At 36.4% G+C, this 135,266-nt stretch overlaps 22 protein-coding genes, 2 long non-coding RNA genes, 2 other non-coding genes and 1 pseudogene across 55 annotated transcripts in view; 12 read left to right on the plus strand and 15 right to left on the minus strand.

Annotated features, from left to right (window-relative positions):
* LOC113695583 (mitochondrial dicarboxylate/tricarboxylate transporter DTC) overlaps positions 1-933 on the minus strand; it is a 4,039-nt gene extending 3,106 nt beyond the window's left edge. Inside the window, exon 1 of the mRNA XM_027214716.2 lies at positions 496-933. Within this exon, the coding sequence (XP_027070517.1) occupies positions 496-759 (264 nt within the window). The 5' untranslated portion in view covers positions 760-933. The remainder of the gene's footprint in view (positions 1-495) is intronic.
* A 4,762-nt stretch (positions 934-5,695) lies between these two features.
* On the minus strand, positions 5,696-8,069 carry LOC113708896 (FBD-associated F-box protein At4g10400-like). 2 transcript variants are annotated; one of them, XM_072059735.1, is made up of 4 exons: positions 7,812-8,069; positions 6,606-7,297; positions 6,321-6,467; positions 5,696-6,203 (listed from the first exon to the last, which is right to left on the minus strand). In XM_072059735.1, exons 2-4 carry the CDS (start codon positions 7,263-7,265, stop codon positions 5,856-5,858), a joined length of 1,155 nt encoding a protein of 384 aa, XP_071915836.1. In that variant the 5' UTR covers positions 7,266-7,297; positions 7,812-8,069; the 3' UTR covers positions 5,696-5,855. The 2 variants fall into 2 exon arrangements, with proteins under 2 accessions (XP_071915836.1, XP_027087400.1); XM_027231599.2 differs by having other exon boundaries at positions 6,606-8,069.
* A 1,532-nt stretch (positions 8,070-9,601) lies between these two features.
* Positions 9,602-10,549, plus strand: LOC113695593 (serine/threonine-protein kinase AtPK2/AtPK19-like). The gene has a single exon (XM_027214721.1). The coding sequence runs from the start codon at positions 9,602-9,604 to the stop codon at positions 10,547-10,549; it is 948 nt and encodes a 315-aa protein (XP_027070522.1).
* Positions 10,550-11,945: 1,396 nt separating this feature from the next.
* On the minus strand, positions 11,946-13,490 carry LOC113708906 (small ribosomal subunit protein uS8). 3 transcript variants are annotated; one of them, XM_027231621.2, is made up of 4 exons: positions 13,333-13,490; positions 12,776-12,923; positions 12,496-12,656; positions 11,946-12,287 (listed from the first exon to the last, which is right to left on the minus strand). In XM_027231621.2, the coding sequence occupies exons 2-4, from the start codon at positions 12,906-12,908 to the stop codon at positions 12,189-12,191; spliced, it is 393 nt and encodes a 130-aa protein (XP_027087422.1). In that variant the 5' UTR covers positions 12,909-12,923; positions 13,333-13,490; the 3' UTR covers positions 11,946-12,188. The 3 variants fall into 3 exon arrangements, with proteins under 3 accessions (XP_027087422.1, XP_027087431.1, XP_071915845.1); XM_027231630.2 differs by having other exon boundaries at positions 12,776-12,926; positions 13,333-13,464; XM_072059744.1 differs by having other exon boundaries at positions 13,305-13,439.
* A 2,547-nt stretch (positions 13,491-16,037) lies between these two features.
* Positions 16,038-16,600, plus strand: LOC113708918 (histone H4). The gene has a single exon (XM_027231643.2). The coding sequence runs from the start codon at positions 16,107-16,109 to the stop codon at positions 16,416-16,418; it is 312 nt and encodes a 103-aa protein (XP_027087444.1). The 5' UTR covers positions 16,038-16,106; the 3' UTR covers positions 16,419-16,600.
* A 2,301-nt stretch (positions 16,601-18,901) lies between these two features.
* On the plus strand, positions 18,902-22,685 carry LOC113708925 (ACT domain-containing protein ACR9). The gene is made up of 6 exons (XM_027231654.2): positions 18,902-19,320; positions 19,700-19,918; positions 20,016-20,121; positions 20,881-21,232; positions 21,776-22,060; positions 22,344-22,685. The coding sequence occupies exons 1-6, from the start codon at positions 19,167-19,169 to the stop codon at positions 22,425-22,427; spliced, it is 1,200 nt and encodes a 399-aa protein (XP_027087455.2). The 5' UTR covers positions 18,902-19,166; the 3' UTR covers positions 22,428-22,685.
* A 1,287-nt stretch (positions 22,686-23,972) lies between these two features.
* Positions 23,973-29,748, plus strand: LOC113708932 (uncharacterized). 5 transcript variants are annotated; one of them, XR_011818446.1, is made up of 12 exons: positions 23,973-24,610; positions 24,808-24,892; positions 26,602-26,795; positions 26,895-26,977; positions 27,486-27,531; positions 27,624-27,680; positions 27,821-27,875; positions 27,949-28,049; positions 28,149-28,212; positions 28,291-28,424; positions 28,968-29,102; positions 29,380-29,576. XR_011818446.1 is itself a non-coding variant. In XM_072059767.1 (12 exons), the coding sequence occupies exons 1-11, from the start codon at positions 24,533-24,535 to the stop codon at positions 29,551-29,553; spliced, it is 1,071 nt and encodes a 356-aa protein (XP_071915868.1). In that variant the 5' UTR covers positions 23,988-24,532; the 3' UTR covers positions 29,554-29,555; positions 29,688-29,748. The 5 variants fall into 5 exon arrangements, 4 of the variants coding, with proteins under 4 accessions (XP_027087480.1, XP_071915868.1, XP_071915866.1 ...); XM_072059767.1 differs by lacking the exon at positions 28,968-29,102 and adding an exon at positions 29,688-29,748 and having other exon boundaries at positions 23,988-24,610; positions 29,380-29,555; XM_072059765.1 differs by lacking the exon at positions 28,968-29,102 and adding an exon at positions 29,688-29,748 and having other exon boundaries at positions 23,994-24,610; positions 29,380-29,582.
* Positions 29,749-32,245: 2,497 nt separating this feature from the next.
* Positions 32,246-35,153, minus strand: LOC113708949 (THO complex subunit 4A). The gene is made up of 5 exons (XM_027231698.2): positions 34,866-35,153; positions 34,623-34,787; positions 33,945-34,013; positions 33,681-33,865; positions 32,246-32,776 (listed from the first exon to the last, which is right to left on the minus strand). The coding sequence occupies exons 1-5, from the start codon at positions 35,031-35,033 to the stop codon at positions 32,608-32,610; spliced, it is 756 nt and encodes a 251-aa protein (XP_027087499.1). The 5' UTR covers positions 35,034-35,153; the 3' UTR covers positions 32,246-32,607.
* A 129-nt stretch (positions 35,154-35,282) lies between these two features.
* TRNAV-AAC (transfer RNA valine (anticodon AAC)) lies at positions 35,283-35,356 on the plus strand. Its single transcript has one exon. It is a non-coding gene; the product is annotated as a tRNA-Val (tRNA).
* A 122-nt stretch (positions 35,357-35,478) lies between these two features.
* TRNAV-AAC (transfer RNA valine (anticodon AAC)) lies at positions 35,479-35,552 on the plus strand. The gene has a single exon. It is a non-coding gene; the product is annotated as a tRNA-Val (tRNA).
* Positions 35,553-36,318: 766 nt separating this feature from the next.
* LOC113708962 (cyclic pyranopterin monophosphate synthase, mitochondrial) lies at positions 36,319-39,499 on the minus strand. Of its 3 annotated transcripts, none has more exons than XM_027231726.2 (4): positions 38,835-39,380; positions 38,613-38,739; positions 37,754-38,364; positions 36,319-36,616 (listed from the first exon to the last, which is right to left on the minus strand). In XM_027231726.2, exons 2-3 carry the CDS (start codon positions 38,715-38,717, stop codon positions 37,756-37,758), a joined length of 714 nt encoding a protein of 237 aa, XP_027087527.1. In that variant the 5' UTR covers positions 38,718-38,739; positions 38,835-39,380; the 3' UTR covers positions 36,319-36,616; positions 37,754-37,755. The 3 variants fall into 3 exon arrangements, with proteins under 3 accessions (XP_027087527.1, XP_027087522.1, XP_027087513.1); XM_027231721.2 differs by having other exon boundaries at positions 36,385-36,616; positions 39,375-39,499; XM_027231712.2 differs by having other exon boundaries at positions 36,385-36,616; positions 38,613-38,732; positions 39,375-39,478.
* Positions 39,500-41,106: 1,607 nt separating this feature from the next.
* On the minus strand, positions 41,107-41,762 carry LOC140011203 (uncharacterized). Its single transcript, XR_011818469.1, has 2 exons — positions 41,522-41,762; positions 41,107-41,439 (listed from the first exon to the last, which is right to left on the minus strand). It is a non-coding gene; the product is annotated as an uncharacterized lncRNA (long non-coding RNA).
* A 1,920-nt stretch (positions 41,763-43,682) lies between these two features.
* Positions 43,683-44,379, minus strand: LOC113709022 (histone H2B). The gene has a single exon (XM_027231776.2). It carries the CDS (start codon positions 44,293-44,295, stop codon positions 43,834-43,836), a length of 462 nt encoding a protein of 153 aa, XP_027087577.1. The 5' UTR covers positions 44,296-44,379; the 3' UTR covers positions 43,683-43,833.
* A 3,215-nt stretch (positions 44,380-47,594) lies between these two features.
* On the plus strand, positions 47,595-50,795 carry LOC140004131 (uncharacterized). Of its 2 annotated transcripts, XM_027231746.2 has the most exons (2): positions 47,595-50,026; positions 50,186-50,795. In XM_027231746.2, the coding sequence occupies exons 1-2, from the start codon at positions 47,891-47,893 to the stop codon at positions 50,618-50,620; spliced, it is 2,571 nt and encodes an 856-aa protein (XP_027087547.1). In that variant the 5' UTR covers positions 47,595-47,890; the 3' UTR covers positions 50,621-50,795. The 2 variants fall into 2 exon arrangements, with proteins under 2 accessions (XP_027087547.1, XP_071915948.1); XM_072059847.1 differs by having other exon boundaries at positions 47,599-50,795.
* A 181-nt stretch (positions 50,796-50,976) lies between these two features.
* On the minus strand, positions 50,977-53,416 carry LOC113709041 (actin-depolymerizing factor 1). 3 transcript variants are annotated; one of them, XM_027231794.1, is made up of 3 exons: positions 53,170-53,416; positions 51,532-51,797; positions 50,977-51,402 (listed from the first exon to the last, which is right to left on the minus strand). In XM_027231794.1, the coding sequence occupies exons 1-3, from the start codon at positions 53,170-53,172 to the stop codon at positions 51,252-51,254; spliced, it is 420 nt and encodes a 139-aa protein (XP_027087595.1). In that variant the 5' UTR covers positions 53,173-53,416; the 3' UTR covers positions 50,977-51,251. The 3 variants fall into 3 exon arrangements, with proteins under 3 accessions (XP_027087595.1, XP_071915986.1, XP_027087600.1); XM_072059885.1 differs by having other exon boundaries at positions 51,604-51,797; positions 53,170-53,386; XM_027231799.2 differs by having other exon boundaries at positions 51,532-51,734; positions 53,170-53,383.
* Positions 53,417-59,667: 6,251 nt separating this feature from the next.
* Positions 59,668-60,730, plus strand: LOC113709012 (probable histone H2A.1). Its single transcript, XM_027231767.2, has 2 exons — positions 59,668-59,988; positions 60,277-60,730. Exons 1-2 carry the CDS (start codon positions 59,779-59,781, stop codon positions 60,544-60,546), a joined length of 480 nt encoding a protein of 159 aa, XP_027087568.1. The 5' UTR covers positions 59,668-59,778; the 3' UTR covers positions 60,547-60,730.
* Positions 60,731-68,928: 8,198 nt separating this feature from the next.
* Positions 68,929-70,837, plus strand: LOC113728857 (glycine-rich RNA-binding protein 4, mitochondrial-like). Of its 3 annotated transcripts, none has more exons than XM_072059806.1 (5): positions 68,929-69,215; positions 69,305-69,449; positions 70,045-70,113; positions 70,196-70,302; positions 70,392-70,837. In XM_072059806.1, the coding sequence occupies exons 2-5, from the start codon at positions 69,413-69,415 to the stop codon at positions 70,437-70,439; spliced, it is 261 nt and encodes an 86-aa protein (XP_071915907.1). In that variant the 5' UTR covers positions 68,929-69,215; positions 69,305-69,412; the 3' UTR covers positions 70,440-70,837. The 3 variants fall into 3 exon arrangements, with proteins under 3 accessions (XP_071915907.1, XP_027109029.2, XP_027109022.2); XM_027253228.2 differs by having other exon boundaries at positions 69,359-69,449; XM_027253221.2 differs by lacking the exon at positions 69,305-69,449.
* A 2,022-nt stretch (positions 70,838-72,859) lies between these two features.
* Positions 72,860-75,519, minus strand: LOC113709078 (uncharacterized). 6 transcript variants are annotated; one of them, XM_027231823.2, is made up of 4 exons: positions 75,438-75,519; positions 75,185-75,253; positions 74,847-74,953; positions 72,860-73,923 (listed from the first exon to the last, which is right to left on the minus strand). In XM_027231823.2, exon 4 carries the CDS (start codon positions 73,793-73,795, stop codon positions 73,019-73,021), a length of 777 nt encoding a protein of 258 aa, XP_027087624.2. In that variant the 5' UTR covers positions 73,796-73,923; positions 74,847-74,953; positions 75,185-75,253; positions 75,438-75,519; the 3' UTR covers positions 72,860-73,018. The 6 variants fall into 6 exon arrangements, with proteins under 6 accessions (XP_027087624.2, XP_071915942.1, XP_071915937.1 ...); XM_072059841.1 differs by having other exon boundaries at positions 74,847-74,949; positions 75,438-75,507; XM_072059836.1 differs by having other exon boundaries at positions 75,145-75,253; positions 75,438-75,482.
* Positions 75,520-76,540: 1,021 nt separating this feature from the next.
* Positions 76,541-77,687, plus strand: LOC113709067 (NADH dehydrogenase [ubiquinone] 1 alpha subcomplex subunit 2). The gene is made up of 3 exons (XM_027231816.2): positions 76,541-76,699; positions 76,815-76,921; positions 77,456-77,687. The coding sequence occupies exons 1-3, from the start codon at positions 76,614-76,616 to the stop codon at positions 77,557-77,559; spliced, it is 297 nt and encodes a 98-aa protein (XP_027087617.1). The 5' UTR covers positions 76,541-76,613; the 3' UTR covers positions 77,560-77,687.
* A 6,277-nt stretch (positions 77,688-83,964) lies between these two features.
* On the minus strand, positions 83,965-84,711 carry LOC113709032 (probable histone H2B.1). The gene has a single exon (XM_027231785.2). It carries the CDS (start codon positions 84,617-84,619, stop codon positions 84,173-84,175), a length of 447 nt encoding a protein of 148 aa, XP_027087586.1. The 5' UTR covers positions 84,620-84,711; the 3' UTR covers positions 83,965-84,172.
* An 11,591-nt stretch (positions 84,712-96,302) lies between these two features.
* On the plus strand, positions 96,303-100,368 carry LOC113695602 (uncharacterized). Of its 3 annotated transcripts, none has more exons than XR_011818471.1 (5): positions 96,303-96,464; positions 96,572-96,619; positions 97,030-97,079; positions 97,318-97,361; positions 99,257-100,368. It is a non-coding gene; the product is annotated as an uncharacterized lncRNA (long non-coding RNA). The 3 variants fall into 3 exon arrangements; XR_011818472.1 differs by having other exon boundaries at positions 97,030-97,073; XR_011818470.1 differs by lacking the exon at positions 97,318-97,361 and having other exon boundaries at positions 96,305-96,464; positions 100,137-100,368.
* A 1,427-nt stretch (positions 100,369-101,795) lies between these two features.
* Positions 101,796-105,502, plus strand: LOC113709122 (ras-related protein RABE1c). 2 transcript variants are annotated; one of them, XM_027231883.2, is made up of 9 exons: positions 101,796-101,918; positions 102,051-102,223; positions 103,318-103,390; positions 103,501-103,601; positions 104,080-104,145; positions 104,565-104,662; positions 104,837-104,899; positions 104,976-105,068; positions 105,147-105,502. In XM_027231883.2, exons 2-9 carry the CDS (start codon positions 102,151-102,153, stop codon positions 105,228-105,230), a joined length of 651 nt encoding a protein of 216 aa, XP_027087684.1. In that variant the 5' UTR covers positions 101,796-101,918; positions 102,051-102,150; the 3' UTR covers positions 105,231-105,502. The 2 variants fall into 2 exon arrangements, with proteins under 2 accessions (XP_027087684.1, XP_027087688.1); XM_027231887.2 differs by having other exon boundaries at positions 101,809-101,918; positions 102,089-102,223.
* Positions 105,503-106,136: 634 nt separating this feature from the next.
* Positions 106,137-109,797, minus strand: LOC113709088 (uncharacterized). 7 transcript variants are annotated; one of them, XM_027231870.2, is made up of 7 exons: positions 109,410-109,488; positions 109,171-109,231; positions 108,328-108,421; positions 107,034-108,089; positions 106,886-106,951; positions 106,612-106,810; positions 106,137-106,478 (listed from the first exon to the last, which is right to left on the minus strand). In XM_027231870.2, exons 4-7 carry the CDS (start codon positions 108,063-108,065, stop codon positions 106,414-106,416), a joined length of 1,362 nt encoding a protein of 453 aa, XP_027087671.1. In that variant the 5' UTR covers positions 108,066-108,089; positions 108,328-108,421; positions 109,171-109,231; positions 109,410-109,488; the 3' UTR covers positions 106,137-106,413. The 7 variants fall into 7 exon arrangements, with proteins under 7 accessions (XP_027087671.1, XP_027087639.1, XP_027087653.1 ...); XM_027231838.2 differs by lacking the exon at positions 108,328-108,421 and adding an exon at positions 108,820-108,938 and having other exon boundaries at positions 109,410-109,486; XM_027231852.2 differs by lacking the exon at positions 109,410-109,488 and adding an exon at positions 108,526-108,618 and having other exon boundaries at positions 109,171-109,212.
* On the minus strand, positions 109,181-111,667 carry LOC140011209 (F-box/kelch-repeat protein At1g80440-like). Its single transcript, XM_072059923.1, has 2 exons — positions 110,385-111,667; positions 109,181-109,234 (listed from the first exon to the last, which is right to left on the minus strand). Exon 1 carries the CDS (start codon positions 111,235-111,237, stop codon positions 110,386-110,388), a length of 852 nt encoding a protein of 283 aa, XP_071916024.1. The 5' UTR covers positions 111,238-111,667; the 3' UTR covers positions 109,181-109,234; position 110,385.
* Positions 111,668-113,130: 1,463 nt separating this feature from the next.
* LOC140019198 (type I inositol polyphosphate 5-phosphatase 8-like) lies at positions 113,131-116,149 on the minus strand (annotated as a pseudogene).
* Positions 116,150-120,199: 4,050 nt separating this feature from the next.
* Positions 120,200-127,135, minus strand: LOC113689682 (uncharacterized). Its single transcript, XM_027207421.2, has 2 exons — positions 126,376-127,135; positions 120,200-120,881 (listed from the first exon to the last, which is right to left on the minus strand). Exons 1-2 carry the CDS (start codon positions 126,895-126,897, stop codon positions 120,408-120,410), a joined length of 996 nt encoding a protein of 331 aa, XP_027063222.2. The 5' UTR covers positions 126,898-127,135; the 3' UTR covers positions 120,200-120,407.
* Positions 127,136-130,852: 3,717 nt separating this feature from the next.
* LOC113709139 (beta-amyrin synthase 2) overlaps positions 130,853-135,266 on the minus strand; it is a 7,099-nt gene continuing 2,685 nt past the window's right edge. For both annotated transcript variants that reach the window (XM_027231902.2, XM_027231895.2), the window contains exons 4-19: positions 135,256-135,266; positions 134,934-135,131; positions 134,716-134,800; positions 134,111-134,277; positions 133,811-133,999; positions 133,582-133,695; positions 133,295-133,414; positions 132,663-132,785; positions 132,459-132,557; positions 132,255-132,311; positions 132,116-132,162; positions 131,888-132,031; positions 131,627-131,804; positions 131,460-131,540; positions 131,290-131,373; positions 130,853-131,113 (exon numbers count right to left, since the gene is read on the minus strand). The exon at positions 135,256-135,266 is cut by the window's right edge and continues 79 nt beyond it. In XM_027231902.2, the coding sequence (XP_027087703.1) occupies positions 130,997-131,113; positions 131,290-131,373; positions 131,460-131,540; positions 131,627-131,804; positions 131,888-132,031; positions 132,116-132,162; positions 132,255-132,311; positions 132,459-132,557; positions 132,663-132,785; positions 133,295-133,414; positions 133,582-133,695; positions 133,811-133,999; positions 134,111-134,277; positions 134,716-134,800; positions 134,934-135,131; positions 135,256-135,266 (1,814 nt within the window). In that variant the 3' untranslated portion in view covers positions 130,853-130,996. The remainder of the gene's footprint in view (positions 131,114-131,289; positions 131,374-131,459; positions 131,541-131,626; positions 131,805-131,887; positions 132,032-132,115; positions 132,163-132,254; positions 132,312-132,458; positions 132,558-132,662; positions 132,786-133,294; positions 133,415-133,581; positions 133,696-133,810; positions 134,000-134,110; positions 134,278-134,715; positions 134,801-134,933; positions 135,132-135,255) is intronic.

Genomic DNA, 135,266 nt, shown 5'->3' on the forward strand with positions numbered 1-135,266 from the left:
TCATAGTTTAACAAGTTCATATAGATTAAATTGTCAACAGACAAAATATAATCCACTTGAACCAGATCAACTCAAAATTTGATTAAACTAAGACTTAACCTAGCCGTTAGGGAAGTAAAGTAATAAACTAATAATGTGGAAGTAGTTATAAGACAAAATGCTGCACATTTTTACAGCATTCGGTTAAAAACTCAAGCAATTTTGTCAAACAAGACATCAGAAAGGCGAGGGTAGATTAGATGGAAAGGTAAAAGTGGGAAAAGGGAAACAGGAACACCTGAGAAAATTAAATCAAAAACAAGAAGAAAAATTATCGTTCTAAGTCAAGAGGAAACATACTAAAGACTTCACCTTTGAGGTTAGGATGGAATATCGTGTTCTACATACTGATAAACCATTTTTGTCATTCTTATGCATTTGTAGTTTTGGGTATAGGAAATGACAAGATAAAAATTGTGTCAAAACTAAACTCCAAGAAAATAAACGAGTTTTTACCTTCCTAACCGCATGTAAGGCAGTCCTGATTTTGGCAGCATTACGGTGATCATGGGCTTCTTCAGCAACATACAACGTTAACTTGGCAGACCAGTAAGCACCATAGCAACCAAGTAATGTGAGCTGTCCAGCCAGGAATCCATTAACAAACGGCTTCAGTGTTGGCCAAATTTTTTTGTTTCTGTGATAAACACCATATGAGCTTACTTCGATAGAATTAGGAGTCTTCTTCTCCTCCACTGTAAACCCTTCTGAATCATCCATTGTTATTATTTTGTTTTTATGGGTTCTTCTCAAAAGATTTTGTTTTACTTTGATAATTTAAGTGATGAAAAGTGCAAACTGAATGGTTTTTGAGTCGATTGTCATCACGCTGATGCTTTTCCTTAACCGGACTGAAATAATGAAGCTTTTCGGTTTTGCAGGGTGGCAGCTGGCAGTCAAGCACGTTTTGGGAAAAAAGATACTGTACCAGCCTAAGACTTAGGTCGAGGTCACATAAAAATCCATCAGCTTATTGTCTCTGCCTTTGGTAAGGTGGAAAAGTTTACCAGTAGCTGTAAAATGCAACTTCTTTTTCTTTTCGATTTCTTCCCCCCTGTTAACTAACCGTAGTAGTATTGGTAAAATGGTTAGGGGGAAAAATGAGTTGAATCTTTCAAGACAAAAAAGCTTTCTTGATTACTTCCACAGGGTTCTGCAGCCCGTTTAACCATGCACGAGCTGCTATTAAATTGTCTTAATGCATAGTTGGGTCACCAGTGTGGGATGTCAGGAATTAAATGAAGAAATAAGAAGAAAGAAAGAAGCTGAATTGTATCACTAGTTCTAGAAGTAGCGATCATTGACGAGAGCTTAAATTTGAGATATAAGTGGTGGTGTTCAATTCATGATTAAGAAGGGCCAACATTCATCATTCTGAAAATTTTCAGTGGTCGTCTGAGGCAATTTGGTTGATATAGAAACTGGTTCCGGAATTTCCCATTAAGGTAGTAATAAGAAGTTACGGCAAGTTAGTGACAACCTTCCACTTTTCTTTTCCTTAATGGCGGTGGCATCTATAGTACGATGCGCTATAGTTTCCTCAATTCCTTGTAGTAGCAATTGGACCCTTTGAAAGCTGTGTGCCCCTTGCTCATGTAAGTTCCAAGTGAAGTGATGTATTATCACTTTATACCCAAAACCTAGCAACCCGTTGAACCCACCCACTAATTTGATAGGTTGGGTTGGGTGGGTACGTTGAGCGTGTCAATTTTGGGTTGGATAATAAAAATATACGTATATTTTAGATGATTTGACTTTTTGAATTGAGCACCCGTTATCCAACTTAAGTTTAAAAAAATAAATTAATTAAATTTAAGAAATAAAAGGGGCATTTAAGGTGATACCAACTTGTTTATAAAAATAATTCAGATTCATAGTCAATTGATCGAAGATACCAACTTGTTTAAGAAACCCTTATCATAAGGCTAATTACTCAGAATATTGTCGAAGAAAAATAGAAAATCGGACATCTATTGGTCTGACAAATCCTATTTTTACAACTATTGCTGTCGAGCCATCACAGCCCTGCAGCAAAAGCAAAAAAAAAAATTAAAAAAAAAAAATTGGACTGGCTGCCGGGCTATGTCAGCCTAGTAGCCAGTTGTGTCAGTGCTGCCGAGCTGTAACTCGACAAAAGAAAAAAGGCTGGCCTGGCTCCGATTAGAAAGACAGAATTAATATCTCTACAATTCCTCTTTTTTAATTTTAGTCATTAAGATAAAGATTTTTGTGGGAAAGAGAAAGAATTAAAGAAACAATAAAGAGGCAAAGAAAATAAAAGAGCACAAAAGGGGAAAAGAAAAAAATAAAAGAGAAAAATAAGAGTTTAAAATAATAGAGGTATAATTTTGTCCAATAGAGGATAAAGTGAGACAAAAAAATTGTTAGTGGATAAAGTGAAAAATGAGATATATTTTAAGGCAATTAATTGTAATTAACTCTATTTCTTATGCTCAATTTGTAACTAGATAAAAGCATCAAAAATAGTGTCCGCCTCCCTGATCATGAATTTATGGTCTTGAATGTCCAATGACCTGAGAAGAGTAAAAAGATCACTTTGGGGTTGCTCCGCACCCTAACAAATGCTTTCGGATACAAACTTTCTCGTGATATTGTTTTCTTCGGTGCCCAAGAGTTGAGCCCTTTTTAACTCTGAGTTACTCACGGATGTTGAGGAAAACATTCGGGTCAATTGAATCTGACCCACACGTCTAATCAAGCCAAGAAGCTAGCTTTTTTTGGACAAGGGGTACAAACGATTACAGGTGATTGTATTCATTTTTCACTACGCGTAACTTTCATTGCACACTATATGACTTACTTTGCACATGACGTAATTTTACAACACTTTTTTGTGGGCCCCACACATGACGTGAAAATCGAGTTACATGCTGTAATCTGAGTCGCACAAATTTTTGAGGCCACACCGTGGCCGCTGACAACCGTTCCTGCCCCATTAATTGCTGATATCGTTTATCTGCAATTGTATATGTTAAGACATAATCACAATTTTCATGTATTCCCTTTGATTCCAGAGCACCACTAACAAACTACCCGTACCTAACAATTGGATGGGTTGGACGGGTTTTAAGTAGATTGATGTTAGATTTTCATTTAAATGGGTTTAGATTGATGACTTGAGTTATATTAGATCATCTTAAATCTATGATCTAAATATGATCCAATATCTTAAGTAACACAATTTGATACATAAATTCTCTCACATACATGGATATACATAAAAGGATTTTTTTCACACACAAATATATTTTCACACGCATAAATATACACTCGCATCTTAAACTACTTAGAAACACATCATTTTCATACACACAAATACACTAAAACACACGTTGATATACTTTCACAAACATACACGGAAATGGGCATTGAAACTTTAAAATAGTGAAGTGTAGGATAGGCATTGAAATCTATTTAAATTAACTAAATCTAAATCTATTTCTTGCAGGTTGATATATGTGTATGTTTGTGAAAGTATACGTTCCTGCCCCATTTCTTGTCCGTGGCGCTAAATCTATATCCCTCAATCATAATGATGCATTGTAGGATAGGCATTGAAACTTTAAAATAGTGAAGTGTAGAAGCCCCTCCATGAACTGACCTAACAAGAAAGTTCTACATTATTTACTCAGAATATACATACATATATAACTTTTATACGAATAGCATCAGCTGGACGCCTCCACTCCTGCAAATTCCAAACTATAAATTCACTCCTCCGTCGTAAAAAGCGCAAGCGCGTGCTTCAGAAAATGTAAAGAGAATAACAACAACCAAAATCGATTCAAGACATGAAAAATAGAGAATTCTGATCCTTCATACGCACGCACATCATAAAGAAAATGTACACAGCAGAGGGTTTTGATACTTCATTTTCCGAACACTTCCCTGGATGATCGAATCAAATATCATTTCCAGGTCGACGAACTACCAGCATAGCATCCATTGGATATCCTTTAACACATTCTTCTACCACAATTTGACAATCCTCCGAGCATCTCGCGTACGACATTATTCTATGGTAGCCAGAAGTTTGCAAAGATCCACCTAGCACCATCTTCTTCAAAGCTTGAGATGTCCAATGGAGCAGCATTTCGGCACTATTTCTGGAAATAAAATCTCAAATTCTTTTCCTACACTGTCACCGCAAAACACCTGCTGACATGAAAGAAGATTACGACTCATTTTAATTTGGATACAGAGGTTCTTTTCCCACACTGTCGACTCGCCACCCAAATACTACTGTTTTGAGTCATAAACTGCATTTTGAGTACAAAGTCAAATGCAATAAACTGTCAAATTAAAAGTTTGCAGCATAACTTACTGGACCAAAGACTAGCTTTTCGAGGTGAGAGATTGGCGGCATGACTTTCCAGGATTGGATGCTGTCAACAGCATTATAATTGAGGCCATTTAACTCCAAACTGATCAAATTGCTGAAAGTTGGCAACGCAAAACTGGAAATATAAAACTCAGACGGAAAAACTTTTAACTTCATGTGCAAAGTGCAAACTCGGTGTTTAAGATTTGGGGCACTTATACTTATCTTATGCTCTCTGGCACCTCCGAAAAGAAATTCCAAACCCTCAAGATTGTTCGACTCCACAACAACCTTAGTATCCAAAAATCCAGCAAATCTCAGCGCTAGTTTCTCAGAAAAGGACTAGAAACATCAAGAATTTCAATCTGGATACGTGCATCCTCGGCATAAAAGTTTCCCAAACGCCCCAATATACAACACAGTAGTCTAGTTCTTGAAGCAAAGGACAACACTGAATAAGCCTCTGCAGGGAATCATCATCTCCCAGTGTCGGCCCTATCAAGCACATTTGCTTAAGATTTGGCAAACAAACTGAAATGGGGACTTTCAAATCCACGTGGCACAGTAGACTCAAGGAAGTTAGTGTTTTGCATGTGAATATTCCCTCCGGTGGCAATCGTTCCCCATTCTCACTCCCATCGTTGTCCACAGAAATTTCGAGTTCTTGAAGTTGACACAAAAGTGCTGCAGATATTAGTGAATCGAGTGCGCCGCGAATGGTTTGGGTTAAGTAGTGAGAGAAGAGATTCGAGTTCAAAACTTCTCACTTACCATTAAAAAAAAAAATTTTAAAAATTCCACCTTCCTTTCCCATCATCCATCCGGACAAAGGAACAAGCGACCCATGAGGATGAAACCAAATATCGATTCCTCAATACACCTACGTTCAAGTAGGACACCGGCCTCTCTTGTTCCAGTTATGCAATTGGTGTAGCATTCGGTGTCAATATATACAGCTTTAACATAAACATGAATTTTGTACTAAATTAATGTAAAACTCACGACGTGAATTTATTTTGTACTAAAATGATACACAACACACGATTAGTCTAAAGTTAATGTAAACGGCCTGATCGGTTCGAAGCAGTGACTGCAATAGCAACACTAGGTATAAGACAAGCAGCCAACCATCCAAGAACCCGATGACAACAAATTATGCCACTACACCCGCCCTGCCCTTGCGCAGGTTTACCCATTCCGGTCAGAAAGAAGCAGATTAACAGCCCAGACCATGAGATCAAGAAAATTGCCGACTGCTATAAAAACATAAACGCAACAAAGACGTGACATGTGCCTACTTCGTCAAATTCGACATAGAAGAACTGCAGGAAATAGAATTAGTTGAAAGCCCCTAAATATTCATGACATGCATAACATAAACCGACCGTTCACGATTATAGTCTAGTACTTGAGATGAGGATCATAGCAAAAATAATAACACTTCGCATGCATAAGCTTATAATCAGTGCAACAGCTATTCTTTCGTAACTAATACGGGGGTATATACACGAAGCTTAGAAGAAGGCGAGCCCCTTGGATACTTCTTCAGAACATCTTCTTTCACAGAGAAACAATCCATCCCGTTATCATGGCAGGGGAAGTAGTGAAAGACAATTGTCATCTTCTCCAAAACCACAGCATTTTTCAGAAAATACTTGACTAGCTTCAGCTCTTCCTCTTCTTCACCACAGAGCTTCCAAATTTCCACGGTCTTAAGACTAGAAAGAAGACATTCTGGGACTTCTTTTGGAGGTTTCCATTGGTACTCGAAGAATATATCCTCGTTAACATTGTAATCTCTTTCACCAGGACACATAATTCCCTATTTAGGAAACAAAAATTCAACCTTCTTATATTAGTAGAAATGCAGAATACAACTTAACTATTGTTGATCACATAAGAAATTCCCCCAGGCAAGAAATTTGAAAAAACAAATTACCTCAGGCAAGTATAAGGTCTCTAATTTGGGAGATGCCCTGAGCAGAGTTGGAAGCATTTCTGGGCCATTCCACGAATCGAAACCTAACTCCAGATTGACTAAGTTGCGAAATATCGGTATTCCCTTATTCTCACTATTGACCAGGGTCTACAAACATTAAATGAATGGGTAGTTTTCAACCAAAAAGTACCAACAAATAAGGTCGTCATGCAAGAATTTTAATGAATGTAAGACAATATATGAGGGGCGTGAAAGAAATACCAATAAGGGGATTTAAAACTTTACCCGTAAAGTATAACCAGTCAAGCATAAGCATTTCACGTTAGAGATAGCCCTGAGAATTCCAAAAGCGTCACTCTCGTAATAAGGTTTGACACCCTCATCCATATAGTAGTATTTCTCCACACAAATGTGCGCTTGAGATAGGCAGGGCATCTTGGTGATCGATATATCATCTGACATATGATCAACGAGTTTAAGATATTCAAGCTTTGGTGCATCAACAAAAAGGTGGTGCTCTCTCTTAACATCTTGATCGCTGTCTGATTCTGATTCTGATTCTGACAAGTAGAGATAATCATCATCATCCGGATCCCCTTGGAGACTAGAAAAATCCAATGTCAACCTTTTCAGTGAAGGCACCGAGATTACATAATTCCAAACATTATCTTCACCAGGTCTATTCACATCCAACTCCTCGAGGACAGGACAACCAGAAAGTAGCTTTTCAACGGATGTATCATTAGAGTACTTTACTGATTTAAGCCAGAGGATTTTTAAATTTGGAAATGAAACATCATCAGAAAGGTCTAGTTCTAGTTCCCCACTGAGCTTTAAAACGACTAGATTATCACTCCCAAAAAGGCACCAAGGCAAATCTCTAATAGAATCAGATGTCAATTCAATATCAAGCACTTCAAGATCACACCTTGCTACAACATCCATCAAATCAAACAGTTTATTGGGGCCAAAATGATCTGAAGACACAAACCGAAACTTTTTAGTTCTTAAATTGCCACGAAGATGCAAAATGCGATTAAGAATCTCGAACAAATTCTTCATGCGTGGCTTCACAAAACTCTTGAGCTTATGCTTATCATAATCGCCCTGAAACTCCCTCCAAAAATGGACTTCAAAATCAAGAGTCGGGACTGAAACCCAAAGGTCCTTCCACCTTGATGATAAAATCCCAGTCCGAACAGCATATTTGGTTGGAAGAAAAGACAATATTTGACACAAAAGTTCATCAGGTAAGTTGCTAATTCTGTCTAAACAAACCGAGGCTGCCCCATCATCAATAATCTTCTGTTGTTTGGAGACTAATATATCAAGATTTGCATCCATTACCCCGAGAGGCAGTTATAGGTCAAAGACAAACTTATCAAATAGCCCAATTATAACAACCGATTCATCCAATAAAGGCCCGACCGTTCAAAAATCAAAATAAAAATGCGAAAGATCAAGTTGAAGACTGAATTTGGTTGGTCTTACCAGGTTGCACTAAAAGCAGTGACAAATGGTTGAAATTCCGTTGTAGCCGGTTGCGGTGGGGAAAGCCAATGCACTGTGATCGATGAGAGAGGTGGATCCGGTAGTAGCAAAGCGCGACCAGTATCCTGCTTCTACTTGACTAGGAAGCTCTAGGAAGGGCGGTCTAATTTTTTCAGAAATAAGACTGCAGCCAAAATGACGTGCAGGTACTGGTGGGGAAAATAAACGGATTTTGGGCCCAATAGACTACAGCTCCACACTACTCCCAAGACAGAGCCAGTAAATCCATCTATAAGAGTTTTTATAGTAATGCATCAGATGTCTAGCGTGCATGTATTGTATGTACATCTATTGTATATGTAATTTACCCAAAAAAAAATTTTAAAAATCTATTATAAATGTATATATGTACAATATTTTTTCTATGCTTAAGCTTAAAATTTTTTTTTGAAATAAACATATACCTCATTTATTTCTATGGGATGAAAAACTAATGTTTGGATAGAATATTATTTAAAATATTATTTGCAATAATTACTATAGTACTTTTGTGATATAATGTATGTAAGATAAAAGATGATCGGAAAGTGGATTGAAAAATATGTTTATAATGCAAACGAAATAATATTTGAAAAAATTTGATATAAAGGAGCGAAGGAGGAGGAGTAGAGCCCATAACATCTAATTTCTAGATATCTCATTTTTAATCATTAGACCAAAGGCCTCCTTGGCCCACGTTAAAACAATTTGTTCATATGGTATAAATATTACGTTCCCTGGTATGCTAATTCACTAATATTAATTGTGTTTGTTAGTACTACTTTTGTTGTTTAACACTGTATTTTACTGTGTTAAATTTTTACTTGTATTAAGAGTTACTTACTGATGGGGTGCTTTTGGCTTTTATAGGTTAACAGCTAAAGTGCTATGTATCTTGTAACTGGAGATGTAATTAACTTGACTGATCTTACCTATAATTCCTCTTCTACTAGGCCTAATTAATTTGTTGAATTTCTTGATGACTGTAATTAAGAGGATTCATACAATGACTGAGCATACCAGCAAATTATAATAATCTTGTTAAGTTTCATGTTGTGCCATTTTCTGGGACGGATTAGCTTATCAGTTCACTTCCCAGTTGCCCATACTACTGCCAGCTAAAAAACCTCTGCATTCAAGTATCGTAAGTTGCAAATGACAACCGTTAAATCCATCTCTCAGCTAATGCTTCTTGGAGAAAGCAGGTCGGCCACAGCAAATTTTGGGTTGCAAGTTCAAGCCCCTGCATGCATGGGCCACAAGAAACCCAATGAAGAATCCAAATCCGAATTGTAATAGGATTAATGAAGGAAAGAAAGCGAAGGTATGCTTAGAAAAAGTTTGTTTGGTTATTTTAATAAGTTTCAATTTCATCAAGAAAAGTCACTTCCTAGTCCCAGTATGCCACGTAAAACCAGAGATCTCATAAGAATGAATTTGGAAATTTCCTTACTAGATAGCTAAAACAGTTAGTTATCAGCAGCGGCAACTCGACGCTGTCCATTTTGTTGTCGTGACTTGTTGCTGAAGTACAAACATAGAGTTCCCTTTTACTTTTGGCATTCGGATATCTTCCTCAACCCTAGCTAGATTTCTCGCGCTTATATACAAGGAACTCCTCTGGTTGGTTCTAAGGGCCTATTATTCGTTGTCCTTTGATCCTTTCAAATTTTCATCCTTAGATCAGATTTCTTCTGTAGTTAGTAGTATAGATGGAAGTTAGCCGACTAGATTACCCGTTTTTTGCAAACATGGTTTCTTGCCATCTTCCCAGCTTGAAGGGGGGTGCCTCAAGGAAGCCATTAAAGAATCTTGTGCCTCTCCCAAAACGGCCGCTTGATGTCGATCATGCTGACTTGGACTTTTCAGACGTGTTTGGTCCTCTACCTACTCAAGCACCTGATGCAAACAAATCCTCTGAAGATCCAGATTTGATTTCCAACCCTAGAGAAAAACTGGAGAAGTTGTCGCTTCAGAGCACTGGTCTCTTGGACAAAGCGAGTAGTGAAGATGTTGCAATAGGGCTACGTGACTTCCAGGTATTGAAGCTTGTCGGTAAAGGTGGTGGATATGGAAAAGTTTATCAAGTCAGGAATGTTGTTTCACTTTCATCAGATATTTTCGCGATGAAGGTCATTCGAAAAGCTAAGACTGTGGATGGGGATCTTGCTGATTGTGTGCAGAGTGAGAGGGAAAATTTGAGAAAAGTCGATCATCCCTTCATTGTTCATCTCAGAAACAGTTTCCAGACCAAGCATAGGCTCTACCTTGTTCTTGATTTTGTTAATGGTGGCAACCTTTTCTTTCAACTAAAGAGACAGGGCTTACTCAGTGAGGATATAGCTCGAATCTATGCAGCTGAGATTGTCTCTGCTGTTTCTCATCTCCATGCTAATGGGATATTGCACAGGGATCTTAAGCCCGAAAACGTACATCTTGATGCAGAGGGACATGCAATGCTAACTGATTTTGGCTTTGCAAAGCAATTTAATGATCCGAAGAACACTCGATCCGACTCTATTCGTGGAACAATGGAATACATGGCACCTGAAGTTGTTCTTGGGAGATATCACGACACAGACTTCAGTGGAAGATTCTCAAGGACACCTTTCAAATGCAAAAAAAAAAATAAAAAAAATAATAAAGGTCTGCGCTTCAACGTTAGTTTGATAACAATCCTGTCCGTCTGCTGCTACTAAAAACTACCTTATTGTTAATCATCCCTTCCGAGTTAAGGCGCCAATATTTTTGAAGCTTTTTTTTTTTATCTAAGGGGCCAAATTTTATCAAAACCACAATTTGCTAAAGCACAAAATTGCCTATCGTTGATACGTAAAGTCCAGATATTTCTCTATCACCTATAATCCCAGATTTAGATGGTTAAAAAGAGACATCACTAGAATCCTGATATCTGGATTTTGATATTCTGATAGCAGCTGTAGCTCCAGCCTCCATTCAACATTTGAGCTTCAAAAAATTTTATTGACATTGGAAAAGCAAAGAACCCCTAATATCTTCTGTCGTTATAGAAAAAGATACTCACCACCAAATATATATATATACACACACATACATGGGCTGTCAATGTACTGCCTACAACTGATAGCTGCCAAAAAGATTTTTTTCTTTTTTTTCTTTTTTTTTTTTGGTGTTTTGGGGGGGGTTGTCGGGAGGTTGTGGTGGGATAATAAAACGGCATCAAGATTGGATAGCCATCTAGCCACTACATTATGGAGTTTGTCACGTTGCATTGCGTGTAGTGCCTAAAATTTTATTTAAAAGTAAATATATTTCCTTTCTTAACTTAAAATTATGAAATAATTTCGAGGTACTTCAGAACTCGGATAATTCATGTTCATGGACAAAGATGTACAAACAGTTTCATTTACAATAGATTTTGCAGTTATCAAAATCTCAACTAGCCTCGGATAATAATTAAAGATAAAAACTTGAAGCGACCCATCAATCTTTTAAATCCGTTTCTATCGATTTTAGAATTTTGTCCTTTTGAATTGGCTCTCTAACTTCAAGGGAACCACGAGCTATACGAAACATTTCTTACTCCACCGGTAATTAACTAGCTTCCTTTTTTCTTCTGGTTGGAAGTAGTGAATTTGAACACAAGGCATAATCAGAAATTGAGAAGAATTTTAAATCTGAATTTTCTTTACTTTATTATTTTGACTTTGAATAACAGCATAAAATAGTTCAATTAGATACCGTCTAACTTTTTAAAACACTAGATCGTCTTCAAGAGGAAAGATGACGCGGACAACGGCCACTAGGTTTGTTTGGATTGTGAATTATTAGAGATATTTTTACTATAACACTTTTTGTGATGTGATGTATTTGAGATAAAAAAATAATTGGGAAGATAAAAAGGTGCGTTGAAAATTGTAATGATGATGTAAGCAAATATATTTTGACAAATAAACAGCAATCCAAACAAACCCATATGAATTCGGCACAAATCCCAAATAATTAAAATGCATTCCGGAGCCCTTAATCTTGTTGGCGATAAAGATTAGGCTCGATGACATTAATTAACATTATGCTTGAAAGAACTACGAAATAGATGTACGAAAAAGACGATGGTACTACTTGTAACATGCCTTGATATTGCAATGGATACCAAATTCATCAACATGCATGCTCAACCAAGTCTTAAAGCAAACTAACAATTCGAAAAATGTCCCTGGCAAAATAGGATTCCAGCACAAAATCCACGTATTCTGCACATAACAGCTGCAAAACTTTTTTCTGAGCTACAGAAAGAGAACTCTGTAATTTGAGAGCCTGAAACCTGGATATTCCTGAGGTAGAGGGACGATATCTGTTCTAGTAAAAGAAGCCGAGCACTTTCCCACCAACGTTTTTCCTTCGAGCTTCCTCATGATCCATAATTCCCGCAGATGTTGTCAATACAATGTAACCAAACTGCCAACAAATTGCCAAACAATAAGACCTTATGCCAGACCAGTCAGGTGCCAATCCATATCATGAAAGGGGAGAAAGGTGGGTGAACAAATGTTCTTGGATAACTCACCAAACCTATTGACTCATTTCAAAGTTCAAACCTTGCACAATCCACGGGATTGCTATATCAAAATTAACAAAAACAGCAAAAGGAAGTTTGTGATTTAACCTGTCTTGAGGGGAGCAGTCTTGCAGTCCAAGGCTCGATTTCTTTGACACAAACATCAAACCGAGGGCTAATAACCCCACACTTGTTGAGCCTCCCATTCAATTCAACCACAATTTTTCCAGCTCTATGGTCATCAACATACTCGAATTCTCCTATATATCCTATGTATGTGACATATAAGAAATTACTATAAGTTCAACATGTACTAGCACTTGTTGTATGATGAGCTGTTGCAATTTACAAATCAAGAAGCAAGAGGAGATCATGGAAGGGAGCAAACCATGCTTCTGCATAACCAGGAGGAACTTGATAATCACTTTTGAAGAAGGCCTGATCATGACTTGCCTTTTCCCTCTTTTTTCCGCATTGTACATGCTTTTTAAAGCATCATTCAAGACAGAGACTCTCACCATCCTTACTAGTCCAAGCTGCTAAGCAAAACTATGTCATAAATCAATTTGTTCAAGCATGAACAAAATAAGAAGTAGATTAATAATGCTTCAAACTCATGTGACATGCGATCAAACAGTGCAAATTGCTAAACTGTTCGAAAATTTAACTGCAATAAGGGCATTTTAATATATTTAACCAACTAAACATCGGCTAAACTCCACCCAAAAGGGCAATCGTGTACCCAAAATTTACCCCATTTCCCATCAAGAAGGTTTTTACTTCTATTTTCTAATTAAGCCCGAAACTGAGAGAAACTGTGATCTCGTGATTGCCTACATTTAACGTAGCCAAATTTCATATGCAGATCAATTGCAAAAACATGCAGGGTAGAGTGGCCGCGGAAACGAGCTAATTACATTTATTCTAAGGACTAAGAGATCTTACGACGGTGACGGCGACGGCGACGGCGGCGAGGTCGAGATTTGGTACTGCAAAGAAGAGAGCTTCCTCCACTCTTCCGCTGGGAAGTCTGACGAATGACGGCCTTCAGTACCAAGCAAGTAGGGCAAAACCTTTAAAAAAATGCCTACCATATGGGGAGTTACTATTGTTGGTTTGTCCTTGGGCTGAAAATAGCGCAGATACTATTGGGCCAGGTCCAACTTTTAATTGCATTTAATCGACGTCGGATGACCGTTGTTTGCTAAAACTTCAACACATTCTGATAGTATTGTTTATAAACCCAATAAAACAAAAAGATAGAGGTTTGGGTTTGATTCATAAAGCCAATAAGAAGACAAACAAAGCGTATGAATTACAAAAAAGAAATGTTGAAGAGACGGCCTATTTCATTTTTTGCCAACGAGACTTTTTTTTTTTTTTTGGGAAAATGTTTTAGAAGAAGTGTTTTACAATTGACTAACCATTAAATTGTAACATTTCCTTATGCTAGAAAAGAATGAGTTGTAGTCAAATGAGGGGTTTGAATTTCAACCACACGGATAGAGATTTTTTTGAAAATATGGAATGTTATGTAATTTTTTTCAAACTTTTCGATACAACTGAGAACTGCACGTGTTTAGGTATATTTATCGAAATGCCCTTATATGATACATTAAGACAAGACAAATTAATTGTATTAAAGTGCTGATTTCTTTCTAATAATGTGACAGTTTATTATCACTTCTGTGTTTACTTACTTATAATGTAGCACATTTTTGTTTCAAGTAAAGCTATAAACTCCCAACAATAGATATAAACTTTTTTTAATGAAGTGTTGCATTTTTTAAAATAAATTGAGTACGATTTTATAATAAAATGATACCCTTCCTTTTTTGGTTGGTAGGGAGGGGTATATAATGATTCAAATTCCATGTTCGCCCTTATATTCAAGTAGTATTCCATTTGTATTTATTGTTTAGATGAATTGAGCGGGTATTTCTCAGTTAAAAATTGCCCTTTACCTATTTTTAGAAAATAATCTAAGCAAAATATTTGATGACTCTAAATCAGTGGCAAAGACCCAAAGAATTAGTTAAACGACGTGATCAGGGCAGCAAATGTATTAACATAGAATTATTTGCACAATGAAGTATCTATCTATCGAAATAAAATATAATTCGCAACTACGTAGACCAAAAAAAAAAAAGGAGTGCATAGAAATAATAATGGAAAAAATGCAGTATCACAATGAATGTAGTGGTAGAAATTTTTTTTTTTTTTACCTTATCAAAAAAAAAAAGAAATTTTTTTTTTAAGTAAGAGGTTTTGACATCTTTAACTTACCAACTATTTTTCCTCTTAACTTACCATTGAACCTAGCCCTCCCCTAGTTGTGTTGCTAGAAAGTTTCACATCTTTAATATTTATGGTTTATCAGGAATTGTGATATATTTAAAGGAAAGTACACGTAAATTTGTCTGTTAATAAAATAAGGAAAAATTTTCCTCTAACGTTTTATCTAGACTGTTGAAGTTCACATTGTGCTCGAATAAGATCTTAAAGATTCTTTTAAGTCCACCATATCAAACACAACAATTTAGGATCAATTTATATGTGTTACGAGTAGGAGTGCAAAAGATTCAAGCTACTCAATTCGAATTCGCAAGTAACTTGCTCGACACATCAAACTCAACTCGAGCTTGAACTATTTGTTTAAGCTCACAAGTCTAGTTTGAATTTTAAATTTTTATACTGAAAGGCTCAACAAGCATATATATATATATATATATATATTTATATATACATATCTTAAAAGTTTGTATATTTATTATGATGAAATGTCGACTATATATTTATTTAAAATTATATGTAAAATATTAATTTTTATTAAATAAATTCAATTAAATTTGAATAGAATTAATTAATTTTGATTAGATTCAATTATACTTAATTAAACTCGAGTTTGAGTAAAGTAAATTGAGCTTGAATCTAAACTTTTTAAAAACCAAAGTTGTGTTTTGATTGCATTTTCCGTCATTTTTCATGGAAAAATTACTGTAGCGATTTGATATATGTGAGGGAAAAAGGTGATAGGGAAATGTGATCATGAAAAATGATAATATATTTTTCGACGGAAACAAACAATCCAAACAAGGTCTAAACAAACTCGAGTTCAAAATCAGTCATTTTATCTCAAGTCGGACTCGACTGGTACCCTAGTTACGAGTTACAATTTCTGGCTATGCCTTGCTCATTTAATAGCCTTAAATTCATGTTGATTAAAAAGGTCGGGACTCGGGACTCTTTGAGAATTCTGGATATCAAAAAAAACTCGGGACTCGGGACTCTCCGTCGAAAAATATTATCGTTTTCCGTGATCACATTTCCCTATCACCTTTTTTCCTCACATATATCAAATCGCTACAGTCTTTTTTTCATGAAAAATGACGGAAAATGCAATCCAAACACAACTTTACAGCACTCCTCTTTTCTGTTTCAGCGAAAAAGCACAATCCGAACCTTACAAACTAAACGCACTTTCTACCGTCGATAACTCTATTATCTACGGTTCAGATCTAAGGTCACGTACTCGACGCGCATTGCAAATTTTAACCGTCGATTGAAATCAGTAAGCCAACGGCTTAGATTCACTCCCCGCTACAATTCGAACCTGCTGCCTCATCTATATATCACCAACCCCACTCGCTCCCAGGTTACATTCAAAATTTTATTTTCATTCATAGAATTGAAAATCTCCTCTCAGCTGCTCTGCAAAGATGTCCGGCCGTGGAAAGGGAGGTAAGGGTTTGGGCAAGGGCGGAGCCAAGAGGCACAGGAAGGTTCTGAGGGACAACATCCAGGGCATCACCAAGCCGGCAATTCGTCGTCTGGCTAGAAGAGGTGGCGTCAAGCGGATTTCGGGGCTGATCTATGAAGAAACTCGCGGAGTCCTGAAGATTTTCCTGGAGAATGTCATCCGTGATGCTGTGACCTATACCGAGCATGCTCGCCGCAAGACTGTAACCGCTATGGACGTGGTTTATGCTTTGAAGAGGCAGGGTAGGACTCTTTATGGATTTGGGGGTTAGGTTTCCGGTTGGGATTTCGTTTTGGTTGGGGTCCGAAAGTATTGTAATAGTTCAATTTCTTTGTTGTGTAGTAGTTAGATTGGGTTGGGGGGAGAATTGGTAGTGTTTTCTATTTCTCAGACTCGACTTACGGTGTAATTGCTCATTACTTTTAGAGATTAATAGATCTGAATTTCCGGTGATTTGCCTCTGCTTTCAATGATAATTCTCTGCAGTTGCTTGTTGTTCCTACCTTGAGCATTTGCAATAAGGTCAAAAGCAATATTTAAAATTTGCAAAAAATCTTGGTTCTTTTTCTGTATCATTTTGTGCATTGTAGCGCTTCTGTGCTTCTGTTTGACTGATTTTGGCGTATTCTTTGAATTTTGGTATTGTTATGTCAATGATTTATTGCTTCGCGTTTATGGTTTTAAAATGGCTGATGCCAGTTTTAGTTACTTTTGGTGTATAATTTGCTGGCCTCAGAGTTACTGGCGTGTTCCATTCGAGATTGAGACGGAAAATACTCCTGAAAAATTGTAGTGGAGTTGTTCAACCTGCATATTTCAGCTAGAGAAATGAAATTCGAGGAGTCCTTCCATCTTCTCGTGGTTTTTCACTCTTCTATTGGTGGATGCTATTTTTCAGCTGTTGCTGCGTGTTATATGGATGTAGCAACAGCTGTATTGCGATTGGTTTCAGGGGGGGGGGGGGGGGAATGCTCAGCAGTTTGTAGAGCAGCAGTATTAGCATATGTTCTCTTGCCAGGGCAGCAGTGTTTCGGACAGGCTAAAACGGATTAGTTGTCTCTACCATGTGTGACACTTGAGTCAGTTGAGTGGGAGGCAGGATTACTTTGTCCTTTTCTTTTTGAGTGAACGTTTACTGCTCTTTCATGCTACGAGCCAATGAGCAAAGACGATACACTACTGTTGCTAAAACTTTAGCATTTTTTTTAGCTTGAGATTGTGAAGTTTTAGGGGCGGATATATTAGTTTCAGATGTTACAGAAAATCAGGTACCTCATCCCGTAAAGGAGTTGCTTCCGTTGCCTTGTTTACAAACAGTAGGCAGCCGCCATAGTTTGAACTTTGGACCAATTGACAATAATGACAAAAAAGCTTTCTTTGTTTAATACTCTGCCGTCCCACTTTGATAGTCCTGTATTTTTTTTTTGTTTGTTTCAAATTTTATATTTCTATTTCTTTTTTGTTTGTTTCAAATTTTATATTTCTTTTTCATCTGTTACAAATTATAGTCCACTTTTCAAATAAAATGTAGTTATATTTTAATTTTTCTAAAATATTCTTATTCAATGTAAGTAGTTATTACTATAAACCTAATACATTTAATGAGAGTTGATTCTTTTTTTACCATCAATTCAAGTTTCCATAAAGTTGTACCATATTTAATGTGAGGATATTTTACGAAAATAGCAATCTAAATTTACTTTTCCAACAAAGTTAATTACTCCCTCCGTTCCATTTTGATGGTCCTGTTTCCCTTTTTCGTCTGTCCCAAATTGTAGTCCACTTTCCAATTGAAGAATGTAATTGTATTTTAATTTTTCTAAAATACCCTTATTCAATGTAAGTTGTTATTACTATAAATCTACCCCATTTAATAAGGATTGATTCTTTTTTTACCATCAATTCAAGTTCCCATAAAGTTATACTCTATTTAATGTGAGGGTATTTTAGGAAAATAGCAATCTAAATTTACTTTTCCAACAAAGTTAACTACTTTTTCTTAAATTGTGTGAAAAAAGAAACAATACTATCAAAGTGGGACGGAGGGAGTATTTTTTCTTAAATTGCGTGAAAAAAGAAACAAGACTATCAAAGTGGGACGGAGGGAGTATCAAAGACATAGCCCAAAATGGCAAACATACCTGGTGTTAATTACTCCCTCCGTTCCACTTTGATAGTCCTGTTTTTTTTTTCATACAGTTTAAGAAAAAATAATTAACTTTGTTGGAAAAGTAAATTTAGATTGCTATTTTCCTAAAATACTATCACATTACATATGGTACAACTTTATGAAACTTGAATTAATGGTAAAAAAAGAATCAACTCTCATTAAATGGGATAGGTTTATAGTAACAACAACTTACATTGAATAAGGGCATTTTAGGAAAATTAAAATACAACTACATTTTTCAATTGGAAAGTAGATTACAATTTGGGACAGATGAAAAAGGAAAACAGGACTATTAAAGTGGGACGGAGGAGTATCATATAGCTTCAAGAGAAACCTAGAAGCAGCTGACATGTGTGATGCTTTTCGTGCCTCACCACCAATCGCACAGTTATATACTCTATATATTTAATTTCCAAAAAAAAAAAAAAAAAGAAGAAGAATTGCTTATGTGTAGCGTTGGTGGTGTAATTTTTGGGTTATAGCATATAATTTATAAGTCCGTGCTTAGCTTAAACAAATGCCACGTATCATCTATTATCTTCACAGCCACATATCATATGAAAGTTGAAACTCGTGGACTCGCCTTCCTTTAACTAGCCACACTGCCGACGTGGACTATCACCCCGAATGAGAGACTGCCGCCTCACCTCCCTCGTGCTGCTCCTCTTGCCATCACCAACTCTTTCTTCATTTGTGTATCCATCCGACTTTCTCTGGATTCACCAACCCACCCAACAATTTCTTCTCCCGCTCAATCTGTGAGTTTGTAAGCTCTGGGTGGTTCACACAACAGCCAGTCTACTCTAGGCTTTGCTGTTTGGGCTGGCGCCACCGGCTTCAATTGCCGGTATGGCTTTGCCCAGCGATGACGCCGTAGTCATACAGAAAGGGAAGGTACCGGGCGACCCTTACGTCATCACCGTGAATTGTCCCGATAAGACCGGCCTCGGCTGCGATATTTGCCGCACAATCCTCGACTTTGGACTCTGTATCTGCAAAGGAGGTAGTATCCCTTCTTTTTCCACTTCTCCATCATCAGTATTTCGAGTCTCGTTTTATTACTTATCGAATGTTCATAATTCCAATTCCAGTTTGCTGTAATTGTGTTCCTTCTGAGCTTAATAGTTAAATCATTATTGCACATGCAAAACGTAGTTCGTGTTTCTTTTGATTGAAAACCTATGAGGTTTGATGAGAATTGCATTCATAGGTTTCCACTGGAATTTTATCATATAATGAATAATTAGGTCGTAGATGAGAGATTGAAGATTAGAAGAAGAAATGGCTTTTGACTTCTAGTGATCTACATGGTTCTACTGTTTGAGTATCTCTTTTAGCATATCATATTCGGCTCGGCTGACTGGTATTTTCCTTTGAGCTAGATATTACAACCGATGGGAGATGGTGCTACATAGTATTATGGGTAATTCCTCATGCAAGATCACCGGCTGTGAGATGGCCAAATTTGAAAGAGCGCCTTTTGTCTGTCTGCCCATCATGCTCGGTTTCGTTTTACTTGAACCAGCCATCTTCGCACAGTACACCTTCTCCAGTGTATCTATTGAAATATTGCGGCCTTGATCGAAAAGGGGTACTGCATGGTAGGTACTCCTATATATGCTTACGAGTTACAACTAGGTGTTGGTTTCTCATAGGCTTCATTTTCTGTTCTGATTTTGTTTTAAAACATGTTCGTAGATGTCACTCAAGTTTTGTGCTATCTCGAACTTACAATTCAGAGAGTAAAAGTGACTACGACACCAGATGGTCGTATTTTGGACCTCTTCTTCATAACAGACAACTTGTAAGTGTTTTATTTCCTTCCACAATCATTCTTTTCTAGTGTGCATTTCAGCAAGAGATACACGAATTTTCTTCTGTTTCCCTCATCCCACTGGCTGTTTGTGTTTTCACAATGGGCAATAAGCTGGGGAAATACTATGCCCAGACTCAGATCCTTTCCTGGACATATCTGGTCTTATCGTGACATGTATTTCCTGCAACATTTTCTTTTTTCTTTTGATTGCATTAAATTTTCAGTTATTAGTTTTTGTTTAGATTGTTGCTGAAACGTTCTGTATTTTGATTTTCTTTCGCTCTGATGTGGTTACTTCACGATAACCAAGATGTATGTGTGGTGTTTTGGTAGAAAATGTGCTCAGTGCTATAAAAGCATTCGTCTGCCTATTATGCTGAGACAAAAGAGTAGAATAACAATTTTCAATATTCAACATGGCTTGCTCATTTTCAAAATTAAGGATGTCAACCTCTCATGGTTCTTAAACCTGTTCAACAGTCATAGCTGCTTGCAGTTAGCTCGCCTATTTTGACTTTGTGGTTATGATGTCTTTAAATGGGCATTATCATAGTAACTTCTGTTCATTAACCAATCTTGTGATATAACTGTTACCATAGAAGAGAGTAACCCCATTTAAAATCATAGTTTGAAATGTGATCAACTCCTTAATCTCCCATGGTAAGGGCATAATTCTTGTTTGGACATCATTGAATTAATTGTAATGCCCATGGACAAGAATAATGTTTTGCACTTCTTAATTTTCAGGGAGCTCTTACACAAGAAAGAAAGGCAAGATGAAACATGTGCCCAACTACAAGCTGTTTTAGGTGAATCATGCTTTAGTTGTGAACTTCAGTTGGCAGGGTCTGAATATGACAACCTTCAGAGCATATCTTCCCTTTCTCCTGCTGTTGCTGAAGAATTGTTTAGATATGTGTTGTCAGACAAGGAGATTCGCGCACAAGCTCTAAGCTCAGATGTTACAAAGTTGAAAAAGTCGAGTGTAATAGTCGATAACTCCTTGAGTCCGGCTCATACATTGCTTCAGATTAACTGTGTTGATCACAAGGGTTTTCTTTATGATATACTGCGGACACTGAAAGATTATGGTATACAGGTGTAGATATTTGTTCCCTCGTTCATCTTTAAATGAGCTTCTCATACTTCCACCTTGCTAATCTGAAAAATAAACTACTAGACTTCTTTTCACATGATTAACTCAAAACACTTTCTAGTTATTTTGGGCAGCACATGGTTGGGGCTTCCTCAATTTGATTTGGAAAATTTTCCAGAGTTGTACATTTACCTCTGGTCTTCCTTGCAAAATAGATAGAAACATCGCTCTTTGGCTGGAATATTCGCCTCTTCATTTAGCTACAGAATAAGCAGCAGGATTTGTCCTTCGCTTTTCTTTTCTAGGCTTTAGATTAATTAAATATTAACTGGTGACCAATGCAAATGGTTAGATTTACCTGGTCAATAGTGTAGTTTGGTTTGGTGGCCCACAATCTCTTGAGTTAGTTTTATTTTTTAAATTATGTTTTATCGTCTGTTCAGGTGATGTTACTAACTCGCTAATTCTGATAGATTTGAATTTTATCATGATGATAGTTTACGTCAGGCATTATCTGCTAATACAGATGGTTTGTTGATTTATCAGATATCTTTTGGCCGATTCTCTCTTGTTAATAATGGTCATCGGGAGTTAGACCTCTTTATCCGACAGAAGGACGGGAAAAAGATTCTGGATCCTGAGAAGCAGGAGTCTTTATGTTCTCGCTTGAAGGTGGAAATGCTTCACCCATTGCGCGTAATTATCACAAACCGTGGACCAGATACTGAACTTTTGGTTGCCAACCCTGTTGAGTTATCTGGAAAGGGCAGACCGCGGGTGTTCTATGATGTCACGCATGCACTTAAGACTCTTGGGATATGCATCTTCTTGGTAAGACAACACGTCATTGGACCGACCTTACTGAATTCTGGCAGTGTGTAAACAATTGTGGAGTCTGATAATTACTATCATTTTCTATGGATTTAAAAAGTGGATAAGCTCTGTAAGGATGCAAAGTTTGGATTTAAACCAAACTTTTCCTGATAACTGTCACATATTAGTTCTGAATATGCTGGCATTGTTTCAACTTCTTAACTGAATGCAGTCCTGTCTCTTTGGGATAACAAGATTTGAAGTTTTAAGAGTAATGATTTCACAATGACTTGATTTGTAGGCTGAAATTGGAAGGCATTTAACAGCTGATCGTGAATGGGAGGTGTACAGGTTCCTTTTAGATGAAAACTGCAGATTCCAATGATCAAATATGGTTGTAAGGAATCAGATTGTAGACAAGGTTAGAAGAACGTTAATGGGCTGGTGAGCTTTCTGTTTGTTTTCATTTGGCTCACCAATGTGGTTTCCCTTCCTCTAGTTTTGCACCCAAGGAGATCAGGAACTCATTTGTACAGCTTCTTTCTTCTGATAATTCTTGTTTATTCTGGAGGTTGTTTAGAATTTAGATGCGATTATTCTGTAACATGTTCTTTTCCAGTAAGAAAGTCTTCCTTTTCTTTTACTTCTGACGTGCAATGATTTTTCAAGATGTTTGTTCATATAAAGATGCTATTGTGAGTCAGTGCTGGTCGTGGGGTTGTTTGGCCCCTACATCATGTGTTCATGGGAATTTAATATATTGACGCACTGAGAAAGCCAAATGATATCTTTTGCTGTCAATGATCGCAGAAGCTTTGGCCACGTAAGAGATGTATGCAACAGTAAGTTTGATCGGTCCAGGAGATGTATTATGTCTTAAAAATCTTTCGTTCATAGCATGCTGAGAAGCTGCAATGCTTTTTTGGCATTGCTGCTTTCATTTATTATGCCTTAGAAGTGCTTGCCTTCGATCCCTTATGCTTAGATGCGCGCCTCCTGAGTCCTGATCCTCTTGTATCGCCTGCTGACTTCCAATGGGGGTATTTCTGCTATTTCACCGTAAGCTCTGAGATGATATTGGAGTTTCATGATTTCAGTATACTGCACATAAAACAATGTTTAGAAGTTACAAATATAAAGAATATATGTACATGAAAACATATGAACAAGTTTCACTGATGGAATTAAGGCAGGAATTTCTGGAGTTATGCGAGTCTTGCTCTTTGATCTTTTGTGCGTCTTTACACAAATTTTCAAGAATTAGCTCATGACTTTTGAAGCAGTTGTTTTCTGCTAGGATGGGACAACATTCGTGGTTATGTTTTGTTCCTCCGCGTGTAAGTTGTAACTCATGAGAGAAAAGAGAGAACCACGTAGCAAATGAGTCGCATGATTTCTCTATAGCATGTCTCCTCTACTTTGGCCAAAGCTTAGAGATGGGGTCAAAATGTCAAATGGTACAACAAATAAGATTCCACAAGGGAATCAAAGGTTGAGGTTCCATTAGGGAATGAAAATCCTAAATTTATTTTGGGATATGTATTTATATATTTTTTTTGTGGGGGGGGGGGTGTTCAATGTTTAATAGCAGCATTTAAGTTCTGACTGAATGTGTATTTTTCTGGAGATTTTTCCGGAAATCAAACGCAGAAATATTTTTACTACTTTGTACCCGTTTGTTGAGTTCAATGTGTATTTTTTATTGAAGCACCACAGATAACGGAACCGACACCCCTGCTCACTAAAGACGAATAAGTGGTGGATCCACATCCAGCACAAGCCCATCACCCACCGCTCTCTGCTTTTTTTCCACCCAGCCAACCTTACGGAAACGCGTTCTCTGAGAACCTCATCTGCGGGCGGTGGGCCCATCAATTAAATCGGTTAACTTTATCCAAAATCCCTCATTTTTACTACATAAAGTAGAACTGTTTGAAACCCACGTGGAGGAGACCCAAATAGCCCACGTCACCCATGACCGTCTCCAATTGGGATACTGAGCATCGCTTCTCAGTCACGACACATGCCCCAATTATGCTTTGGAAACTACTCAACCCAACAAGGCCTTATTTGGAAGTACCTTTTAGTCTTCTTTGTATATCGAGAGTGAGTAAAGTTGGTCTTGTCTGGCAACCCAAACGAAGCCTCGAGTTCTCTTTCAGAAGCTATAACTTTGGGTAACCTTCGCGCAGACACAGTAGAAGATTTTATACACGTTAACATTTTTTTCAAAAACGATGATTTGCCGGTAAAACGACGTCAGTTACAGATTTGAATAGTCAATTCCACCGTAAATCTTCAGCTTAGCAGCGAAACATTTTGTAGTATTTGTTTTATTAATCTAAACGAAACATTCTGTCTTGCGAATTCGCATAATTCAGATTTCAAGATTAGATTAGGGCCTTTTCTTTTTGCTTCATTTTGGAGTGCCTTTTGTTTTTTTTTCTGGTGTCAAATGATCGTTTCCACCGGAGAAAAAGTCCGATCAGAATGATACAGGCGGTGATTTCTGGAAGCTCCGCTTATCTCAGAGCTCTTACTCAGGAAATCGAGAAGAAACTCCAACGAGTACGTGCATATAAATTTACATATCTAAATAGTTAAGTTGCATATCAGTTTAGTTTTTTATTTGATTACTGTTTTAAAGGAAAAGGATAATTACACACACACACTTCTAAAGCTAACGCCTATTAAAAAAAAAAAAAATCAACTTCTCAGGATTGCTTGTATTTACGAAATTTTTTTCCCTTGATACTTTTGCATAGGCATTAGCTTCGGCACCGCAAAGGCGGAATTTGTTGCAGGAGTTGTTTGCGGATATAGCTTTAGAAGTAGATGATCGAGCGAGAGGTAACTTCAAAAGAATATTAATAATTATTTACTCCTTTTTTTTGTGCTTGAATAAGAGATGACAGCATATTTATCTGTGTGTATTGGTGGCAAATTCAAATGAATTACTTTTTTTTTTCTGTTCGTGTTTGCTTGTCTGCATTTCAGTACAGGAAATAATTAAAGTTTCAGTTGTCGATGTAGATAATTCGTTCATAAACATTAGTGTTAAACAGCTGTTTTAGATAGTAGGATATGAATATAAATATATGTAGTAAATGGATAGAGATCGAGTTATGTTGATTTCCCTAAGAATTTGAATTTTAATGGCGCATACTAGATTTCCTATTGATGTATTTGTATTATTTGCATTTACTGTTGTATACATAGCTGCTAAGCTCATGAGGATGATGGCTAAATTGTACAGATGATTTTAGTTATTGAATGCTGAAATTCAGAAGTTCTTCCCATACTGGGACTTTGAGACTTTTACTTTATATTCTTTTTTTTCCTCGGTTTTATGCTGATAAATCTATCCTCTTATGTTTTATTTTCTTTCCAATAATTGGTATAAATGATCTTGTATCGAAGCATTAAGCAAAAAGGTCAGGCATTATGCATTGTTTCTTCTTTCGTTTTATGAGTCATGGCCTGAAAATTTTTAAATGATTCTGTGGCTATATTTTTGTCTGCCTTCATTTTAAGTTCATTTCAATCATGACTGAGATCTTTAACTCTTCTGTTTGGACGTATTTGATGGGCCATGGTGACAATAAACAATTTGATGGTGAACATGATTTTTTGTCATACAGTTACCCTACTGTGTAAGAAGAATTTAATGAACCACCTGATGTTCCTGAGTGTTTGTAAATTCTCATCTTCATATGTATATAGAATTAGGGGTAGCTTAAGAGATTTTAGTGAAAACCACAAGCAACCAATTACGATGGCTGAATGACAATGTTTTGCATTTCAAGTCGTTTCTTGCTGAGTTCTGATTGTCATCCCAAGATATACACAAATGGATTAGATAATGCCTAGGTTATAGAATTTTAATATAATGTAAATGTACCACTTGTCTATACATTAGGTTCTCATCAAAATTCATCCCAAGTTAGATATTGCGATATGCCACTGATACCTGCGAAATTTGTTGCATACAAAATGCTATCTAGTTTGGACCTTTCATGTCAATGATCTAGTCCATCATTTCATCTTTGAGGGTGTGGGTAAACCTAATCTGTCCTTTTTGTAATTTGTTAATTTGATGCCTCATTTAGAAAATTTTGCTTGGTCAGTTTATTTGTTTCCATTAATATGGTCAGTTATTTGTTTTCGTTATTATTTTTACTCCTTTCTTCTCCCTTTCCGCCATTTCTTTTGCTTCCTCCCTTGCCCTCCCTCTGCTTTTGAGAGAGAGAGAGATGCCTCTATCAACATATCTCCCCATCATTCTGTCTGCCTGTTTGGGTTATTGTTTTTTGATTAGAAACTTTTTACAGTTCTAACTTATGCAGGGAGCTTCAGGTACTCAGACGACTAAATCTAGACTTTAATGAATAAACTGGGACTTTCTTTAAGACTTTGGAGCCTTTACAATGTTTCTCCCATTTATAATTTTTGTTAATATTCAGTCCAGATTGGTAACTTAGCTTCGATGCTTAGTGCTTAACTTGTGTTGCATTTGTAATTCATTTATGTTCTTAATATTTTGTTCAAAAATGAAACAGATATCATTTTCAGGAGGGAAGATGTAAGTTCAGTAGCAGAAGACTATACCGAAGGCCCTATATGCTTTTACAATGTCTTGGCTGATTATTTTGTTTGCATGCCTCAAAATGGGAAGCCAATTTTAGATTTGATTGTTCAACTTTGGAGCCAGTCATTTGCATCTAATATTTTTACCCTTTTGTTCCACAAGTGGGTAAGTAAACTTCTGTTGTGTTATATCCTTTTGTTTTATGGCTTTCCCCTGTTATTTGGATATGAAGTGTCTCTGACTTTTATGAGCTCTGCTCTGCAGCTATTTGAGGTTCAACTTGAGAATCCTGAAACTCTTCTTCGTTACTCATCTGCTCTTGTTCAGGGTGCAACAAATGTCTTCTGGTATGATTTTAAACTGTCAGTAGCATCTTACATACAGGTTGGTTGTGGTGATCAGTAGCTTTCGTTGTGTTATAGGGATGGAACAACCACTATAGTTTAATATAGCTCTTTTTCATGTGCTTAATCTATTATTGTTATTTAAACAACTAAAATTAGGCAAAGTAAAAGCAATTCTGAAGCCTTAAGCAATTAAGATCAGTTCCATAGAAGGCTTGTTCTTCCTAGTTTGCACAATATATTCAGGCGTAACAATAACCTAATATGAACTCAGATTTTCTGTCATTATGCAAGAATGGACTTATGTCATCCAATGTCAATTACAGCCAGGCTTTAGATTTGTATTAGAATTTTTATAGATGTGGCCAGTTACTTATGCTGCTATATTTTGTGCCTTTCTGTATGCAAGTAGAGTTCTTTTTTCATACATTTCGTACTTGCTTATCCGATTTTAAGTTGGGAGAGAAAGGAAGAGAAAGAAATTAATCAAAAAGATGCTTGTTTCTTGCAGGATTGACATCCAATCAAACACCAGGCGTTTTCAAAGTCTCTTTTGGGTCAGTTGCTTTTGCGAGATAAATCACAAATTCTATTCAGCAATTAAGTTGGCAGAAAGACATTCTTATGCTTGTAAAATTATCTATTGCAGTATCTTCTGGAGGATGTTGCACTTGTTCCTGAGCGGTTGAAGAAGATCCCCTTACAGGTCTGTTACTCTTGCCCACATGACCTGCTTTGTTATTTTATACACATTATGCACATGAAAGAGTTACTTCACCTATAGGGGTCGTTGAACTTAATTTGTCCTTGTTATCTCAATGCTGATTGGTCCTCCATTTTTGTCAGGCCCAACGTGATCTATTTCTTCTCCTTTCAAGGTTTATATTCTTCTACAATGCAGGTAGTCTTTATTGGAGTACACATTCAAGTTTTGATGGTTGACTTCTCCAGTGTTTGACATGCTCTTTTTGCAGCTGAAAAGCTAGAAAGCTTCTTAAAGCAATTTCCTGATATGCCAAATGCATTTTTAATTGGTGGACCAGCAGATGTTTTTGTCACTGAAATAGCTGATCTGGTAAGGGATGATGTTGTCTTTGTCTACCCCTCCTGGCAACTTGCAGCCCTCGTGTTGCTCAAAGTAAAAAGTCTCACCTGTTATCTGCTTTTGTTTCAGCTTCTTAAATTGAAGGTTGAGCCGGCACTGCTACATTATCTTTCCCAGATTAAGGTTCTCCAGGGTACGCATAGCCAAATACGAGTGCACAAGGTTTATCTATTTGCTTTGGCTTTGCAGTAATCTTTTAGGACTTGTGTAGGTCTAGAACTAAGAATGACAACAAGTACAAGGTTGAAGACCTGCTTGTATAGCTTCACTTCTCCTGGTGGTCCAACATATCCAACTAGAGCCGTTCGTCATGCAGCTTGGGATGCCTTAGATGTGCTTTTCCCTGTAAGTATTGTTATTATATTTAATCTGGGGTAACAAGAACTAGTTTTTCAGTCTTCATGCTTGGTGGTTATTTTCCATTTTTCTTCTAGTAAAGGACTTTTTGTGATATGTCAGTTGTATCCTAGCAATTTATTTCCCCTAAATGACAATTTTTTGAGCTATAATTTCTGAGGGCTACTTTACCATTCTGAAAATTATTCTGAACGAGAGAATTTTTTCATAGAAATGGAGAAGCTAACCTGGAAAGTTAGTTCATAGAAATAATTTATTCTATTAGCTTTGTGACAATGGTGAATTTTAGTTGTGCCTCTGCTCCCTTCCCTCGTCAGGCTGCACATTTTATCATGTTCACTTGCGTGGTACTGAAAGTTCTCGTTTAATTATCCGCTTAGGCTTAAGTCATCTTCTTTTGCTGTTACTTGAGGGTTCTGATCCGAAGTACTGTAGGAGGGACTGTGACTCTCGGATAAATAATAACTTTTTAAGTTTAATTAGAATAACTGGAGAGAAGACAAAATCTGAAGATTTATATTGGTTTACTAGAAAATAAAAGCTCAAGTTGTCACTCATCCTTGATTTTGCCGAATGATGAATCTCCTGTGTGGGTTGTGGGCCTTTTGGGTGGCTAGCTGTTGGGGAAAGGGAGAAAAGAGCAAGCGTGTGTAGTCATGGTTGCAGGTACTGCTACTGTCATTAGCTCAATATCTTCATGCCGTTGCAATTCTAAGACTGATAGCAGGTCTTTGCAAGCATAGTTCTTTTGTTCAAAACGACAGAAGAAGAAGAAGAAATTTTCAGGAGTAAAATAGACGAGACAGTTTTTATCCTAGTGTTCATATAAAGGAAAGGCAGTTGTTGAAAATTTTTTTTTCATTCAGTTACGAGCATTTGATCTTAAATTGTTGATGCCCTTCCGGTTGAAGTATCTTATCAGGTGAATGATGTTCTTTTTCAGGTGGGCAGATATCTTCGGCATCTCATAAGCCTGTTTTTCCGGTTATTGTATCCATGTTATTGGCCCTCCTCTTGTTGGAATTTTATCGTTTCATGCGTACAAGGCATATTTTACTCTCTTCTGCGGTTGATATTTTCTAGTTGGGATAAGCTGAATAAAGAAAACCAAGAATAGAGGTATACAGCAGTTTTTTGCAATCTCCTGTAAGTTATTCATTTGTGACTAGTTTGGAATTGCGCTTTATTTTTGTCAGCAAATACTTCCATAACTATTTCCTCATTCTTGGATTATGTACGTTTCTGCTCCAGGAGAATTAGCGGGCTTCTGCATCCTGTCTTAGTTTGCAAAACTGAAATTCCATTTTGTACACAGAGCTTGTCTTTTTCCGTTTATCATTTAACTGTCCCCTTCCCCAATCCCACCCCCCAACAAACCCCCCCCCCAAAACACCAAAAAAAAAAAAAAAAAAAGCCTTTTCCCCTTATTATAGTAGTTAAAACCTTTTGCATATAGACCCAGAGCACATCCGTTTCCTCATATGTGGCTGGTTATAAGTATTGGCTCTGCATCCCCCGTACCAAATAGGCCCAAGGGTACCATGTTTGTTATTTAGTGCATTGTACATCATCAACGTACGAATGACCATATTCTTGTTCGTGTGTTTAATAGAAATTGTGGTGAAAATACAAATAAGACTTTAATTCAGAAAAATATAATGCATCTTTTCTTTCCTTACCATTTAAATATTCTTAATAATTGCTTGACGATCAAATTGGAGCAACAATCAGCTAATCTCATGAATTTGGTTCGAACTCACTCCCCCCCCCCCCCCACACCGCTCACACTATCTAAATGGAACGATACTTGCTAGCCGTTCAAAAGGCCTAATCTCATGAATCTGGTTCAAATTAACCATTTGCATACCAACATTTGAGTATGGGCGAGAGTCGTTAAAATGTTCCGCTCAAGTCAATATATCCCATCCAGGGCTATTCACTAGCAACAGAGGGATCACCTTTCCTTTTCGACCAAAGGAAGCATGCAGTTTGAGGACACTGAAATCCAGAGAAAAGTCCGCAAACCTATTAAAGATGGTAAATTCAACTTCTCATAAAAGTGAGCTATATAAATTAAATTCCCATAGCAGATAATATTTTGCACTGCGGTGCACCATACCTAAAACACTAGATTTATTTCATCTATAGAAGATACAGGTTAAACTCTGGCAAAAGATGCATAACTACTTATTTACATCTCCAGAAACAGAATACCAAGAGGTCAGGTTTTCCTGCACTGGCAGCTATAGCGTGCAATTTTCGTTTCAGATCCATTAGATATGCAATACCTACGTGCAGACATGTAGGTTCCTCGCAAGAAAATACCAAAGAAGAAGTCAAACCACACAATAAGCTCCACGAAAAAAGTAAGAAGGCGGCAATATTTACATCACCCCGAGCTCAAAAATAGGACCTTTATCCTGCACAAAAACATCTTCCTTATTCTCACCGTGTACAAGCTACATAAGGAGGAAACTGCAGGAGACATCCCTCTCTCTTTTTCATGCGACCCAAAGCACAAACAGCCCAATACCAAGCACAGTTTATCTTCTCTGATCAACATTTTATTTAGTCTTCACTAAAATTCTGTGGCATTCAGTTTTTGCAGGATAGCTTTGCATCAAGAGAAATAACACAAAAACACCCGTTATGCAGAGAACGGATCCATTCAGGAGGCCAACGCAAGAAAAACTAATCAGTAAATCTCACTAGAGCTGTCACCCAGCTGCCAATAGTTGTTGAGCCAAATCCAGAACTTCTATTAGATTTTAAATGAGTAATTCAAGTCCAAAACCAAATTTATCATCCAAGTTACATTGTCATCCAAGTTAGAATCTTCTGTGACACCTCAACTGCCATACTGTACCATGTGCCAGCATCACAAATTCATGCATGCTAACAATCCAGCAGAGCACTACAACTAGAGAAGAATTGATTGAAGCAGTTCCTAAACCAAATAGCCCCAGAAGATCATTATTCTGCTATAATACCTTCAGATCAACCAGAATATGCTATATTGAATACCACTGGAAAGATAAAGGAATTCTACCATGTTATCTAAACCACCTCCAGCAAATAAGGGAACCAAAGGCCTTAGCAAACTCAAACAACACTTCAGAATATTGACCAATGATTCCAATGTGATCTTTTCCTCGATCAAACAAAAAAAAATGAGGCCCTCCCACATCAGTTCCAACAATCAGCATTACATTGAGCTGCTAAACCAGATATAGCATAAGTAAAATACAGTACGTTGAGCTCAAAGGTAGTATGCCACAATGACAAATCTTTTTCATAGAAAGGGAAATCTACAGTCCACACTCTTACATATCTGCCAGTCAAAAAATCTAGGAATATTCAAATGTAACCAAAGTTAGCCAAACTGCCAACTTCTGTCATAATTTTGCAAAAAAAAAAATCCAAGAACCGGTTTGAGTTTCTGATGTTAATTAAACTTGCCACGCTTGAGCATCAGGATCATAGTATATTGCCCAAAAATTTGCCAAATATTTGAGCAAAACTGCTTTCAGCTTTCATGTTCCCCATACCAAGAGGTCCTTAATCAGAAATTTTCATTAACTGATAAGCATAGCCAAGTCAAACTACCTAACAAATAATCAGACAGACATGATTGTGCTGCAATAATCAAGGGACCATGACATGGAACATGCAGACTGCTCAGACATTCTATAAGAAAACATCCCCAGGAAACTAAGGACAGAATCTCAAATAAATAAATAAAAACTCAAAACATAATCGAAGAAAAACAGAATTAGGAAACTACCTTGAAGTTGCTAACCGACAATGTATGACTCCAAAAGCAATCCTAGCATTTCAAAGATAGGGCTTCAGAGTGCCTGAACTTCCCTCCTCTGTTTCCAGGCAATGCTTTGTCTTGATGTGAAAATAAAGTTCAAGTGCCACCTGATCCCCCACTACTTGAATATGTAACCAGTTTTGAGTATGGAAAAACAAAAGGTTCGCAACACATATATCTCCATCCCAAGTAACATATCCAAATGAGAGGACGAACAATTAAAAAGCCAAGCTCCCAAACCAAGGGTTCTATCTCCCTACAAGTTACTTTCTTGTCACTCTAGAAAAAAGGCTACTAGTACACAAAGGCCACAATAGGTTTATGGCAAAAAGGAATTAGAAGACATCCCTTTGCTTAATTGTCTTCCATTGATTCTTTATGATAATTCTCTAACTCAGCATCAAGAGCTTCTGCAGATATCTTCTCACCACGACCTCTTCCTCGTCCACGACCTCTCCCAAATCCACGACCACGTCCCCCTCCACCTCGTGGCCTTCCAAAGGAGCCACCCCTGCCTTGTCCACTGTTAACGGGGGGAAAAAAGAATAAAAAAATGTAACAACATCCAACAGCTAAACAAATGTATGTTTCTCCACAGAAAAGAATACAAAGCAAGCAAGCAAACTCAACCAGCACAAAAAAAAAAATTCACCAATAACAGAAGCAAAACCAACCTTGTCTGCAGCAACTGACTATGTTACTTCAAAAAAAAAAAACAATCTTATACACAACAACACAGCAAAGGACCATAGGACCATGTAAACAGTGTGTAATGGACATTGACTTGAAGAGTCATATATGCATGCCAAAACTCACCATCTGTAAGCCTCGTATAAATGTACACCAAAAATCAGGTTTGAAGAGAAATTTCTATACTTACATATACGAACACAACAATGCTTCAGGATAATCATCCCCACAAAGTTCATGAACATATTAACAACTTCCCACCAAATTTATGGGAAGCCATTCTATATTGTTGAATGCCAATTGATTTCCTTTTTCATTGAAAACTTCTACCATCACCTTTCCCTTCACATCAAGCTTAGCCATGAGCCAAATTTGACATTTTAGCTATCCATTTACAAAATCCATGTGTAATTCAAACTGACTAGTTGTCACAGAAAATTTACCTAAAACCTGAGATCCAATGACAAAGTAACTTGAAAATTTCTGTCCTAAACATCATGTTTGCAGGGTTAAAGAACAAGAACAAATTCAACAAATTTCTCATCCACATCCACATTGAATAAATTTCATAATCAAAACTAAATTTGTTCTATATAGTAGTAGTAGTAGTAGTAGTAGTAGTAGCAATAGTAATGATAATAGTAATAGTAATGATAATAATAATAGTAATGATGATGATGAGAATAAGAAGAAGAAGAAGGAACCATGAGAATAATTGCGATTAACACATCAAGTACCTTCTAGGGATTCCATTTGAGTCACCAAAAGCACCACCTGGAAATTGAGGTCCAGCAGCAGGAGTCACAATATTTGTTCCAACGATCTCTATTTGCATTGGTTTACCATCAAGCTGAACACCATTGTATCTCTTGACAGCTGCTGCTGCATCTTGCCGACGAGAGAAGACTATTTCTGCTGTTCCCTAGAGAAAAGAGCTTTCTAAACCACAGCAACACAAGAAGAGTTCTCCAGTAAACCACATTAGCAAACTTGATAAATACCTTTGATCTACCACTCCTGTCATAATGTATTGTAGATCTTTTCAAGTCACCAACCTCAGAAAACAGTTCCTGCAGGAAATAAAGATATCCTTTTCTCTTGAGTAAAAAATTGACAAGGATAACGAACACCACAATGAAATAACTCAAGCACAAGCCAGAAGATAGAATCAAGGACAACATAGTGCAGGAAACGAAACTCCCTCAGCCAGTCTTACAACCTATTCTCTATCTTGTACCTCACAATTTGACCAAAATCTACCAGCATACCGTGCGTGCTGTCATATTTACCACATATTCATTTGGGAAGTACAGCGCATACAGAATGCATTTAAAACAAGCAAGACACGATGTTCCAGCTACTCCGATGCAGGATAAGTAAAACTAACTGGACAGATTACACTCATTCTGCTTGAAATGTTATTAATTTAAATCGTATTCTTTGTCATATATGTGATTGAATATGCACAAGAGCTTGTTTGCATAAAATTATGCATTTTAAGCCTCGAATCACCAAATTCCAGACAAAAAATCAACGAATTCAACACCAATATTGAACTAATCCACCCTAATAGAGCTAGGTAACCGAATCTCAGATCCTTTCTTTGTGTATGCGGCCCCCCCCCGGGGGTGGTAGCATCATCAAAGGAAAAAAATATATGCAGATTAAAGGAATATTACCTTGATATCCTCATTAGAGACACCGTAATCTAGATTGGAAATATACAGCTTGGTTCCAGTCTCAATCGCAGACGCTCGGCCACCGCCGCCGACGCCGAGTTGGCTGGCATAGGCCATAGCCTGATCCGAAGAAAACATGTCGTGCGTCCACACCGAGTCAGGCGCCTAAACAACCAAAAAATTAGCTTTTGAACAGTAAATAACCAGATAGAGAGCAAATTACAAACAGAGATCGGATCTAACCTTAGGAGCGCCGTAAGGAGTGGTTCGATTGGCGGCACGGTTATTAAATCGACGGGAGGGACCGGGACCGGAGCCACGGCCGCGGCCGCGGCCGCCACCTCCACCACTAGGTTTTTTATTCTGCTTGATTAGATCGTCAAGTGTCATGTCAAGTGCAGCGCCTGACATCTTCAATATACCCTAGGACGGAGACGAGAGGGAGAGAGATAGAGACGCCGTGGGAAATATGGGGTCGAAGAGAGAGAGGAAAAGGGCCGGGGTGGGGGATGGGGCTCAAAAGATGCACAGCTCTAGGAAGAAGTAGAGAGCCAGATCGAAGTCAACATCGCGGAAGTCAGCCGACTTTAGTCAGAGTGGATCAAACTTATATGAAGAGATTACGGATAAATAATCAATAGGTTCAAATTTGGCCGACTGGGTGTCGTGGTGTAGTTGGTTATCACGTCAGTCTAACACACTGAAGGTCTCCAGTTCGAGTCTGGGCGACGCCAAAATCGATTGATTTTGGCTTTTTATCTTTTTTGGCTCCGACTTTGTATGGTAGTACATTGAAGCCAATGAAGAACTCCCTTCTATTGAGTTGACCTTGCATGCCACGGTTTTTCACCGACAGGGTGTCGTGGTGTAGTTGGTTATCACGTCAGTCTAACACACTGAAGGTCTCCAGTTCGAATCTGGGCGACGCCAACATTGAATGATACTGGTTTTTTTTTTTTTTTTGGCTCCGACTTTGTATAGGTAGCACACTTGAGTACTTAACCCAATGAAGGACTCCCCGTATTTATTTATTTTGGAGGATCGAGTCAAATGTGCAAAAATGACACCAAATTATGTAGCGATATATGACTAAAATTATTGGAAATATGTGAAATTATTGACCAATTTTTGTCGCTGTTCTGCATTTAATGCGGTTGCGGTTTATCAACAAAAGGAATCATTACGGGTGAGAAGTATACATGTTAAATCCCAAAATTTGTTATTTCTGGAATCGATGCCGCCGGGGTACAATGCATTAGTTAAGAAAAACCTTTAGAGAAGTGTTACCGTAACAAATGTAATACAAAAAGCAGGTCTGTGATAGAATAATAATAGTTGAAAAACTTTATTATAAGAATCATAAAAACAAAAAATTTGAAAACAGGAAAACATACAATATTGGTTGAGAAAAGGGTTGAATTGGATGGTAAGGGAGGCTCCAAGACCTCTCACTTACCTGAAAAAAAAAATGCTGGTTTTTTTGGATAGAGAAGTTTCTACTAAGACATTCATCTTACTGTTAAATGACAAATCAATTGTTAGGAAAACGTTAAAAAACCGAAACGAAACAACAAAAGAGCTCCACTGCACGCTTATTCCAACCCGAATCTCGTGAAGATTCCCTTCATGGTGTTACTCGCAAATTTTTGCCTACAACCTAGTGAAACTGAATGAAGGCAACATCGAGCATGAGAAATGCAGCAAAAAACTAGACTTTTCTGATAAAGCTTCCATTACTAAAGGGATCATTGGCTCCAAGAAATGCAGCGAAAGAAAAGCAGTTGCCAGCTTTTGAGGCTGTAAGATCAATGTGACAATTCTACAATGCAGGAAACCAAAAACACCAAAAGGACAGGTACAGATCTCGACAAGAGAGCAAACCAGCCATTCAGAGTGTCATCACCGGCAGATAGTCAACCACATTAAGGCCAAAGGATTTTTGTAACTGCTGGCTGGGATAAGATTTGATCAACAAAATTCACCAGTCCTGGCACCTAAGAAATGCATGTTGAGCATGTCAGCAACTTATAGACTCGCAATGAAGTTATACACCGGAAAGAACATGAGAAAATTTGACATCAATCAAATCTAGAATTACACACGTGACACGCCATAAAGAACAAATAAGATGTCGGAGACTAGGACTTCTACCCATCATAACCAACTTATAATGATTGAGCTAATGGCAAATTCAGTGCAACCGTCATCATGTCTGAAGATGCCTATTACAACTAAAGAGATGCTTGCTTGCTTACTAACCTACTTCATCCTCAATTATCCAGAGAAGGGTAACTTTTCCATCCCCAGTGCTAGGTTTATAAAAGCATTGCTATTATTTTGGCCCTTCCTCGACTTAAACAACAGAAATGCTCAGGCTAAACAAGTTTCTGATGCGAAATTGAGGCAATTAATCTAAGTTCTTTCACTTGAAGCAACAAGATATTTATAGCTCACCCTTGAGAGACAGCCCCATTATTAACTTATCTATTAGAAAAGAAGCATGCTCTGTCATGTTCAGATCGACACATCTAGCCAAAGCAAATCAAGGAGACTGGAAGAACTGCCAAGGAAAACACAAATTTCAGTTTGATTGCAACTAATGTTCATGAACCTCAGCGGTGATGTTCCACAGAATTGAGTTGTAAAAGGATAGACTATTTCATTAAATCATCCAAAAGGTAGTTCTCCTCTTTCTTAACGAAAGGAAGACCGAATTACAATGAAGATGAAGTCAAAAGGAAGACAGAGTAAAAATGAAGGTGAAGTCCAAGCAACATAATTTTGCATGGAAAGAAAAGAAATGGCTGCTTTGTTTTGTTTATCTTAGATTTTTAAGATAATTATATAATAGGTGCTTCCTGTTTCTTTAAATCATGTGATAACTGCTGCAATTTGTTGGGTAGAACAACAGGCAACAAAGGGAAACAATAACTGTAGCACTGTCGAATCAGAACTGCATTAGATCTGGAGGAAAACTCAAGCTCATTCAAGTTCATCATGAATCACATTTCCCAAGAAAAAGGCATAAGCTTGACCGTGGCACATGCTAGGTACTACAAAAAGAGCAATCAAATTTTCATGCTCAGGCGGTAGATTTCTTGAGTAATTCATCGATGCATAAGGGCACTAACCTTCATCTATTCTTCCTCCTCCAATCCCCACTTTTTCCACCAGCTTTATGCTCAAGCTGTACATTTGTAATCTGGATGTGCTTTGAAACTGCTTTACACATATCATACACTGTTAGGCCGGCAACTGTAGCTGCTGTCATAGCTTCCATCTCTACCCCAGTTTTTCCAGTCGAGGCAGCTTCACCTTCAATGTCGACACTAAAATCCTGGGGATTCAGTGACAAATCCACACGAATGTGGGTCAAGTTGATGTTGTGACACAAAGGAATGAGATTACTTGTTTGCTTTGCTCCACAAATCCCTGCCATCTTTGCCACACTAAGAACATCTCCTTTTTTCATCTGCTCAGATGCAACCAGATCAAAAACCTCCCTGCCTAGAATAACTTTACAACTGGCTACAGCAACCCTCTTGGTAATCTCTTTGAGAGAGACGTCCACCATTTGTGCTTCACCTTGGGAACCAATATGTGTCAATCCAGAAACAAGTTTATTTTCTGTACAACCTTCGGATCGAATCTGAGAATCATTGAAATTCAGAGTCACGGAATGGTTCTCAGCAGAACCAGCAAGACCAGATGCAGGAGGTTCACCAAAGACAGATTCCATTTCCTGAGACAAAAACAACCGCAGGGGTGTAATCAGGTCCAGAAAGCTAACAGGCTAATTATAAATTCACAATTACTGGCATATGCCGAGGCAAATCTCTGGATACAATTACATGAATTTAGTAGAGGTAACAAACGGTTTCCTTCTCTAATCAAATGCAAAGACTATGTTAATGTGTGCTTCTTAAATAAGCCGGGTTTAATCATATCAATGGAAACATTCATAAATAAAAGCAATTAAGGGGCTCTTACCTTATGAATCTCTGAAATAGCATTGGCAAGACGCCTGTCAGCATCACTACTAAAAAACCTTCTAGACCAAGGAGATCTAGACACAAATCGGCATATCATCATCATTTGTTGAGCAGCAACCTGTTTTCTGATATGGAATATCACACAGGAAGAAAAACAATTATAATTCTCTTCATTTAAGTGAAACTAGAAAATCTTGCAAAGTAGAGAGAGATGGCATACTAAAACATGGTGTTGTTTGTCTATTCTACTGCAAATTTTGGCCTCCTATTATCCGTTTATCCAATAGCATTATAGTCATCAGCTCATCAAACCATAATTATAACCTCACAAGTGCTTAATCAGTTTGAACACCAAACTGCACTCCTATATATGCTTCCCGTTCAATGAGTGACTTCACCACTCTTTCTCAAGCTCTGAAACAACCACAAGCGAAAGAAGCAAACCCCTTGTGTCATCCGTGCTTCGAATTGGAAGTTAATTGAGATGGGGCTGCCCCAAATGTGTGTTTTTCGCCACAGTACCCATGTCAGTTAACGGATTACCTCCTTCGACAAACTCCCAGGTTTCTACAATCTAGGCTAGGTTAAATTCGGGCTTCTATTCATTAAGGATTTCTCGTTTTTTTTTTCTTTTGGATAAAATCAGATTGGGGTACCGACACAAATACAATATAATACCCAAGAATGAAATTTTCTCCTTTTAATGAAAACATGCGAAAGAAAGAAAGAGATGAAGCACGGAAGCAAATTGAGAGTTTACCGAGATAGGTAGTGTCAGCATTCAGCTGGGCGGTCAAGGACTCTGAAACACACACCGCCACCGTTCTGTTTGAGTTTGTCGAAGTGTACTCCCGTATTTAAATTTTAAAATGAAAACCTCCGGAGGGGATTTTTTTGTTTTGATGTGGGGGCTGCAACCATTTACACTTAGGGAAAATCGCCAATTTAGTCCCTAAACTTTTTTTTTCCGTCAATTTAGTCCCTATATATTATTTCTAGCCAATTGGATCCCTAAACCTATATATCGGTTCCAATCAAGGATCTTTGCAGCGGCGCCACCGTATAATTTCCATTAGGTTCATAATCGTGCAATACAAAAGGGGCATTTTAGGGAATTCCATTCTGGCGCCTTTTCCAATTAAAAAGTAAACGAAACAAGTCTGCGATAAATACACACCCAAAAATCCAAAATGAAAACAAAAAATGTCTTGGACAAAATCCAGGGCTTGAGTCGATGATCTGCTAAATAAAATCAAAGCAAATCGTGTTAAATAAGGAATCGGAGGGCATAAGAAAGCAAATGACTCGACTGAGCAACAATTTTTTAGGGTAAACAACAAAAAAGCCCCCTGTGGTTAAGCAATCATACATAAAAGCCCCCTGTGGTTTCATATCATACCAGTCGATACCCCGTGGTTTGAATTAACCTGAAAAGTGGACGGAAATCGGCAAAACAGACGGAGCTGAGTGAATAGACGAAAATACCCTTTTGAAGAACGCAGTTTGCATGTAAATTTTTTTTTTTTTTAAGTAATTTGTTAAATAGCCTGCCTGAAACCCGCTTGCGGGTTTCCTGAGTGAATAGACGAAAATACCCTTTTGAAGAACGCAGCTTGCATGTAAATTTTTTTTTTTTTTAAGTAATTTGTTAAATAGCCTGCCTGAAACCCGCTTGCGGGTTTCCCCCTTATGTAAAATGACTAAAAGCTGCGTTTCTGTTCTATTTATATCAAACACATACTCTCAAACCCTCACCTGAAGGGTGAGAATGAGAGGGGAGGTTTGCTGGGCATCCTAGGGCCCTCCGATGGGCATGTGCAACTCAACGCAGCTTGCATGTAAAAAAAAAATTTTTTTTTAAAGTAATTTGTTAAATAGCCTGAAACCCGCTTGCGGGTTTCCCTCTTTTTTTTAAAAAAAAAAAATAAATTCTATGCTAAAATGACTTAAAACAAAAATAAAAGACTAAAAGTAAATAAAAACTAGCATGAAAAATAAAAATAACAGTAAATAAAAATACACTAAAATTTTGGTGTCTACAGTAGTTAATGAATAATCTGGAAACAGATTGAATGAAGACTCAGAAGAAACGGAAGCTGGTCTCTTATTATTAAAGAGTGAAGGCTAAAATAGGCATATCAGGTGAAAGTTTGTGGTGGAAATCTGTTTTTCGCATATGCACGCGCCTTTGCAGTTCGTTTAAGACACACGCCGAATATTTGACGATTTCCGTCCACTTTTCAGGTTAATTCAAACCACGGGGTATCGACTGGTATGATATGAAACCACAAGGGGTTTTTATGTATGATTGCCTAACCACAGGGGCTTTTTTTGTTGTTTACCCAATTTTTTAATGGCCATCACTTCTGCAATTCTTCCACTTCAGTCAACATTGTCAGCATAACATTGAACTTGTCACAGAAACTTACATGAGCAATCCAGATGCAAAACAGAGTAATAACAAATCCAGAAGCAAAACAGAGTCAAACATAGATGAAAACTCAATTGTATTTACTTCATTTTAAAGTACAGATGAACCATACAATTCCATACATTCTTCAAAACTACTGCAACATCTTCAATTCCAGCAAACCTTGTTTCTTCCTTTCCTTGCCTCCAAGTACAAAAACAAGTAAAACGCCAAAACAGATACAAATTATAAACAATATTTTCACTTTTGCCTTCAACTTGTTCATTTCAATCAATAATGCTGCGTTTTCTCTCTCAACACTTCTCAGGTCCCTTAAAAGTGCACCCATTATATTTTTCATCTTTTGGGGTATGGGTGGATCATACCACAAAAAAAATCTGCAAGCACCACGTTTCTGCATTTACCACCATTTCATAGTTAAAAGACAAGAAATATTTTAACAAATTCTAAACTTTATGCACATACAAAAAAATTACCCCATAATTTCTGCAACCATGAAACCTTCTTGATGGATTTGCCTCTGTCCAAGCAGTCACAATTCGGCATTGTTCTTGGCAATAGCATCGCACGATGTTGTCTCCACTGTAGTATTTCTCGTTTCCTTCATAAATCGAGTTTCCTGTTTCTGAACCATTTGATCCTTTGACGGTGTTAATAAATTGATCACTGGCTGAGCTTGAGGATGCTTTGTCCCAATTCATTCTCGAATGCATTGAATTACAGTGCTTTTTCTACGCGGGTCTGCAAAAATTGGACAGCTCTCTTTGGTGCAAGATAGGTAGTACCTAGATTTGGGCTTTACATCGATTTACTTTTTAATTGGAAAAGGCGCCAGAATGGAATTCCCTAAAATGCCCCTTTTGTATTGCACGATTATGAACCTAATGGAAATTATACGGTGGCGCCGCTGCAAAGATCCTTGATTGGAACCGATATATAGGTTTAGGGATCCAATTGGCTAGAAATAATATATAGGGACTAAATTGACGGAAAAAAAAAGTTTAGGGACTAAATTGGCGATTTTCCCTTTACACTTATTACTAATAGGTTTCAATTGGTAGCGCCCATTTCAAAAGTTACAAGTGCATACTTCGGATTCCAAGCGCAATTTCAGTACCCAAAAAGTGACACGGCATCATCTACATGGTGCAAGACTTGGAGATCAATTTGACTTGGACAAAAATGGCACTGAACCACAAAGATCGTAATTGTGCAGTGTTGGCAAAAGCATCAGGAATAAGTGGCTCCAATGTGAAATATAACATACTCATCAGTTTCGGATTTCAACTCAATTTCCGCTGACAGAAAAGTTAAAAGCCAGCAATCAAGTAATGTACATCTATTTCTTCCATGGAGTTACGGTGCATCTGCAATTTTCATGTCAAAACAATGGAACTAGTCTTCTGGTTTATCCTTCATGGACATGTCACAGGTTCATTAAAGCATTAAATTTTTGGCAGCATGACAAAATACCATTCAGCCAATTTGCTATAAATTACCTCAGGAACATGAATAGTCACACTGATTCTGCAAAATTTAAATTCTAAGCTGCGTGAATCAAATGGCTGTAATTAGAAAACACAAATTATCACGAAGTAGGTATCCTATATCTGCAATCAAGCAACAAGAAAACTCTACAATCAAGGGGCAATGGCAGAGACATCATCACTAGTCTATCCTTATCTAATCAGACAAAAAAGAGAGATGATTTTGCAGTCAGTAACAGAGAAAAATCAAGATATAGGACCACAAAATTCATCAAAAAGATATATCTATTAATGGGCATCTTATAAATGCTGAAGAAGAAGGATCAGCATCACAAATTTAGTACCAAGTGTGCTCTTCTGAAACACTTAAAAGCAACAAGGGAGTTTCACAAAATAAACACTTCAATTCCCACCATAGCATGATGAAAAGGCCACTCGAGAACTCTCAAACCAATAAAGTCAGAGCTACAACTCAAAATACACATCTATATCGCTTACAATTTTCAGCAAACATAAATTCAGCAAATCAGTAGAACAACCATGCTTAGAAGTTGAGGCACAGTGCTCAATGCAATATTCTGTGAGCAGTCATTTTCAGGCAAACATAGAAGTGCTAATTGTTTAGCCAGGAGAAATGCACAATCAGCCTCAGAATGTCTAATGTCTGAATTCATGTTCAAAATTCCTCAACACCCAAACTAATGATGCAGCAATTTCAAAAGAGCTACTACAAAAAGAACCCTTGGACTAGTCTTCTTAGTACATATTTTTCTTAAGCAAAACCCAATGATTCAGCTCCAAACATCCAATCCAACAGTGAAATAAAAGAGATAATGATCAACCAACCAAAAGGCATACGTACAACAACCATTCATCTGCAAACTGGGGAAAATTTTCTGATTCCCCAGACCTCTTAACTATTAACAACAGAAAAACTCACATAGCACGGAACAAATTTGAAACTCATCCGACAGAGATTTCAACTTGACAATACTCTCGGAGCACAGATAAAGCCATTGACAGATACAAGACCATCAATTATCAAGAACAATTCAAATTTCATCACACAACAGAATTGAATTCCACAGATGCATAAGCAGAATATGAAGTGAATTTAACCAAAGGACAAATGAGAAATGAACGTAAGAAATTAGGGACAAAATTAGAAACATTCATTCATTCACTGTCAAAAGCACCTGTGTTACTTACATCCAACATCAGCAAACAAAAAAAAAAGAACAAAATGAAAGCCTAACTCTATCATTTCCAACAAATCATCCCAACTAGGACCTCCCTAAAAGTCAAGAGCTAGTAAATTTGGTCACCGCCTTGGTCCCCTCGGACACGGCATGCTTAGCCAACTCGCCAGGCAGCACAAGTCTCACAGCAGTCTGAATCTCCCTGGAAGTGATGGTGGGCTTCTTGTTGTACCTAGCAAGCCTGGAGGCTTCCTGAGCCAATTTCTCAAAAATATCGTTGATGAAGCTGTTCATGATTCCCATGGCCTTACTGGAGATCCCGATGTCTGGGTGAACTTGTTTCAGCACCCTGAAGATGTAGATCTTGTAGGTCTCCACGCTCTTCTTCAAACGCTTTTTCTTCTTATCACCGGCGCCAGCACCGGCTTCTTTGGGCAGCTTCTTCCCGGCCTTTGGCTTCTTCTCAGCTGGAGCCTTCTCGGCGACGCTGGTCTTCTTCTCCTCCGTAGCTTTCTCTCCGGCCGGCTTCTTCTCGGCGGGCTTCTTTTCAGCTTTTGGCGCCATTGCTAAAATTAAAAGTTCTAGAAATTAACGAGGGTAGAAATACAAGAGAGATTCAATTGGAAGTGAGGTAAGTAAATTGCGACCCACGAGCTGATAGGGACGATGCGGAAATGTGGGTATTTATAGAAGAGGGAGGTGTAAGCTGATTGGTTGAAAGGGAGGGATGCGGATTAATGAGTTGGACAGTCTATTGGCCGTAGATGTAGATATGAGACGACCCGGTTATCTGACGGCTGAAAGCGGGTGCATGGAGTATCGAAACGCCAAGCACGTGACCTTACACGTGGCATAATATCATTGGATTTATTTGAATGGAACGGACCGGTGACGTGCCAATGAAAGTTGTATGTTGGAAGACGGGGGACAGATAGGAATGGTGATAGAAAGATTGTCCTGAACAGTTAACGGTCAGGATTTGATCCAACAAATTTTTGATATGCGTTCAACTATTTCAACAGTAATCTGGTATTTTAGTAAATTGGCCCTCAATCAAAAATTTTGGGGCATTTTACTAAATTGGTGGAACTATGAATATGTGATTACTTCTCAGAATATGCATTTAAATGATCATACAAATAAAACATAGATAATGCATACAATTCTTACAAAACAACTTTTAACCAAAAGGAATAAGCTAACAAATAGTCCTTCATGTATTTGCTTTGTAACTTTTGCATCCCTCACATAGTCATATTGGTAATGATGATTTTTCGACCCTCACGGATTGGTTTTCAAAATCTTACGTCTGTTGCCTATAAAATGATAATTTTTCATCGCTTACTAATAAAAGGCATACTAACTAATTTGGATTAGTATTTTTTAAAATTTTTATAAAAAAAAATATTGTAATAACTTGATGAATATAAGATAAAAAATAATTTACTGAAAACGATAAATGATTTTGAAAAAACAATTAGTTTGTTTGGATTGAGATAATTTGAGATAAAATAATTTGTTTCACAAATTACAATCACCTTTTTATTTTACATACGTCACATTACAAAAAAATATTATAGTAAGTATATCAAATAAATCATCCAAATAAACTTCTATCCAAGCAAACTCAATGGCAATCCAAACGAAAATCGGAAGATCGAAGAAAAAAAAAAAGAAAAACATTCCTCACATTTCTTTCTTACTTTAACTAAGGCACGCAACCATTATCAAGAAAAAAAAAAAAAAAAAACTAAGGCACGCAACAGTACTCTACGTGGCAGAAAATGACAGGGTAACCACGGGTTGATTAACATTTCCTTTGCTACTAGCGAGAGGGCCAATATTTCCCGTGTGATAAGTTGCTTAATTTTTAGTCATTATATATTTTTTATAATGTAGAGAGTCATATAATTGTTATAAGTCTACCTTGAATTACAAAACAATAGTATGGTAAATTGGTTGGGTGAATATAGTATTAATAGTTTGTGTAGTATGGAGGATATTTTGCAATATAATGGTTAATACTATAATTGAGACAATGCAGTGTCGACATTTTGTGTGGTATGATTTGTATAAATTATGTGGTCTGAGTGAGAATATTATAAAGATACACATCTATATTTATGTATATCTCTATTACTCACTAAGTTTCGTAAACATAGGCCTATTTCCTTTTTAGCACAAATTAAAACATTTAATCAATATAATCACAACAATTATTTTTCTTTCATATTTTTGCAAAATGCTGCTCACTAATATTAGATCATTAATCCACATTAAGAGCCATGTATTATTACATTGTTTTTGAAATTTACAATATTTTAATTTTTTAATGTAAGAAAAAATATAATTAATGTTGCATGTTTGACTAAAAGAATAATAAAAAAATAGCATACAACATTGCTTTTCAATTTAGAGCAATTTAGCACCATTAGGAAAAATGAATATGCTAAAAATTTTATAATAATTATATATATACATTAAATATGGGTATATATCTAACAATATAAAATTGAGAGTTGCCCTATTTTTTTTTTGTCAAGCGATTATCCTGCAATTATTATTGGATGTCCGGGCTATTAGTAAATAACAAACTAATTATTTTTTTCAGAGAACGAAGAGAATAAGAATAAAAACAAGGGCATTAAAAATTTGTAATAATTATATAGAGTAAATATGGATATATAGACTAATATATCTTTATAATTGTATGTTTTAAAAAGTAGTAGGATTAGAAACCATTTTTAGTCCAAACCCTTGACACCTTAACCGTTTTTGGTTGATTGCGATAACAATGTTGGATTTTATTTATTTTTAACTGTTATTCAATTTTTGGGAATCGTGTAGTCAAAAGCTACTGCTGAACATGCTAAACAACAACTACATTCAACAATTTTACAAAACACTATTTTATTTCATGTTTTTGCAATATATGCATTCATTTTCTGCAAACAATTGTATTTAATGTCACAATAATAAAATCCATTTTTTAGAGTCATTATAGCGAATAATAATTTATTAATTATTTTATCAATAATTGTATATTTACAGGATAACTGCTTGATCATAAAAGAACTATTCATTATCCAACTCTACCTCTTATACAATTAGATAGATTAAATTAGATAGCTAGATTAGATAGAGTTAGATTATATAGATTATATATATATGGTATAATATGGTATAATATAATTGTTAGATATATGATTGGTCTTAGCGATACACATACACTGCCCCTGGAAAGATATGGTGATGGTGACGATCCTTGAGTGTGAAGACACGTGATGTACCATTCCCTAATCTATGCATCATAATAATGCAGTTTATGCATGCCACCGCCATTTTTTTTTCTGGCTTTAATCTAAATCATTTCAGACCAATTGACGAAAATAACCTCCACATCCAACAACAATTACAGCATAATTGCTTGACCAAAAAGGAACTATTCGTTACCCAACTCTCCCTTTTATATATTTAGATATTCTCTCGAACCGAAAGGCAGGCGAGGGCGTAACTTTTTGCACCTTGACTTCCACAATTCGGGAAAGAGACAAAACATTTTCTTAAAATATAAACTAGCTCAAAATTGGTAACAAAGCTAATTTCTTTCATTTGAACTTGAAGTTTTCTCCCGAAAACCATTTAAACACACTGCACCCCAAAATTTCAGCTGATTTACAACTTTCAAATGCAAAATACAAACCGGAGGAATAAAAAATCAAATCTAATAAGGTTTTCAACTTCCAAGCACAAAAACACAAATCCACGGAGGAACCAAAAAATCAAGTCCAACAGGAATCCTTAACATGTACTACAATCCTATTGAATACAAAATTTACAAGTTGTTCCATTGTCAGTTAGTTCTATACACAAATCCTTTCCACGCTCCTCCAATCCTCATCAGTCATCCTATCATCCCTTTCAATAGATTTTTACGGGCCCACAAATTGTGACGCAGATCCTAATTAAAATATTGGGCGTGTCAAATTTGGGCTGAAGTGCTAAACCATGCTCAAAGGTGAGGCAGTTTGGGCTTGGTTATCCCGGATCCATACTGGCCAGGCGCTAGACGCCATTCGCCACTCGGCACTCTCACCGAATAGAGTACACCAGAGCTAAAACGAGGAGAAGCCGAGAAACTACTCGGCCGTGGGCAGAGATGAAACACCGTCTCCGCCTTGGTCTCCGTCGCCGTCTCTGCCGTCCCTTCTCATCAATCCCGATTCCAAGACCCAACCAAATATCTGTATTCCAAACCCCCCAGAAAACAACCGTTGATGATGACGAAAAATTCATTTCTATCTTAAACGACATCGTGCGAGGCAAGGAGAGCTGGAAATCCGCCTTCACCAACCCCTCCATCTCAGCTCACCTGAAGCCTCACCACGTTGAAAAAGTCCTCATTTCCAATCTCCACGACTCGAGGTTAGCTCTCCGCTTCTTCAATTTCTTGGGCCTCCACAAGAATTTCCACCACTCAACTACGTCGTTTTGTATCCTCGTCCACTCTTTAGTTAGTTCCAATCTTTATTGGCCTGCCTCTTCGCTTATACAAACCCTTTTGCAGAGAAATTTAAATCCCTCGTTAATTTTTGAGCATTTTTATAATTGTTATAGAATATTGAGTTTTTCTTCTAGTTCGGGGTTTGATTTGTTAATTCAAAGTTATGTTCAAAATAAAAGAGCTTTGGATAGTTTAGTGATCGTGAAGCTGATGAGGGAGTGTAAGTTAGTGCCTGAGATTAGGACTTTGAATGCAGTTTTGAATGGTTTAATTCGAATTAGGCGGTTTGAGATGGTTCTTGAGTTGTTTGATGATGTTATAGGCGGACTGGGGCTTCGGCCTGATGTATATATGTGTACGGCGTTGGTTAGGAGTTTATGTGAGTTGAAGGATTTCAAAAGAGCTGAAGAGATGGTGAGTTGGGTTGAAAATGGTGGTTGTGAATTGAATGTTGTTATGTATAATGTCTTGATTAACGGGTTGTGTAAGAATGGGAGAATTTTGCGTGCAGTTGAGATTAAGAATTCGTTGAGCGCCAACGGCTTGGGAGCTGATTCCATTACATACTGCACGCTTATATTGGGTTTTTCTAAAGTGCGTGAGTTTGGGGTTGCAAAGGAGTTAATAAATGAGATGGTGGAGTTGGGGTTTGTTCCCAGTGAGGCTGCTGTGTCGAGTGTTGTTGATGGGATGAGAAGGAATGGTGAGATTGCAGGGGCTTACGACTTGGTTTGTAAAATGGGGAGACTTGGGATAGTGCCTAACTTGTTTGTATACAATGCTTTGATGAATTCTTTGTGTAAAGATGGGAAATTGGATGAAGCAGAGTCACTTTTTGTGAGAATGGAAGAAAGGGGGTTGCTTCCAAATAATATAACTTATTCTGTTATCATAGGCTCGCTTAGCAAATGTGGGAAATTGGATACAGCATCTAGCATCTTGGCCAAAATGCTTAATGCTGGGGTAGAAGTATCCGTGTATCCTTATAATTCTTTGATTAGCGGACAATGCAAGTTGGGAAAATTAAGTGCTGCAGAGTCTTTGTTTAATGAAATGATCAATAAAGGACTGACTCCGACTGTTGTAACCTATACATCGTTGATAGATGGCTACTGCAAGGAAGGAGAAGTTCACAAGGCTTTGAGGATTTATCATGAAATGACTGGAAAAGGAATTTCACCAAATACTTATACCTTCACTGTGCTTATTTCTGGCTTCTGCCATGCAAATCTGATGGGGGAAGCAACTAAGTTATTTAATTTGATGGTGGAAATGAATGTTATTCCTAATGAAGTTACTTATAATGTCTTGATTCAGGGGCACTGCAAGGATGGAAACACAGCAAGGGCCTTTGAGTTGCTTGTTGAGATGGTGAAAAAGGGTCTTTTACCTGATACATATACTTATAGGCCTCTGATAAGTGGCCTTTGTCTGGCAGGTAGAGTAACTGAAGCCAGAGAATTCTTTGACAACATCCATCGGAAGCATTGCAAGCTAAACGAGATGTGCTTTTCTGCCCTTCTGCATGGTTACTGTAAGGAAGGAAGGTTGAAGGATGCACTGAAAGCCTGTCGGGAAATGGTGGAAAGTGGAATACACATGGACCTTATATGTTATGCTGTACTTATATGTGGAACTTTAAAACAGCATGATGCTGATAAATTATTGTGTGTTATGAAGGAGATGCACGACCAGGGATTGAAGCCTGATGATGTAATTTACACAAGCATGATTGATGCATATGGTAAAGCTGGAGATGTAAAGACTGCGTTGGGATATTGGGACATAATGGTACATGAAAACTGCATTCCAAATATTGTGACGTATACTGTAATGATTAATGGTCTGTGTAAGGCAGGATTGATTGACAAGGCTGAGAATCTTTGTAAAGAAATGCTAGCTAGTGGTCTGATTCCTAATCAGATTACTTATGGTTGCTTCCTTGATCAGCTCACTAGAGAAGGGTGCATGGTGAAAGCAATGGAACTACACAATGCAATGGTCAGAGGTTCTCTAGCAAACATCGTCACGTACAACATATTAATTCGGGGTTTATGCAAGTTTGGCCAAATTCAAGAAGCTGCTAAGACCTTGGCTGAAATGATAGACAATGGTATTTCACCTGATTGCATTAGCTATTCGACAATCATGCATGAGTACTACAGCAGAAGGGATTTCCAAGGAGCTTTAAGGATATGGGAAGCCATGCTGAATAGGGGTGTAAAACCTGATAGAGTAGCTTATAATATCGTCATATATGGGTGCTGTATCGCTGGTAAGATGGCCAAAGCTTTTCAATTGCTCGATGAAATGAGAAGAGGACGTGTGGAGCGAAAGCAGGCAATAAACTTGATTGGGAAGTTCAGTCCAGTCACATGTGACTAGATTTAGATAATACTCTGTAGTTAGATTCACAAACGTTACCGGCCGACCTTGTGACATTCTTTAAAATTGCCACATTCAAGGTCATGTTTTTCTGGTGGACCATGACCTAAATGGCGCCCGATGTCTTCAATGCTATGGGATGATGGGGAGAAAATGTGTACAACTCTTTTTCACATTTGTTAGTGTAAACTGGATTCAGCAGCTAACAGGTCAATTGCTCAAATGGAAAGTTTTAGAAAATTTTCTGACTCGTCATGTCCGAGCAAAAGCTTGAAAGTTGAGAGTTGAAACGTAACGATGAGCACTCCCTTTGAGGTTTGCAAAAGAAACTCCTATCCAAACACACTCAAAATATCTTGTAGGAAGGAATGCAAATATGCAAAGCATAAATAGTACAATAATGGTTATCCAAGTGCAGTCTCGTGGCACAGTTTCCACACACAACAAATCTTCAAATAAGAGCGAAGTGACATAACTTGATCTAAATGAGAACAAGTCTATCCGATAAACTTGAACAAGAGGCTAATATCATGTCTTAGCCAGGTTCAACCTCCCAAGAGAACTATTAACATTTGCTCTTATAGTAAGTGACACAATAGAAATTCACTGCAATGCAAGAGGTTTTTCAAGTTCAGTTGGCACGACTCTTGAAAACATCAAGACCCATTTCAGTTGGATCAGTTGCTTGCAGCTCTACCTGGATACCATCCAATTCCCTCTTAAACCTGTCTTTGGAGCTTGCATAGATCATTTTGCTTCGCACTTTTGATGTATCCGGAGACCTTAAATCAAATAAAGAATCAGAAAGGAGCAGTAATAGTCAGTAAACAGAATATGAAGGGTAACAAATTGGCAAACCAAATTTTTTTAAGAAGTATTTTCTTGAAGAACAAATTGATATGCAATAATACCAGGCAATAAAGAAAATCCTGCTCTTTTGGCAATTCTCTGCAGTCACAAAATCGAAATCAAAAACCGCATACCGACACTCATCAGCAGGAAGGCTAGCAGCAAAGTCCTCGTAGCCTTGACCAGGCTCACCAACCTTTTCCACAATTACCTGCTTCTGCTTCTCCTCAATCTTGAATACTATAAATCTGTACGTCCTTTTTGCCTTCAACTCCAAAAATTTTAATTTACAATCATCATGCACAGCCATACCTGATGCTGCATTAGCCTATAGATAACAGATAAATTAAGTATAGAGCCACAAAGACAATGATGGAGGTGCACATGTAACACAATGATATCAACTGTCAGCCTGCATTGAATAGATAGTAAGAAACCAACCTAACAGAAGAAAACTCACTAGAGCCATGTGAGACGAACTCTGGAGCGAGGTAAAAACAGGAAAATGGCTAATGTAGACAATAGAGGCAAAAATGAATGAAATTGAGACTTCAGTTTTTTATTAAAGGGAGAAATGAATCGTTTATTATCATTTCTCCCTGAATTAAGAAAATGAATGACACATCTGATCTTTTTGACCTGGTAACAATGACTAGTTCACAGTTAGATATCCACTGTCTCTATTTGATCCTAATAATGAAGGTTAGAGAAAAAAGAAAGGAAAAAAATCATGAAATAAACAAAATCTGACAAGAAATTAGACAGCCTTAAGCCTGCTTAATTGAGAAGGCCTTGGGCCTCACTGCATTGTGCACTTACTATAGTTATAATCCATCAAAGTTGGCCCAAAAAAGCATAAAATCTACATTGACGTTCTATTTTTTTTAGCTATAAGAGGTTGCTCAATGTGTTGCACCATGCTCAATAGGCTTGTGAATAAAAAGAGACCAAGTCCTATCAGAACAAGAACCTTAAGAAGTGTTTAGCATAGAACAAATGTTAACTTCAACAAGCTCAATGGAAACTTCGTGGGGAACTAAATCACTCAATTGACAGATGCCTTACATGATCCAAGCAAACAGAATCCACATATGCAACTAATACAATAAACATGGCATAAATTGTTAGGAATTGATCACCTCACTAAAAACTTTTAGTTCAAAAATGTGAGAGAACAAGCACAATTCCACCATTTTCAGATGCTAGAAGATGGGCCAGAAAAACTGTACAGGTCCCAAAAAATAGGGAAAAAGAACTGCAATTACGAAAATAAAAAACAAGTCGTATTCCAAAAAATGGCACAAGTAAATATCTTCCAGAAGAGATCAGGCAGCTTAAGCAAGCCTAAACCAACTTCGGGTCCTAAGATCGATGGTCGAAAATTCAAGGTAAATCAGATCCGTGAGGTGAAACTCACAGATAACAAACCAAATCTCAAAATCTGCAGCAAATAAACTAACCTCGAGGTTTTTACTGATCACAAATCAAAAGGCCAAAAAAAATTGAAAGGATAAAAACAAAACAAAACAAAAATCCTCCCTATTCTTATTGAATAGAGTAAATATACACGGTAATAGGAGAAGTATGCTAGTTAAAAGGAACAAAAAAAAAAAAGACAGAACAGGGGAAAAAAACACAATAAACCACCTAGTAACTTTTTCTATATTTAGGAGTAGAGATTGAGTTGAAAAAGCACTGACCATGGTTAAAGACTGGTGATCGGAGTCGGAGGAGAAAATGGAGGGAGGGAAGAGAATTTAGAGCTGAGTTGATTTCGGAGCGGAGACACTTGCTGAGAGAGATATAAGACTGAGAGAAGCCTTTTTCTTTCGACTGTAGGAGACTTCTGTATTTTAATCCAAGGAATAAAGAAATCAATAGGGAAATTTTGAGGGCAGCGGCTTGGATGTTCGTCCTACTGACTAGACTACTAAATATCATCATCATGGCGGTCATGCATCATAGCTCCAGGGGGTTAAAGATGGTCGGGCCAGTTACGATATGACGCGTGTTTTGTCTGAATTGTCTGATATGCCCCCGTTGGCGTGACCCTTTGGACTAGGCCGTCAACGGGTCGGGTCCGGATCAAAATTTATTATTCCCAACCCGGACCCGAGATACTATATTGGATCCGGGATCCAATCCGGTTATCCGACAGGTCTTCTACTCTGTGTTTCAGATTCAGATTCGACGAGTCTCGGGTTCGGGTCAGATCTACCCAAACAAATCTATCAAAGTTTACAATTCCTAACAAAAATGAGAAAAAAATATATTTGTAAATTAATTTCTCACTAACACAAAAAAAAATCAAATAAGAAAAGAAATCAAATTAATCGTACTCAAATACATCACCCTAATCAAATTATATTGATAAATATATATTTTTAATTATTAATCCATTTATATCCGGATCCGGGTCGAATACAAGTTGAAATACTATATTCCGTAGCCGACCCATTTTTTCATTTGACAAAACGGATCCGGATTCAAATCCGGGTAATGGAATTAAATCCCTATCCGTACCCGAAATAATTTGATGAATCCAATCCGCGTTGGCAGGCCTACTCTAGACCCACCCTCAGGACCCTTCTCTTAGAAGATGTTTGAAATCCTCTCACGTCTCACTGTTTGTTATGGTTACATGTTATGGGCGGTATTTGGATTTTTAAATTATCAATTATTCTAATGTTTAAAATGTATTTATATAATTGATGAATTACAAATTCAAATATCTCCTAAGAAAGTTAAACAATTAGAATAATTTGACTGAATTTCAAATTCATACTCAAATTCCTCAATCCAACAAAACCTTATTTTAATTTGGCTTGTTATATTAGGGTTGGATTTGGCTTAGAAGTGCAAAAGAGTCCAACTATTCACGAGTAACTCATTCAATAAGTGGACTTGTCTAATTCAACCTACTCGTTTGAACTCACGAATCAAGCTTAAATTTCAAATTCTAGTACTTAAAGGCTTAACGAGCTCATTTGAGTTGTTGCATTTTTAATTAAATTATTAATAATACAAAATTACTCTTTTAAGTATGTTGTTTGTAAAATTTACTAAAAAAACTTAAAACCACTAAATAAGCTCAAGGTCAAGTACTTAAGCTTGATTAGGTTTAACAACTATTTAAAACCTTTTTTGAGTCGAGTTTGAATTCAAATAGAAACCTTCTAAGTTGAACTCAAGTTTCAATCCTCAAATATTCGAGTTCAACTCAACTCGAATGCACCTCTACACGTGAATAAGATATTGTTCACTTTGATCAGATCTCACAAGTCATGACAATTGGAACGAATTGACAGATACCAAATGAGAGCTTGTTAGTTGCTCTTTTTTTCAGCCTGTCCCTCTGAATTAATTACTTTAACGTGTTAGCTTATATTCCAATTTTATGTGATTTCTCATTGTTAATATCTTCAGAATACTATAGCCTGAACCAAAAGCATCGCACACAATCTTATAATTTTTGGAAAACAAGCCTGAGTTGGCACCATGTAGCAACGGAAACCTGAGCTTTCAATACCCAACTCAATATTAAGCTTGAGTTGGCACCATGTAGCAATCACATCCTAAGACAATAACAGCGAAATAAAGATTGAGCTTCCTTGAAATGTTACTTCAATGTTCAAACCCACCACCACCATCACCTGTCTCCTTTTTGAGCTTTTGGTATAGTGTCTAAAGTTCATCGATTGACAAACGACAACTTGCAATTGCCAGTTTCAAGAACAAGGGTCTTTGCTGTTTCATTACTGTACAATGTAAGAAGGTGGTGCAATTCGGTTATGCAAGGGTGTGTAATAGCCTTGAAGTAAAAACTAAAAAGCACAAATTCTTTTCACTACCGTTTCTGACTTCTTTGATTCTTGCAATTTCAAGAAAAAAACATGGCTAGGCTGACGGCAATCGGACTTTAAAAAGCCATCAATCTGATTTCATGACAACGAGGATAAACAAGTTAATTTTGTTGCAATTAAAATTTTTTTATTGCATGTCTACTACTAACTTAAAAAAGGGAAAAAAAAAGACTACAGTATGATGTGAGAAAAATGTATATATGGCTTTGTTTAGATTCTCCATTTGAAAAACAAGTTTTTTCATAAACATGATGTTATTGCAATGCATAAATAAAAACAACTCAAAAACATCACACATATACAATATATAAAAGGATAAAAAACAAAAAAAAACCCATGTAGTAAATTTAATATACAGAAAAGCCCCATTGTGGTTTCAAAATATATAACATGACACCTCATATTTCGAACTAAATTGTAAATGTGACAGAATCCACTAAACTTAACGGATATGACTTTTTGGAATCTGAAAAAAAAAATTTATACCTAATTTTTAACAAATATACCTATTTTACCCTTTAACTCTCAATTCTCTCTATTTAGAGAATAAAACAAATGACTTTTTTGGGCTGTCATTTGCTTAATTATATCAAGGCATTTTGGTCATTTCATCCATTTCCGTTAAATTTAACGAATTCCGTCACATTTACAATTTAGTTCAAAGTATGGGGTATTGTGTTGTACATTTTGAAACTACAGAGAATTTTTTTGTATATTAGGTTTATCACAGGAGACTTTTTATTTTTTAAAACAATTCCAAATATACAAAAAATTAAAAAATAAAATCTATAGTATCTTCTTCTTCTATCTATCACTACCACCATTACCCTCCCTTTTTCACCTCCCTCTCTTTCCATCTCGTTCCTCTTCCTTCTTTTTTTTCTTCCTCCCTTTCCTCCTCTTCTCTTCCCTTTCCCTTTCCTGCCACACCCTAGCTCCTTCCTTCTAGCCTCAACCAGATCGAGGCCTTTGGTCGCGATCTAGTCTTGACAAAGCCAGATCGGGAAGGGGAGGGGCGGCGTGTAGCGAGAAAGGGGAGGAAAAGGCAAGGGCGGAAGGGGATAGAGGAAGGAGGAGGAAGGAGAAAGAGAAAGGGAGAAGACGGAAGGAGTAGGGAGAGAAGGAATGGTGGCGGTAGTGGGTAGTGGGTAGTAGTGGGTTTGGGCAAGTTGTTGGGCTTGGGTTTGGTTTTCCTACTCCGTGAAAGATCAAAAGTTCTGAGCTCAGGCGGTCTGAGATCAAAAGTCTGTAAACAACAAACACCTGATTTGGAGAATGAGTTTTTGTGTAATTGCGTAGTGCGACAAACTACAATTTGTTCTTTTAATTTTGCGCCAGAAAAAATCATTTCATTTTCTTCGGTAACAACCAGAATACTCAAATAATTCTACAGAAAAATAAAAGATAATAGAGACTGAATTTTTTTTTTTTTTAAAAAAAAGCAAAAGTTCAATAACGCGAAACAAATTTTGCAATATATAGAATTGGTTGTCTATTTGTGTGGCCTCAAAACAAAGATAATTTGCCTGTCCTTTCATTCAAACGAAATAACAGATCAACAAGTTTTCAAATTGATTAATTAATGAATTAATTGTACGTGTATATTTGGCTTCAAATTGGAGCATGAGCGCCGGAAGCTATAGAAATGCACGGTGTTTCCATATTCCAAATTGAAACGCCGATTTCACCATGCAACATCATGTCATTCTCCAATATGTTAAACTCTTTTATGGTGACTCTTAAGACACATCTTACAAATAGTAAAAGCTTTGCATCATACTGAATCAGTTAATTGCGTTTGATGAAATACTCGCATTATGATTTATGAGAGTCGCATTTTTTGAGAAAATTTTAAAAATTTTGTGTAATAAGGTTCTTAACAACCTCTTTACGGCCCATAGATTACATTTTTTAAGGTATTACACCATTATTTTTCTAAAACACTCCAAAAGGCTGCAATCCAAATGGAAGTATTGTCCATTAACTCTTTCAAGTCACTATTTTCTTATTCTTTATGTTTCATTTACATTGAAAATTTGTTGAATTTGATGCTTCCTTTTCATTCTCATCCGTTTTAGACTAATCTTCTATGTACGCTTCAATGTTAGTAGTATGTTTGGATAGAAAATTTTTTTTTAAAAAAAATTTCACTTGCATCATTAATAATTTCTTAATTCACTTTTTTATATTTGTAATATTTATCTCACATACATCACATCACAAAGGTGATACAATAATTATTTGGAATAATACTCTATCCAAACAAAGCCCAATTGCTAGTTTTTGTTACATGCACTTCCTAAAAGCATATGATCACATGATACTTCAAAAAGTTGAAAACCATGAAATTTGAGCTCATATAGGGTTTTATAATAGTTAAAATACCTAAATTGTGACCAATTTATTATATAAATACACACATTAATAATTATTACACGAATTTGAGTTCTTTGTACAATTGTGAAAAACTTTTGATGGCTCGAATAAGACCATATGAGCTAGCCTTTTTTTTTTTTTTTTTAGCAAGAGCTAGGCTTGATTTTAGCTTGAATCAAGTGAGTTTTAATTTGACGGTCCAGGTCGGGCCTATCGTGATGGCCTGATTCAAACCGCCAAAAGTATGGTACAGTTACCAAAAAAAAAAGGTGCAACAGCGTTGGTCCTTATTTTTTATTATTTTCTCTCGCATTTATATTATTTTAGAAGTTTAATAACTGAATTACATATTAATGAGACCGTTCAGTGGACAATCGTTGAATCCTTCACATATGTTATTAACACACGATGCATCCTTGCCAAATGCAATCCATTTGCATTTTTGTTGATTAAGGCCCGTTTGGAAAGCAATTTTTATGTTTTTCATGAACACATTTTCCAATCACATTTTCACCTCACATATATCAAATCGTTATAGTATTTTTTTCTACAAAAAAATTCAGAAAAATGCAATCCAAACTATTATGGAAAGTTTGATGTGCATTTCCTTAATGACCCAAAAAAAAGGGGCAATGTTATATACCCTCCCCTTCTATTATTTACGCTCCTACTATTCCATTTTCATTTTGATGAGACTGCATTATTCCTACCCTAATCTCTTCTCCTCGCCCAAGAACTAACTTTACCAGATTTTCTCTTACATTCTAAAACCAATTAATTATTCCATTACACATTAAAATGGCTAATTTAAAATTATCATTCATATGTATTATGGATTTTTCTACAAAACTTTACGGAATTATATAATGCTAAAGATCAATCTAGCAATGTAATATGAACAGATTCCAAACTTCAAGATAAATAAATAAATCCAAAACTTCAAAGATGACAAAAAATTGAGTACAACTACAATGTCTCGTAACTATAGAGAGAGTGAAGTTTTCTAGTATACTTCAATAAAAGAAATCAGAACAGGGGTAATACGGTTTCATCAAAATGAAAATGAGATATTAATAGTGCAAATAACATTATTCGAAAAAAAAAGAGAAAAAACGATAATGGTTGATCATCATTACCAAATTTAATTAGCTCGTGTACAGAATGCAAGTTTGTAATTAATGATCCTTGATATCATCACCTTTTTTTTGTATCCATTTTGTAATATTCACGGTAAAATTGGTTCGATGCATTGTAGATGCCAAATTTATTATTATTATTATTTTTTAATTTTTTTGAAAAGGTAGATGACAACTTGCACTGGCTCCAGGATACAGATTTGTTGCTTATTGGAACAAAAATTTGAGTTTTTCATTTTATTTTGCTTTTGCATTCAGCATGGCAAAACAAGTAGCAGTGGTGCTCGTTAAACAAAAGTAAACAACGGAACAACTACTTTAGCTGAAAACCACAAAAAATGTGACAGCCAACAGATCAAGAGTAGGTACTCGTTAGACAGAGAGATCGGGGGATTTGATTCCAACAGCGAACCAAAATATTGCTAAGGAGTGAAAGAATTTGAGGATTTGAAAGGTTATTCCTATATAGGGCAATTAAAAATTCATGAACTTTGCCATTCCTATATAATTTAGGCATGGGAAGGAGCCTCCCTAGTTTTAAAATGGAGCAATCCATTTTTTTTTAATTAAAAAAAAGCCGGACGAATTAGCATCGAGAGAGCGGGAGAATGGGCAGCATGCTTTTTTTTGCCCCGACTCAAAAACATACGCGACCCAAAATTCAAATTCGAACTCGCTTCCTATTGGCCCATTTAAAAGCACGCGGATCGACCTTCAAAAGTTTTGTTACCGTTGATTAACTCATAATCCGACGGCGAAAACCTCGTCGACCAAAGAAACTAAAATGATCGAGACACCGCTATATATACCTCCGTCGTCAACACTCACCATCGCTCCTTCTCTCTCATCCGAATCGTCACTAGGAGAAATCACTCACCCCCTAATTTATTACTCTACCTCTTTAGCTTCTCCAGGGTTTTAATCGTCATTTCAGATGGAGGCTGCCGGAAAAGTGAAGAAAGGCGCTGGAGGAAGGAAGGGCGGTGGCCCTAAGAAGAAGCCTGTCTCCCGTTCAACTAAGGCCGGTTTGCAATTTCCGGTTGGCAGAATCGGCCGTTACTTGAAGAAAGGTCGCTACTCTGAACGTGTAGGCACTGGAGCTCCGGTCTACATGGCTGCCGTCCTCGAGTACTTGGCTGCTGAGGTAATTATTTCCCTCCCTCCGATGTTTTTTTCCCTCGCATTATTTGCTCCTGATCTATAGGCAGTTTTTCTTGGCATGAATATTGAGTTAGGGTTTATCTGAAACTCAAGTGTATTGTTAATTTTTTTCAATCTGTTGCTCCTTTTTCTTAGCTAGATTCGTCCATTTTTACTTCAGTTTGGCTTGATTTTCTTGAATTTTTACTTCAATCTGTTTTAGGGCTTAATTGTTGTCCCCTAGGTTGTGTATATCGGATTAGCCCTAATTTTCGATTTGTCTGTATTGTAGGTGTTGGAATTGGCTGGAAATGCTGCTCGTGACAACAAGAAGAACAGAATCATCCCAAGGCACGTGCTATTGGCTATAAGGAATGATGAAGAGCTTGGAAAATTGCTGGCTGGTGTTACTATAGCACATGGTGGAGTGTTGCCCAATATCAACCCTGTCTTGTTGCCCAAGAAGACTGATAAGGCCACCAAAGAACCTACCAAATCACCCAAGGCCACGAAATCTCCATCCAAAGCTGCCAAATCCCCTAAGAAGGCTGCTGCTGCTTAGATCCTTCTGATTTTTTTCTTTTTGATTGACCTTAGTTTTCAGTTGTATCTAATTGTGGGGTTAGAAGTTGTCTTTGGTTTCGATAAGGAAGAGTTAGATCACAGGGTCATATTGTAATTCATAGTTCTGGTGTCTAGTGTATTTCAGCTGCATTATTGATGAATGAAACCACTTGTTTCTGCTATATGTTTGCTGGTGAGTTAATCTATTTGTTGGTTTTGGTTCTTGGTATTTACTGACTTTTGGTTATGGTTCTTAAAGTAATCACCTGGATTCATGGATTGTTATTTTCCTGTATAAATTTGGGAACTTGAGATTTGAACTATTAAGGACAGTTAGTTGTTATATGAAGCTTCAACTAGATGAATCAATAAGCATTCAGCTATTTGCAGTTCTGGGTTCTTCCCCAATATGGTTTGGTTGGAATACACGTTATTTATAATTTATTTATACACATTGATTTATTTATATCATTAATACATTTTTCAATCATTTTTTTTGTTTGATATTAAAAAAAGTGTTATAATATTTTTGTACAAAATTATCTCAAATAATTTATTATTCAAACACACTCGGTTTTCTTTACCTACAACTGATAAATTTCCGCTAGTTAGTTCTGTATGTATAATATTCCGAACTAGTTACCTAGGCAAAGGAGTTGAGTGGTTGTCTCGAGTTCTTTTGAGAGCTGTCTCTCTGTTTCATGCTGACTTAAGGGAGAAATTCTGTCTGTGATTCGATTAAATTTGGTTCTAAGAGGCCAAGCATGGTATTAAATCACTCTTACGTGTTTTTTTTTTTTTTTGGGGGTTTTGGAGGTTTTTTTTTTTGGGGGGGGGGGGTGGCGGTTGGAAGGACTGTACATGTTTGCTGTTGCAATACACTAGTATCTCTGAAAGCACTTCTACAGGAGGAATGGATTCTCACTTGCAAATTTGGTTTCGTGTTCTGTTTCACAATTTGCTTCAAAATCGGATAGAATAGCCGGAGAGGTTTTGCTCAATCTTTAAATCATAAATTGCTCATTTTGTATGGGTGGATCATGGATGGATATAAAGTGTTATTCAGCGTTACCCTCGTTCAATTAAAATCAGACCCGGCAACCAGGTACATCCAAGAGTTATTCCAGCTTTCCCCTCGTTCAATTAAAGTCATAGAAGTCAGGATCCGGCGACCAGGTTCATGGTCCTCTCGGAAATTTTCAAAACCTGTTCAAACATTTGTTCGCCAAAGCAATGCAAAACCTTGTTTGTGAATCAAACATTTCCAATATCCTTTGGTTCTCCTTTCAAATCCCTCTCTTGCTATGCCATTACCGTTCACAATATTTGAATAACTTAAACGTGGAAAATATGCTATAATGGATCAATCATTTCAACTAAGTGTTAAGCAGCTTCTTGGATTTAGTATGTTGTACGTGTTGCTGTTCACAAATGCCAGTTAAATGTTGAACATTTGTGATATAGACAGAAAAGATCAGAAAGTATTTCTCCGGAAGTTAATATACCACGCTTTCTGCCTCATTACCGATTCTGCCAAACCCCGAACACTTCTTTTTTTTTAAAAAAAATTCTTTTATGTATTTTGATGTGTAAATAGTATTGTAACTTCCAAACAGGATGCCTGTAAGGAACGGACAAAAATCAGGATGCAACTCAATGGATGCGATAGCCAATAGCTAGTTTGGTCAGTCAATGATGCATATATTGCACTAAAACTTGTTCACTTTAGAGGTGATAACGAGTTTAGTCGAATTCAAGTAGTGGTATGTTCGAACTTGAATTCAATGATAAGCACGCGTACTTGAACTCGAACTCGACTCGAGTGAGTAAAAATTTGTGAAGCTCGATTCGACTTGAAAGAAAAATAACCAAAGCTCGAATTCGACTCGATAAGGCTCGATACAGTTCTTAAGCCTTATCGAGTTCAAGTACCTGAAAACTCAAATTACAAAATTTTGTGTCAATTATTTGAAATATAAATTCATATTGGTCATTTCATAATCAAAATAAATATATTATAAAAATAATAAAATTATTTGAATTATACGATATTTGTTATGATTTGTTATCATGATATTTGTTATGATTCTTGTGATTTTAAACAGAAAAATTTTCAAATTTTGCCTTTTACTTTTCCTCCTTTCTTTTTTACTTTCACGAAATTACTTTACAAATGTTACAGTTTTAAGAGTTAAAAAAAATTCCTTATGAATAATTTTTTTTGCTTGAATTTGTTATTCTACCAAAACCATTCTTCTTACATTGTGTACAATTGATTTTTGGTCATCGTCAAATTCTATCAATCACAAAATAGCGCCATTAAATGTATCAATTGATATAGTTTGTAATTACAAGTCATCGTTCATGATTAACATTTTTTTTAATATTTACTTTTGTTAATTAGTACTTTAATTACTTAATCATCAGATATTAGTAAAGGAGAAAGGAGGGAAAGAGAGACAAAATTTAAAATTTTTTTCTTTTTAAAATCATAAGAATTATAGCAAACATAATGTCAAAAGAGATGATTAGTCTATTTTATTGAATCTTGTAATCATTAGTATAATTTTGTTATTTATTTGTGTTGTCTAATTTATTGAATGTGAATTTCGTGAGTGTTAAAATGTGTGTATTAATTATTTATAACTTTTAATTATTTTCATTCTTTTAGTAATACAACTTATATGCATGCGTAAAGGATATTTATGAAATAAAAGTTCATCTCTCTGTTTAAAGTACTTTTTTAATATTACTTTTTCTAATTGAACTAACTTTGTTATCAAAACTTTAATTTCAAAGGAGATTTGTATAATTTTACAAACTTTAGGGGAGACTAGTGAGATTGTCAGAAATTTAAGGGAATGTTTCTAAACTTATTCCTTGGTAAACTTCAAAACAGTTGGCCGCTCTTTTATACATCTCATTCCTGGTTTCCATTTTTTTCTTTTACAAATAATCTTACAATCTTTATAAATCATAGGCCATTGTTTTACATCCTTCGATCTATTATTGGATGCCTACCATTTACCTAACACTTAGGTTGTTCTGTGTATAAATTTCTACCACTTGATCAATTATTTTTTGTATTTTTATCATACAGTTACCATTAGATTGGACCATGATTCAATGGAATAGTTTACTTATCGTTTACTGTTTTTTAGATGAAAATTTTGACGATAGTAAACTCAGAAGGTATATTTGACAAAGCAGATTAAAGTTTAGAAGCTTTATTCATTTTGTTTGTTCTCATAGCTTCCTTCCTGGTCATTTTCATAAAACAAAGGACACAAGATGTGCAGCTTCTTCTTCAATAACTTATCGTCAATACAACATTATTAAAACCAAAAACATTCTAAAGTTTATAGAAATCAATATATTTTTCCAATCTTACACATTTGTATTTAAACATTCTAAAATTTTTTATAGAAATGAACATATTTTTTCAACAATACACATTTGTATTTACATGTCAAACCAAAAGAAACAAATGTGAATTCACTTTCTATAAAATGCAATTACTAATATATTTAACAAAACAACTTATTATTTCCTGTGAAAAATATAACTACTACTACAAAGCTATTGTTTCATCAATTACTACCAATGAATATTTTCCAATGGGAACTGGTTGTGCATAGCACAGCCTACCCCTATTAGTTTTCTTCATTTTTCTCACTTTCTTCTTTGTCTATTCTACTTTCTTCAATGCTCCAGCATAGTTGGTACATTTTTTAAAACATCCACATTACCATCTTCGCCATCACAAAAACCCATCAAACTCTGAACTATCTATCTCTTTTTATTTTTCTCTATTTTAGCCTTGATAACAACCTTCACTCCATTTATGGTGTTTTCTACACTTATTTGTCCTGAAGATTTACCATCATAGTTGTACAAATCACTCTTTCCGTGAGATGGAAAAGAACCGCCTTTTGCTGGACTTTGTCTATAAGTCCGTATGTATATCGCTAGAAAGATATAATTGCTATAAAGTCTTCAAGTTAAAATGCTATTTCAACCGAGAACTACACAAATACTTGCGCTGGGAATCATGGTGATGAATCCAAGAATCCAAAAATGTTTGCAAAATCACATCAATCTCTAGTGAAAAAGCTACCCGGTGAAGGAAATTTTTCAAAAAAAGAAACAAAATCTACTATCGGAGGTGGAAGTACGGACTCAGGAGCAGCAATAGCTGAGAAACATGAACAATGTGAGATGCCGGCAAAATCCATAACCATGAAACCCAAGAAGCTAGCCGGTGAAGGAAATCTAAAAAAAATGAATCGGTCATTAGAGAGTACTAACTCTGCATAGCAAAAGCCCAAGAAATCTAAAAATAGCGGTGGTTTTACACAGTTTTTCTTTTCAGTACAAGAGGCAATCACTTTCGCCATTATTGTTGTAGGCTAGTCCATGAATAGTGTGTGTAGAAGACCAGTGATTTTATACAGTTTTTTTTTTTAGTACAAGAGGCAATCATTTTCACCATTATTGTAGTAGGTTAGTCCATGAATAGTGTGTGTAGAAGACAACCGGTCTCATGGAGGATGTTAAAATGTTAAAAATAAAAATCAAGGAAATCAGGTAATATCAAGCTACTGAAAAGAAAATTAGAGCTCTCAAGAAAAGTTAGTAGACAAAACAAACTGAGATGAAGTAGGTCACCAAAGGCTGAAGCGCAAAGTTGATGACGTCATGCAGAAAAAACGGGTGGTGAATTGGTTTACACTTTTCAAGTAATTCTTATCATCTATTAAAGATTCAAGAAACACACTGAAGCTATTCACCGTTAATTTTTTACTATCTTTTTCGGGTTTAATTGGACCAGTGACAAATAGTAATTATTAGTCTGTTTCCTAGAGCACTCCCCGATCTACATGGCTGGAAATGTAAATGGTTAAACTAATTTTTTGTTTGACAAATTCTTGAAGCAGTTGCTTGTAACAAATCATCGATGATCAATTACCATGCTGGTTTAATTGTGTGACCGAATGGAGTAATAGCGAGTTACAAATACGCATAATTAAATCCAAAAATAAAAGAAAGGATTAAATGGAAAAAGTCTCCACGAAATATTATATTAGTTGTACTTTACACTTTAAAGTATTTTAATTGGCACTCTACACTCTTGATAAATTACAAAATGAAGAAATTAACTTCATCTAAGTAATTGATGAAACGATTAGCTTATCTTTCATTAAAAATTTAAGCGGTAAAAATTCCTTTTGGTGGGAAAACATTTGTTATTGAGGGTCTGTTTGGTAGGGTGTAAAATCCTTTCCCTGGGATGACATTTTCCTTGAAAGTAATTTTCCAAGAAAATATTTGATTTCTCCATTATTTTCCTGTGTTTGGTTTAATTTTTTGAAAACATTATTCTGTTAGATTTATGAGTAAAAAGTGGTTGTGTTTCACATTGGTCTGAGAGACGGAGAAAGAGCGACTAATATGTAAGTAAGGGTCCAAGACCTAATAAGTTAAGTTTTTGGGTCAGAGTTGGGTTCCTGACTTACATATTGGGCTCTTTGGTGGACTCACTCGAGGTGTTTCTCCCTATCAAATTGGTATTAGAGTTTCAGGTTGTGAGACTGGGATACTCATAGGCAAGTGGATTATTCTTGGAGTTGGACCAGGTAAAAATTCTCTTCTTGATGGTGGGTCGAAGTGTCAAGAAATTTGGTTGGTGTTGGACTAGGTGTGCCATAGGTTTGGCACGGGGTCCGGTTGATGTTAGACCAAGAAGTCAAGGGTTGGCAAGGGTCCAGAATGCAGTTTGGATGTTGAAGAAGAGTGGGTCCATATTTGAGAGAAGACGTGACTTTGGTGATAAACATGAGCTTGCATTGAGTATTAAAGTGAACTCGCAAAAGGGTTAGTAAATTTGGGTTTAATGCGAGGGTTACTCATGAAGGGAGAGATTTGTTAGATTAATGAGTAAATGGTTGTGTCCTACATTGATTGGAGGGATGGAGAAAGAGCGGTTAATATGTAAGTAAGGGTCCAAAACCTAATAGTTTAAGTTTTTGGATCAGAGTTGAGTTCCTGACTTACATTTTGGGTTCTTTGGTGGACTCTTTCGAGGTATTTCTCCCTGTCATATTCTCAACAAGTAATAACCATTAGATCAAACTGGGGCTTATTATTCGTCGTTTCCCTCCACTTGTAATCTCCTTCGCATGCTACATCACCACCAACGTAAAACTCTACAAAATTGATTATTTGCTGAAAAGTCACCATTAACATCGAAGCACAAGCCATCAGAATTCAAAAAAACATCATCCTTTTTTGTCCCTTTTTCTATTCTGTTGCAACCTTCCCTATTGGGCTCATGGTGACTTCTCTCTTTCTAGATTGCAGTTTATCTTGATTTCTTTTTCTCCATTTATGTCTTTCTCTGTCATCGAAGAGTTAGCTATCGACCGTGGAAGAGGTAGGTGTTCGCTGTGTGAGAATGGGCAATGGCTACAGGCGATAGAAAACAATTTTAGCAAGTCTTTTTATGGAAGTTACTTTACACCTTGAGGTGTAAAATATTTTACACAGAAAAATATTTTCATCAACAATAATTTAATCAAACACCGGAGCTCAAGGAAATTGTTTTCGGAAAAAAAATTTTCAATCGAAACAAATGGACCCTTAAACTAAGACTAATTTTTACTTCATGAAAATATTTAATTGAAAACATATAAAAATAACAGACAAAATTATTTTGAATGACAATTGGCATCGAACTAACAAATTAGTGTCTTCATGAAAGCCCATTTCAACTAGAGGTGATAATGGGGCGGGTCCCGTCCCTCCCCATCCCTAATCGTGCGCTCTAAAATCTCTACCCCCTCCTGATATCATAACCATAAGGAATTTTTGTTACCAGTATAGCTGGCAATTGGGCGGGTTGGGCAGGTTTTGGGCGGGTTAATATTGGGTTTTCACTTAAATGGGTTATACCCAACCCGCCCAACTTTAGATTGGGTTGATTTTGTGTTGGGTCATATTGGGTTATCTCAAACCCATTACCCAAATATGACCCAACATATTAATTAATACATTTTGAATACATAAACTTTTTCACATACATTCTAACACACAAAAAAGATTTTTTTCACACATATAAACACATTTTCACATGCATAAATGTATTTTCACACACACAAACACACACTCACTTCTTAAGTTCCTTGGAAACATATCATAAATAGAATAATATTTTATATTGCTTGTATTGTGAATTTTAGATAATAAATTATACATTTAAAGAAGAGCATAGCCCCCCCCCAACCCACACAAAACACCACCTTAATCTTTTCAATAATCTCTTCCATTGATCCACTATCAATTTTTGTGTCCCTTAAAAAACTTTGATTTGTGCCGTGCATCTACTCTTAATATATAAGACATGTTATATAGGGAATTTAACATGTGAATAATCACAATTACAATTATTACACTCAAAAGTAATAAATTATTTTTACTTGGAAATAAAAGCAGACCTATAAAAATAAGAACAAGTCTCGCATAAATTAAAAAGAAAGGAGAAAGATACTCATTATTGGTGCAATAAAAGATGCTTGCTAATTATAGAGAAACAGAGAAGTAACAACAAGCTGCTATACCTATACTACTGTCTCTGTACATCCGAAACCATGGTCACTAGAATATTCATAAGGAAAATAAACTCAGACCATATTTTTCATCCAACATCTTTTCTACTGCTCGTGAAAATAGATCAGTGAAAACTTCTCAACTCACATTGCACATCTGTAACTTTTCCTAACGTCTTTCTTCGCTCTTCATTTTCAGCTAATTTCTGTTCCATAAGAATTTCTGCCGCTGCTTAATAATACCGTCAATCATCCGATTGAAATCTTCGCTCCTCAATTTATATTTGGCATAATAAATTATTATAGAAGTTGAACATGTTTAACTACTGTTATAAAAATAAAATAAGCATGAGTTTTTATTTTAAATTTCTTTTTTCTTTTAAATAAAATTTTAAAAAATTGATTGAAAATATAGATATATATATATATATATATATATATATATATGAGAATTTTGAATACAAATTAATCAATGAATTATTAACACATGTCCAAATACAAATAGTTGGGCATATGTGTATTGAATATTGTATTTATTATTTTCAATTACTTTTAAACAAATTGGGTATTGGGTACCCAAATAAAAAACCCAATCCGCCCAATGAATAAGTTGGGTTGTTCTTACCCAACCCAACAAAACCCATAACCCAATTGACCCAACCCATCCTTTAAAATTAATGGGCGGGTTGTTGGATTTTGGGCTTTTTTGCCAGCTCTACCAGTAAGGAAATAAATAAATAAATAAAGGACCAATGGCGAAATCCAGACTTAAGAGACACAAAAAAAAAAAAAAAAAAATGGGGGAGAAGGTTGTGAAAACGGGCGACATATTTTCGTCAATGTTAGAGCTCCTAATTCTAGTTAAGTCATAGCATTAGCTTTTCTTTAACAGTGAAGTATATCCGTATTTCCAAGCCATTAGAATATCGAAGACGAGGGAATATATTAAAAAAAAAAGGGGAAAATAATATGCAAATATGGAAAGGAGCCCGGTTCACGTATACATCTCCGATGGCGCGATGGCTCCTCTCTCGTCCCTCTTCCACTAAATTGTTCGTTGGAGGTCTCTTTCTCTCTTTGTTGAATGCTGCTTTTAATCTCCGATTATTATACGTGGCTTCGTGCATATCTAATTAGTGCTCTATTGGGTAGCATGCCATATATTTGAGAAAATGTTCCAATGACTTCTTCACGTGATGCTGCTAGCATGGTTGGACTATGTACAAGGTTACTCAAGTATTGCAGCACTAACCTGAGAAGATGAAGGGATATGGCATCTATCTACCTGTGGAGATAAGTATAGTCCGCACTAACGAAATGGCTTCAACAAAAATATTGCGTTTTTCGCGGAAATGATGAACTGTTTTGTCAAATGCTATTTTAATGCAGAATGTTAGAATCTAGGTGAAGTTACAGTATTAGATCATTTATCATCCTTGTACAATCTCCAAAATGAAATCTTAATGCGACTATTTCAAAGGAAAATGTTTGGATCCTAATTCCTTTCTGAAACTATTTGCGGGGCCAGACATTATCATTTTTTACATGTGATTCTTTTCTCCCTCACAAACGTCCATACAGTCATACCTGATGAGCGAACATTTGGAAAACTCTACAATACGATTTTGGTGATTGACTTTAAGCTATGATCATTGGTCGTTGAATTAGGTCGGCATCACACTAGTGAATAATCCTTGATGATAGATAGTGACATAACCTTTGATAAATCATATTGACTGAAACATATGATTCAAATGGTTATTAGAGGAGTCTTTTTGTTATTCTTTCGCTTCTTCCTCCGTGTCATTTTGTATTTTGGTTTGCGGCCATGAGGAGGATACATACTCCCTTTCCAGACAATGTATAGTTGAATACTTTGCATTTGGTTGCAGGGCTGTCTTACGACACCAATGAAACAGTTCTGAAGGATGCTTTTGAGATGCATGGAGAAATTATTGAAGGCAATATGCTGTATCCTTGATTGTAGTCTTTTCTTGTCCTTCACTTTATTTAGTCTAAGTGTTGATCCCATGTGCTTGACAGTGAAGGTGATATGTGATCATAAGAGTGGAAAGTCAAAAGGATATGGATTTGTGCATTTCACTACAGAGATTGCAGCGAGCAACGCCTTGAAGGAAATGAATGACAGGGTATGTTTTTTGTAGTATTACATAGTTCTGTGTGTGAGCTTGCACCTTTCTTTCAGTTCAAGTTAAGTTTTCTAATGCTCCTTTTTCAGATATTGGATGGTAGAAATATCCGTGTTCAGTATGTTCACAAAAGATGAAGGCAAAGGATTCGGTCTATGGTGAATCATTTGTTGATTTAAATATTGTCTGTTTTCTCAGCAATGAGAAGAAGAATTCGTCACTGGCATCTCTCTTTGTATGCTTGCATGGTGGTGGCCTATAACGACAATCATCTAAATTTGAGTATTACTAGAGATTTTGTTCTAGCTTGTGACAAGTACGTGTGATAATCTTGTGCCAATTTTTCCGTTGAGACAATTTTCTGGAAAATTTCATTGAACTAGAGTGTACGGGGAACTTATTCCTACCCAAGAACAAATGTACATACTGTGAGATCATAACCTTTTCTGGCATTTACCAGTCAGGTCTCTTACTGAGAAAAGATGTTATCCACTAAGAGAGATTCGAGAAGTGAATTCATTATTTGATTTCTGTATGCTTTGTTGTTGAATCGTGAATACAATCAGGATAGTTCTCCTGTCTTGGCTTTTGAGTGGATAAGATAAAAGATTCCAATTCTCTGTATGTTTAACTTGGTATATGGTGATTCTCCTCGGTTGCATCCGGTTTTTTTTTTTTGGGAAAAGGGTTGGGGGGGGGGGGGGATGGTGGGTGGGTTTTATTCGCAGTGTTATAATACTTTAAAACGCAAATATTTTCCCGGCTAATCTTTTTGGAGCCTCATCAAATTACACAGTGTTTGGATACCTCAATTATTTCAAATAATATTTTGCTTGCATCACAAACACATTTTCCAACCTACCTTTTTATATTCCCAATCACCTTTTTATCTCACATACATCACATCACAAAAAGTGTTACAGTAATTATTCCAAATAATATTTCAAATAATACACTATCCAAAGTCTGCTCTGACTTGTCACCTTCGGTGAACTTGTTCAGGTCAAGTCCATGCGTTTGTCCTGATGCTCTTCGGCCTTGTTTACTCCATGGTACTCTGGCTTTACAATTTCATGTTAAGCTACATGTGAATTCTTCACTTAATTTTGTAATGGCTTGTTCGCATATGTTAATTCTCGAGTTGATCTAGAATATTGAGAACACTTGGGTACACCCAATGTTGGTACCACTCTAAGACCTGCTAGAATTTAATGCACACGGTACAACCCTTTCACAAACCATTATTTTGGATTGGTACAACCGCACAAGTACTGTGTACACATGTCAATGTTGATTAGATTCTTTCCTCAGGCTGTTAGAAGGAGGCCAAAACTTGGGTAGACTTCAAAGATCCAATGATTCTGATTATGTTACACCTTTTGATAAGATGACGCGACACAATTTGGATCATTGAGTTTTGAAAGTTGGGTTTGCCCAAGTGTGAGTTTTAAAAGGACAAAAAATGTGTGGGCAAAAATAAAAAGAAAAGAAAAAAAATTTCTCAATGAAAATGTATTCTGATTAAAGAAAAAAGTTATTGAAAGCGAATAGGTATCGCCGATGGCGAGGCATGAGCATTTTCAAATTTGCCGGGAGGAGTTAACTATACTTCCTGGTCCTTGAGAAGAAGCAGGGAGAGTAACTTCAAAATTCAAATATGGGTTGCATGGCGCAGCAGAAATGGAGAATATCCGGCTTGGAGATGGGCTTTAATCATGTTGGATCTGAATCAGACTTTTCAGCTGTCAGTCGATGTCGAACTCAAAAAATGCTAGCCCAACCTAGACCCACTTCAATTCGATTCTTAAGAAACCATTTCCTCCAAAGGAGGAGAGTCGAGGGTGGAACCCAGCTACTAAAGAAAAGTCGGCCTACATTGGGATCTTCCATGTACAGTACAGTACAGTACCACGAGGAGCAAAGCTGCTGAGAGACTTGAATTCTTGAGTTTTTATCTTCTTCCTTTTTTTTTTTGGGGGGTTACATAATTCTTGAATCCATCGGTATGAAAGCTTCGGGCCTTAGCCCTTAAAGATAACCAATTATAGCAAAGTTCATCATCCGAGTGTAGCAACACGTAATGAAACCTCAAATGCGAAGCTGGAGCCAGGACGAGAATTATCTCGGGTCTAAGCCGATTATACGTACGCATTCTGAAATTCTTCATTGAACGTTCCAAGCTAGAAATGGACTAAGGTAAATGCGCAGACAAAAGTCTATTCGGAACTCCCTTCATTTCAAGCCCTTGTCAGCAGACCATGTTTAAACTTTAAACACTCAGAAGCTCGAGCAAGGCCAGAGAGGCATTTTCCTCCACCAACTCAAGTTTTTGGACAAAGATGTTGATAGTTCAATTTATTCATAAGCTGTAGGAAACTAAACATGACAAGCACTTCAAAATAATTTTGAAAGTTTCTGCTTCAAGGGCAAGTGATCGACCAAAGTAACCTGCAAATCCAACTTCCCCCTTCCCTTGAAACAGCAGGGATTTCCCACTTGTGAACCTAAATCTACTCCCTTCTAAGGTAAAAGAAACTAACGTCTGCTCTTCTGGAGATTATAAGGTAATCCAACCAGAATCAAACATTAAAACTCTTGCAGAAAAGTAAACATTAAGTACCTGAACAAGATGGTAACAAATACGGTCATAGATCACAAACCTCGCAACAAGCAAAACATAAGGAAAACCTAACAAGTTTATGCATCTTAAACATCATTAGTGTGCAGTGCGCATTATTCCGTGCAAATAGCCCCCAGTCATGATAAGGGACACAAGCGAGACAATACCAGCTGGAAAAATCTTTCCTGATCTTTTAAAGCGAGAACCCATCACTCCCAAGAGAGCAGCAGACAACCCAAAACCAAGGGATGAAGCAAAAACAGGTTTTGTAGGAAGAGCTGTGTAGACATAATACAGTAGCGAGGCTGCTAGTCCACCAGAAATCAATGACTTCTGACTGCCACTTTTCAAATAGCCCATGAGTCCACCTGCTCCTACCAAGAAAGCATAGACTAATGTTAACTTTTGAGACATGGAAAGTGCAGTCTTCTTGCTGCTCCCAAGGTTTTCATCCTTGCTTTCACCTGAATCCCCTTCACTCTCATTGCTATCGTTACTATCACCCCCATTATTGCCTCCACCACCACCTCCTCCTTTACCACTTGCATTGCCAAAGTCATTTCCACCCCCTCCAGTGTCTGGTAGCACATCAACCCCTTCCCCAGCTGAATCGACTGTGAAAGTAGTAGGCATTTTAGAATCTGAGATGACAGTTGCTCTAATCCCCCCAAAAACGTGTTTTTTTGGTACACACTTAATTGGAGATAACACTAACTTCGTTGCTAAGAAATGCCCAGAGGAAACTGCTAATGTTGATGCTAGATTCTGTGCAGCGGGATTCCATGCTCGCAGAGAATGTTGGAGCTGACACTTAGGCAGTAGAAGTAAAGAGGATTGAGAAAATGTCAAGAGTTCTCCCATTGCCATTGACATTTGGAGCTTTAGCCTGCTTATACAGATCCGTAGAAGTAATGCACGCGGGAACTTAAGTCTCAGGATGTCTGATTTTCAGATCTTGTGGTCTTTGCAACTTCAACAAAAATCAGTCTGCCATTCACTATCTGCAATTACATATCAAAATTACATACTTCCTTAGCTATCCACCACCCCCTGACCATTCTATGGTAACCAACAAAAATGCAGTTGGATTAGTAGAATCTACTTGTGTATTAGCTATAAAACTTATCCATGAGTATCCCTGAGAATTATCTAAATAATGAAAAAGTCAACTGCTGCTTTAAATAATCATCACTGGTTAAACTTCTTATTTGACATGCACTCAACTCATAAAATTATGCTTCTAGCTTTAACTTGTGAAAGGCATGAGTAGTTTACTCATGGAAACGAATAGCCAAAAAAATCATGACTTTTAGTCATCTATTTTGATTGCAATAAAAAGAATTTGTTTTTGCTGAAGACAAATTTAAAATAGATTAAGATAACATGATGAGGATATGACAGGTAACAATGGAAATGTCACATAAAACTTGGGAGAATTCAACCAAATCATAAGTCCCATGCTTCTCTCTGATGATTTTCAGTTCTTAAGGACAATTAATGCATGATGCATCGGGAGCATCAAATCATGTTTAGACACAAGGATGCACACTAATTGGTGGCGTTGCTGACCTACACATTCTTTAACAGAGTCTATCCAATCCATACAGCTCTGTCCACTTGTTTACATCCCAAGAGTACATTCAGCAAAGTGTTCGAGACTCCAAGTTTACATTTTGACCCTTAAACTTCATAAAAATCCAAAAGAATTGCTCTTTCTTCACCTCTTACATTGTGCCTAACAGGAAAGCTTTAAACTTTATACCACTAAGAAAGACCTCGATTAATAATAAAAAGAAAACAGAAATCCTAATGAATCAAGTGAAAGAAATAATCATTTTAATCACAGAAATTAACAGAAGCATTTCTGTAATGAAACGCATGAATTGGCACAGATAAGTATAGCTATGATAAAAAGAAAATATACCCTGCCATTCATTGCCTTTAACGCATTTTGAGCATCAGTTTCTGAATCAAACTGGACAAATCCAAACCCTTTAGTCCTTCGCGTTATTGGGTCAATAACAAGCCTAGCTGCATACATCAGTTACACAGTATCAACCCGAAACAATTATTGACTCATAATGGGAACTGCATAGGATTTTTATATAAAAATATCAATCCTTTACCAAAATTGAAAAAACTTTCAAAACACTTGTTCAGGTAAAAAAAAAAAAAGCAATTAATAATCCCTCAAAAAAAACGCGATATAGCAGAAAAATCACCAATCTTTTTCAGTAAGCTACTAAAAGCTATCCAAATCACCTTGCGTAACCAGACCGAATGGTGAAAACAGACTCTTCAATTCTTCAGCAGTCGTGTAAAATGATAATCCTACCAAAAAACCAACAAAATCAGGAATACATCGAAAAACCAGACTATACCATACACATCTAGCAACAGACGACTCTTAACTCTACCAGAAACTTCCGTACAAAGAGCATAATGAGTATAAGCAAAGAAACCCAGATTCGCCAGTGTTGTTGAAATATAGAGACAGAGAGAGCATATCACTTACTGCTTACAAATAGTTCTAGACCTCTTCTGGCCATCTGGGGTTCTAGAGAGTGGAGCAATCGGTAATAAAAGAGCGTGCAACTTTTCCAAATTACCAGTTAGTCCTGAAGTTTGTTCGGTGAACCATTATATTATCAGAATTTCCTTTTAGGCGCACTATAAGCTCTCTCTACCTCTTGTTTTTTGAGGTTGATTTTTGGATTTCACCAATTACGTTAGTACTGAATAGCCTATTATTAATGTACATGGTATATGCTTCTTTATTTTGTTACAAAATAGCTAATATTTGATTTGCATTGTAAAAAGAAAGAAACTAAATTCACAATGTTTTTTTAAAATCTACTCCCCATATTTTATTGAGAATATACTTTTTTATAGTAAATATTTTTAAATGTTTTTCTCTGTATGTAAGAAAATGTTACAAAGAAATTATGTGCGTATTGATTAAATTGTTTTTTGCTTCATGTACTCTTAAACTTGACTTTTGCTCTTAAGTTGTTTAAATAAGAAATTGTCTGCGTATGCAGTTGGCATTTAATCAAATATTATGAAAGTTATTTTCCTTAGCATAGTTTTTTTTGTCTAACAATTCCACATTTATTTGAGAAGGTACTTATTTCTATTTCATTACCTTCTACGTGGGGAGTTTTTGTAAATTTTTATAGCAAAACTAAATTGTAGTAGCATATGAGATAGGTGGTTGGAAAATTCAAAAAGCTAATAAAGCTTTTTATAGAAACGGAGTGATTGAAGTGTGGTTTCCTTACTTAATTTATTTTTTCAATTTTATTTATAATGAGTGATGTTAAATCTTAATTAATAGACAAATGACTGCTTAATTTTGTTAATCCACTATTGTTACTAAAAAAATCTTCAACACTAAATTGCCTACAACTTTTCCCTTTTAAGATTGCGTCACAATTTCACAACTAGCTAAGGGATGAATTTGTAGATGAAACTACTTATAATTTAACAAACTTGAGCAACAAAAAAGACGAGGAGGGTTGAGGGGGACAATTAAAATTCGAGAGGCCTCCCTGAGTAGTGGTATTTAGTGGAGGGGGTTTTCTGCAATTCACAAAACATACTACTCGTCACTGGAGAGCCTTTCTGGAACCTAAAAATTACTATCAAAATTACATCATCGACGCTGTAACAAACAAAATACAGAAAAGAAATGGCGTGGAGGAGTAATCTCTCAAAGAATCTCAAGGAGCTTCGAATCCTCTTCTCCCCATCGGCTCCAGCCAGCTCTTCAACAAGGTACCACTGTTAGGCTTCCTTCTCGTACAATATATTTTGTTTAGTATTTCCGTCGGCTTAAGTTTCCTTTCCCCCTTTTCCCTCTCAATAATGGTTTCGGATGCATCATTCACAGAGTATTCATTGAAAGGAATTACAAGGATCTTAAGAAACTCAATCCCAAACTTCCGATTTTGATCCGGGAGGCCGATAATACAGAGCCTCAGCTTTGGGCTAGATTTGGTATGTCTTTTTACCCCCTTCAAATTTCTATTTATGTCTCCCAACTTTAGATTTCTGTGGAATGCGATGATAAGTTTGAGCTTTTTTTAAAAAATGATAAATTTAGATATAACAAAAAACGTCATAGGGGAATAGTAGCCCGTTTTCGTCACTATGTTGATGTAGAAGTGGAGAATCTAGGAAGCTCAACTTGTCCTGCAATTGATCTTGGCATTCTAAAGATTCCGACTTTTGAGAGAGTTCAGATTTTCGTTTGCTCCGTGAATAAAAGAGGTAGTTGACCTAATGGCATTTGTGACACGTTTCCCAAATTTTTGGGATTGTTAGGAGAAATCAACTTGGACGTTTTGGATGGTTAGTGCATGCAATTTGGTTTAAAGTGTTTGATACAACAATTAGGAAGACTAGTTTATTATGAAATAGTTGTAACCTACTTTAATTCCTCTTGCGTTGCGTATCTTTGTCTTGTTTGTAATTTGGTCACATCTTATTTGTGCTTTACTATTGCTTATGGATCTTTTTGTGTATGACTAGATTTTGGAGTTGAAAGAGGAATACGTTTGGATAGTATGACAGAGGATCAGATCTCAAAGGCACTAGAGGATCTTGCTAAAGTTGGGGCAGCTCTCAAATCTTGATGTAGGTGTCTATGGTCCTTTATTTTTAATAAAGCAATGGTTGCTGGAAAATGCCATATCATGTTCTCCATTTGTTCTAAGCAACTTGATTTTCTCTTTTTAATGAAATTGAGACGAGTTTTTTCCCCCTTGCTGAAACTAAGAAATTGGGAATGGGTTATTGAAAGTTTATGCTATTCTGCATGAATTTCAAACTGCCTAGTTGGTTTGGATTGTCTGTACTGTTTGGAGGATATGAATGCCATATCCTGCAAGCATACTAATTAGTGTTAATAGTGTTATTAAACTGATATATCTGGTCAGCTATTCAATGTTGATCTTCTTTTGATCTGGGGAAGGGGGAATGGTGGGGAGCTGCAACTGTGCTCCCATGAGAAGAGATGCTGGCTGCATTTTCTTTAGCCCTGCATTCTAGAAATTTGAACCAGTTCTGCTTAAACTTTATCAGGGTAACTCTATGTGGTACACCTTCGCATATGGGATTGTTGATCCTATGAGGAAGTTGAGGTTGCAAAGTCCCAGAGTTATGACTTTATGGTTCTAGGATTCCTTTCTGAAAAGCATGGCTCTCTTATCTATATATCTGGACATCCTTTTATTTATTTATTTATTTTTTTGGGGGGGGGGTGTGTGTGGGGTTGGTGGGGGAGGGAGAAGAAGGCGGGTGGTGCTGGAACTGTACTCCCATGTGAAAAAGATTCTAGCTTGTGTTTTCTTATTCCCGAATTATGGATATTTGACCCAGTTCTGCTTAAAACTTATGTTGGTAATCTATATATAATACAATTTGGCATTTGGAATGGTTGATCCTGTGGGGAAATTGAGATCATGAAGTCCTTGAAGTATGACTTTATGATTCTAGGATTCCTTTCTGAAATGTATGGCTCTCTCAATCACTTTCATTTTTATTTTGTCTGGGTTAGTATGTCCTTTTAAGACTTCTGTTCTACTGTTACATGTAGGTCCAATGGACATTTAAGATGAGATTGTACTTAGTGCTCTAGTGGCTAGGTGAGAAAACCATGTAGTCTGGTTTGTCTAATAGGTTATTGCAACAGATTTTTGGTTGTCATAATACTAAAGGTAGGAGGCAAAAACTGGAGATGCTGGCTTATCTGCCTGCTAGGTAGTAGCTATAACCTAAATGAATCCTTCTTGGATGTCTCAGCTTATAGCATCATTGGGATAAAGACTTTGGGATGCTCACATGAAATAAAATTTTGCCAATTAGGTATTGGTGCTGGAGAAGCTTTTTAGGTACTTTGTTGGGAATGGTCCTTTTCAGAATAGGATGCAAGAAAGAAGTTGAATAGAGTTCTGCAGCTCTTTTTTTTCCCTGGAATAGCAGTTGGCTTTGCGCCTAGGGCCAGCATTTGGTTTTAGCTTTATTGCCTAGAGACAGAGCTAAGTTATGATTGTACCATTACGCAAACACAACCATGCACACACATACACTGGAAGAGGATTATTTATTCCAATGTTGTTGTGACTTCTCATGCATCATTCTGTAATTGAAAAACCACTGAGAAAAAAATCTCCCCTCAATTTCTCTTCAACAACTTTGACTTAGAAAGATAGCCTCCTTCAATTTGTATAGTTTGTCTCTGGAGAAGCTGTGTAGTTTGGGTTCCAATCTTTTTTGGTAATTGGTTTTGGTCTCAAGATCATTTGATAGTTGGTCACAAAATCTACATTGAGTGGCCGGTTCACAAGGTATAAAAGGATAGTCCTCGGATATATTACTGCACATTCAGAGAACAGCCCAAAACAAGGACCTGCATGCCCTGAATGTTGAAAGTAGGTTTGTGGTAAAAGAAATTTAGCAATAGCAATCTTGATTTGAATGAGAGATGATATACATGAGTTCTGCCTGTTTCAGACTTGGCCAAAAATTTGCCTTTGGCTGCACTTTGTTAAAATTATGGATCATTGGTCTTACTTCTTAAACATCTATGGCAGACACTTTTTGATGTCTGCAAGCACAAAAAGTTGATGAAAACAATCAGCAAATGAGAAAGGCACCGAATAAGGGGCATCAAAGGGAGTAATGCGTGATGCAGTTAAGTGAATGTGAATTATCATTTTCATTGCTATTAGGTGCTTCCAAAATCTTCGTACAACGTTCCACTGTTGTTCCTTTGGTCGATCTGCGGCTCTTTCTGCATGTTGTACAGCTTGTGCCTGCTCCCTTCCCCCAAAATTCTACGTGTTCATGCATTTCACGATTGCGGTGCTATAGATCAGCGATTTCTAGTTGTTCTGCGCCTAAGTAGCATACTGAATTTTAGCTTGTTAATATCATGGATGAAACTGGTAAGAATTTTTACTAGCCATTGCATTGATCAGGAGGCATGATCCATGATTATAATCGTTAATTAGGAATGATCCTTGGTGAACAACTTGGAGTTGGCGTGCTTGGGCTGAGACATGAAGCTGTGAATAGGTTAGAAGGCCCGATACACGATTTATGCTTGCGTAACTAGCATTCCATCTTTTTGGCTATTCCATTTTCCTGTTTCTTTCATCGTTTTAGCGACAGTCAAACGTGGTAAATTAGCAAATTCCCGCTTCTGAACACGAGGAGTCAAGTATCGAAATACCCACAGAGATTGGGCAAAATGTGGAAACAAAAATTTTTTAAAAAAAAAAACATTATCCATCTACTACTTCCTTTATGAACATTTTTCTTTTTGGGGTTTCAACTAAAAACTTCAAACTCTACAAGGAGGAAGGTAAAAGGGAAGGGTTTGAAAGTTGAGCCATGAATATTATGATTAATTGGATAATGTTCTCACCAATTAAGTTGGATTTTGGAAAAAAAAAAAAAAATTTGATAGTAATCCTAAAAGTATCATCAATTGTGCACTCCAACGTTCCGATTCAAGAAATTGTATTATATTTAAAGAACCTCTTGTGAAACAAATTGGTGTACGTATTATATATCTATTGTAGTACCATCTAAAGGAGGTCTGTTGATAACGGGGATGGAATGGGATTGCCTTAATGGAATTTTTTTTTTAATTGGGTTCTAGCTTTGGCCCTAACTTTGTAATTCATGGATTGCCCTTAATTGGGCGCTGACTTTGTGCTGGAAAGATTTTAATTGGTGTTACGCTCAAAGGGATTTAATTGGACAAGACATTTAATTTGAAGAATTAAATTAGGCTAAAAGAACATTGAGGAAGGAAATTGACATTATTGAAATAGTTCAAGAACTGAGATGGAAAAAGGGGGGAAAAAAGGCGCAACGGATCTTCTGTGTCACACCCTGTTTCACATCCTATCCCACTTCTTCTAATCTTATCAAGTGTCCCTTGATAAACCAAACTCTGAAACAACCCAACTCAGATTATGCTAAGTTAATTAATCGATTAACCGGGCAGAGAAACTTAATTTCTATAACCAAAACTGATTAAAATAAAAACTCTCTCACAAAATCACGATTTATCAAGGAAAAAAAACCCTAAAACGCTAACAAGCTTTGTCCTCTCGTCATCATCTCCACCATACCCTTTCATTATCTCCCAAAAATCACTCACAATTCACCCCTTCTCAAAAGCGTCTTCCTCCTTTCAACAATGTCCATTTGAAAGCCCGTTTCGGGTGAATTGTGACAAGAGCTTGTTTCGGAAAATTTGGTGCCCCGACCTGTTCATGGGTATCACTCATCCTTAAAAATTCATTAATTTCACTTATCTGTTTTTCTATAGGGAACAGCCAAAGGAAGGAGGAAGATACGCCAAAGGTAATGGACATTGATTTGGTGTCCTGGATAATTGAGGAAAAATATAATCTTTTGGAAGGGTGATACCACATGGTAATAGAATTATCACAGACTCAGTCGTCAAATTGCTTGCTAACTATGGCACTGAGAGTGTACTCTTTCTTCTGTTATGCATGACTTTGGGATTTGCATTTCATGCTTCCAGTACCATAAGTTTTTGGAGATCTAGGATTCCATTTTAGTTTTTTAGTTGACCAGGACATTTTGTCCTGTGATGCATGGATATTTAATAGCCCTGTTTGGCACTTGAGTTTTTTGCCAAGTTTGTTTATTACAAGTTTTTTAAAAACTTTAGCTACAGTAATCTCAAAAAATTTCTCAAAATTTTTAAACTAAACACTTCAAAATATTTAAAAATTTACACACTTCAAAAAAAAATTTAAAAACTTCTACAGTAAGTTACAGTAAAGTTTTAGACAAACATTCAAAAAACTCACTTGCCAAACGGGGATCGAGAAGATCTAGTACTACATCCCAAACTATCAAAACAACAGTACCAAAAATTAAAGTTCATAAAACATTTTATTAACAGCTAAACATGACCTAATAACTCCTAAATTCAAAACCATAACCCAATAATTATCGAAAATTGAAATTTAACGGAGAATGTGTCTCCTTTATAACTTTTCTCTAAATATAAACTCTCATCTTTCTCTCTAACTTTTCATTCCCTAGCAAGTAAAGAAAACATCTTTCTCCTGTAGGAGGGAGATCAAAGTATACTATCGGTGAGAGTTTTCTTCTCTTCTAGTGCTTCCTAACGAGAGTTTTCTCCTCTTCTAGAGATTTCTAGGAAGAGTTTTTGTAATTTTTATATTTCTTTTATTAGATCTATATATTTTCAAATTTAGTTGTCAAATTTGCAAGTCTTTAGATCTATCTCATCAAATCTCACTTTAACATTGGGTTTGAATCAATTTATTAGGGCTATAAGTATTTTATATTTCAGATCTGTAGTACTTAGTATTTGTTCTTCAGATATGCTTATATTTGTATATGATTATGGTAATTTCTGCCATTATATTTGTGTATGATTAATGTAATTTTTATCATTAATGCAAATTTAATGAATGACAGATGTTTTATAAAAAAAAATTTCAAAACCCTACCCCTAAAATCAAAAGACAAACTTTCCATTTCTAAAACTAAAAATTAAGATAAATACGGGCAAATGTATGATATAATCCTAGATATATGAATAGGAATTGCATTTCGTTTTCTTATACAATCCACCATTTTGCTTGATAGATTACTTGTTCACTAATTGTAAAACGTCCCAAGTTCCTCTCCTTTCTTTTGTTCAGGCCATTTTCCCAAATAGGTCTGCAGCTTCTACAGCTTGTATAGGGCTTGGTAACAATGACGGGTTCATGCAAAATGATTGAAAAATAAAAACTAGTTTTACGCTCAAAAACATTTTTTCTTTTGAGGGCTCCTAGTTGGGATCTACAATACCATTATTCAATGTCAAATTCAGTGTCAGTCTCACTCAAATTCAGTATCAGTCTCACTTATCACGTGGAATAATGGAAACTTGAGTTAAATCAAACCAATTCGACTTATTAAAAAAATTAAAGAACATGTGGCAATCTAAATAAATAGAACACTTGGACATAACTATAGAAATAGCATGCAATTGCCACTAAAAACTAGAATAGCATTATTTGAATAAATGAGAATGGTCTTTGCACATTTCAAACTTGATTCAAGTGTTATTCATATTATTTTATGCTTTTAATACCAAAATTAAGAATTTTTAATATTTTGAAAATGCGGGTTCATATGTCAGAACATTTTGAGAGAGCGGAGGCATTAAGTCACCCCCCAAAAAACGGATGAATAAAGAGGTGGAACATAATGGTTGACTAATGTCCCATCTTAGATGTCACTCGCTTGAAGTAATGACAGTCTCCACATTGATCCAATTGGCATATTAGAGTTAGGAAACTGATTCATTGAAAATAACATTCGGTAAGCTGTCAACAAGGGCTTGAGCACGCAATTTCTACATTGCAGATGCATACTCCATTCATTATCACAGCCCTGCCTAAATGGCTAAATCTCCATACTAGTTTCTCTGTTTCTCGTTTCTATTCATGCCATTTCCAGAAATAATTCTGCTTCCTCTCCTGCTCATTTCCTCGTTCAGGCATTAACGGATCATCCGTGGAGGTTCCTCCAGCATTCGAGTCCTTATAATCAGGATCCTTGCTTGCATGTTAGTGGAATGCGAAATTAATTCATTTAAGTTTCTAAACGAGGTGCCATTTTCTTCATTCAGATGCCCTGCACGCAATTTGAAACCTTAGGCTTATCTCACGTTAGGTAGTTAATGGAATGGCACCAGAAGATATGACTTGAATCAGTGAATAAGAACTCTGAACATTTCACTCTCGATCAATTAAAGTGTTTCATATTCTTTTATACATTTCGAATGCGCTGGCTTATGCTCTGAGTTCAAACTGAGAACATGAACCTGTTGCAAGCAGAGACATTCATTCACCCAACAAACCTTACACCCGCAGGACTACTCCCAACAAAGGTAAATTAATACTGAGTAAATGTATTCTAATTCTAAACAAAGAAAAAAAAAAGGGGGGGTGTGGGGAAAAATTCCAGGATTTCAGTGAAAATTTAACTATTATATATTCCATATGAGAACTAGATAGCAGGATCCAGAATACCCAGAATTACATCCCCGAATATCAGCATCCAAAAAGTTAAAATCTACAAAAAAAAAAGTCTATTTGCTGCTAACCAAAACCTAATAACCCCAAATTCCAAAGGAAACACTTCCTCCACTTTACCATCAACCCTTCAACCACAACTTCAAGAGCTAGTAAACTTGGTTACGGCCTTGGTCCCCTCAGAAACGGCGTGCTTAGCAAGCTCACCAGGGAGCACAAGTCTCACAGCAGTCTGAATCTCCCTGGAAGTGATGGTGGGCTTCTTGTTGTACCTAGCAAGCCTGGAAGCCTCCTGAGCCAGTTTCTCAAAAATATCGTTGATGAAACTGTTCATGATTCCCATGGCCTTGCTGGAAATTCCGATGTCCGGATGGACTTGTTTCAGCACCTTGAAGATGTAGATCTTGTAGGTCTCCACGCTCTTTTTCGCCTTCTTCTTCTTCTTATCGCCTGCTGCAGCGCCGGCTTCCTTGGGGAGCTTCTTCCCGGCCTTTGGCTTCTTCTCCGCAGGAGCTTTCTCGGCGACGGCGGACTTCTTCTCCTCTGCCGGCTTCTTCTCGGCGGGCTTCTTTTCTGCCTTGGGTGCCATTAGGATGTAGAGATTTGCAAAGAGAAAAAAGGCGGGATAGATTTTATTTGAGACGAGGATTCCAGTGAGAAATCTGAAATTTTTGGATAATGGCTCTAGGAGAAGAGGTGTTTATATGGGTTGTTTTGGTGGAAGCTGATTGGTTAATGGTGGAAGCACCTGGATCGATGAGCTGGCGATTTATTAGGTGTTGGATTTAAATGGTTGGTGGAAGTGAGATAATGGACGGTTGAGATATAAGTTTTGTGAAAAATAATGGGCTGTGGGAAATATGGCTTTGGCGCCTTTGGTTTTTGTGTTGTTTATTTGAGTTCTTAAACAATTGGCGATCATCTGGATTTGGAAGGTTTGTAAGGTTAACGAGGTAATTTTGGGAAACCGCCAGAATGAACATCTTTTGTTTTTGTGAAAATTCAAATTACTGGTGATCCAAGGATGGAAAAGTAAGTGGGTTGACTAGGAGTAATGGCAAGATTTTAATAAAAAAATGTAATTGCAAAAAATATGTGGCTTCACCAGTACGGATCCCACTCGAGTGAGGAATGAAGGGTCCATAAGCCTCACTTTCAATCTTTTGAAAATGGTACCATAATGAATTTTCGAAATATAGAACAAGGCCATTTATGAGAACGGGGAAAAAAATATGGTATGTCTTCACCTATTAAAAAAAAGATTAATCTTTATATACTGATAATATATATACTTTCACCATTATATACATAATTCGAATTTAAATTTGAAACTCAAAATTTGTACATGTGTCGTATATCTAACAGTGATAATGTATACACTGTCAGTATGTATAAGTTTTACTCTTTAAAAAAATAAAAATGTAAGAACCCTCACTTAAGAATATAAATTCTCCTAAATTACTTGCACTGCCCTAAGACTAAATAAATTGTAATCTTTCCTTGTATTGCATTGCATTGTCTTTCTATATGAATTGTAACATCTCCTTGAATTGGTATTATTTTATTTCATTATATGCACGAGGACCAAATATCCTTTTAATTGTGTTTGAGACCTTATGTGAAAGTTTAAGGGTGCTAATTAGACATTTGAAAAACTTTGAGGGTAGAAACATTATTTGGCAAAGTTTAAGGGAATGAATGACCAAGATTGAGCCAAATGTCAATGCCCCAACCACTCAACCCAATTGACCAAGAATAGTAGTAAAATTTAAACCTTTTGACTCCATTTTTCTCCTTAGCTTGGCCCACTCTCTTAAGCTCCAAAGAGAGAAGATAAAACTCCATTTTCTTGCTTGAAACTCTAGCTTAGACTTTGAGAAAAAACCAAAAGAGAAAGAACCTTAGTTAGTTGAGTAAATTATTTTCAAGGTTTGTTTGTGATTCAAACTTGGAACTCTGGCTTTGGTGGACTTTTGGTGGTTCAAACTTCATTTAAGAAAGGTGAATGATCCTTAAACCTTAGTTTTATTGTTTAATATCAAGTGTTTAAGGTATTGATGACAAATTAGAAGTTGAGTTAATGTTGTTTGTGGTTAAACTCCTTGAGCTAAGTAAGTGGAAGTAAGGTTGGATGTATGGCATGCCATGTATTTGATTCTTTGCCTAAACTTTGTTTGTAGTTTTTCTTGATGTATTAGCATGTTATGAACTCTCTTAAAGGTAGAAATAACTCTTAGAACGTTGTTTAAATTAAAAATAATGGAAGGATGGAGGTTGGTGTTGACTGTGAATTTCGAAACTGTTTTCTTTTTTTCTTGCTAGCCAACCATAGATTAGAGGTTTTTCCTTGATCTTTGTGACTTATTGAACTTTACTTAAGTTTAAGAAATTTGCCTAATATTGGTTTAACCTTATGTGTGAGTTAAGGTGAAATGGAGCAAGTAAATTGGTTGTTTGGCAAGGTAGCAAACTGTTTTGTTATTCCTTGTTGGCTGGACTACCTTGATTCATTTTAGTATCTTGTATATTGAATTTTCAGCTTAACTAGTGCTATATAACTTGACCCCTATATATTAATTTTAGGAGATTGAATTGGATGAATTTGAATCAAAATGAATAAGGTTAAGAAGGAGGATTAGGGTGATTTTTGTCAAAGTCCTAAGCTAATCAGAACAGGAAAATCAGTCAACTTCCCCGAACTTCTGGTATTGATAGGAGAGGAACTAGAGTTTGCATTTTATACCATTAGAAAACTCTTCGAGTCTAGTTTCCAACGCCACCAACGGCACGCGATTCCGACTTGTCTACAGTGAGATATGATCATTTTTTCGAAACTGTGCGTGTGCGATTGTTTTACCGCGAAGGCCCTTTTGAACTTGAATGAGATTTTTCTTTTGCTCAATTTTCTTGCACTTATCAAACTCATTTTCTTATGATCTTTTTCTACATTTTTTGTCTAACTTGCATAGTAAATTAAGTTGATTAACAATCCATTTGGTCACCTAATGAAACTTACATTTGGGTTGGTAAATAAATCTAAAATATTAATGACTTTTACTCGTTGCCTAGGATTGAAAAACGAAAGTGAGGGTAATCACGAGACTTGACGGACAAACTCTGAATTTCTTAACAGGTGAGCGTTCTACTGCCTCTTACCTGTCTATGTGAGATATCTGAATACTTGGTCTGTAATTGTTTGATCTAAACATTTTATTTGACAAACTCGAGGTGAACGTGTATTTTATCACACTTGACCTCCGTCGATTCTACTGAAACTCTGTATACTGATAATTTAAGATGTGATTTCTCTATATTTGACTATACATCATTTGGGAGATTTCCCATTGACCACTGTGACTGTTTAGGTACCCAATCTCGTAGGTGAATCGGTTGTATCAAGCCAACAAGGGTTTGGTCGAGAAGACCGATGAACCTTGGGAACTATTTACTGAAATTCAAAAATTTGTATACTCGAGTATTACCTAATTATATTGTTTGAAGTGTTCGGATCCGGTAAGGGAGTTAACTGGTGTACGAAATTTGGAGAAAGTGGTGTTCTACGGACATTATATTATTTAAATGCAAACGTTGACGGAGAGTCAACAGATTCTCGATACGATCAAGTTTAAGTGGATTTGGCTTTTATAAACTACCCGTATTCTTAAATTGAATTGTGATTAAATTGTTCCAGAATTACACGGTGTTTACTTGTTTATATTACGCCTCTAACTGGGTATGTGCCTACATGTTTATTTGGGATCTCACTGAATTTTAGTTCACCTCACTCCCTTTTGTTTTCTTTAACAGGTATGTGATGGGACTGCTATCAGGAACTTGCATAATTTTAAATCTTATCTTGAACTTGTACTTTGGGTTGTAATTCTTTTGTTTATAAGATTTTATCTTTGACTCTTGTAAGTTTGAAGTTGTAAGTTGGGCACTTATTATGTAAATTAAGTTTGACATTTAACTTTATATTATAAACTAGTTTTGTACACGTTCGTTGAACGGGAATTTTCAAAAAATAATAAACTATTTAGTAAATTTTATAAAAATATCGATATGAAATACAAACTTAATGTATATTTTATTACAACATTTCTTAAGTATATTACTATATGCGCATTGTAATATAAATTTGAACATCTAATTCAGTAAATAATAATTTAAAAATGGAAAAAATAACATTCGGCAATATCATAATATTTAAAAACTTGAAAATAAATAAAAAGTATAGTAAATAGTATCAAATAATATTATACTCTTCAGAAACTTGTTTTTGTTTTTTCTTCTATTTGAATATTCTCTTTGATTTGTCTGTGCAAATCAGCATTTATTGATTTTCCATTATCACTGCATGATAGCAAAGCAGGATAACTAAGTATAAAAAAATAAATGATTTATCGCATTTAAGGTTGCGTATAACAATACGTAAAGATTATAATTTTAAAAAATAAAATAGTATATTAAATCTACCTTCTCATGCAAATCTTTTTATGAGGATTCATTCCTTTGTGGCTTTTGTTGAACCCTCTGATGAATGATTCATATGAAGTGTATTGAAATGTTGTTAATTAGAATAATCTATTATACTAATTGGGATCTGGGAAGAAAATGTTTCAGGTTGGTATTGGTTGTCGGTTCCACCAATCTGATAATGATTTATCAAAATTAAAGGCAAAAATATTATGTGAGATATAATATGTGAAATATAAGAGAAATTTATTACTAATTCAAGATATATTACTAATCCTATGTGTTCATAAAAAAAATAGAAAAAAAAATTCAAGATATGTTACTAAACTTTTACAATTGAAGATCAACATACCTTTTTTAAAAAAATATGTATTAAAAGTAGATATACTTGATAATCAAGAGGAGTGAAAATCCAAAATCGATAATTTAATGTGCCAACCGTTTGCACTGAAAATACTTAACCATGAATTTGATGCTTGAAATCAATATATTAGAGACTATATGTAGTGTAGGCATAAGAAATAAGAATTGATAAGAATATAAAGAGATATTGAAAAGAACATTAAAAGTAAGTTTATCTTAATTTAAGTTGTTTAAGGTACGTAACTTTAGGTAGGAAATAAGAATCCTATAATATTAAGAATTCTTATATGAAATAAAAGTGAGTTCTCAAGATAGATTTTACCTATCTTGAAAGACCACCTCAACTATATCGAGTCTTTTAAGTGCATTGACTTCTATAGTGTGGGTCCACACACTAAATACTCCCCACCATTTGGGCAGAGATGTATTGTGAATCTTATAACCAACATGTTTTGATTAACAACGAACGGGTTTATAGGAATTTACAAACCCGTGCTCAAATTGGAATTTATATTTGACCGTACGCGTCAAATACATAGAGTTAATTGGATTCAATTAACTTTTTCTTTTCCATAAATTTCGTGCTATGTACTATGTCTTGATAACGCACTTAATAATAAAATTTATTAAGAATCCTATTTCCAACATCAGATATTGACTTCTATTATTAATTGTTCCTTTTGAAATTAGTTACTTTTCTACTTCTTGTAGTGATAACAATTCTCATTTACTTCGGTTCCTATGTAGTACACAAATTATTGGCATGAATTTGGATATATATCTAATAGAGATATTTATGTCTCTTTTATTTATATCGCATTACTTTCCAGTTTCTTTTTTGGGTAGGAAATAAGAATCATATAATATTAAGAAATCTTATAGGAAATAAGAATTGATATATATTTAAACAAAAAAGGAGCAAGCCACGTAGGAAATTACTTGTCGTCTCATTAAGCCACGTAGGAAAGAGAAAACATGAAGGGATAAGAATGAAAATACGACTTTATTATATATATATATATGATTTGGGAAGTTGATGTGACGATTATATTTCTATTATAGTTTGTAACCTTTACTTCGAAGATATTTAGTTAATTTTATTGGGTTGCTGGTTCATTAGTTGACTGAACCCCGACGAGAGTTGGGCAGACAGCTCGCTAATCCTCAGGGTTCGTCTTGAGATAATGTGGGATTGTCACAAAAAATATGTACGTCCTTCTATACTACAGCATATGAAATTATAGGTAATGTTTTAAAACTTTTACTAACCGTGTAGATGGTAGCATTTTATTGACATGGGTATAAAATGCTTATAATTAAAAGGGTTTGTTTATTTGGTGCTGTCAGGGCACCAAATAAGAAGTGGATTTAATATTATACTTAAAAAAAAAATTGAGTTGGTGAAAAGCTTTTCTTATTCTTATTACTCGCTTACTCTCCACTAGCACCGGGTTTTATATGATTGGTGAATCTTTTGTTGTCGATATATTCGTGTTACCAAAAGGACTAACCGCAATTGCGATTCGGGTTTTGAATTGCTTCCGTTTGGCAGGTAAGATTGCCTTTTTCCGAGCTATCAAGTTTTTGTGCGATTTGGATTCGTCTAATGTGATTGATTGGTGCATTTGGCAATACATATAAACTGGTTTGGAAAATTTACGAACAAAACATGGACTGCTATTACATAAAGCTGCAAGTTGATCAAATTATTCGACTCAAATTCATGAGTAACTTGGTTAATGATTAGATTTGAATTCGATATTTACTGAGTTTGAGTCGAATTCGAACTACTTAATAATACGTACAAGTCGATTTTGATCACTATATTCCTTAGCTCGTAAGCTCGGCGAGCTTAATTGAATTTTTAGTATACTTGTAAAAGTGTATACTTCTAAAAGTATACAAGTTGACCATGTAGTATACTGGATCGTGGTTGAAGTTGCCTTGTGGCCAGTCGCTATCTTTAACTGATCATTGCAGTCTATTGGCCTTGAACTCGTGTAAATTGGATCATTATGAGTGCACTGGACAATTTGATTAATGAAAAGTTGCTGCCTTTGTTACTTGACTGCTACCTTTACTTGGTATATGAAAGACACTCTGTGCCAATTTAGCTTATAACGAGTGAATCTGAACATCATGTATTGTTTCCGAAAAAGAGAGAAGAAAAAAATAATTATAATAATGTGCCGTGTCACTAGACCTCCGCTTACCACGGGGATGATCAAAATTGAAGCCGAAATGGAGAATAAGAGAAAACAAAGGGAAAATTACACTTTATCCTCATGTAGTTTGGTATTTTTTTATATGATCCCCTGTGATTTCAAAAGTTAAACATAACTTTTTCATGATTTGGATTAAAGTGTCAAAATGACGGAATTTGCAATTCATATTGGAATCAACTAAAATAACAAAAATACCCCTATATAAAGTTGAAAATTAATTATGAACCACAAGAGGATTATGTATACATATATTAAAAATCATAAAGGAGTTATATGATAAAATATAAAGTCATATGCATATTATGTTTATATATTTTGGTTATTTCAACTATTTTAGTTTTTAAGCAAAGGTAATTTCGACATTTTTATAGGTTCTATTACGAATAATCATTGTCGTCATTTTGATATTTTAATTCAAATTATAAAGAAATTATATATAACTTTTAAAACTATAGAGGGATTATGTAAAAATTAGCTATGCCACAAAGGGGTAAAGTGTAATTTGCCCGAAAACAAATACCAATGCCTGAAATTCTAGACTTAAATTACACAAATTAAATCAACATTTCCCCCTCGTTATTTCCAGTCATTTTTTTATATATTGTTAATGATTTACCAAGCGACGTTATTTTGACATGTCAAAATCACGAGTCCTCTATTTTTGTCAATTTCTTGCAGATCTCGGTCTCCTACGCGAACGCATCAACTCGCATTAAAAAGAATAAGCTATGTTTTGCCTGCGCCTAGTGTAGCTGTACTGTTTCGATCCTAAGAATAAAAGTTTAAACAACGGAAAGCCAAATAAAATGAAACTAAAATTAAAAATAAAAAAAACATACATACACACGCTCTGCCAGATGCACAATTATGGGAGCAATATTTATGACCGACTCAATCGGGCAACTACTGCCTAAAAATTATGTTGAAATTGAATACGTAATATAATTATAAATACACAACCAAGGCAAGTCAATCAACAGTACTTAAGAGAAAAGAAAAACAAATATCAACTGCCCCTTGAATTTTCTGTGTCCAAAATGCATCTAAATTTGAGAGACATCAGAGATATAGGAATAGAAAATATCATAATTCTAACAAAGATATTTGTTTACTACTGAAGCTTGAGCTACATCTGTAATAGATGCATTGCCAAAGGATCCGTGGTTGCCCAAAAAACCTAGTAAGGTTGGAGCGAGCATCACAACTTCCGTGTTCACTTGCGCCATATAACCGGATCATGCTCGACCCTTCTCCTCCTCCCGCTTGCCATACGACTTCAGCGACCACCAGGTGCTGAATCGTCCCAGACGGAGCCCATCATGTTAGTGAAACTGAAACTGAAGCTGAAACCTCCACTGGCCCAGCAGCAGCCAGTGGAGGAGGAACTGGAACTGGAACTGGGGGAGGAGATCCTCTGGCATCTAGCCAGAGAGATGACTTGTTAAGGGGGTTCATTAACTTTAAAGGAATGGTTGCTATTAAAATTTGGTGGGGAAGGATCTTCCAAGCATATCCTTTCAAGCATTAACTTGGCTTGCTACTGTGCTATATTTTATTGGTCCCTTTTGGTATTTTTATGCCGTGTCATTATTATTGAAAGTGAAAATCTCATCAAAGCAAATGGGCATTGGAGTCCGTCTATTCGGCCATGCTACGTAGGTGTAGGTCATCATATGTCTTCCTTTTGCAATTTGAGTTTCTTGGAGCTCCGTTTTCTTATGGTGGCTTTTCGTGACCACTAATATTTTATTTCTCCTTTCCTTTTTTTCCTGTATCGTGATTTAACGTATTCCATTAGCCATTACCTTACTGTACCAGAAAACCTTGGAGTTAGCTGGTCTCCATATCGAGTCCCACTCCCACAATAATGGCTCGGTTTTACTGACCCCGTCAAGCTGAGCAGTGGAGGATTTTCAGGTGAAAGCACGTTGCCCTGATGGCCTTCCAAAACTGCAAGAATGGTAGACAATTAATGATCACCTTAATCATATTTCCTGCCTAGGCAAAAGATAGATGCTATTATTATCCAATCTGTGGGACCGACTTTTTCCTTTGATCCGCGGATGTTTTGTCAGATCATATTTTGGCCATCAAATTATTTTTCGTCAGTAATTGACCACTAAACAATTTAATAAGTAAACTCGTTTCCATTTAGTCGATAATTGCTCTTAATCTGTAAAATTAGCAATTAATCTGTGAAATAGGGTCACGTAGTTGTTGGACAAAATTACCCCGCACTTTGTCACGTGTACAGCTAATTTCACAAATTAAGAACAATTATTGATTAAATGGTCACGAATTTACTGATTAAGTTGTTTAGTGGCTAATTACTGACGAAAAATAATTTAATGTCCAAAACATGATCTGACCAATAGTTTAGTAGCCGCTGAGGTTTTTTGCTCGGCTGAAATTACATTACAGTCTTAAATCTTAATCTGGAGGGAAGTAGTTAACCTGAAGACAAACCCACCCTCAAAACACTCCGCCCGACCCCAAAAAAAAAAAAAACTACTTGAGCTGCATTTACTATAATGATGCAGCTCTCTTTTACTCCGTCGTATGTTTCAGTACGCGACCAATACGCACAACACAGTCTTAATAGTACAATAAATACCAAACTAACAGAACAAGCCATGATGGATTTTCTTTTAGCTTTCGGTACAATGACATGTCTACAGGAAACTCCACCTTACAGGCAAAGCCCTTGTACTTTTTATGTATGCTGAAGCATGACAAGTATTTATGTTTCGGTTCCAGCATTTAAAACCCGATTGACTTAATGACTGATTATTAATTGTGCATGGTCCTAATTGAGGAAATTTTAATGCATTTCTTTTAAACTAGTTTGCCAAAGGAAGAATTTAAAAGTCAACTTCGTAGATTGTATGTTGTGTACGTAGTAGCTTTCTGCTTGTCTTTCTTGAGGCGTCCTTTCTTCGATTATGACAATTACGCTATTAGCATTAAGCACAATGAACTCTACATTGACGCCCATGCACACCAAGAATAACTTCAAGAGAAAAAATAGCGTCAATGATTAATGCATAATGACTTGTTCCATGTGTCCAGTCATGGTTATGAATATTGGAAAATTGGTTTTCCTCAACCTCATTATCAAGGTGCTGGTCACATGTCTCTTTGGAATTTGGATGGCTAGTTTTGTACGGAAATTTTTTGAAATATTTGGTTACCACATTTCTCAATTATTTTTTAATCCCATATTATTACAATATGAACTCCCAAAAACTCTACTCTAAAGATAATAGGGATTTGACAATATTGATAGATTCTATTGCTATCATTGCGGTGGTGTCTTCTCGCAAATGCCCCTTGAAACGACTCTTTTTCCACCTAAAAAGTGACAGTCTTTCTCCCTAAACAGAATTGGATTAGAAATGAGGCGCAGATATTCAATATGAAAGTTTAGGAAACAAGTTAAAAGTATTAAAAAGTTGAGGGGAGTAAAATTTGTACTATTAAGTCATCCTCTCTTGGGATGCGTTGGTTTGATTGCTTTGTAGTACTTACTCCGTCTCACTTTGATAAGTTTGATTTTTTTTTCACCATTTAGAAAAAATAGTTAATTTTGTTGAAAAAATAAATCTAATTTATTATCTTTCTAAATATATACTTACATTAAATGCAGTGTGGCTAATTAGCTTTGTATTAAACTAGTGCTAAAGGCACACCCATGTATGTGCAATTTAAGAATAAATTAATTTTTGTGAAATTTTTTTAATGAATTGATAGTTATCTTGGTAGTTATGTCAATTGGTAGCTACCTTGGTAATTAAACCTTTTTTAATAATAAAAATGTTTGGATATTTAAACCTATTGGTAGTTGTAACAAAAATTATTATGTTGGTTATATATAATTAGATAGTTAGGATAAAATTTAGTTTTGGTGAGAATAAAAAGGAAAGTATAAAAAATGACAAAAGATGTTTAATGGATAATAGAGATAAAGGTTAGAAATAAGAGTAAATTTAGAAACACACAAAGTTAAAACCATGTTAGCTACCTACAAAGGCTTTATGATTGTATAGATAAGTTAGGTTAAACTCAATAATAATCTACATTAAATAAGGATATTTTTAAAAAATTACAAATTAATTATATTTTTTAATTAGAAAGTGAATTATAATTTAAAACAAATGAAAAATGATAACAAGTCTATTAAAATGAGACGAAAGGAGTACTAGTAATAATGTACTATACAAACACTTAATTTTAGACTGAAATACTAGTAGTAATAGGCCTATTTGGCACTCGAGTTTTTTTTTTAATCATGCATTTAATAAAACAATCTTTTTTTATAAATTTGTTTACAGTAACCCTTTAAAAATATTTCAAAATTTTTAATATACACATTCTAAAATATCAAAAAACACACAAGTTTTTTTTTTCTTTCCTTTATTTTCTTTCTCTTCTCCCATCTTAACCCACCACCGTCGGCTAACACTCCATCAATGGCAGTGCCGGTGACGCCGGTTCCTTTACTAGCAGTCCAGCGCCTCTCTTTCCCTTTTCTCCCCTTCTTGCTCTCTCCTCTTCCTCTCCCTTTTCTTCCTATCCTCTCTCCCCACTTATGTCCATTCCTTCTCCTCTCCCGCTCTCTCCTTTCCCCTTGACTCTATTTCTCTCCCATTCTACCTCTGATTGCGCATCCTCAACCAGAGGGGAAAGGGGGTCAGAGACAGAGAGAGGGGAAGAGAATGGGGATTGGGAGAAGGAAGAGAAAATGAGGAGGAGAAGGAAAGAAGGCACGAAGCAGGAAAAAGAAAGGAAAAAAGAGGAGTGGGATGGTGGCATTGGTTGGCATGGCTGACGGTGATCGGGGTGGAAAAAAAAGGAGGAAGGAAGGAAGAAGAAAGGAAAAAAGAAAAAGAAAAAGGAAACGAAAAGGAAAAGGAAAGAAAATTTTTTTTTTCAGACCTTCAAATACTCGATTTTTTTTTTCTACAAATTATAAAATTTTATACAAACACTCAAACATCCAAGGCTCGCAATCCACGCGTGATTAACAACCAATCATTAACATATATAGTAAATGTGTGAATGCCAATCCCTTCAATTGAACCCAATTGCTGACGTGGCACGCTGTGATTGGTCGATTGATGGTAGTCCTCCGTTGATTGAGCTGATGAATTGAATTGAGGACAAAATCGAGATTTCACCTCATCATTCAATAGATAGGGTTTCTGAAGCTGCTGTCGAGAGTCTCTTTTGCGCCTCCCTATCTAATCCTCCTCCTCGATTTCTTTCTTTTTTTCTTCTCTCTCATTTTCACTTCTTTTCTTTCCTTGATTCGCTGTTGTCCAGATCTTACTCTTCGTGGCTCTCCGGCTCCATTACTCTCCATTGATCAAGGTGATAACAATGAATGGGCCTCCCTATCTAATCCTTCTTCTTGGTTTCTTTCTCCTTTTCTTCTCTCATTTTTACTTCTTTTCTTTCCTTGATTCGCTGTTGTCCAGATCTGCCTCTCCGTGGCTCTCCAGCTCCATTACTCTCCGTTGATCAAGGTGTAACAATGAATGGGAAGCAAACATTTATTTTATTTTAGGCTACTTAGTCATAATTTTTTCTTCATATTACTTAGCCATATTAAAAATCTTTTTTCCCCTTTTCGTTTTTTCCGCGCATGATTCCTCGAACCCATCTGCTGTAATATTCGTCCCAAAGATATCTTCTTTACACCCCCAATTTTAATATGGATGGTCTGTATCAAAATTAGGGATGCCCAGATATTAGAAATTCGCTAGCTTTTGCTCCAGTCTTGGGATTCAAATCTTGCATTCTTTTTTTCACAACTTTCTACTGTTCGATGTTTCCTGTTTCGTTTCATGGAGTTATCTTTTTAATTCAAGAGAGAAAAAATTATGATTACTTTAGGTTACTCAATCATTGTTTTTCTTTTTTTTTTTTTGGGCAGATTGGAAGGCAACAGTTGTTCGTCTCATATTTTATGAGAAAAAGGTAGAGGTGAGCTTTTTTTCCTACAGATTAATTCGTGATCATTTGTTTCTATCTTGGAGAGTCGGCTATTTTCTCCTTCCATCTTTAAGATCTGACAAATACATTTTTTATTATTGATTTTTTTCCTATACACTATTATCTTTATTGTTGTGTGATTATTCTCTTCTTGTGTGAACATCTATATGGTTATTCTACTAGCTGTTTTTTTCTCACTTGTTATTGATATGTGCCTTTTTCTTTTTAGAAAATTTTTAGTGCTTCTTCTCTCCCGCATTCTCGTTCCTCATGGTGAGTTTTCTAATTTTTGCATCCGTGCTTACTTTTATTTTTTTTCCTGAGCTCTATTTTAAGTTTTTTATTATTGTTATAAGTGTTGTTGCTGTTTATATTTGGAGGATTTGTTTTGTCCACTTTTTTAATTTGCAATTATGGTTTCTAAATTTTTTTCTCTATATATAAGTAGCAAAAAGTAGTTCCTACCTTTATATTTGATTTCAGGTTTTCATCTTCAAGGTCAAAGAACTCAGTAAACGTGGCAAAAAAGGTTATTACCTTTTTGTCTGATTTCATGTTTTTATCTTCAAGGTTAAAAGAACTCATGCAAATATAATGGATTTTAATGTCTTAATATCTGTTTTCCTTGCTGAAAAGTTTTTTATGATTTTTTCAAAATTTCCCCTCGACTTATTTCCTAATCATTCACTTCAAGTAGCACAACATACTGGATCTTATATTTGCAAAATACCAAAACAAACAGGTAGCGTTTGTATAAATCTCCATTTTTGAATTTGTGAAATAGAAGAAAAGAAAACGTGGTCTTCTTATTTCTTGTACTTGCTGTGTGTTTTGAAGTTCAATTGAAACTCATGTGCTTGGAAAACTTTAGAAATTAACATTTTCATTTTATTTTAAATATTGTTGGGGTTGTCAAATTGAATTAATTGAAGAATCTTTAAATATGACACATATGCTCTTATTTTCCAAATGCTTAAAAAATGCACTTTTTGATTGAGTTTTTACTAAATAGGGACAAAAGTAGGATTTCACCTTGAAAAAATGCATATGCAATTAGAATGTATGAACAAAATTAGTTTAGTGGTTCATATATGCCTCAGCAAAAGTGTAATGAAAAAAGAGTTTGATCTCAAATGAAGGGTCCGGACTTTCTCACCCACTGGTAATTAGTTAAGCAATGGAGGTATGCAAGTGACCAGCAAATTTAGTACTCAATGAATCGGTTATTACTTTATTTTTGGAGTTAAGATTTTTTGTTACAATCTGTTTCCATCCAAGAGGTTTGCTAATGTGTTGCTTGCTTAACTAGACTTCATCCTCTATATAACATTTTCTTGCCTTGAATCATAAAAGAAATGATAGCCGTATTTTGTTTGGAAAGTGCTCTGCTTTCAATGCTCTATGCTTTTAATTCATGACCCTAAATTGCCTCTTACCACTTCTAAAAATTTTAACATGAAAATCTCATTTATAATTGCATCCATGGCAAGCTTTCGGCTGCCATGTTATCAATTCTTATTCCGTTGATCCCTATGTCATTGGTTTGATAGACTACTATTATTTTAAACATACCCTTTGACATCACCATACTTTTTAATAACTTGGACTAGCATGGAAATAATTACTAGGTAATTCAGTTTTGGGTGTTTTAAATCTGTATTTGCTAAACATGATGTTCCCTGTAACATTTTAGTATGATTAAGTTTGGAAAGTCTGATTTTTATAGCCAGTTTGTTGTACTTTGTGAAATTGGATTCAACTGAGAAAGAAGCCTAAACAGGTTAACGGACAACAATTAAATTTCGAATTGCCAATTGAAAGATTCAATGAGTGAATGTTAAACAGATTTTCAATCTACCTTTAAGTTTTTCTACGAGAAAGAACTTAATGGAAGGAAATGTTACTTTTGAAGTAGATTTGCTAAACTCTCTTGTAAATTACAGTAGGATGCATAATCCATGCCAAATATGGCATCTAGATGTTCCAGTAGAAGAAGACCCCTCTACTTTGAGAGAAAATGGTATAGACTTCTTTGCAGGATCTTAGAATACAATTATTATTTCTTCCACTTTTGTTTTTAGGCTGAGGCATATATGCCATATTTGCCGCATCTTCTTTCCAGGTATCTTTTGTTTTGTAGCTACTGCATTTCAATTGTGTTGTTGCAGTTTGCAAGAATTATTATGGTGCTCTTGATTCTCATTGGGCAAGATCCAAGTAATGAACTTTGCCACGAATCCTTGAAAATTACTTCTTATGTATGATTTGTTTATAGCCTTTCCAATTACCAATAACTTCAATTCTTTGGCACTGCTTGGATTAAAAACAAAATTAGGTTAGCTTGAGATATGAAACATTTCAGATTTCGTCATTGTTAGATAAATTTTATAGGCAAACATGATTGGTCTTTTTTTTTTGTGTTATTTATGAGCAATAATTTGATTTGGACAGCAAATCAGAAAGTGTAAGCGCCCATATTTGAAACTATTCATTTTTGTTTCGTGTTAGGTAATGGATGATATTTTTGCACTATATTTAACCCACAAATGCAGTCTAATATAGGTTGTCCTGCTAGGTTCAGCTCTTGATTCACACATCCAATACGATTTTATCAATATGGACTGTGCTTATTTATTTATTTTTTCCTTCTTCCTTTTGGGTTTTGGTTGCCATAATTATCGACACTATGTATCTTTTGTTGTTTTTGTTGGAATCCTCTATTCGTAGGCTAGAAACATGCACAAAACTAAACTTCTTCGAAATGCTACAGCCTTAAGAAATCCAGGATTGGCAGGAGCAAAAGAACTCAGTAGAGACTCCTCTGGTTGTTGGATGGAAGGCTATAGTAGAAACAGTGCAAACTTGGGAATTGCTATCAATATTTTGGCTGAACTATGGGGTTTTAGAGACGGAATTATGCTTGCTTTGGAGTTAAATTTTCAATTCCTAGATATTGAAGTTGACTGCCTTGACATCATATCTCTAATGAAATCAAATACTCTCAGTAATCATAATAATCATTGTTTGCAATATAATTGTTGATTGCAGAGTCCTATTGCGGTTGCAACAGGAAGTGAATAGATGTGTAGATGGGCTAGCTAGATTGGGAGGCAAGATGGAATGGCATTTTGTAATTTTGGTTTCCTATCCTCATGAACTACCTTTTGCTTTAGATGAAGATTTGAGGGGAAATTTTTTTCCTCGTAATACTTGTTTGGCTTGTACTTGGTGTTTTATTTAATCTATTTGTACCCAAAAAACAGGAAAATGTTCCAGAGCATTTTTTTCCTTCTCCTATGTGACTTGACCAAAACTAACCGTTATAGGAGACATCCGGTCTTTAAAATTTCGATGGATGAGTATAGTCCAGAAAGTACTACCAAGTACCAACCAATCGAGACTACTAACTCGTTCCCCCCACCACCAAGTGTAGCTGCTACAGTACTTTATTTGGATTGATACAATATACTATTGCACGAGTTACTTCTCCATGAATGTTGAGTTTGACAAACATATATAAAGCCAATCTCGGCTATTTATACTTATTATGTGATTTTTTGGATTATTGTTTCTTTCATTGAATTGTAATACATAAGTGGATACAGTTGAACAAATTTGAAAATTTACTTGGCATAATTGAAAACTCTTGCTAAATTTGAAAACTCTTGCATTCCCCAATTGAAAACTCTTGTATGCGAATTAATCTCTAACTATTTTACCCAATTTTTTTTGTCAATCTTTCTTGAAACAATTTATTAAACAAAAGGAACACCTTTACCAAGATTGTTAAGAAACTTTGTAGGCGGAGTTGGCTTTATTTGTTTTGCTTGATATTAGATCTCATCATGATTGCGATATGGCTTTTCCGGCTATTGGAGTAAGTATTTTGATTCTAAATTATTTCTTAACAAAAAGTTGAATCGGATTATAGTCAATGGATGCCAGTATTTTGCTTGCGATTCTAAAAAAATTGTATATATATAATATATATATGTATATGAAGAGGACCCAGTTAATTTTTTCTTTCAATTTTGATTGATTAAGAGCCTAGATATTGGAGCCTTGAAAGCGTATGGAGTTCTTAGCTCAATATCTTTGTTTTTGTCTTCCTTTCTAATACTTTTAGTAAGTTGTTCATTATGCACCCCAACAATTAGTGGCTATAAAAATTCCATTTTCTCTTGGTTTTTTGATGATTTCTTTTAATGTTTTAACACTTGTGCGTGATGATCTAGCTCAATCAAATTAAAGTTTATGAACAACATTATTAGCTTCTCCTTGATTACGTGTATCTATTTTTTTTAATTCTATTTTCATTCTATGCAGAAGCAAGGAGCATCTTAGTGATCTTAGTTGTCTAATCATGATATTGTCTTGCATTTTCTTAACAAATATTCATATTCACTACTAAATAAGACTACAAAAACAGAACGGCAAAGCTTTTGGTGCATATTTGTGTAACTTTTCATACTTAATATAAGAATTTGAATCACTGGGCATTTTTGGGCAACCGTGAAAATTACACCGCGCATCGCGCTGTGTTATCCTCCTAGTATTGCAATAAAATCGTTTCATTGTACGAAATGCCTCGGAGGCCAAACCCGACCCGAAATTAACACAAACGCACAAATCCTTTGTCGTTTTAGCAAGCCTTCATTCACCAGTCCCACAGTGCCACGTCGTCCCAATTCCCCACTTAATATAGACCCCATCCACACAAAATATAATTTCTTCTCTTCTTTTGCGGTCATCACTCTAACTCAGAGCATTTCTTACTGTAAAAAGCCACCATCGGACTGACGAAGATCTCAACCTGTGGACTCCTTTTTGGTAATTTCACTTTCTTTTTCTGGCTTAAACGGCTGATCAGATTCCGTTATTTGATTTCCTCGTCTTGTTGGGTATTTTTTTTTTCTGGATTTAATAGTTTTTTTCCTTTTCTTTTGGTTTTTCTATTTTTAGAGGGTTGTTTCTGTATAAATACCTTATATCCTTACAAGGTTTTGGGCGTGGTGTCTCTGTGGGGGTATTGAACTGTATTTATTAATTGATTAATACATCAATGGCGGCACCACCGGCGAGGGCTCGAGCGGACTACGATTACCTCATAAAACTTCTACTCATCGGCGATAGTGGTTAGTACAATTTCAAAATTTTCATGGATCGAGCCTTTATTAGCATTTTTAAATTGATATTTAATTCGTGTTACAATTTCTGTCAATCAGAGCAGTTAATGTATGTGGATCTATAGCTTCATTCAAGGGGGGGGGGGATATGGATTATTGGTTATAACTCCGTGCCTAAAAATGCTACCAGTGGCATTATATTCATTTGTCTACAAATCCATTGTGGTTTAATGAATTGATTCTGTAGACTCTTCGAATAGCTAACGTCGATCATTAGCTTACAAAAGGATAAACTACACGTTTGTGCTTGTGAAACTCCGATCTTGTCAGGACTGGTTTTGAAAGTTGAGATTTGTATTTGTTGTTCGTGTTTAGTGCTTTCAGTTCATCAAATTGAACTGGTAATATATGCTTACAATGGATTGGGGCATCGTGTACGTTTTACTTGGCATGATGGTGGAATCAATAGCATCCAGGTAGGTCGTAATGGTGGTGTTGATGGTTTAGTAGCCGGAGCATGTATGCATCATAATCATAGTGGCAGCATTAACATCTGCTTCTGGGTTTGTGAAGTCATAGAAACTCTAGAAATGCAGGTAGTTTGCCTGTCCGTGTACCATATCAACTAATGAGAAGGATTATAGTTAGGCAAGATGTACTGAGGTACTCCCTCTTTTTTGGTTTCATTGGGAAATATAGTTGATTTAGGTTGCCAAAAAGAAGAATCTGCTGTTCATGTAATGATATCTATTTTTTTTAATACTCGAGTATCCTGTCTAACATGGTTTTACTCTTAATGCTGGCATACTCAGTGTGGTATTTGTGCAAATGAAATTACGATTTTTGTTGTGATTTTACTTTGAGTAGCTGGAATTCTTTAGGGACTTCAATTTTGCAGAAAAAAGTTGAATTGGAATATAAGTCTACATTTGCGTGTGAAGTTGGATTTGTTCCTCAGACTCTCATCAAGTAAACGTGATTGAGCATGCAATCTGCAAATTTTTATTAAGTTTTGTGTGAGTCTGGTGAATACGTACAATAAACTCATATGACAGAAGGTGAACACTTAGTGCCCTTATGGAGTTTTAGTTACTCATGTGCAGGTGTGGGTAAGAGTTGCCTTCTTTTGCGTTTTTCAGATGGTTCCTTCACGACTAGTTTTATCACAACCATAGGGTGAGTTTTTAATTTTTCCTTCTTTCTTTTCTTTTTCAATTCCTGTTTAGACAAGGGTAGTTAAGTGGGTTGAATTTTCGGAAAATGAGGGGTTATATTTTCTTCTTCAGAATTGATTTCAAGATAAGAACCATTGAGCTTGATGGCAAGCGGATCAAACTCCAAATCTGGGATACTGCTGGTCAGGAGCGGTTCAGAACGATCACCACTGGTATGTTGTTGCTTCTGCTTTAAATATGTTGTGCTTTTTTCATTGTGCTTAAATTTTCTGCTTTCTTCATATCAAATGGATCTTGCTCCTCTTTTATTCATTCATGAATTTGGACGCTAAAAAGTGTTCAGGAACTGTGAACTGGTCTATTTACACCTGTTATTCGAGACTGCTATTCCCGTTGATGACAAAACATTGAATTGGATTGTTGCTTTTCTTCCCCTATTAACCATTAATTGTGTCTTTACTCATCTGTTTGTGTAGCAGTGAAAACAGTATACTCTCCTTTCACTTCATTTTTAATATTTATGATTTTTCATCATTGTCATATGGAGTTGCCTGGAAGGTTTTATTTCTTCATGAAGTCCCATGTGCTATTGTTCATGTATTTGTTTCGTCGCTTAGTCTAGGTATCATTGGCACTTTTTCATATTTTATTTTAATGCCTGTGATGTATTGACTTTTTAACCTTCTCCAGCTTATTATCGTGGAGCTATGGGAATATTGTTGGTCTATGATGTTACAGATGAATCATCCTTCAATAGTAAGGTTTCTTTTGCAGCATCTTTTATGATATGAGTTTTACTTATGTTTTCCTGCGGTAGTTACATCTAATTGGTCTATTTCTAACTTCAAAACTTTTTTGACAAAGCTCGTGATGAACAAAGATTATGATGCTTAAGTTTTGTGCTCGTTGTTTATCACCCTCAAGTTATTGTGATCAACGAAATATAATTTGCTTAGCTATTTTATCTTTGTTTTCACTTATATCCTTTTGAACTTTTACTTGGATTTCATTTCTTCTTACGTGAGGCATTCTTATTGCCATCTTGGGACCCCTGGATGTTTTGAGCTTTGCTGAATCTGATGTGCCTCTAGATACTATAATACTTGATTTAACGAATTTTGTTGGTACACAGATTTGTTGAGGATAGAACCTGAATTTTATGACCATTTTCTCAGATATTAGGAACTGGATTCGTAACATTGAACAGCATGCATCTGACAATGTCAACAAGATTCTGGTAGGGAACAAGGCTGACATGGATGAAAGCAAAAGGGTAAGCTGTCTTATTAATTAGACAAACTGGCATATGAAATAATTTTGTTTAGAGAGAGACAAGATAGCTGGATTTGTAGATTATGTTATACAATGTTTAGGAATCCTTTCAAATCCCATTTGGTTATCATTATGTCACAATATGTTGTCTAAAGCAATTGTGGACTATTTGTAGGCTGTCCCTACCTCAAAGGGTCAAGCACTTGCTGATGAGTACGGTATCAAATTTTTTGAGACTGTAAGTTGCTTTTGAATGTATTATGTGACATAGCTCCTTCTGTTGCTTCTCTTAATATGACTATACTACACTGCAGAGTGCAAAAACAAATCTTAATGTGGAAGAAGTTTTCTTTTCAATAGCAAGGGACATTAAGCAAAGGCTTGCAGACACGGACTCTAAAGCGGAGGTAAGTCAACCTGGTATTGTTGAACTGGCTCTGATAGATGATACAAAGTATGCGATCTAAGTTTGCTTGCCTTTGCAGGCTTCAACAATCAAAATTAATCAACCGGATCAGGCTGCTGGCGCTGGTCAACTTGCTCAAAAATCTGCTTGCTGCGGTTCTTGAACTGGAAGAATACTAATGAGCACTTAGATCAGGTGCTCAATGGCAGGAGAGAACAAAAACAAAAACTAATTGTGACGAAACATTGTCGGTGGATGTAATTTAATTAATTGTCATTCTTTAAAAGGACTTATTTTAGTTTGTGTAAGATAGGCTCTTACTGATCGAGAAACTTGCACTTATTGTGGCCAGACGCTAATGGTTTCATCAGTAATCCCTTCTGAATTTGTCCTTTCAGTGTTGTTTATTCTTTAATTGTGAAATAGATTTGTGCAGATGTGGATTGCATATTCCTTCATAGTTAATGCAGTGAGCTTCAGAAATTAGCAGTAAAAAGATGGCTGGCCGTTACCCTTTTTGCACTAGTGAATGTGTTGGACAAGGCATAAGTTTGATGACTGGTACTTGTAGAAGGTCAACTAATTGTCAAAACAATTCTGGCCAATCCCATACAAAATGGTGCGATCTAATTCTCTGAGTTAAGGGGAGGTCTTGGCGGTTTTCTTTTCTTAAAAGGATCAACAGTGGAGACGTTCTTTTCTATGCTCTTGTCAGATCTGTAAAAGATGGTATGAAAATGAAAGAAAAATGCATCTTCTACAATTATTTGAGACTCAGCAACGAGGCTATCCAACAATAAAAGAAGCCAGTAACCTTAAACTATCTTGTTTAGGGAAAATTAATGTCAGCAAATAAAATGAAGATGACCATGGAATGGTGGAAGTTATGCCGAACAAATTTTTCCAAGCGGATGCCCTAGGAAAACAATGAAGGTACTGTAACATGAATATATGCGGTAAACCAAATTGTGAATTCTCTAGCCACTCACAGAATTTGGAAACCTTGAAATTGATTCCTTCTACTCAGAAAGTCCACGAACAAATGATTGGTACCAACACAAAAAGGAACTTCCCAAGAACCATCGTCTAGAAAGAGAGACTTCAATATGCCAAAAATAATATTCAGAATACTATACATATTGTGGCAGTTATATTGCCTCCATTCGACTTCGCATGTTGGAAGATTAACAAACTGTGACATTCCAACTGCAGCAGCAAATTACAGCAAAACGAGAACGAGCCCGAGTCCTATTTCACCACATATCTAAGTATTTACCTCTATGCACACAAGAAACGATATCCTATTTCACATTTGAAATGGGCAGCAGTTGGGTTGCCATTCTTTATCATAGATTAAGTTCCTCCTTTCCATATATGCGCTGAAGCTCACGGGTTGCTGCTTGGAATGACTCTGGCACAGAAGGGAAAAAAAATGAATAACAGGCCTCATTGGCTTAAAAAACAATTGACATGTTCCCGGCCCCACTGGGGTGGGTGTTGGGGGTGTATGTGTGGACAGAGACAGAGTACTAGAAAGATACTACCTTTCCAGATGCGAAAGGCTTTTTGATTAATTGGGGAACCAGTCACATTCTGAATGGCATCAAATAACGAACTCTCCGGGGTGTTCCTTAACTCTTGGACAATCTGATATATAGTTTTTCCATTCTCGAAGTATATGTGATTGTTTGGGTGCTTTGTCTTATGACCGGCATGACGCTCAAACTCATAAGCATTAAGAGCCTTCAGCCAAAAACATGTTTCAGAGGTTGGGTCGCATAAAAGAGAATAAAAACTAAGAATAAGCAGATGAATTACCTTGGAGTAGTCACATGACTGACAACCACAAAGATACCCAGAACCTTTTATAGTACCACGAAGCTCCTGATTACATACAGCAAGATTCCAATGATCCACCAAACAGTATAATTGTCAATAAACCAAAATTAAAAAAACAAGGATTTACCTCTCGTGATACAGATATATATCTTACAGGCACCCCATCAAGCATTCCAGTTGCTATCAAACTTCTAACATTTGAAGGAAAACTATTCGGAGCTTCTTTTCTGGTCGGTTTCATTTCTGACTTATTTTTGGTGACTGAATCAGGCTTTCCTTTGGGCGTTTGCGAGGTACTTGCAACTGCAATTGGTGCTTCCAAATCCCTTGCACCAATTATTTCTGCTGTTTGAAGGGAAGACTGATTATACAACAAGTCATAGCTACTATTAACAGGCCTAGCAAGAACATCCATATACGGCTCATCTTGACAGCCACCAAAGGATATCGTACTAGAATCCCCCTTACTGAAGGAGTGGGTGAGTGACATTGCACTATCATCACCTTTTGGAAAGGTAGAGTCCAGAGGTTTCATATTCACTTCCACCCTACTATGAGAATGACCCATCAAGGTAACACTCTCAGCTTCCTTACCAAAAGCTTGGGCCATAGACACAAAAGCTGTTTCAGTATCCCTGTTATATGCCCGATCCAAGGACACACCAATATTGTGTTCCTGTGCTGCCTGCAAACCAATTTCAGAGTCCTTAACCTGATTGACTTTAACTTTTCTAATTCCACCATAGCTGACACAAGTTTCTGGATCTTGTAAAGGATAAGACATTGACAAACCAACTGATGTGTCACCCCCAAGTTGGTCATCTATGACTTTTTTTCTCATATTGGAGTTTTCCACATCGAGTTGAGAGACGTTTCGACTTGATAAATTGGCCGACCTGGTTGTATCAGGACCAAATAACCGATCAATGAATTGGTTTGGTGCCGATTGGAATCCAGAAGCATTCTCCCAAGCAAGACTTGTCATGGGGACTCCTGGAATTTGCTTGCTAACTGGAACATGAACAGCTTGCTTTTTAGTGGAAAAAACCTCATGATCAGCAGCATCAGACAACCACTGATGGGTGCGCTTCGCTTCAATTCTAGAGGAGTTACTAAAAACTGTTTCTCCATCACCTAGGTGTCCGCCACCCTTTGGCATCCAATAACCCTTGTCCTGGAAAGACTGTAAATGAGAAACAGAAAACAAATAACCAGGAGATCCTATGTGAGAATACCAAGATAGATAGATAATAGAGCAAAAGAAATACATAAGAAACTAAAATCTTGCTTGCGGCTAGATGCATGAACTAACGTGTTAAAGAATCCATACATAGGTTTCTGCCTACTTGTGTTAAAGAGTAAACGCATAGACTGTAGATAGGGAATGGGAGAGGAGGCGACAAATTAAGCCAAGAGAGTACCAGAGGTAAGTTTCCAAACTTCCACTACAGGAGAATGAAAACAGATAAGCAGATATCCGAGAAACAAACCAGTTGTAAAGAAAATCTACAGTGCCTGAAAGGTCACACGAAGCACATACAAGATATCATGCACGATTAGATGATAGTTTTTAACCAGTGCAAAAGTAAAATAAACGAGAAATGGTGTAATAACTTCACAGGTTCTTTCTCTACCGAACAGCAGCTTGGCAAGACTTATAGTCACATTTCCCACAGCAACACAGTTTCTATTCTCTTCACTGGTTCGTTGAACTGACATAATTCAATATAATTCTTCAAGCATCAAACACGACAATTCCTCAAGCAAAACATTCACTTCCTCCTAGATGTAGCTTACTTTTCCAAAACAACCACAAATCAACATCTATCCTTGACAAGCATGTCATCTAAACCTTGTCTAGATGTAAATTACGGATGAAACTAAAAATTGGAAGTCAAACTCACACATCTTACCGCTATAATACGTACAGACATACACAAGCCATAAAACACTCACGTACTTCGTCCATTTGAACTCTTGAGCTGGTTAAAATTTGTAAATACAGCTGATGGCTCCCCAAAATGCCAATACCCTTGATTAAAATGACATAGTTCAAAACATGTTGTCAAGTCTAAAGAAACACATTTTTAAGTCCAAGGCGTCGATCAACTGAACTAATCAAATCCCATTATCTACACATCAAGCCAAGTACAAAACGAGCAAAATCTTTAACCCTCCGCGCAATTATCCCACATAAAACAACAATTAAACAAGCAGGAAAACAGAGTAAAACGTAACGTCTCATTTGCCCAAAAAAAAATTACCATTTTCAGCTTTTCCACTTCAATCAATGTTTACTCCCAAATGCTACATGAAACCAGTTCCCTGCTTTCAAAATCCAATACAATAATACAGAAATATTAAGTCTTTCTCTAATAACAACATTTTATCTCGGAAAAAAAATCATATTTGACCCAAAAAAGTAAAAAACTATGTAGACTAAAACCCTAAACTAATAGAGATTGTGAGAGAAGAGAAAAGGGGAGAAAGTAACGATCTTTACACTAGACAACTGACTATGAACTTCACGTGATCTCCGATCAAATTTCGCGACAACAGAGACGGCAGGCGACGGCGTCGTCTCGATCAGTTAAAGAGTAGGTTTTGTGGTGGACGAAACATGGTTATGATGTGCGAGGAGCAGACGATTTTTTCCCGTGGAAAGGATTATAGAATTGTAACTGAACCGGCCGCATCAGATTTTAGGGTAGCCCTCTAGTGACTTACACGTGTATCATAGATGCGTAATCTTGACCGTTGATAAATTGCTAAAGATTTTACATCTTCCTATCATCCGTCGGAGTGGTGATCAGATGGATTTCAGCCCCATCTAACAACATTGTCACGTAGCCTAAAGCGAGCCTATGATTCAACCTCACTGAAAATGGAGGTTTTTTTTTTTTTTTGATTTAAAATTTTACAAGCGAAAAAAATAAAATTTAAGAAGTTAATTTTTTTTTTCAATAGGAAGGTGGGACTTAAATAGTACGAAACAAATAGAAAAATTTGAATTTAAAATCTCTAATATTTATTATCAGGAAAAGAATTAACAACTCTTTAATTTTGTTCTTTTTCATATAAACAAGAACTTACCGCAAAACCAAGAGGACCAAGTCGGAAACAAAAAAATAAGAAGGAGAAACTTAAGAAACTTTCGAACAGGCATTGTGCCCAATAAATCTAAAGTTGAAACCATTAATACTACTACATATACAAAGTTCTTTTTGTTCTCACAAGTTAACTTCACTCATCTAATCAGCTAAACCTAATGAAGCTCAAGCTATGATCATAATTTAATTGAGCCTACCCGCTCAATTCCACCCCCCCCCCCCCACCCAAAAAAAAAAAAAAAAAATTCAGCTCCAAATTTTTTGGATCCAACGAACTTTGCCTGACTCAACCTTATTTACATTCCTAGTCATGCCTTGTCAGCGTACTCTAGTACAAACAAACTGCACGTTACAGATGAAAAGTATACCTCAAGCCTCCAAATAGCAACAAGATTGAACATGAACGGTGTCCGAATGCCCGCCGGGAACCTCTATTTTGGTCAACGCCTCGTTCACTAGATCCATTTCATGGATGTTTTCTAACTCAGCCCACTTCCAGCCGTCAACATCATCAAGCTCAAGTGCTTCTGCACTGCTCTCAAAATCCCCTTGCCGATCCGTGCAGTAACCACCAACGACATGGAATCTGCCACGGTGGAAAATGCACTTGCATTCGTCACGCTCTCTCGCCATGTCAGGCAACACGACCCACTCATTCTTGGCCACGTCATACATCATCGATGATGCAAGTGCATTTTTGTTGCCATCATGTCCACCTGCAACGAGGATCCTATGATCACCATCAGAAGCACTTCCAAAGAATGATCTCTGTCCACCTGGCATAGCAGCTCCATCTCGCCACGTGGCGGTTATGAAATCGTAAATAAAGACTGAATTCAAGGTTTTCCAACAAACCGGGTCATACCCGCCAATCACTACCAGGTTTATCCCGACTCCTACAACTTGGCAAAACACCGGCACGCCCTCGGAGAATCCTGGGATCGATGGCACCTCGTACCAAAAGCCTCGTTCAGGATCACAGATTTTGAGCAGGTAATGATGTAAGCGTCTAGCATCATCATCATCGCGGATATCTGCTTGTGTCATCGCGATGAGGGGTCGGGTAAATCCAGCAACCTTCCTTCGCTGCCAAAATTCTGGCAGCTGAATTTCTGCCTTCCAATTCTTGGAAACAGATGCAGCCTTTGATATTTGGCTGAATGGGACTGGTATAAGGCACTCGATGGCTATATCATTTGGAAGGCCAGGAATCAGCTCCATTGGAACGCCTAGTATTCCTATGAAAAAGAGAAACCGAAACTGCTTCTGCTGTATATTGATTGATTGATTGATTATTGACAGACAAGTGCGAGGGAAAAAATGTTTGCTACGAAAGAACAGAAAGTGTGTGAAGAAAGTGGAGGTTAAACGAATCTCTTTTGAAGCTTACGATTTTGAAGAGGGAAGTTTTGCCATAAGCAAATATATAGAGATAGTTCTGTTCTTAAAACGACTTAATCAAAGCATGATATTTCTTATTACCTCATAAAGCTGACGGACTAGATTCTACTAGATCTTTTGTTTCTCGGATGAGACCACAGAATTTGATGGACAAAAGTTTCTAGAGTTCCATGGATAAAAGCTTTTGACTTCATCACCTGATGACTAATTTGTCAAGAAAAAGAACAGATATAGAACAGTACTTATCTTGTCTGACCATACTGATGGGACAGACCGTCATCCCGTACGTAGAATGTTAATTAACGGCAAAGCCATATCAAAGTCAGCACTTTGAAGCCTTGGATCATCAACTATGTGTAGCTTTTAGATTCTTTTATTATTATAAATTTTGTGAATAATCGTTAATTCGTTATGGGCTCTACTTTTCTAGTCAAAAACCTCGAAAGTAGAAGAATTAATTGTTCAAATCAAGATTGCATCATACCTCGGCATCTTTTACACGGAAAGGAAAGAAGGCGTGAATCAAGCCCCAGGAGATCAAAAGAAGACACCAATGTTCACAAAAGAAGATAACTCAAACAAATTAGAAAAGAAAAGTCAATGACAAAACATTTCTTGATGGCATGGCACGCAAGCCGCGTATATAATAAATAGTATCTAAGTCGGAACAAAATAGTTGACGGTCTGTAGCTTTTCAAAAAGGGTTTGTTAATCAAGGCGTGTGTTGCTTTAGCGTGCCCTGCTACAATTACAAGAACAGTTTTGTATACAGATTATAAGATGCAATCCATAATTATGCAGTAGTAAACCATATATGCACAAGGCAGGGCCTTCATTTCTAGCTTTATGGGAGTGAAGTTAGAAGCACATATATAGAGAAGGTAACAGGGCAGCGGATTTCTTAGCAAATAAGGGATGAAAACTTGTCATCCTTTTCCTCTTTTGTAGACTGGCGCCCTCTTTTTAAGTTCCATTTTGTTGGAGGATTTGAGGAGAGTATGGTTCCCTCGAATATTGTAATTAACTAGTTTACAATTTAATCTATGCTGGATCATTATTTACCAAAAAAAAAAAAAAAGATGTGCTCATAAAAAACGAGCACAACGGGCATGAGCTTGCGATCAATTTCATTTCCAACTTATGTTGCATGGAGTCAATGCGATTGTGATACAGATAGGAATAGATCCCTTTCTTAAAATATAGTAAAATGAAGTTTGAGTCAAGGACGAGCTGGAAATCAACTTTGGCATTAGGTATGGAGATGTTTACCCTCAATGACTGACCGTCCTCAGCAAATCACTCATCGTGCTTTGATTGCTGATAGAACAATATCATTTCTGCATTTCCGCATTCTTTCAACCATTTGCACTAATTTATACCATCTTCATCTTCTATTAAACCTTGTTAACCACTAAGTTTCCTAAGAGCAGCTTCTTTGATCTGTAAGAAATTGATCGTTCCTCTACCTAGCTTGCGACTAATCTCCGGCCTCCTGTATAGATGTTTGAGCATTATGAAGCACTTATCAGCACATTCAAAGCTAAAAGTCCTGCTGGATTTGATCTTGTGTGTTGTGGATGCGCTTCATGTATCGATTTCAGAGGAGAAGATAGAATAAACAGGCCTATGGTCCGAGAATCTTGATTCTGCCCTTGCATAAATTATCTGCTTCATTCCTTTACCTCGCCATAGTATCCGGTCACAGCTAGCCAATCACAAAAAGTGCGCAATTTATCTTCTCATTAGCATGAACATATTTTACTTGTCCCCGTAACTAGCGTGACAGATAGAAAGGATGTCACCACAAATGCCAATTTGTGATATAGTTTTGTGCAAGTGATTTCGTCCTTCGAAGATGACTCTTCCAGTATCCGTGCTTTGTTCTCAGTGGAGGGTTCACCTTTTTTGATACATTTCTCTAACTTTGTCAATTTGACTAATAGCAATACTCTGTCCATTACTTGATATCAATGAAAATAATTATCAGAAGATGCAATGGAGGAAATCAACGAAAATTGACTTGAGAGGCTAGAATACTTGCCAGGCGGGAGAGGGAGTTTTTTGGCTTATTTTTAAAGATCTGATTCACGTAATGGTCAGAGTTGATGAGATGCTTGTATGTGGGAGCAAAATGTATCTGTCCCTCTTGCCATCTTTCAATAACTCATCCAACTCTCTGTTCGACTAAAAGCTGTCAATGCCACCCAAACGCTATCAGAATTGCAAGTCCAGTCCAACTGATAAGCTTATTCAAGATTCAAACAGAAATTAAGAAGAGGATAATAGACATTCTGAAGTCCACTCTAATTTGTCACCTGATCTCTTTCAAGAAGGGACTGCCATTCATGTTTTTTCAGCAGTTCAGGAGTATCATCATAGCCAGATGCCAATCTGTAATTCAGATCCCCAACCCAAAAGATATTGCAGCAACCAACAATAACCAATTCCCACCCCACCAAAAACATCAGGAAAATTGCAGAAAAACTACTCTACCGTATGCTTATTTGTCGTACACAAGATAAATACTTACTCATGTTCCAATATATGGCTGGGAAAGGATGGTTTTTCAAGACTCTTTCGGGAGAGCAAAAAATTTGTCCTACAAAGAATTTCCAAAACATCATGGATTCTGTCATTTTCTTTCTCACCAGAGGCCAAATGTGTGCAAACGAAGCAGAAAGAGGTGTGATACAGTGTCATACTGATAGATACAGATCCCTGCAAATTGCCAATTAAGAGGCTGTTCAAGTTAGTCATGTGATTGAGAAGTACCATTTTGCCATGGATACCTTGGTCCGAAACTGCTTTCTTCCTTTTGTTATTACATTATTCATCAGCAAGAAAGTGCATCGACTGCATATGCTAACCTTGTTGCTCATGTAACCCATGATGCCTGTACCCACGCAAGATACCTTTAAGTTGGTTACTTGCTGGTAAATTTCAGCTCGAACCCATACACATAACAATATGCCAACCATCTGCTAGCTGGCTGCCAAACAATATACTGGTTCGCCCCCGCTAATTGTCTTGGGACTTGAACTTTGTTGCTTAATTTGACTAGATTCATTCAGGAACAACATATCTGAAGAACAGATTCTGGATTTATCACCAGCTATTCGGCCATATTTAGGACACAAATTGTTTACGCTTTTAATGTTGTGGCTAGCATCCTGGTCTCCTTGCCCACCACTATTTAGAACCTGGCGAATTAGGGACAGCCACTTTGCGGCAGGATTGCCATCCTCTACACCTAAAACATTAGCTGCATTTAGAAGCACAATTTCCTGGAACCTAACAATTATTTGCGTGTGAGTGGACAAATCTTTCTCGTGGAAAATTTAAATTACATAGTACTCAATATGCTAGTACAAGAAAATGGAAATCAAACTGTTTCATCATTTTCAAATTCCCCTCCACCAAATTTTAGTGCATTTCTCCTATCCTTCAGGGAACGCAAATTGCTGGATTCCACATTTCACAAGCATGGACACCTTGTGTAATCCTTCTGGGACTAAGCAGGGATTCGCCAGTATGGAACTAAATCTGTTTTCTTGCTAAATGCGGATTAGGTGTACCTTATTGGCATATCAAGTGCATATGTTACTATAAAAAGCTGCTGCAGTTTTACGTTCCTGCAGTAAGGCTTACTGCTAAAACTGATAAATTTGAAACTGGTGAAACAGGATAATGCTCATAAGCAAGAATGAAGTCAAAGATTTGTTCACATAAGAGATCTTCTCAAGGCAACTTTGGGGGAGGGGACAGTAATAAGAAGCAAAGAGAGTGTGTACCCAAAAATATATAAATCAGGAGGGAAATTATGTGCTTGTGTCCAATCTTTCAAATCCACTCCAACCTCTGGTGGTTTCCCTCCTACATTCCAGGTACCTATGAACATTCTATAACCAATATATCATGAGTTCATTAAATTAGCCAATGGAAAATTAAGAATGATAAAAATGCAGTTGTATGGTTTTATATGCATGCACAATAATTTTATCACCAGAACTGAAGAGAGGCTAGTTTTCAAGGTTGGACAAAAAAAGAGTCGAGGATTTCAAGACTGATTAAATTTTCAATTCAAACTTAAGAGAGCAAGTTCCTTGTATATTAGGGCCAAACCAGACAGAGGCCACGCCCATTAGGCTTTTTGCTTCTCACGTAGAGCATAGGGAAATTATTAAATTAACACGCAATTATCTTTATTTAAGTAATAGCTGTAACTTTTTATTCTCTATAAAAACATTAGTCAATCTTTAGCTTAGCCTGTCCTGTAATGCCGGCGATACTCAAATTTTAACGTAATTGAGGAAAGAAAAGGCATTAGTACCTTAAGTTGAGCTTATTGTTAGATGTGGCCACGGAGTCGAATTTCCGCTGCTTTACAGTTGCAAGCTTGTCAATCTCTGATATCGTGAACTAGTTCTCTAATATCACTTGTCACTATGGCTAAGCTTTATAGCATGCAGATATAGAAGAAACCAACCTGACTCATCCCCCTTTATAGGCACAAAGCATTCAGCGCCTCTGCAGACCTTCCATCCCTTTTTATCTGTTCTTCCGTCTCCGGCTGCAGCACCTGCAAAATGCGAAGGGAAAGCAAATCAAGATGCATGCGAACCATATGCAGAAATTCTTGGTGTTATACAGGTGAAGGAACTGAAGCTATGTTGATAAAATTTGGATGCGTCTTACTTGTACAATCAGAATTGAAGTCGTCAACTCCAGCCATTTCCTAACCACCTTCCACAAAACCTGTCACGGGATTAACAGCTTTCATTAATTAAATTACTTGGGATTTAAGTAATACAATATTTTGATCCTCATTTCACGTGAAAACTACAGATGCAACAGGGTATCATGGAGTAGTATAGACAATTTTAGCAGGAGAAAGAAAAGGAAACCCTATAAGAAGTGCCCAGAATGAGATCGCCATCTTCCGTGATCTTACCATAAACATATAGTCAATTGTGGACTGTCAGAAAATGGAGAAGTGTGTAGCATCATAAATGTATCGTGCAAGTTATAACTTGTTTGGCTTCTTGAAATTGGGGAACTATACCATGGTATGAATCCTTTCCAGCTACTTTCTGGAGTCCTTCAGTTCAGTTGACCCCCGATCAACAGTTTGCCCTCCTTTAAACATATGAAATGTATAACAAGTGGAACAATTTCTCTGACTTAAAACATATGAGTAGTGCGGGCCGTCATTTCGGTTAATGCTTTAATAATCTCCACTTGAGCGAAGTGGTATTAAGCACTCCAACAATGAAGAAAAATTCATGCAACGAGATGAATTGGTCGATCAAGCCCAAGCCCGCGCCCGCGCGCACACATACACATAGACACACACACAGCAAGAAAATGCTGGCAAAAGCGAGAAACTTTTACTTGTGGTCAGATTTGAGAAAGCTCTACAGAAATTTACTGGAGCCAATGGTGAGAATTTCCTGCGCATAGAGGATGGCCTGCAGGCGGATCTTCTTTCCGGTTTCTACGTGATATAAGTAGTAGTAACTGGTACATGATTTGACAGTTGAAACTATCCCATTAATTTGTTGTGCTTGCTTTTGTCCCTTTTTTTTTTTTCGTCGAGAAAGCGTCGAAGTTAGTTCTCAATTATAAATTAGATTCCTATGCAGTTTTTCTTTTCTAGATGTTAACTCAAAATTTTTTTTTTTAAAAAAAGAGGCTATAATGATAATATCTCAGGTGTGGACACATACGTCAGGTAGATCTTTTCTGATGGCAAAAAGGGTTGATATATTTTCAGTCGAATCCATAATAAGAAACTAAAAATAGTTGCTAATTGTTTTCAAATATACGTCGTTGTCGGGGATTCTAGTAACTCAAAAGGTAATCAGTCTAGCTATATATTCATAGCGTTCAACCGGGAAGTTTAATTGTCTTCTCATGTTATTAATTAATTCACTAATGTATAGTCCATGCTGTTCTAGCTAGCCAGGTGATGCACTACTACTTTCTCTCTTTGACATGATCATACTTACGAATCCTGTCTTTTGATATTAATCTTTTAGATCGCTTGCTTAGATGAATGTTATGTAAACTGGCATCTTGAAATTTTCAATAAAGGGTTAATTATGTCGCAAAAATCTTAATCCTCTTGTTTTAAATCGTCAAGAACAACCATAGATAGGCCAGCATACTACTTATGGAACCACTCAGTCGCCACCTCCGGTTCTAGAAGCGGTTATCGAAGTCTTCGATGTGCTCAGACCGACTGAACCGTTTTTCGTAAGCACGTGACTAACACCCGCATTTGACACCAAATCTGACACTTGGCAGATACAGATACTACGCGCCTAGGGTCTGTCTGACCCTATCTATGGCAGTCATGCCATTTTCGATTTGCGAGACCAGTGCTCACACCCACAGTTAACTTTCTCATCGTCGGCTTCCGGGCTCATCTTTTGACTCCCAAACTCTTCATCGTTTTGACTTAGATATCGAAGTCGTTCCATTCCGGAGAACTTAGCCCTAATTTTGGGTCTCCCCTGTTGTGCTGTCATTGCAGGTTGGAAGCTCGACTTGTCAAATTCTATCCGAGCTCTTCTTGCTCTCACGCTGCTCAATACGTGTTAATTGATATGCTAGGACCAAAAAGGTAAACGATGGAAGCTATTCATAGAATGATCACATGTAAGATTTTTCAAACTCTCACTTGTGGCGAGAAAAGTTTTAGCCTCAAGCAAATCTGGAAATAACTCTCCCAAAACCAGGAAACTTTACCAGGCACGTTTGATTTCATGCTGGTGAGCCGATGGCTATCCTTGTAAAAATAAATAAATAAAAACTCAAGTCCGTATGGACCCAAAAAAAAGCCTGAGAGATGCTTTTTAAAAAAAATTATTTTCACTTTGTATATTGAAAAAAACTTTTTATTGTAAGAGTATTTTAAAGTTTTAAAACTTCATTGAGATATTTTTAAAAATTTTTTTTATCCTCCCCGCTCCTGTCTTGCCAACCCATTTCTACCCCATCCTCCTCCTCCTCCTCCTCCTCTTCCGATTCGATGCTAGTAGCACCCCCTCCCCCACCACCATTTTTTCCCAATTAATCCGATTTTGTATGAAAACTAATCCAACAGGGCAGGGATCAAGCCGCTAAGAATTAATTTTTAATAGAAGGAGCAACAATCAACAATTAATCCAATTTCCGTATGAAATTCATGTTTTAGGTGTTTCTAATTACCATGTGATTAGAAGTGAATCTGGGCCCAATGGGCCGTGAGATCTCCCCACCCCCAGCTTTAGGTAAGTACTCAAATTTTGGCAAATTCCATAGTTGCAAGATTCCTGATCACATTCATATCGAAATGGGAGGCATTGTCTCGTGCATCTGTAACTTTATATATAATCAAGCTCTGCGAAAAACTTGAACTTGTTTGCTTCGTTTCCCCTGTTTCCGTGTTCTGTGAGAACTTGCGTTAACAGAAAATCATGCAGCAACCAGGCTACTCTCATATGCCTTACTATGCAAATCTTGATCCAAACACTCAGGCATATGCATACTACATGCATCAACAACAGAAACTACAACGGCTGCAGCAAGAAATAGAATTTCTGCGAACCCAGACTGCTCAGAATTTGGGACATCCAATTATCGATTACCGGAGATTGACTTCTTTCTTAGAAGTAGATGACTCGTTCTTAACTACGTGGAATTGGAATTGGAACCATGATGATGTTGCCAAGAATACTGGTCCAAGAAACTTCGGAAGAAGGAGGCGGATGATGTTTGAACCAGGATCGTTCTTCTCAAGCGATGAATTGCCTAAGCCGTAGCAATTTCTGCCCGCCAAGCCCAATGTGGAGGATTTGGGCATGCACAGTCTCATGCATATGCAATCAAGCTCTGCGAAAATATTAATTTTTCTATTTTTTCTTCCATTTTTTTTCGTCAAAAACTTGAACTTGTTATCTTCGTTTCCCTTGTTTCCGTGTTCTGTGAAAACTTGTGTAGCAGAAAATCGTGGAGCAACTAGGCCACTCTTATATGCCTTGCTATGCAAATCTTGATCCAAAAGGTCAGGCATATGCATACTACATGCATCAACAACAGAGGCTACAACGGCTGCAGCAAGAAAAAGAATTTATACCAACCCAAACTGCTGAGAATTTGGGATGTCAAATTATCGATTACTGAAGCTTGGCTTCTTTCTTAGAAGTAAATGGCTCGTTCTTAAATACGTGGAATTGGAACCATGATGATGTTGCCAAGAAAAATGGTCCAAGAAATTTCCGAAGAAGGAGGCGTATGAAGTTTGAACCAGGATCGTTCTTCTCAAGCGATGAATTGCCTAAGTCGTAGTAATTTCTGCCCGCCAAGCCCAATGTGGAGAATTTGGGGAATTTTGTTGTTGCTGGTTACGCTATTGAGATTCTTATGTAATTGTAAGTAATTTTCTGTTGTTGAAATTTCCCCCTTCAAGGGCTAGCACAGAACTTGTGTTATCCAACAGCAAGAAAGTGTCAGGGATTCTGTGTATTGATCGGATGTACCTCCCAGCATTGGGAGGAGGTGTAGTTTACCATAAAGATAAAAATCAGCTCTTGAAATTCGACGATTTGATGCTAAAATTTTGTGGGACACCATGTTTGTTTTATGAATATCTTTTGAGTTCCTTGAAATATGTCATCGAATTTCAGTTTCTTGGCAACATCGAGTTTCAGTGTTGACAAAGATAGAAATTGATGTTTTAAGTATTTTGCACTGCCATTGAAGAACAATATTATATAAAGGACTTCACGAAGTATCGGTCTGATTCGAGAATAAAGAGTCAATAATGCTATTCCCCACCAGACAAGAAAAACTAACTGTCTGCTATATCCACTACACAAGAATAAATATGTAGCTCTCTATATGTCTCTGTATGTATATACATGTGTCGAGAATGAATGAACAAGAGCTGTATCCAAAATTAAAAAGGGGAAAGAACTACTCCGATGACTAGAAACAGTTAGGAAATTTTACATAAAAGTATCCAACCTACCAAACTTGAATTCATTCTCACGAGGGGTTAAGTTCAAATCTAACAGCAAAGCTCTATGACTATCGCTACGGCTATTGGATTTCTGAGAACCTGACTGTGTTTCTTCGGCTGTACCATCATTACGGTGTCGTCTCATATGCCCTCCTAGAGCTTGGCCTAAAGGGAACTCAAGGCCACAGATGGAGCATTCATGCGTCTTTGGCTTAGCAGGTGAGTGATTCTGATCATGAAGGCCATCTGCAGCCACCAGCCTAGTCCTTTTGTGGCTAGCCCGGTGGCCCCCGAGCGCCTGGAACGATGAAAACTGCTTGTTACACGTTTTGCAAGTGAAAACTCGGTCCAACGACGGAGGAGAGGAAGTAGTTTTGGCCATGTTAGAGAGGAGCATCAAGCAATTGGCCATGGCGAATGCCTCGACCTCCCTATCTTCTCTGCTTCTCTTTACGGTCATCTAGTATAGTAGTACTAATTTATGTGCTCAAGAAACTGAGTAGGTCTAATGATATATATATTTCCCTGGCAGTAGCAGGACTAATAAAAGTTATGACGAGTAAAGTTTGAAGTTGTGTGATATATATACAAGGCAGTAGGCTTCTAGTAGTTGATGACAAAAGCAGGAGTGAACAACTGAAATTGCACTACGTGTGTGGTGAAGTTGAGGGAGTGAATTTTCTGCATACTTTCCCATGGTCCCTTTATTGTTTGCTTGTAAACGAAGAAATCCAATGTGCATCTAGTAAGTTTGTTAGTACTGTATTATATATATATATATATATATATATATATATAAGTTTATGTGTGAATCAAATATCCTGCCTCAAAGGGAAAAAATGTAAAATGAGTAGCCGTCAGGTTTTGGTTGCTGACTGCAACTGGAAACTGATAAGGTAGGTAACGGTCTGAGTCGGTGGCTGGGAAAACTACAGTAGAGTAATAGTTTTCCTTCAGGGGTTTGTTTAACAAATCTAGAACCTTTGGCAGATTTATCTTAAATTAACTGACGAGTGTGGCCGCGTGGGGACTGGGAAAGTCTCAAGTCTAAAGAATACTTCTTCATTTTTATTTTTTTTTGTGAAAAAATTTGGATAGATTAATCACAGGCCAACACTTAGGAGGACTGCTACTTTACTTCCACCTAGAACGCGTGGAATGAAGGTATTGGTTGACTGCTTGACTTTTTTTTTTTTACTTTCTGGGAGTTTTCCTTGTTACCATGAATGACATTCTCTGTATTCTTCATGTACTTCTGTGTTGTTTGGAAGAAGATTCTGGACTGTGATTTTCGGAGAAAAATTTTTATGTTTTCATAAATATATTTTTCAGTTATTTTTTTTTATCTTATATATACCAAATTACTATAGTATATTTTTTGACAAAAAAAATCCTAAAAATAGCAATTCAAATGGACTCTAATCTTTCCTATATTTAATAATGTATATATTGTCAGTTTTGGATAAATGATAATTATGTAAAATTTGAATTTGAACTCCGATTTTTGCATATATATTATAGATCTAACGATGATACTGTATACACTATCAGTATATATAAGATAGAGATTATTTCCTCGAATGATTAATACACTTTACGACCATTTTTTTATCTCACATATATTACATTAAAAAAGTATTACAGTAGTTTTTCAAAAAAAATTATTCCAAACAATCTATACATTTTCCAAACACATATAGAAGAGTAGTGTTACGATCAGCAATTGGTGTGCCGTTGACAAACCGCTCTTTCTGTATTTGGCTATTTTCAAACCCTTAGAGCTAGGGGTGGGCAAAAAACCCGGTTCGATCCGAAACCCGGCTAACCCGATCCGATCCGATCCGAAAAATAGGATATCCGATCCTATTTTTCTTAGCGGGGCAGACACTGGTCGGGTACCCGCAAAAACGGATACGGATACGGATCAGTAAAATAAAAACCCGCGGGTACCCGACCCGCAGGATATATTATCTAAATATTAAAAAAATAAGGGTTCATTATATAATTTTATAATTTTTAATCCTAAGTGTAAGTAAAGTGGTTCACAACCTCATATTTTAATCTCATATGATCCGCCTCTCCTCATTTTGTCTAAAAAAAGCGAATATTCTTGGCGAAATCTGAACCAAATGAATAAACAAAGAAAAATTTGTGAAACTCTATCATAAAAATTGTTCGTTCCTTTCATCCTTTTTCATTTTTATTTTACTTCCATCGATCTTTCCTACAAATTTTTCATCAATTCAATCAAGAATTTGTGTTTGGAGCTCCAATTTTTTGTTAGCTAGATAATTAAAACATTTGTGTCTTTCATTTATTTATTTATTTTATTGCAATTGTGCCTCTTAAATTTGTCTCCTTTTATTTTAGTGCAAGAAATTTATTTTTCTTTTTCATCATCTTTAATGCAACAAGGTCTATTCCAACGATGTAAGAAAGTTGGGGAAAATTTTTCAAGATTATTTTGGTTATACTTTCTTCACAAATTATTAGCTCTGTTCAATTCTTTTTCGGATTTGATTCCACAATCGACTCATTTTGGATGCAATCTTGTACCATAACATCCTTAAGAAAGTTGAAAAAGTTGTCATATACTTATTATCCTTGTGTTTGTTATATTGTAGAAGGATGAAATGCGTGAGAATGGTGATGTACTCAAAATTATTATAAAATTTCGTCTTATCTATTAGATATTATAATTGTAATATGTACTAAATTTATGAAATCAGTTTGATTATTGGATGAAATATGTGAGAATGGTGATGTATGGATTTTGATTATAATATCTCTACCAATGTTAATTGGAAAGCATATTTTTTTTTATTGGAAAACATGTTGATATTAAGTGAAAAATATTTTTTTATTGAAAAATAAATTTTTTTTAGGAGCGGGTACCCTATGACCCGCCCCTTTTTTTCGGGTACCCGAATAGCGGGTACCTGAAAATATTAGGAATGGGTTAGGGTCGCAAAATGGCTGATCCGATATTTTAGGGTCGGGTCAGCCAAATCTTGTTAGGGGCGGGTACCCGACCCGTGCCCACCCCTACTTAGAGCACAAGTACAACTGCACAAGCAGAAGTCGGTTAGAATTATTTATTTTGAAAAATATTATTTACACATCATTTTTTAATTATTTGTCCTTCCATAATTTGTTTTATCATACAATTTAATAAATAAAAATTATATAATTAAAATGATAATAATATGTGTACCAATCTATGGTAATAAGCGGCGGGGAGGAGTGGAACGTCGATACAAGTTACGTACGCGGTGACCTTTTCTAAGCCGAAGCTTCGTGTTTAATTCATAGCTTTAAGGATGTGACTTTTTATCCAAGTCTAATTCTTGCTTACTCTTGGAGCTTTCCTACGATTCGGGACCTCATTTCACACTTGCCTGGAAGTAAAATTTAATGGATAACAAAAATAATAACAAGAGTTCAGGTCACAATCGAGCCACGATGTTGAATTTGTTGCCGACTAATATTCCACTTCTACACGTGGAAATTCTTGTGTTTTTGTACAACAATACATTCACATAACCAACGGATTATTCAATGCACACAGTCTCAAATTTAACAATTTCATTTGCCCTCTATGAATTTTAAAAATTTTATTTATATTAATAATTTAACCGTAAGAAGTTATTATAATATACATTACTTGCCCTCAAGCTTGAGAATTTGGTATCATGTAGAAATGTTTTTTATAGTTTACTTTTATCTCAGTAAATTTTCAAAAATCTTAAATCAGAAACAGAAGTGTGAATTAGCCTAATTAACAATCAAATGCTCAAGCTTGTCTATCTATGTTAAAGAGTTTAAAATTGTAGTGAAATTTGACTCGTTTATTAATCAAACTAAGCGATGGTTCGAATTTAGCTGAGGGACCAAACTCAATGATCTCTTAGCAATTCGAGCTCAAATTGAGTAGCTTGGTCCTTTTTTTGATTTTATTTCCAAATATAAAATTTTTAACCTAAAAATTTGGTTGCTGCCAATGGGCATATTCCATGATGTCAAGCAGAAACTTTGGTGAAACCTTTGGGAAACTTTGTTCACGTTACATGAACATGTGTAGCACTTAATGCATTTGTCATCATCAGATGAACCTATGTGGATTGTAAAACGTGTATTTTGACTTTTCATTTTGTTATTAACGGATAAATTTAAATTAGTTACGCACGTTCTTTAATTGGCGGGTTGCCAATCACTTTCTGTTTTTTTTTTTAATTACAATGATAATATTTTTATAATATAATCTATCCTAATCTAAGGGGAGAGAGAGTTGGTGACAGTTAAATCACCATTAGAGAGAGCCACTGAAGGTAATGACAAATTTGATGGGGGGTAAGAATTGAACTCTGACAACTTATGTCACTTAAGTTCTTGGTGGTGGGCTGGTGGCTCCAATGACTTTTTGTTAGCTCGTGCATTTTTTGTTTTCGTACATCTAGCACTAAAGCCAAACTATTATTTTCTCCGAAATAGCTTATGCTTGAGCTTTATGGTTTCATCAAACAAATTAAGCTTGGTTTGTTTTCTTTTTCTTTTTCTTAAGAAAGACTTCTAGCCGATAGGGGAATCGGGAGTGTATAATAAAAGTTGAATAGGATTTCATGATCATCTAATTGATATTCCTGCCGGTTAAATTAGATTTTGGTAGTATTAAGCTTGGCCTTGGAAGAAGAAATACTTGGAAACTTGGGTTAATGCTCAGCCTCTACTTTGCTTGTGTTAATGGGATTAAATGATGTCCAACAAGCACCCGAAAAAAAAAAATATATATATATATATAGAACTCCTTGTGCATGAAATCACATTTTTGCTTTGAAAGAGTAAATATTTTGTATACTAAAGACCTAGTAATTAGTCGAGTAATGTGGCTTCACTGGCTTAAGACATTAAATAAGAAACAAAGTTTTGCTTTATAAATTCAAGTTTTTTGTCAAAATAATGCTCTTGCTAAAAATATTCCCAATGTTTCTTAATAGGAAAGTTCTAGTCTAGTTTATATAGTTTCCAACATGAACTAAAAATTAATTTTTTTTTATTATAGAGGCACAAGAAGATTGCATAACTTTTATAATTTCCTTATAATATTTAAAATAAATTCTGCCATTATTGACCTTGCTATTATTGGTCTCTGAATCACATTGGGAATATTTTTTAGCAAGAGTGTTATTTTAGCAAAAAAAACTCTCCTAAATTCTATATCTTGAATTTGAAAGAATGTTTCTCGAAATAAGTGGAGCTGAGCTTTGTTCTATACATTTCATTTGCCAACCAAAAGTTTATTATTGCAAGAACATTTGATTTGTTAGCGTACTTATACCTCGTTACATATATCTATGTTGAGATTTTGTGGAAGACTAGTTAAAGTTGAGCTAATGGCTTCGTGGTTTTACTTAGAACTTCCAACTTTTCTACACCAATAAATCAAAAGCCTCGTCTGCACTCTCTAATCATTTCTTTGAATTTATTTTGCGCTTAACATATTTTTCAGAGAAATAAAATAAAATAACTCCACGGCCACAAATCAAACCAAACCTTACTCATGGGTCCAAACCCTAAACACAAACAAAAATTGGCACTGGCCACATCTATCTTTGTGGACATGCAACGTGTGGACAGTGGCTCTTTTGCCATTCAAAATATATTAACTCAATCTCACCGCATATTCAATAATGCTTAATCATTCATCCAAATCTAATTCGACGAGAAGGGGATGCAATATCCATTTTATCTTATAATAAGGAGGAATCCAAAGAAAAGCAAAAGAGCAAAATTCATATTGTGCTCCAAAACTTGGTATCATAAAATAATAGCCCAGTATGTACACAAGTACCTTTATTTTAACCAATGTAATGAATTGATAACCAATTTTTTTTTTAAGAAAAAAATGAAACAAATGTTAGACATCAATATGTGGACGAGTTGAATGGAAGAATTCAACGGAGGGGTGCCTTCATCAGTTGCCGCAAATCATTCTCGAAAGGCGACAAGTTCAAGTCCAACCCAAAAACTCTCTTGCTACTATTCGACCTCTTCAGGACTGGAACCGCGACCTTCCGACCGTGTGATTCATCGATTTCACGCCTTCCCTCCAACATGGCAGCACGATGTCGTCTCATATGACCCCCCAGAGCTTGTCCCAAGGGAAACTCAAGTCCGCAAAAGGGGCACTCGTGCTTCTTAGGCTTCCGCGGCGAATTGCTGGGTTGAGTGAGAAGTTCCGCCATGAGTTTAAGCTTCTTGTGACTTGCCCGGTGGCCGCCTAGCGCTTGAAACGTGGGAAATTTCTTGTTGCATGTCTTGCACTCGAAAACACGACCCGATGGGGTTGCCGCCTGATCGGCTGCAGCAGAAGTGGTAGCCTCCCCTACTCGAGAAAGAAGCATCAGAAGATTAATGGCCGCGGTTTCTTCTACGGTCTCTGCTGCTGGAGCTTCCTCTCTGCTTCTCTTCACCGTCATGGCTACGAATGTATGAGTATAGTTTCTTTTCTTGATGAGATAATTTAGGTGCAGAATTGGATATGTATATAGACTTTGTAGGATTGCTACGGATTTATGACTATGGTTTCCTTCTTAGGTGCAGAATTGGATGTGGAGATGTAAGAGTGTAGAGAGCTAGCAAGAGTAGTATCAAGTCTGGCTGTTAGGTTTTTTTTGGATGCGAGGAAAAAATGGGAAGTGAGTTGCAAAGTGGAGTTTTTGTGCGATATATATAGGTTAGGTTAGTAAGGTTTGTGAGTGAAGAGTTTTGGGATGCTTTGACCTCAATTTTCTTGTGAATCAAGAAAATGAAGAGAAAGAGCTGAAGGAGGCAGCTTCTGGGTTATCACGTCTGTAATCGCGTAAGCCATAGCGACATATGGTGTGCGAATGACTCACGGATGAGCTAAAAAAAAAAGGCATGCCCCGACTTGTACGGGCAGGTTGTTTTTGCCTTTGGGGGATTGTTGACTACGTTACTTTGACGAAGACTGCGAACCTTTCTTCAACTTTACCTCTTTATTAAGATTTAGAGCGCGTGGTTTAAATTTTGGAGCGCACGCTCTCTGACGGCTGATATTGGTAGTATAAGTATAAGCAACATTTCTAAAGCAAAATACATCCAAACTGACAATGACTTTCATGCCACCATCAACTCAAAGTTTCCGAGTGAAAAGACATTTAACTTAGCAATAATTTGAGCAATAATTTGTTTGGATTGCATTTTTTTTTAATTTTTTATAAAAAAAATTACTGTAGTGATTTAATATATATATGTGAAGTAAAAAAAATAATTAAAAAATGTGTCAATAAAAAACATACTCTTAAATTGCATTTCAAATGCACTCTTAAATTGTGATTATTTGAAATATTATCTAGGATAATTAGTGTAATACTTTTTAATAGTGATATATATGAGATAAAAAATAAAAAAAAATTGCAGAACTGTTATACAAGCATAAATGCTTTCCTTAATGATCAAATATCTAAACAGTGCCCTACATTCATAAAAGAGAATTCATGTGCCAAAAGAAAGACAAGAAAAGAAAAGAAAAATCACGTGGATGAATCTAAACAGCACGTGCAGTAAAGTGGTGTATAATTCATGCAAGTCGAATTTGAAGCATAGATGATGAGTGCCTAATTCGTGTGGAATTTAATTTCCGATAAAGTGATGAAAATAAAACAGAAACATTTCCCCCACGCGCTCATGTGGAGCCTGGTGGACTACCGTTCGACATTTTCATAGAGGCAAGCAAGTCAGCATTTTGCTCGCCATAAGCCTTTAAACGCACACGCCGTCGCCGTCACCCTCTTAATGTGACACGGGAAGAAAAATAATGGAAATATGCACATACGAGGTAAGCACTTGCGGCTTCTGAGCTAATCGACGCGGCTAAGGTTCAAGTTCTCAAACGAACCTTCATCTTTCACACTCTCACTCCACTGACTAGGCTTTTCTCTTTGGATTTTTCTAAGGTATTCCACGCATTTAAACTACACCCAATTTATCTAGATGCTTCTTAGATTTAAACTACACCCAATAATCATAATTATTGCACTCTTTAAATTTAGATGCTTTTCTAAATCAATTACTATTTTTTTTAAAAAAAAATTAATCCCTTTTAATCAGCATCTATCGTGCACCCGTTAGTGAAACTTTTTAGCGCATATATCCTTTAAATTAGCACCTATTAATCTTAGTTTAGATTTGTGTTTTATAATTTGAACTTCCCTTTTATTCCCATTCATTTTCACAAGCCACTTAACAAGTACTCACAATTACTCTGATGTTTACTGACGTACGCTTGCTAATATAGTTGTGATCTCACCACCGAGTACAGACTTCCCAACTACAGTACATCAATGGAACTATTGGAACCTCTGCAATAAAAATAAGTAGGCTAAAACTCATCCTCAGGAGTTCAGAGAATATGACTGGGACCAGAAACTTTGTGCCTTCCATCCCAGTTTTCTTTTCTGCAGTGGAATCTAGAAGAATGGAGAGTAGAAATAAAAAGCAAATAGACTAAATAGAATAACGACTTTTGTCAGTCGGGGGCAGCAGCCGATGTACTTGAAATACATAAATAGATGATGCAATACTGGTTATCGTCTTTGCCGGCCTTTGAAGGTTGCTCCGGCAGTTAGGTTTATTTGTCGAAATTCTTACGTTCGTAATAAAATGTCAGGAATACTGGTTATCATCTTTGACGTTTGAACTTTTGAGTTGATGCAAACTGCAATTGTCAGCAGTGATGGATGCATCACCCCTCACGCATCCATTTTTTATTGCAGACTTCGTATTCTTAGTTGGCATTTCTACTATAAATTGAATAGGTTTTCTATTAGTACAACTTCGTAGCACAAATAATCAAGGTAAATTATCTTTTATTCCTATGTGGTTTGGTAATTTATCACATAACCCCCCATAATTTAAAAATTTATATATACCCCCTTCCTGTTTTCAATTCGAGTGTCACCGTTAATTTTTTTGTTAATTTTGTGGTGTTTTTTGTGCTCAAAATTGGCAGCAAATTAGAAGGAGTAAAATTTAGAGTGGCTTAGCAATCAAAGGATCACTGGATGAAAGTTTCCGCCAAGTTGTGCCAAAAAAAAATTTTTTTTTTAAAAATTTGTGTAATTTATTTCACAAAATATATATATATATATATATATATATATATTTTGGTCGACACAGGGTATCTTGGAATCACCTAAACTAATCCCTACGGCTGAGCAGAGCCCGCCTCTTAGGATGCCCAGTGCATTAATTCGGGGAGAGTCGAACTGTGGTCGATGCTGTAAAGACAGACGACACGACCAGGTGAGCTGCACCCTGAAGGGCATTTCACAAAAAAATAGTGGTCATCAAAATTTTGGATATATTTTGTTTCACATGCGTTGAACTCTAAAATATTGCCCATTGGTAGATGCCTAATGTATTATTTCAATATGCTATCTAATGAAGCAAAAAAGAAAAAAGAAAAGAAAGGGAGTGGTTCACTTAGTTTCGAATGTAAGATACTGATACATGCAAACAACAGAATCATCCAACTCTCTGTATCAGTAGTTTTGTTGATTGAACAACAGAATCATCCAACTCTCTCTCTTTTTTTTTTTGCCCTTTCCTGTCTTGTAGATTTTTTATTTTTGGTATAATCCACAGGTCCTGTTTGCAGATACAAGGTGCTATGCACAATCACAGGTCCTCAAATTGCAAAGTAGCTGCCGTACCTTTTTGTTATGTTCCCTCTATTCAGCAAAATACCACCTCAATTTAATCATTTGACTGGACATATATATATATATATATATTAATGCACAGACTACATACCAACCAACAAATTGGAAACGAATTCCAAACAATTGCAAACTTATTAATTCCTTATATTCTGAGTTTTTTCTTGAAAAGATATTCAACAGCTAAAAAACTTTGCAGCAAATTCATTCCGGGCTTTAACAGAACTTCCACCATGATCACGAACCTTTGTGCTATAGTCCAGTCCTGATCCACGATGACTTTCTTTTTCTGCTTTTACTCCCGCAACGATACTATGTTGCCTAATCTCAAGAAATTTGGTCAAAAATCAATTTGCAAATTGCAATCCCAGCATTTTTTTTTTAAAAAAAAAAAATTTGTCAGCTTATCATCTAAATTCAGATCAGACGGGTCCTCAATTATTAAACAAAAATTAGATAAGACTTCATTTACCGTCTCAGTCCATTTTTCTATTGAATTTGGTTGCAAATTTATGAGACCCCCTTTATTCATTTCAGATCAACAATCGGTTCGTTCTAATCTCAAACCTAGAGAACTTTGAGCCCTCATAAAGCTCGAAGGTCAGGAGGCCCATTTTCTTTAAACTGCAGGTTCTGTAGGCCCAATTAAGTCTAAGAAGATAATACTGCACAATTCTCTTGACAAGGTTGATACAAGTAAATGAAGATTATTTCTCATACATCAAGAGCCAACTTATGAACAAATTTATTCAGCAACCGGTTTTTCTGGGAACACATCTTTGCCCCGAATACAGAATAGGAATAACAATGTACAATATTATGATTTGAATAGATCTCAATTGGTTGGCAATTGAACCCTTTTCCTGTATTCTGCTAAAGCCCACAATGGATATATATTCCTGTATGCTGCATAGTGTAACATGCAGTTCTTCATGAAAACTCCAGTGATTTCCTGCAAAGATAAAGTAACATGAACAATAAATAAGTACTCCTGTGCAATTTGCTCATATATCTATCCACCGTATCCTCCGTTCTGGATGTGTTACTTTTCCTTCTTGTACTTAAATTTCTGAGGCATATCTACGTATGAACGTGGAATGGAAACTTTGCAGTGCTTTCCAGCCTTACCTGTTGTGGGAAATCTCCATTTTCCATCTGAGAATTGATCAATAGCTTCGCTGCACGGTGGAGCGGCCTAGGGTCTCTATCCGCCTGTCAAAATGAAATATAACAGGTTATTATGGAAAGACGACCCTGGTATTTATTGAAACTGCATCTAACTTTAACAAGAAACCTACTTGTCCAGAATGAATTAGCCCCATCATTGCCCAGGCTGTGTGCACCAAATTTGATTGTTCTCCCTCGAGAGGAACGTATTTCTGTTTATGAGAAAATATGGTTAAAAGACTTGCCACTTAGCGATTTTCCATTTTTTGTATCATGCTATCAGTTTCATATGCATTACCTTTTCAGGGCAGGACCGATAGCTTTCTCCCCAGCCACCATCATTCCTCTGAGATTTCAGGAGAAATTCAACTGCTTTGCGAACAGCTTGGCAATTGTCATATGTCTTCCCTGCTGCTGCAAGTCCTCCAAGAGCAAACCAGGTGCCGTATGTGAAGCACACGCCCCAATTTCCATACCTGTAAATGACTCTTGTGTTAGATGATTGAAATTACGGGAAGCTACATTACCCACAGTTTAGTAGCCTGAAAGAGGATTATACCATGAACCATCAGGCATCTGAACATCTTCAAGATATTTAGAAGCATTGGTAATGAAACTTTCTATCTCTTTCTTGCGATGTCCAGGGTATAGTTTTTTGAACAGAATAAGAGCATGGATTGCTGATGAAGTGCACTCAACATACCTGCACTCGTTATCATGGATCCTGAATGAGCAAAACTAAGGATGCAGAGTTTGCAGGGAGAAAAAGGGGACAGAGAAATCTTACTCATGCTCAACAACAATGTCAGCGAAGAATTCAGTTGGATTGAGCAGCTGCGAAGACAAACACAGAAAAAGAAATCAATTTACTCCTAAAATTTCAAATTTAAACCACTGTTCTGCTCTTCTTATTATCGAGAAGCTACCTCTAGCCATTTTTGCGCCCCTGCAGGCTCCCATGCTGATAAACCACCATTTTTACTCTGTAATTGTGCAATACAAAATTGAGTCATTGACAGCAAAGAATCAACTAATAAATCAGCAACAGAAAAATGACACGCTTCAGTTTTAGTATATGAGAAAGCAAGCAGATGGGTTTACGGGGAAGTAGGCAAGAGCATTATGTTTACCTGTAAGTAGAGCAATATATTGACCGCATCATAGAGTCTTTCTGGCTCCAGTTTTTCACCAACAATTTCAGGAGGCATTGTAGAGAACAGGAGACAACACTGATAATTCAAGTAAGAGTCAAGACCGTTTGATGAGAATCTGGAGTAACTGTATTTCATTTAAATGGTTCGAACTGCAAAGAGGCTTTTGGTTGAGCTAAATACCTTTAATCCTTCAGCTGTACAATCAGAAACTTGCCAGCCGTGATCTTGGTCTGAAAAGGTCCATGATCCCTTAGAGATATGGCGGTGCATGCTTCTAAAGTCACCGGAAGGATTATCCGTCACCTATAACAAGTCAAGGGTCACACGAATAACTAAATTTAATGTCTTAACCATGGTTCAAAGTCGTGGTCGCGGTCACGGTCGCGGCCCGGAACGTTCCACATCGGTCTCGGCATATCGGTCGCGGTCTCGGTGAGACGCAAATTTTAAAGTATTTAATATTCTAAAAATTGTTAATAATATAAAAAAAGTATGCTAAACAAAAATAATAAAAAATGGCAAAAGAAATGGCCGAGTCAATCCGTCACGGTGTAACTCGGCCGATTTCTCGTCTTGACTCGGGATAACTCGGAGTGACTCGGCCGAGTTAATCCGTCGCGGTGACGTCTCGGCCGATTTCTCGGCGAGTCAAGTATCTCGGTATCGTTTCGTCACGGTATCTATCGATAGGGGCCGAGACGGTGACGACTCGGCCGAGTCGTCTGGGTCTCGGCCGAGACTTCGAACCATGGTCTTAACAGCAGAATGCAAATAAACTGTAAGTAACGCCAAAATCTTATTAAAATTGAAACCTGAGACTTCTTGACAAAATCATGTCCTTTTCGAAGAGTTTCTTCTACTTCTTCAGTTAGATCACTAGCAAGAAGTGCTTGAAGGGCAAAGGCAGTATCCCACTCTTGGCTGCCAAAACTCTGCGTTTCAGTGCAACAGAGATGCTCAGCAAGTGAAATGGTTAATGCTGGAAGAACCAAAGTGATTATAACATTGATTGCAAGCAAAACATGGCATGCATCAGCACCAACAGGATACCTATACAATATCCAGTGGATAATTCAAATCAAAATGCATTCTTGCTAACCTGCATCTTCATTCCATCTTCAGCCACCCATATGTAGTCAGGAATCCTAGCAAGATGTTTTTTGAAGTAATCCCCATTTGGGTCCTCAACCCAACATGCAAGCATGCATAAAACCTAGAAAGTTTAATTATGTATCAGCATATTGTACCAATCATTAACCTGAAACTGAAAGGCCAGACAGTGTCGTGATAATATGGGAGCTATCTCCTTCTAATGTTTGCCGCCTCACCTTCTCAACACATCCAATTGTGATGTACCGACTGTTCTCATCTTCATAATGTATATGTTTCATGGTAGTCTGCAAAGCCCTCTCTCTCAGCTTATTAAAAGGCCAATGAGTCAGAAGAGGCTCAGCACAAATGTAGAGACTGTCCCATATCAAATCTTGGATCAGGGGATGAGGGTAATAGAGGTCCTCCTGCACAAATAGGTTTCAGGGATTAGTTGTAAATTAAAATGGAAGCATTGACAGAAGATTTAAAGTAAGGGAAGAGGACAAAAGAATTGACCACTGCTCTCATAGTTATACCTTTGCACAAACATGTCGTACTTTTCTCCAATCAATTTGATCATATGGTTCAGCATACAACTCTTCTCTCAGCTGTAAAATTAGGGGTGTAATTGGCCCTACGAATCTTTTTCCATATAAATATGACATTGGCATGTAAACCATTCGGCAGTAACACCACATTTTTGCTGCACTCGAGAGAAAACATGTACAAAATGAATTAAGTAGTGAAAGAATACAGAGCAGAAGTGGTTTTAGGAAGAGAAGTAGCGAAAGATAATTGAAAATTGAATGAGCTGAATGTAAACTATACAGTTATCATGTTTCGGGAATTGTTCATGTTGTTCAAGTTCGACTTAATCTGACAATTTGACACGTTTCTTTCTAGTATAGGTTCCTAGAGCAAGTTGCCAGCAAGGCTGGATGAATCTCCTACCAACCGTGCAACTCCGAGTTTAATGTTCAATTTATTTTTCTTGATGACATGTTTGATCAAGTAGAACTGTAGTAGTACACAAACATAAAAGCCATTTTTCAGAAAAGTAGAGCTCCTGATTCCCCGTCCAGCCCCTAACAAAACAAAACCAAGAAGAAGAAGAAAAAGAAACAATCAAGAATTCACTAACCTGGATGCATAGGAAGAGAAGATGGAAGAATCCAAAATTCAGGGGGCATTGGGTTGGTCCCAGACCAGTCAAATAATCCAAGAATCTAGGGCCAATAAAACAGTTCAGAAGAACTTTTTAGTGTCAAAGTAAATGACAAAATTCTTTTGGTGAAAATATAGAATAAAAAAAAAAACTTCTTGGTGATTCAGTATGATCATTGATCATGTAGCTCATACCGAAAGCCAAGTCTTTCCCCAAGAAGGCATTGCTGTGGCGCTACCATGGTCAAGGATCCATTTCCTAGCTCTAGAACAGGCATTGTTCAGACCACCATCAGGTCCTTCACCAAGAATCCGCATGCATATGTAACTTAAAGCTGTGCAGAACATTGTGCTGTGACCCTCAACATGCAATCCCCAGCCACCATCTTCATTCTGCATTTTTAGTTATTAATCGAACCAAAAATTGGCTAAAAGATAGTTTACTAAATTAATTTTTTATGCTTTATCAGCCCAAAAGAAAAAAAAAGAAAAAAGGGGGGGGGGGGGGACTATGTACCTGATGACAAT

The sequence above is a fragment of the Coffea arabica genome, chromosome 1e (genome assembly GCF_036785885.1).
Source record: "Coffea arabica cultivar ET-39 chromosome 1e, Coffea Arabica ET-39 HiFi, whole genome shotgun sequence".
Taxonomy (NCBI): domain Eukaryota; kingdom Viridiplantae; phylum Streptophyta; class Magnoliopsida; order Gentianales; family Rubiaceae; genus Coffea; species Coffea arabica.

Coding starts and splice junctions, on each gene's coding strand:
- LOC113708962 (XM_027231712.2), bottom strand. CDS start 39,395: ATGCTGACACTACCTATCTCG. Junction 38,733..39,374: donor TGCTGACACTACCTATCTCG/GTAAACTCTCAA, acceptor ATCAGAAAACAG/GTTGCTGCTCAACAAATGAT. Junction 38,365..38,612: donor CTATTTCAGAGATTCATAAG/GTAAGAGCCCCT, acceptor TTTTTGTCTCAG/GAAATGGAATCTGTCTTTGG.
- LOC113708906 (XM_027231621.2), bottom strand. CDS start 12,908: ATGGTGAGAGTCTCTGTCTTGAATGATGCTTTAAAAAGCATGTACAAT. Junction 12,657..12,775: donor CCTGGTTATGCAGAAGCATG/GTTTGCTCCCTT, acceptor TCACATACATAG/GATATATAGGAGAATTCGAG. Junction 12,288..12,495: donor GACTGCTCCCCTCAAGACAG/GTTAAATCACAA, acceptor ATTTGTTGGCAG/TTTGGTTACATTGTATTGAC.
- LOC113689682 (XM_027207421.2), bottom strand. CDS start 126,897: ATGACGGTGAAGAGAAGCAGAGAGGAAGCTCCAGCAGCAGAGACCGTA. Junction 120,882..126,375: donor TGATGAAGGCACCCCTCCGT/TGAATTCTTCCA, acceptor CTACTATACTAG/ATGACCGTAAAGAGAAGCAG.
- LOC140004131 (XM_072059847.1), top strand. CDS start 47,891: ATGAAACACCGTCTCCGCCTTGGTCTCCGTCGCCGTCTCTGCCGTCCC.
- LOC113708949 (XM_027231698.2), bottom strand. CDS start 35,033: ATGTCAGGCGCTGCACTTGACATGACACTTGACGATCTAATCAAGCAG. Junction 33,866..33,944: donor ACAGGAGTGGTAGATCAAAG/GTATTTATCAAG, acceptor TCTTTTCTCTAG/GGAACAGCAGAAATAGTCTT. Junction 32,777..33,680: donor TCAAATGGAATCCCTAGAAG/GTACTTGATGTG, acceptor CCCCGTTAACAG/TGGACAAGGCAGGGGTGGCT.
- LOC113709078 (XM_027231823.2), bottom strand. CDS start 73,795: ATGTCAATGGCAATGGGAGAACTCTTGACATTTTCTCAATCCTCTTTA.
- LOC113708918 (XM_027231643.2), top strand. CDS start 16,107: ATGTCCGGCCGTGGAAAGGGAGGTAAGGGTTTGGGCAAGGGCGGAGCC.
- LOC113709122 (XM_027231883.2), top strand. CDS start 102,151: ATGGCGGCACCACCGGCGAGGGCTCGAGCGGACTACGATTACCTCATA. Junction 103,602..104,079: donor GTTCAGAACGATCACCACTG/GTATGTTGTTGC, acceptor AACCTTCTCCAG/CTTATTATCGTGGAGCTATG. Junction 105,069..105,146: donor ACACGGACTCTAAAGCGGAG/GTAAGTCAACCT, acceptor TTGCCTTTGCAG/GCTTCAACAATCAAAATTAA.
- LOC113709032 (XM_027231785.2), bottom strand. CDS start 84,619: ATGGCACCCAAGGCAGAAAAGAAGCCCGCCGAGAAGAAGCCGGCAGAG.
- LOC113695593 (XM_027214721.1), top strand. CDS start 9,602: ATGGTTTCTTGCCATCTTCCCAGCTTGAAGGGGGGTGCCTCAAGGAAG.
- LOC113709067 (XM_027231816.2), top strand. CDS start 76,614: ATGGCGTGGAGGAGTAATCTCTCAAAGAATCTCAAGGAGCTTCGAATC. Junction 76,700..76,814: donor CCAGCCAGCTCTTCAACAAG/GTACCACTGTTA, acceptor CATCATTCACAG/AGTATTCATTGAAAGGAATT. Junction 76,922..77,455: donor TCAGCTTTGGGCTAGATTTG/GTATGTCTTTTT, acceptor GTGTATGACTAG/ATTTTGGAGTTGAAAGAGGA.
- LOC113709041 (XM_027231794.1), bottom strand. Junction 51,403..51,531: donor AGGATTTTCTTTATTGCCTG/GTATTATTGCAT, acceptor ATTTGATTTAAG/GTCTCCGGATACATCAAAAG.
- LOC113728857 (XM_027253221.2), top strand. CDS start 69,122: ATGCAAATATGGAAAGGAGCCCGGTTCACGTATACATCTCCGATGGCG. Junction 69,216..70,044: donor CACTAAATTGTTCGTTGGAG/GTCTCTTTCTCT, acceptor ATTTGGTTGCAG/GGCTGTCTTACGACACCAAT. Junction 70,303..70,391: donor TGAAGGAAATGAATGACAGG/GTATGTTTTTTG, acceptor CTCCTTTTTCAG/ATATTGGATGGTAGAAATAT.
- LOC113709022 (XM_027231776.2), bottom strand. CDS start 44,295: ATGGCGCCAAAAGCTGAAAAGAAGCCCGCCGAGAAGAAGCCGGCCGGA.
- LOC113708932 (XM_072059767.1), top strand. CDS start 24,533: ATGATACAGGCGGTGATTTCTGGAAGCTCCGCTTATCTCAGAGCTCTT. Junction 26,796..26,894: donor CCCTTTTGTTCCACAAGTGG/GTAAGTAAACTT, acceptor TCTGCTCTGCAG/CTATTTGAGGTTCAACTTGA. Junction 27,876..27,948: donor TATATTCTTCTACAATGCAG/GTAGTCTTTATT, acceptor CTCTTTTTGCAG/CTGAAAAGCTAGAAAGCTTC.
- LOC113709012 (XM_027231767.2), top strand. CDS start 59,779: ATGGAGGCTGCCGGAAAAGTGAAGAAAGGCGCTGGAGGAAGGAAGGGC. Junction 59,989..60,276: donor TCGAGTACTTGGCTGCTGAG/GTAATTATTTCC, acceptor TCTGTATTGTAG/GTGTTGGAATTGGCTGGAAA.
- LOC113708896 (XM_027231599.2), bottom strand. CDS start 7,664: ATGGATGCAAATCTTGATATATTAGTCTCCAAACAACAGAAGATTATT. Junction 6,468..6,605: donor TGACTGGTTATACTTTACGG/GTAAAGTTTTAA, acceptor TAATGTTTGTAG/ACCCTGGTCAATAGTGAGAA. Junction 6,204..6,320: donor AGACCTTATACTTGCCTGAG/GTAATTTGTTTT, acceptor TTTCCTAAATAG/GGAATTATGTGTCCTGGTGA.
- LOC140011209 (XM_072059923.1), bottom strand. CDS start 111,237: ATGGAGCTGATTCCTGGCCTTCCAAATGATATAGCCATCGAGTGCCTT.
- LOC113709088 (XM_027231838.2), bottom strand. CDS start 108,840: ATGTCTGTACGTATTATAGCG. Junction 106,811..106,885: donor AGTCATGTGACTACTCCAAG/GTAATTCATCTG, acceptor TTTTGGCTGAAG/GCTCTTAATGCTTATGAGTT. Junction 106,479..106,611: donor AGCCTTTCGCATCTGGAAAG/GTAGTATCTTTC, acceptor CTTCTGTGCCAG/AGTCATTCCAAGCAGCAACC.
- LOC113708925 (XM_027231654.2), top strand. CDS start 19,167: ATGGCTTTGCCCAGCGATGACGCCGTAGTCATACAGAAAGGGAAGGTA. Junction 19,919..20,015: donor TCGAAAAGGGGTACTGCATG/GTAGGTACTCCT, acceptor ACATGTTCGTAG/ATGTCACTCAAGTTTTGTGC. Junction 20,122..20,880: donor TTCTTCATAACAGACAACTT/GTAAGTGTTTTA, acceptor CTTAATTTTCAG/GGAGCTCTTACACAAGAAAG.